At 53.9% G+C, this 121,894-nt stretch overlaps 6 protein-coding genes and 1 long non-coding RNA gene across 16 annotated transcripts; 4 read left to right on the forward strand and 3 right to left on the reverse strand.

Annotated features, from left to right (window-relative positions):
• Positions 1 to 1,292: 1,292 nt before the first annotated feature.
• On the reverse strand, positions 1,293 to 4,688 carry LSM7 (LSM7 homolog, U6 small nuclear RNA and mRNA degradation associated). Its single transcript, XM_037137725.2, has 4 exons — positions 4,642 to 4,688; positions 4,463 to 4,553; positions 3,117 to 3,188; positions 1,293 to 1,578 (listed from the first exon to the last, which is right to left on the reverse strand). Exons 1-4 carry the CDS (start codon positions 4,645 to 4,647, stop codon positions 1,436 to 1,438), a joined length of 312 nt encoding a protein of 103 aa, XP_036993620.1. The 5' UTR covers positions 4,648 to 4,688; the 3' UTR covers positions 1,293 to 1,435.
• A 59-nt stretch (positions 4,689 to 4,747) lies between these two features.
• SPPL2B (signal peptide peptidase like 2B) lies at positions 4,748 to 21,827 on the forward strand. 4 transcript variants are annotated; one of them, XM_053658513.1, is made up of 16 exons: positions 4,748 to 4,856; positions 8,831 to 8,950; positions 9,798 to 9,980; positions 10,561 to 10,650; positions 11,422 to 11,561; positions 12,112 to 12,254; positions 12,455 to 12,551; positions 13,617 to 13,733; positions 15,492 to 15,573; positions 16,072 to 16,146; positions 16,234 to 16,296; positions 16,374 to 16,473; positions 16,914 to 16,991; positions 18,575 to 18,735; positions 19,913 to 20,078; positions 20,272 to 21,827. In XM_053658513.1, the coding sequence occupies exons 1-16, from the start codon at positions 4,803 to 4,805 to the stop codon at positions 20,658 to 20,660; spliced, it is 2,058 nt and encodes a 685-aa protein (XP_053514488.1). In that variant the 5' UTR covers positions 4,748 to 4,802; the 3' UTR covers positions 20,661 to 21,827. The 4 variants fall into 4 exon arrangements, with proteins under 4 accessions (XP_053514488.1, XP_036993586.1, XP_036993593.1 ...); XM_037137691.2 differs by having other exon boundaries at positions 19,913 to 21,827; XM_037137698.2 differs by having other exon boundaries at positions 12,115 to 12,254; positions 19,913 to 21,827.
• Positions 21,828 to 40,015: 18,188 nt separating this feature from the next.
• TMPRSS9 (transmembrane serine protease 9) lies at positions 40,016 to 64,198 on the forward strand. Of its 2 annotated transcripts, XM_053658341.1 has the most exons (18): positions 40,016 to 40,157; positions 42,902 to 43,029; positions 44,831 to 44,898; positions 45,007 to 45,186; positions 45,915 to 45,952; positions 47,934 to 48,047; positions 48,265 to 48,436; positions 49,268 to 49,542; positions 52,196 to 52,332; positions 53,100 to 53,412; positions 54,020 to 54,191; positions 54,822 to 55,093; positions 55,669 to 55,805; positions 56,297 to 56,699; positions 62,016 to 62,187; positions 62,921 to 63,186; positions 63,301 to 63,437; positions 63,980 to 64,198. In XM_053658341.1, the coding sequence occupies exons 1-18, from the start codon at positions 40,016 to 40,018 to the stop codon at positions 64,139 to 64,141; spliced, it is 3,288 nt and encodes a 1,095-aa protein (XP_053514316.1). In that variant the 3' UTR covers positions 64,142 to 64,198. The 2 variants fall into 2 exon arrangements, with proteins under 2 accessions (XP_053514316.1, XP_036993533.2); XM_037137638.2 differs by lacking the exon at positions 44,831 to 44,898 and having other exon boundaries at positions 42,902 to 43,028; positions 45,040 to 45,186.
• Positions 64,199 to 64,582: 384 nt separating this feature from the next.
• TIMM13 (translocase of inner mitochondrial membrane 13) lies at positions 64,583 to 65,671 on the reverse strand. Its single transcript, XM_037137678.2, has 3 exons — positions 65,486 to 65,671; positions 65,334 to 65,402; positions 64,583 to 65,131 (listed from the first exon to the last, which is right to left on the reverse strand). Exons 1-3 carry the CDS (start codon positions 65,603 to 65,605, stop codon positions 65,033 to 65,035), a joined length of 288 nt encoding a protein of 95 aa, XP_036993573.1. The 5' UTR covers positions 65,606 to 65,671; the 3' UTR covers positions 64,583 to 65,032.
• A 9-nt stretch (positions 65,672 to 65,680) lies between these two features.
• LOC119043645 (uncharacterized) lies at positions 65,681 to 81,803 on the forward strand. 4 transcript variants are annotated; one of them, XR_008390265.1, is made up of 5 exons: positions 65,681 to 65,835; positions 66,375 to 66,412; positions 77,952 to 79,206; positions 79,453 to 79,942; positions 80,128 to 81,803. It is a non-coding gene; the product is annotated as an uncharacterized LOC119043645 (long non-coding RNA). The 4 variants fall into 4 exon arrangements; XR_005081464.2 differs by lacking the exon at positions 66,375 to 66,412; XR_008390263.1 differs by lacking the exon at positions 65,681 to 65,835 and having other exon boundaries at positions 65,871 to 66,412.
• Positions 75,001 to 101,018, reverse strand: LMNB2 (lamin B2). 3 transcript variants are annotated; one of them, XM_037137660.2, is made up of 12 exons: positions 100,664 to 101,015; positions 93,781 to 93,917; positions 87,072 to 87,228; positions 86,727 to 86,852; positions 80,866 to 81,036; positions 80,593 to 80,718; positions 80,105 to 80,325; positions 79,568 to 79,856; positions 79,384 to 79,491; positions 78,694 to 78,813; positions 78,353 to 78,466; positions 75,001 to 77,513 (listed from the first exon to the last, which is right to left on the reverse strand). In XM_037137660.2, the coding sequence occupies exons 1-12, from the start codon at positions 100,865 to 100,867 to the stop codon at positions 77,472 to 77,474; spliced, it is 1,815 nt and encodes a 604-aa protein (XP_036993555.1). In that variant the 5' UTR covers positions 100,868 to 101,015; the 3' UTR covers positions 75,001 to 77,471. The 3 variants fall into 3 exon arrangements, with proteins under 3 accessions (XP_036993555.1, XP_036993560.1, XP_036993550.2); XM_037137665.2 differs by lacking the exon at positions 78,353 to 78,466 and having other exon boundaries at positions 100,664 to 101,016; XM_037137655.2 differs by lacking the exon at positions 78,353 to 78,466 and having other exon boundaries at positions 79,384 to 79,856; positions 100,664 to 101,018.
• Positions 101,019 to 115,169: 14,151 nt separating this feature from the next.
• GADD45B (growth arrest and DNA damage inducible beta) lies at positions 115,170 to 117,424 on the forward strand. Its single transcript, XM_037137629.2, has 4 exons — positions 115,170 to 115,406; positions 115,494 to 115,595; positions 116,202 to 116,424; positions 116,685 to 117,424. Exons 1-4 carry the CDS (start codon positions 115,363 to 115,365, stop codon positions 116,796 to 116,798), a joined length of 483 nt encoding a protein of 160 aa, XP_036993524.1. The 5' UTR covers positions 115,170 to 115,362; the 3' UTR covers positions 116,799 to 117,424.
• Positions 117,425 to 121,894: the final 4,470 nt, after the last annotated feature.

Here is a 121,894-nt window from a genome sequence, read left to right on the forward strand (position 1 = left end):
TCCCCTGGGTCCTCTGACCCCAAGCTCTCAGGTTTTGACTCAGACAGAGAAGGTTGGGTACATAAGGCGAACAGACCTGGGGCTCAGATCTTCAGTCTTTCCACTGTGTGGCCTCCCTGCCCAAGTCCCAGTCCCCCAACTGTCAAATGAACACAGAGGAATTGCTCCCCAACATTGAGACACAGAAGGTTGGATGTTGGCATGCTGGGTACACCAAGGTTCTAGGTCACAGCTTCCCCTGGGGGTGCAACCCTCCCACAGCCAGGCCAGCACCCCTACTGCCCAGCTGTTAAGAGGCTTTGGCTCTGAATGAGGCCTCCGGTAAAGGACTGGTGGAGGTGGGCAGGACCAGATGGCGGGAAAGAGGGCAGGACGGATGAGTATGCGCAAGAGGTGGCCCCACTGCTGCCTAGCTCATTCCCAGCAGCTGGAGCTAATGCTGCCAGGCCAGAGCAGAGTCCAGATCCTAAGATAAGCAGGGAGACAGCCGGTTTATCTGGTAGTGCACTGAGCCCATCCAGCTGCTGCTTTCTATGAGACCCATTAGCGGAGGGGTTGCCAGCCTGCAATTCCCACAGCCCTGAGTGGCAAGTCGGAACGAGGCAAATGTTCCCAGCAGACAGTACCCTGGGGGACGGAGTCCTAAAGGTGACTGGGTATATGAACCAGCAGCCAGGTAAAGCCCTGATCTTAAGGATGGGGCACTGAGAAGGGTTCATGAACATGACCCCAGTGTACCAGCTAAGGGGAATGTTGGGGTGGGTCCTGGGCTAGGTTCAGAAGAGAAGGGAGAAGGGCCCTGGGTGGGCCTGGGCTGGACTGAGGGAGGTGAGAAGTGAGTCAGAACTTGGAGAGGCTGCAGGACCAGGCTGAGATCCAGGCTCCATCTTCATTGTTCTCTGTGAAAACAGAGCTGTAAATGAGAATGTCACGCGGAAAGCCCTGCTTCGGGGGACCACTGAGGGCAGTGTATGCAGGCATTGAAGGGATAAAGCAGAGAAGCAGGGTCTGGCTGCTGGGATCCGCCCACTGAGAAGGCTGGTGGCCAGTCCACACTCCCAGATGCACAGGGGCAAGAGAGGACACCTGCACCTGCTGTGGGCCCTAAGGGACCCCACAGAGGCTCCAGCCTCATAAGTCCCCATCTCCTAGCCTGGAAGGTATGCATCTTGGTCATGTTGGAATGTCTCAGTTCCCATAATGGACCTCGGATGGCACTCAACCACTCAGCTGAACTGAACCCGTGACCAGGCTTTGCCAGAACATCGAGGCCAAAAGCAAGATTATGGGGCTCCTGGAAACAAGAGGTTTGCAGTTTTATTAAGAAAACAAAAAAATAACCTATACGAAAAAAGTCCCATTTCTGTTGGCAGCACATAAGGCAGGCAGGACAGCCTGGAGTCTGAGGGCGCCCCTGCTGTGTCCTCCTGGCCTGCTAGGCCTCCTGCTGCTGGATGAAGGGGTTGGGGATGGCCTCCATGCCGTCCTGCGGGCAGATGAGCACCACGGAGGTGCCCCTGCACACCACCAGGCCCAGCTGGCGGGTGTCCTCTGTGAGTTTGTACTGGTCGTCAGGGTCTGCAGAGAAAGAGAGGGCAGGAGTAAGAACTTGAGAGAATTCCTAGAGCAGGATGGGGTCTGAAAACCTGAATCAAAGGATCTTCCAATCGCTTCCCCCCTGGGGACGCTTCCCCCAGGGACAGTCCCCCCCTGTACCAGGGACTTTGGAGGGGACATGCTGGCTGGGGCAGCAGGTTAAGTGCCTTTCAAAGCCAGAAACCCAGCCTTTCTCCCTGCAACAGCCCACAGACCAGGAGGAATTCTGGAAACAACCATCTGAATCCTGTCCCCATTTTGCTAATGAGAGCATGAGGCCCAGGGGACCACAAGGATGCTGGGTATTGAAGCTAATTGGGGGCATTGGCACCGAGCCAGCAGAGACCCTGAGGCCATGTTATTGGATGGGCAGCTGGAATACAAATTCATGAGAGCCCTGTGGGGCCACTGTTCACCCGTGTCAATGGTGTGTTAGCACAGAGTGAGAGGAACCCCATGGAAGTGACAGCAAGCTCTAGGGGAGCTCTTTTAAGGTCACAGCAGCTAGAAGTCCCCATTACTGTTACTGAAAGATGTGGGGAAGGGGAAAACCAAGTGCCCAGTGAGATCAGAGACCCTCATCTGAGAGGCAGCCCTCCAACCTCAGATCCTGCAGGGACAACATCGGTCTGGGCCTGAACTGCCCATCCTCTGTCCATGGGAAAGGGCCTAGGCCTCCTTGAGGGGCTGTTCTGGGAGTGAGGGAACACAGGCTTGCTCAGCAGGTGGGGCAGCCCCTGGTAGGAGAGGCTCTGGAAGAAGCAGTAGCCACACCTCCCAGGGCCAACCTGCCCTAGTACCACGGGGCTGTCTGACAGGTAAGAAATTTCATCTACCCAAGGGGGCCTGGCTAGGACTCTGGGCGGACCCAGACAAGAGAAAAAATGAGGACAAAATGAGAGGCCCCCTAGAGTTGACCAATGGAGCTGAGACCATGCTTCTCCTGTGAAGAGGGCCTCTCCTCAGTGGCCCCGTGACACTCGGGTGTGACTGCATTAACTTTTCGCCTGAGTAACTTATGCCTCAAAACACTGGTTATCCCCTGAATAAGACCCCCCACCTTCCCGGGTCTTGGCATCCCCTTAATGCCTGACCTGGCTGACATGAAGAACTTGCTGGCTGATGGACCAGGGATGGCCTGACTGCTCTGGGCTGCTGGGGACGGAAGGGCTGGGGGCTTAGGGGTTCAGGGACCAGGGACATGGTATAAGGGGAAGGGGACCCTGCGTTAGCAGTGGGGGTTACACACCGGGACAGCAGGAGACAGGGCATACTGGGCCTGGCAGCAGGGGCTCAGGATCAGTGATGGTGGATTAGCAAAATACTTTCACATCCTTTCAGTCTCTGAGAGGACGGCCTATTGAACTTGTCTGGAATGCTGGGACAGTGGAAGATGAAACACATCCAGCAACTGCCTGGTCTACAAGGACCATACTCGTCACTCAGATGGCATGCGAGTGGGTCTGGAACAGTAAGAAAAGCCAGGCAGTGAGGTCTCCAGCCCCATTGGCTGTGCTCACCTCTCATATATTCAATGGTGCCATCAAGCACGAGGTTGAGGAGCGGGTCAAATCCTTTCAGGATTCCACTGGCTTGTAGGAACCACCGATAAGAGAAGAGAAATGGAAAGGTGTACGATTAACAGTGGTTTGGGGGGGCAGGTACCAAATACCACAAAAATGCATACCTTAAAAAGGTTACTTTAATGTGAATTTTACCTTAATTAAAAAAAACAAGAGTCATAGGTTATAGCTCCCTGACCAAGTGGCTTAATTTTGCACCTGAGAAGGGGTGAGCCCCCAGTAACCGACAGCCCACTCATCCTCCATGTCCCCAATGCCTCCTGCAACTGTTCTCGAAGGCCTGCATGTCTTCACTCTCCTCTGTGTCTCTGCGCCTGAGGATCCTCCGCCCACCCCTCCTTTCCAACTCCTCTCATCTTCCAGGCCTCGCTGGCCCTAGTCTCACTGGGTAGAGGCAGGGACCCTGCTACGTCAGCATTCTGCTTGCCCATTTTCCCTTAAGGGCAGGGCCTGGGTGCTGCAGTGCCCTCTTCTCACTAGATTCCAGTAGCAGATGCAAAATTAAGCACAATGTTTACACATAAAGCTGCAAACTCTAATAAGTGCTACCAAGGAAGGCGGAGGAGTCAGGGAAGGCTTCCCAAAGCCAATACCTTGAGCTGAGAGCAGGAAGATGACCTTGACAGTTCACCTGGTAATAGGTTAACCGGTGAAAGCACTCCAGGTGGAGAAAACATGTACCTTTGCAGCAGTGGCAGATGCGAGCTCCACTAGTTACTGAGAGGTACTCTTTACCTGGGACAATGGGGAGACCGCGGGGGGCTGAAGAGCGAACAAGATTCGTTTTCAACAGGTCTCTCTGGGCCACACGTGAAGGCTGACTATAGGACACTGAGTGATGTCTGGACACATTTTGGTTGTGAAAACTAAGGGATGCTTCTGGCATCCAGTGGGTCAAGGCCAGGAATGCTGCTCAACACCCCACGGTGCCCAGACCGGCCTCCACGAACAAGTACATTTGGGTCCCATTGTTAACAGTGAGGAGCCTGAGGAACCTGGTATAGGTATCAATGAGGAGCTGCAGCGACAGAACCGCCCGGGAGGCGAAGTCTTGCATTCCAGTCCCAGCTGCGCTGCTGAGGCTCTGACTTAAGTCTGGTCCCCTTCCCATGCCTCAGTTTCCCCAGCTGCAAATGGGCATAGCAGCTGACCTCCCGGCGTCGTTAGCAGGATTGCACGAGCTATCCAGGCAAAGCAACTAAGCGGTGTCCAGAATCAGCTGACACTTTCGCCCCTAATTACTTCTCGCAAATCGTTAGGAAGTGCGGAACAAAGTGCCTCACCTTCGCGGCCTCCCTGAAACTTCACCCGGATCGTCTTGTCGATGTACTTGGACAGGTCCAAGATGCTCTCCTTCTTCTTCTTCTCTTTGTCCTGCAGAGGAAGTAGAGCGCATAAGGGAGGGAGCGCTGCCGGACCCCGCCACACTCCGCCCGCCCCGCGGGCGCCGCCTTGCGCTCACCGCCATCTTGCCGCGCCTCACCTAGCCTGTCTGCGCCTGGGCCGCCTTCGTGCTCTTTGACCCCGCTCCGTACGCAAGCGTGGCGCAGGCACGGCGCTTGCGCCGCGCGCCGCGCCGGGGCGTTGCTGGGAAACATCTGGCGACGCTTGCGACCCGCCAACATGGCGGCGGCGCTGGCGTTCCTTGCGGCGGCCTGTCTCCTCTTCGCAGCCCAGGTGAGGGCCGCCCCCACCCCTTCTGTCCCGCTGGATGCGGTGACCCGGCCCCTGGCCCCCCGGCCGCACGCGGGGTTTCGTCCGCCCCGGCCAAGGGATATTCTCGGGGACCCGCGACCCCCGCGCGGGCCGCTCGCGGGGCGCGGAGCCCCGTTGTGACCTTGCGGGCGTGTTCCCGGCTGGGCTACCTTCCCCTTCTTGAAAGCCCTTCGCACACTCAGTTCCGCAGAGGTCTGAAGTTTGGGGGCCCATCTCCCTCCCGCCCCTCTGGTCCATCTCTGGGTCTCCAACCACGGCCGGGGACGCTCCTGTCTGCCTCCTTGGCCTTGGCCGGATGGCTGTCTCTCTCGGACCCTCAGTTTCCCCTTACACGCGACGCTAGCGCCCACTCTCGTGGCTGTGGTAAGCTGTCCAGCGCGACACCTAGGCAATGTTCGGAACGGCCAGGAACCTTGGAGTGGGGTCAAATTCCTGTCTCACTTTTACTCCTTGACCTTGGACGAGGGAGTTCCTTGCTTTTGGATGTCAGTTGCTTCTCTGTTAAAAGATCTTAAGAGTTCGGTGTGGACTCCAGCGAGCTGGTGCGAGGGTTGATGAACCGTAGCGTTTGTTACTTCTTTGTCACTTAACATTAAGGGTCTCAGCTGCTAGTGAGAGACCTATCTTGAAATGGCTTATATACATTGTCAGGGGCGCATCCTTTATTTCCAAATCCCCTCTCTTCCCCGGGTTCAGCAGCTCAGGGAATGGTTTCCCTAACAGCCCCGAAAACGCGGCCATTAACCTTGACCTGACTATTCCACCCCACCGCCACCTCTCTGCAGTAGCTGTAGGTGGGTGGCCGGGGCGGGGGTTCTCTCCAAGGCCACTTTTGTCCCCCACAGCCCCAGTCCATTCTCAGAACAGTAGTGATCGCTTTGAGTGAGTCAGGTCTTGTGATCTGGCAGCTCAGGAAGTGGCCCTCCCTCTCCAGCTTTATCTGATTGCAGGCACTGCTCTTTGTTTTTTTTCTGTTTCCCTGGACCGCCCTGGTCATCCTTCCTGTCTCAGTGTAGCAGGCCCCTCTCCCATCTGTCTGCCAACCCCCTGTAGCTCCCCTGACCTTGTTTAATCACCAGTTTGAGGTCTGAGCAATTTGAGGGTAGGGTTTGAGCCCTCCAGACATTTTGAAAGGGGCCAATGAAGGGTCATGATGACAGTTTGCCTGGAAAGGCTTTTTAGAAGCAATGGCATCTAAAGGGTGTTCTGTGGGGTGTTTTTCAGGTCTTGAAAGCAGAGGGAAGGCAGTGCAGGTGGTGGGAGCAGTGAGAGCCGGGAGGAAGTGTGAGAGCTGATGACTTATTTGGGGACTGTGAGGAGTCTCCTGCAGTTGGTGTGTAGGGTGGTCCGATGCTTGCACCCTGAGAAAGGTACCACCCTGAAGGAGCTCCTTCAGGTGCACTTGAAAACAAGCTTGGGTTTCCCCCTCAGCTAGAGGGCAGGGGCTGGGCCAGCAGTGGGAGTGGCTGTAGGCCAGGGTAAAGAGCAGGCCAGGCATGTGACCTTCCTGGGCTGGGGTGTAGGGGACAGGCAGAGCAGATCAGAGCCAACAGGTGGGAGATCGTGGTGTTGGGGCCTTTGGACTTTATCCGGAGCAGGCAGAGGACTTTGAACTTTATCCTGAGCCTAGAGAATCAGGAGAGTGTTGGAGAGAGTGAGGGACACTGTTGGGACTGCTCTACCCAGAACAGCACTCTCATCAGAAATACACCTGAGGTGGCACAGCACCTTCCTTGGGTGGGTGTGTTTCTTTGCACTTCCTCCAATAGACTAGCTCTCCTGGGGAGTGGGGTGAGTGCTTGCTACAGCCCTAAACTCACTTGCTAGGACTTCGTGATCAGTGAGGGATTTAACCTCCTGTAATAGACCCACCTCTCTCAGTTGCTATGAGATACTTCTGCCCTGCCTGCACCTGTTCCCCCTATTCTTCCTCCACCTGCCCCCCTCCACTTGTCCCCAATACCTCCTCTACCTGTCCTCTGCCCCTCTTCCACAAGTTCCTCCCCACCTGTCCCCATCCACCCTCTACCCGTCCCATCCTTCCCATACTGCCTTCCACCCAAACATCTTTTTCCAAGCATTTGGGTCCTTATTTCTCTGCCATCTCCCACATATTCTGAGAAGGAGGAAGTCTGGACCCATTAACCACCCTCAAAGTCCCTGGTGTGGATGCTTTCACAGTAATCACGAAGCATAGTATCTCTGGAAGTTCCTGGACCTGCTCCGTGGATGTCATGTGTCAGAAATGGCTTATCTTCAGTAGTGCTAGTGGTTTCCGGTTCTCCAAATTGGGATGGGACCCAGTTTTTAAAAGGGTCCTTTTAAAGAATTCTCGCCTGTTTCTTTTAATTCAGAGGATGAGTGAACTGTATTCAAAGTGAAGCCATGATCTGTGGTATTTGATACAAGCATAGGCTTAGTTGTACAAGTCGTGGCGAGGAAAGTTCGTGAAGTATGCTTGTGGGCTCTTAAATGACTTAAAAAAAAAAAGAACCAGTTTCTATCCATTCCTTTTTTACACAAATGACAATTTTCACCAACAGCCTGGCTCCCATGGATCAGGGGTCAGCAAACTTTCTGAAAAGGGCCAGACAGTGAATATTTTCGGCTCTGCAGGCAGTTGCCTGTTTCTGTAGTGGCAGCCAAGAGCAGCCAGACGCCCTGCACATAGGCCTGGGACAGCCACGTTCCAATAAAACGCTATTTGCAAACAGAAGGTGGCCGATGAGGCCCAGGGGCTGAGGAACTCTACTGCTCTCCACTTCTCCCGGGAGAGGAGGTGCCAGGGGCTCTGAGTATAGGAGGGGGCATACACTGGGCATGGTACTTGGGGCCAGGATGGGGGGCACCCTCAAGGGGCAGTCTGGTGGGGAGAACCTGGAAGGGGTGCCTCCTAATCCCGCCTCTGGTCAAGGGACCAAGGCAGCCTGGGTGTGGAGGTTCTTTGGGGACAGAGGCAGGTGGGGCAGGATGCGGCCTTAGTGAAGTGCTCTGAGACCCTTGGTTTGCCTTTGGCAGTCCACTGCCTTGCCCTGCCCTTCTGTGAATGCTGGTGACAGTGGCCTTGAGCTGCTGTGTCAGATAGCACCTCACTCCAGGTGACACATGCAAGTGCCGGAGCTGATGAGCCCATCAGCTGGAGCAGTGGCAGGTGGGGCCTATGGAAAGTGGAACTTGTACCCAGCCCCTGGTGTCAGCCTTTAGGCTGTGGGGTTGGAGCACCCTGGGCTTTTCTCCACACTGCCACCACCACTGAGGTGACCAGGGCCAGTATAAGAAGCTCCCAGAGTGGCCTGGCTTTGCTTCCGATGAGGACCAGCTGTCAGAACCAGCCTGTGCCCCAGGCGAAGTGTCGGCCCCCACAGTCTGTCAGGACCCTTGGTCAAATCAGACATCCCCTCCACTCCCCCACTTTGGCAAAGCCACATCCACAGAGTGGGTGTGGGTTCCACTGTGCCAGCTGGTGACTGTCCCCACCATGTGTCCATTGTTGGGAGCAGCTGCCACCCGTTTGTCTCCGAGGCAGTCTCCTGGGAAAACTGAGGGTATGTCCTCCAACTGCCTGGAGGCAGTTAAAGCCCAAGGGAAGCGAGAGCTGAGGACAGGCCCAGGGGCCTGAAGTGTGCAGAGCCTGACCAGGGTCCAGTAGCCCTTCTAGCTCGAGGGAGCCACAGACTAGGAAGGGCCAGGGCCTGTGTGTGTGGTGTGTGCCAGCCCACTGGCTGGGTGCTGACAGGTCTGAGGTCACACCCAGGTCTCCCTGGGGAGACTTGTCCCTGTACTTGTCTCCATCCCTCATTTTCTCCATCGTGAAATACTCAGTCTCATGCCCTTTCTGCCCTGTCTGCGGGAGGAGACAAGCCCAGCCCTCACGGACATCCTCATTTAATTTGGCCCCCATCCTGAGCTCACTAACCCCTGCCCCATTGCTCCAGGTGGCCTGTGAGTATGGCATGGTGCACGTGGTCTCTGAGACTGGCAGCCCCAAAGGCAAGGACTACTGCATCCTCTACAACCCACAGTGGGCCCACCTGCCACACGACCTTGGCAAGGCGGTGAGTGCTGGGCTGCTGGCCCTCCCTGCCGGGGGGCTCTGTGCACCCCTTCCAGCTTGGGGTCTTGTCTGTCTTGCTGCCATCCCTCTTCCTGCCTTGAGGAGACTCACCTGCAGAGAGCCAGCTGGAGGATGGAAGAAGGACCTCAGCTGGGAAACTATGGGGTGGGGTCTGGTCACATCCCCAGAGTGGCGCCACCACCTCTCTGGGCCTCAGTTTCCTTGGTGATGAACAACATCTGGAGTGCTCTGTCTACGCACGGCCCCTGGTGGAGACACCAGCCAGGCTGTCGCTTGTTAGGTGGCTGGCAGAGGAGTCCGAGAGGAGTAGCAGCAGAGGGTGGGGCGTGGTGGGGCTAGGGCTCCCCTCTTCCTGGTAGGAGACCTCCCTCCCTGGTCTTGCCTCGCTTCTCCGCTCAGAAGGGCCTAGAGAGTGCTCTTGTGGGGTAGTTCACCAGACAGAGGCTAGCACTTCTGCCCCTTGAATTCCATCTGCAGTGGATGCTGGAGGCGGATCTGGAGATGCAGGGAGGATTTCTGAGGGGTTTGCTCTGAGCGCATAGTGCCCTGTCCACTGTCTGCCTTGTGTCCGGTGTGTGTCTCTGTGTGTGCGTGAGTGAGCACACATCTGCAGGCCCCGCCCACCCTCCGCCCTTATCCTTTCTTAGAGCAAGGGCCTGAGATCCAGTGGGACCAGGGGGAGGGGCATCTGGATGCTCACTGTGTTTATCTGGATGCTGAATGCCCAGCTCGACTGAACAGGCCTTTCTGGCACCTTCGTTCCCATGACGGCCAGGTCCTTCCCTGACTTTTCTAGAATAGCTCCCATGAGCCTTGCCTTCCTTCAGTCTCTCCTGCAGCTCCGGGACTGGACGACCTCCATGCTCTGCTCTCCGTCCGACCTCCCCGCCAAAGGCTTCAGCAACCAGATTCCACTGGTGACTCGGGGGAACTGCACCTTCTACGACAAAGTGAGGCTGGCCCAGGGCAGCGGGGCCCACGGCCTGCTTATTGTCAGCAAGGAGACCCTGGTACAGCCACCTGGATACCCTCCTGGGCAGCAAGACCCTCCTGGAGCAAGGGTTGGAGGTGGGAGGTGGGTGGGAGCCCCTGGGCCCCAACCAGAGTCGGCATGGGCGCTGGCTGGGGTCCAGGTGGCCACAGCCAAGGGAGATGAGTTTGGTTTGCTGAATGGCTGTGGACTCAGGCCTTTGGACCCTCGTCTGGCAGGGGCCTTGTCCCAGAGCAGTCAGGGGTTGGGGGATACAGGTCTTTGAGGCAGAGTGCTGTGGGGGGGGCCTCTGAGGAACGGGTGGTATGCGTGGCAGGACCCCGCAGGGCAGGTTGGCTTCCAGTTGACCTGACCCCAAGATCTGAGTGAATGGCAAGCACTTCTTCCCCCAAAGAGTGGTGCGGAGCCTGCAGGCCTCCCTCCTAGAGTGTCCCCTCTCCCACGCTGCCTGGCACCTGAGGACCCAGCACATACTGGGGAATCTTCCCCTACATCGGGGAGGGCTGGCTCTGTGAGCCACACCATCAGGAGGGTTTGACTGTCTGCCCCACCCTGGGTGGGCCTGGGTCAGCCAGGGATCTGCCTCCTCTGGCTCCCAGGTCCCCCCGGGAGGCAATAAGACGCAGTATGAGGAGATTGGCATTCCGGTGGCCCTGCTCAGCCACAAAGACATGCTGGATATTTTCAAGGTAGGGGGTTCGCACCCCTGTGGTCTCCGTTGGGCCCAGGGCCTGAGTAGATGGTGGGTGGGGCTTGTGGGAAGGTGACCCTGGCCATGGGTGGGCCTTATTCTCTGTGAGTCGGCCACAGTGAGGGTGGGCCTCCACTGCCGCCTAAAGTCAGGACCGGAGACCAAGGCCGTGAGGTGCTGCCCACTTGTGGAGACTGAGCATCAGTCCCTTGTTGCCCCTTGCACATGCCTGGCCTAGGGTGTCTGATTAGTAAATGGGATCTCCCGTCTTTTTTTAAATTTTATTTTTATTTTATTTTTAGAGAGAGGGGAAGGGAGGGAGAAAGAGGAGAGAACATTAATGTGTTCCTCTCACATGGCCCCCACTGGGGACCTGGCCCACAATCCAGGCATGTACTTTGACTGGGTATCGAACTGGCGACCCTTTGGTTTGCAGCCCGCGCTCAGTCCACTGAGCTACTGTCCACTGGGCGGATCTCCAGTCTTTGGGGAAGCTTCCAGAGTTCACAGTAAACATCTGATGCAGGCCTCATGTCCCTCATGGGTCCCCAGTGGGCCCCTGGGTGCACCCCCACCAATATGCACCCTTGTGCACACATAGGCACTCCTGGGCTGGAGGTCTGTGTTCTTGCTCAGGACTTCCTGCGTTCGCATCTTATTTCATCAGAGTTGATGGCTTCGGGGTCACGAGTGGTGGGGAGGGCATGGGGTGCATGGCCCGGCAATGGCTGCAGCCTGGCCTTGAATTCTGATGTGTTTTCTGAGGCAGAGTTTTGGCCAAGCGGTGAAGGCAGCATTGTACGCCCCCCACGAGCCCATGCTGGACTACAACATGGTCATCATCTTTGTCATGGCCGTTGGCACTGTTGCCCTTGGGGGCTACTGGGCTGGGAGCCGGGACGTGAAAAAGTGAGTCCTCGTGTGCGTGATGTGTGCACGGTGTGCACACGTGTGTACGTGATGGGTGACCCTAATGCTGGGAAGTGGAAGTAACAGGACTGCTCAGACAGGGGGTGCCCACACTTCCAGAGAACCTTCTGGAATATAGTTGCTGTGACTACTCGAGAGACCCAGCCAGAGGCCCTCTGGGTCTCATTCCATGGGACTCTAGAGCTCTGGTACTGGGATCTGAACCCAGGCCCTCCCAGGCCTGGGCCGCACTCAGAGGATGGGGTCTGTGGGTAGTCCCTGTGTTGCTTGGGCAGTTCACAGCAGTCTGTGCACAGCATGACCCTCAGGTGACCGGCGGCCCACCTGCTGGAGCTCTTGTCTGCAAGGGCCCCCAGGTCCTAGACAAGGGTGCGAGGTTCTAGGGGCGGGGGCACAGGGGACACAGTGGGTCTGGCGCGGGCAGACAGGCTGACAGATGAGCTGTCTCTGCCCATCCTCCCCTGTCTCTGTGGTCCTGGGCACCGTGCCAGCCGGCCAGGTGTCCCTGTGACCAGCTGTGCTTCTCAAGAAGGTACATGAAACACAAGCGTGATGATGGGCCTGAGAAGCAGGAGGACGAGGCTGTGGACGTGACGCCCGTCATGACCTGTGTCTTCGTGGTCATGTGCTGCTCCATGCTGGTGCTCCTGTATTACTTCTACGACCATCTCGGTGTGTCCCTGCTGGCTGCGGCTCTGCAGGAGTGCAGTGGGTGGCGGGGTGAAAGGAGGGCCTTCAGGTGGGGTCCGTCTCCTGCCTCTGCTGGGCACAGGTCACCTTGCCCAGGCATAAGAGTGCACGGGGCCTTTCCCCGGGGGTGTGCTGGGACCCCGGTGGCCTGGCTTTCTGCTCACTGCCACCCTGCTCTGCAGTCTATGTGATCATTGGGATTTTCTGCCTGGCCTCCTCCACGGGCCTCTACAGCTGCCTGTCGCCACTGGTCCAGAGGCTGCCATTTGGCAAATGCAGGTGAGCTCTCAGGTAGCATTTTCCCCGGCCCTGCCTGGCTTCTTGCCCATGACACTGTTCTCGAGGTCCTGCCCCACGGCCTCTCCTTGGCTCAACCACTGCGTCTCCTATTTCCGGGTTCTTGAAGCTCCCAGTTCTGCTTCCATGATATGAGGACCCCCTCACTCTTTTGTGGCCAGTCTGGTACAGCACAGGCATACTGCAGGTGCTCACTCAGTGCTTGCTGGGTGTTCATGGGTTTGGGGAGCAGGACAGAATAGGGAGGTAAATGGGCTTTAGCAGTCCTCCCACCTCCTCTTCTCGGGTGGCCTCCTCTGCCTCACCTTCCATCCCAGGGCTGGTAGGCCCAGAGGGCACACAGAGCCTGAGTGGGGTGATGTGGGTACCAGGCAGGGCACCTGACAAGACAGGGCTAGGCCACGTGGCTGGATGCACTGGTGGTTCAGGCCTGGAGGTTCCCTGCTGCCAGGGGCTCAGCCCGGTTCTTATGGGGCGGGTGGGCAGCTACTCAAGGATTTGGACAAGGGGGATGAGACTTTTAAGGTTGCCGTGCAAGGGTGAGAGGGCGGAGACCTGGAGCCGGGTGGGAGACAGAGGGCTCAGCTGAGGGCTCTCCTGGGCTCCTGTGGGCTCCTGTGGGCTCTTGGGAGTTTCAGTGGGTTGTTGTGGGCAGGCTGGCTTGGAAATTGGCTAGGGTTTGCTAACCGGAAGTGCCCACTCCACCCAGATACGCTCTGCTCTTGGGAACCTTTCTTCTAGAAGCGTATTAAAAGGCAAGGGCATTGTGGGGATTGTGGGTTTAATAGAACGTGAAGTGGAGGAAGGTGCGCAGGGTGGTGGGTGGCTCACCTCAGAGCAGAGCCTGGAGGACGGCAGGGGGTGTGGGGGGTGAGGGGGTCTGTTGGAGTCAGGACCTGGGGGAGCCGAGGGGCTTTGGGGCCGGAGTCGAGGTGACCCTTGTGGGTGCTGGGCGGGAACAAGGCTCTAAGGGTCAGAGGTCAGTGTGAGATGGTAAGGGGCATGCTGCCCGTGCTGACCGTCCCCTCCTCCCCGACTTGTCCCCAGGGTCTGCGACAACAACCTGCCCTACTTCCACAAGTTTCCTCAGGTCCGCATGCTGCTCCTGGCACTGTTCTGCGTGGCTGTCAGCGTGGTGTGGGGGGTCTTCCGGAATGAGGACCAGTGAGTGCAGCCCCCTGGGAGGCCCCTGGCCTGTGGGTGGCCCCTCCCTCCAGAGGGTTGTCCTTAGATGCTCTGAGTGCTGGACTGCGACTTTTCTGCACCTCCCCCGAGGCCATTTGGGGGCACCTGGAGTCAGTTCACCTCCTCAGTTATTGAAAGCCTTCCTTTCAGTCCTCTGGAAGCGGTAGCTGCATGGCGTCCAGGTGCTGCCTGGGCTCAGCTGATGGCTGCCCTGCCTGCTGCCCACGTCCAGTTTCATTGGGTTTGTCTTCATGCCACATGGACTGTGATTGGATCTGGATGTGAGATGCTGCAAACCCTCTTGGCCGAGGTGCCCCAAGCCATGTTCTCCAGGACGGCCTCAGTGGGGCCCTGGGCAGCAGGAGGGGAAGCCGCTGCCCAGCCCTGGCGCCACTTGTCCCCACTGCTCCCACAGTGGTGCCCACAGTGTGTGCTCAGCCAGCACTGTCACAGATGGCCCAGGGGGGCTGGCTGACTTCTCTGAGGACCTGCTTCCCCTCAGCTCGGCCCCTCCTGGAGGGCTGGGCTGGGAGCACAGAGCCAGCCTGCTCCCGCCCAGCCGTCTCCTGCTATCACCAACACCATCTGGCGCGCTTGATGAGCCTTTCCCAAGGCAGTCAAACGTTCTTGGCACCTCCACTTGGAGCCGTAACAGATTTAAGTGGCAGAAGGAAAACGGGAAAATATTTTGAGTCCTTTGTACACAAAGAGAATATGAACTCTTGCCGTTAAATCTAAGCCAGGAGACTTCTCCATTGTATAAAATTAGACTAGGCTGCAGTCCCTGCATCTCTGGGCCCATACAGCTGACAGCAGGGCTCATGGCTGGGTGCCCACCTGCTGCCTTCGAACTTTTCCATGTCTTTAACCTGCCCTGGCTGGGAGACGTTTGGTCCCGTGTCCAGGGAAGCATCTAACAAGAGGTCCACATGCTGCTGCAGGCAGATCCTGTGCCAGGGCACAGCGTGAGGCAGAAAGCAGAGGGCAGAGCCCAGGCAGAGCCAGCAAGGTTGAGGCCACCCTCCCCCCCCAGGCCTTGGCAGGCGGGGCTGCGCAGGGTAAACAGCCCGTGTCCCCGCCAACTCCTCTATCAAGCTTGTTATTTCTTAGCACCTTGATGTGGGACTTCACGAATTCAGTATGCAGATTCTGGGGTGTGGCTGTGGGTGGCGGAACCTGGGTGATGGTGGGTTAATGCAGGTACATGGGCCTTAACCTCTGCTGGTCCCCACAGGACCGTCTGTGGGGCGTTTCAGATGCTCCTTCTCCGGGCCTGCCCCCGGTGGTCAAAGCCCTAATTTCCCCTGGGCCAAAAAAGGCACAAGTTTCTCAACTATGTTTAAATTATTACTGAAAGGAAATTTAAATCCAGTGGTTACACTGTTCCCTTGCCCTGTGCCCACATGCCGTGTCCTGGGTGTGAAAGCCACCACTGCAGAGAGACAGAGGCCCGAGGGCATGTGTGTCTCCTGCTGGCCTCTTGGCATCAGGATGAGGGGTCCGTTCACTCCTGCCCCATCATCCGTCGGTGCCCTGCCTGTCCCAGCGAGTTAGGGTCTGTCCCACAGGTTGTGGAAGCCATGTAGCTGCCTCTGGTAGCACTTGAGTCCTTGAGACATGGCAGGGTTGTGCTGGTGCCAGACTATCTGGGGTCAGTGAGGTGGCCAAGGAGGGAGGAGGGTGGTGGCTCTTGGCGAAGTCTGTCCCGGCCAGTGATGCTGCTGTTCCTCCCTCCAGATGGGCCTGGATCCTTCAGGATGCGCTGGGCATTGCCTTCTGTCTCTACATGCTAAAAACCATCCGCCTCCCCACTTTCAAGGTGAGGGCTGCAGGAGTGGGGCTGTGCGGGGCCTGAGTCCTGCGGGCCTTTTCTGTGTCAGCTTCATGCAGCCAGGTCTGCCTGCCCCCAGCGCTGCCCTAGCCTTCCCTTCTGCGCCCAGGGCTCCAGGTTGCTGCCCACAGGACCTGGTGGAAGTAGCTTAGAAATACGTGGGGAGCGTGAAGGGGGTCGTCATCTCCCCAGACCCATAGCTGACCCGTCACAGAATGAAAGTCTCCTGACCTTTCCCATTACTGGGGAGCCCGGAGAGTGTGACTTGTGCCCTGCCTCCAGCTCTCCACGAAGTGTCACTCTGGAATGTTCTCCCATCTCCTGATGCCTGAGGGCTGGGGCGGGTTTTGCTCAGACTTCCTTAAAAAGGCTTCATCCCAGTGGGAATAGACTGAACTTGGGAGGGGAACTGAGAGTGTGGGGACGTTTTGGGGGGTCTGTGTGCCTGGTGGTGCTGGCCCGGCCCATCAGGACGCCTCTCTGCAGGCCTGCACACTGCTGCTGCTGGTGCTGTTCATCTACGATGTCTTCTTTGTCTTCATCACACCCTTCCTGACCAAGGTGGGTGGCCCTGCCCTGCCCCTCCTACAGTGCCTTAACCCGCAGCCCTCTGCTCCCACTCTGATGTGTGCCCCCTCCCCATGTCAGAGTGGGAACAGTATCATGGTAGAGGTGGCGACCGGGCCCGCGGACTCAGCCACACACGAGAAGGTACGTTTGGAACCTGGTGGCCGGAGAGGAGCAGCGGGCTCGGGCTGGCCTGCAGGTGCTGCCTCCTCTCCCCACAGCTGCCCATGGTCCTGAAAGTGCCCAGGCTGAACACCTCTCCACTGGCCCTGTGTGACCGGCCCTTCTCCCTCCTGGGTTTTGGGGACATCCTGGTCCCAGGTACGGGGACTGGGCACATGGGTGGGTGACCCCATGGCCCTGAAGGCACCCGGGTGTCCTTGTAGTGTTGGGCCAGGGGGCAGGTGGGTGGAGACAGCCCAGCAGGTGGTGTGGGTAGCAGTCAGGGCTGGTGCGTGGTTGAGGTGGTCCCTCAGCCCCAGGGGGCAGCCCTACCCTGTTGGTCCTGGCTGCACAGATGTGCCTTCCTGGGGCCGGCTGCCCAGGGCAGAGTCCGCCCAGGCAGGACGTGCCACGGGGTACGTGCTGGCCTGTGTGCCAGGTTACAGCTCTGCCCTGAGCTAGCAGTGTGGTCACCTACGAAAGGGCAGCAATGCCGTTAGAGAAGACCTCGCGCAGCACCCAGCCCCTTCCCATGGGGTCGCCTGGCCCTTATCCGGGATCTGGCCCGGTCCCTGGCCTGTGTTCTCTTCCCCAACCAGGGCTGCTCGTGGCGTACTGCCACAGGTTTGACGTCCAGGTGCAGTCGTCCAGGGTCTACTTCGTGGCCTGCACCATTGGTAAGCTCCGCGCTTGGCAGGGCTGGACAGCGGCTCTTGTGTCCAGTCGCCACTGCTCCCAGGCGGTGGCTCACGGAGCCGGTGGGAAGGGGGCAGTGTGCGGCCTCTGCTCTGTCCTTCCCCTCACTTTCCACGATTGGGGTAGTTGTTTTTCTTTGTCTCCTTTTTTTTTTCTTCCATTGGTTTCTTTTGTTACCAAAGCCACTGACACAAAGGTGACCTTTTCTCATTTTGTGTTGAGCCCATTGCTTTGATAAAGTTCCAAGCCAGTTTGACTGTTCCCACCCCATAAGCTGTCAAAGAAGAGAAGTGCATCACTCTCAGGCTCTTGTACACACCCACCCACTTCCTCGGGAGAGTCCAGCTGCGGGGACCAACCCCCTGACCCCTGACCCTCTGGGTTGGGTGTAGCATGCAGGCCTGGCAGCCTAACCCTGCAGATGTCACCAGGAGGGCACAGGCTGACCTCCAGGCGCACTTTGGGGTCATTACAGTTCAGTCCTGCCACCTGGTGCCTGTGGTTGCTGGTACAGCGTGTCCAAACCCTCCCTCCAGATGAGCTGTCCTCAGAACCGTCCCTCAGAGACTTAGCTGCAGGGGCTGCCCATCTAAACAGCGGCGAGGCTGTGTGTCCGAAGTTCCCATTGCTGGGACCTGTTAGATCTCACAGAGCTGCGAATGTCCATGTCCTTCCGCCGGCTGCCTTTGTTAGCACCCGGGCAGTCGACACTGTTATGTAGGGACCCTCCCTAAGTGATCCTGCCCCTTGGGAATGTGCAGTGAGGATCCGAGCGGAGCCCAGGTGGATGCTGGAGATTGGCCCTGGGCCTTGGAGGGAGTTTCCAGTTAAAAGGCTGACTTTCCTGTAACTTCCCCCTTGAAACAATGGCGGTTCCTGGGGGAGGTGAGTGGGGGAGACACCAGGCCACGGTACTCACGTTGCCCGCATTGCAGCGGCCTCACTGTGCTCTGCAGGTGCATGTATGTGTGATTACACATTTCCACTCACATGTAATAACGCCCATTCTGTTCTGAGCCGTGAGAGCACATTGCAGACACAATGCCCCTTCCCCTTTCGTGTTTCATCAGGGTCTCGAGCAAACAAAACCTTCTTTTCCAGCGTCACGATTAGGTTATCAAAGACTTGGTTTCTTAATTGTATTACGTACATTATTGTAATTCAAAATTACATTTCTAACTAAAGGTTTATAGAGAAGATACCTGGGCGTACTTACAGCTCTTTCTCCAGCCGCTGCTGTGGTTCTAGGCCCTTCTCACAGCTGCTGGCTGCTGACCAGAAAGCCCCAGGGCTCTCGTTCCCTTCCTCTCCCCGGGTTCCCAGCCTCTCAGCTGCACCATTGCTTCCTCCTGTCTTCTCAGTGACTCTCACATCTTGCCTGTCCCCTCGGGACCAGGGGGGGCATATGTCCTGGAAGATGCCAGAAGGTTTTGTTCACTTCTGGAAGCGCCCAGCCTCCGTTGGCTTTCCCCTGTGCTCCCAGCAGCCCTTCAGGGCGTGGGGGTGGGGAGGCCTCAGGGGACTGCGGGCCCAGGTAACACATTGCTCATCTCTGTCCCTCTAGCCTATGGCATCGGCCTCCTGGTGACGTTCATGGCCCTGGCCCTCATGCAGCGCGGCCAGCCAGCCCTCCTCTACCTGGTGCCCTGCACGCTGATCACCAGTGGAGCCCTGGCCCTGTGGCGCAGGGAGCTGGGCATGTTCTGGACGGGCAGCGGCTTTGCGGTGAATACCAGTTTGCTATGACTGTCTGCAAGAAATAATAACCCATAAGCCCTAACTAGAATTAAAGTTGAGTAAAGCCTCTAGTTTTATAACTGAACCTTATAGCCCCCATCCCATGGTCGGTGTCTTTCCATTTCTGGAAGTTTTTTTGGTTTTTTGTTTTTATTCATTTTGATTGATTGATCGATTGATTTTAGAGAGAGAGATTGATTTATTGTTTCACTTATTTATGTCTTCATTGGTTGATTCTTGTTATGTTCCCTAACCAGGGATTGAACCCACAACCTTGGCATATGGGGACAATGCTCTAACCAACTGAGCTACCCAGCCAGGTCTGTCTCTGGAAGGTTTTGATTGGGTGTTATGTCTGTGTTGCCCTCATGGCTCTGAGCCATCCTCGTGGAGGGGACAGTGTGTGGCCGTTGTGCCGGGTGCAACTTGAGGATGGTGCTGGCCCCACAGCACAGCAGCACCCATTCAACTGGGCGTGGGCTTCTCTGAGAGCGCAGTGCCAGGCTGGGGCAGGTGCCAGAGCCCCTCTGTGAGGGCAAGAGTTGTCACCGTCGGGCTCTGGGACCTGTAGGGGACCTGGCACCTCAGTCAGGACCAGCTGTGAATGAGTAACAGCAGGGAGAGTTTGGGCCAACTCAGCCCTTCTTCGCCTGCAGATCCTCGGCTCAGCATACCGCCCGAAGGGGGAGGTGGCAGTGGGGCTTCCCCACCCATGACACACGCTGGTGATTTCATCAGTGTGACATTCCTGGTTCTTGTGGAACTTAAAACACTCCTCCCATCTGTCCTGGCGTAGAAATGCCAGAAAGGAGCAGGGCTCCAGATCTGACCCTACCCAGAGCCAGACCACTCCCAGGCTCTCAGGATGGCCACCTGGGTTAGTGTCCACTGTCCGTCCTTGAAGGGTCTCGGTCCTGACTGGTACTGGCTTTGCCCCAGAGCTGGTGGGCTGGTTCTAGAAGGCTCAGCAGTGGGGAACTAGCCTGGGATGTCAGAGTCAGGTTTCTGCCTGAGGTCCCCTTCATGTGGCCTGCATGCTGGCCTGTGGGACTGGAGCAGAACTTTGTTCTGGTCCTTGAGCCTGACCCTCTGGGGATAGTGCTTCCTCTGCCTCGCCTTCCCCCGCCAGCCACACCTGCCCCTTACACTGGCCTCTCTCTTGCAGAAGGATATACCTCAACCTCCTTGGACCCCAGCCTCGGCTGAAGGCCCACAGCCTCTGAAAGACTCTGAAGTCGTGCTTCCCCAGCAGCCTCCTGGAGAAGCTCAGGTGAAGCCCACCCTGCCTGCAGAGCAGCCTCCAGAACTGGCTGATCCCCAGAATGTGGCCGGCGTATCTGCCCAGGAGCCTGTGAGTCCTGCCAAGTGCACCCTGGAGCCCACAGGCCTGCCTGGCGCCTCAGCCTAGAGGGGCCAGTGCAGTCTCAGCCCCTCGCTGTCCCCCGAAGACTGGACCTGCCAGCCCCGCAACTTGGTGCTCTGGTCTGGCCGATGCTCACGTTTCCTCTGCCTCTTCGAGCCCAGCCGCACCTGGACCCTGGCCCTGCTCCCAGCTCTCGTGGCTGCTGCACGCCCCTCGGACCACCAAGGTCCCCGTCCCACAAGCCCAGCCCCATAGTCTTTCTAGTCAGAGTCTCTTGGTGGAACCTCAGAAAGGGCAGGAAGTGTCACCGCCGCCTGCCGAAGGCTGCAGATCTGCCACATCTGGTGCTCACACCACGCTGCTGCTTTCCCTGAAGATGCCCTGCCCTGCCCTGCTTGCGGGGGAATGGCCCACCCAAAGGCCAGAGCTCTTCTGCGGCCTAGCTCGTCCAAATGCTGAGAGCCCAGGCCCAGGGATGTGGACTCAGGTTCTCATCCCAGCTGGCGTGGGGTCTGGACCCACCTCTGGGTCAGTCAGGGAGCTGAACTAAGCCACCAGCAAGGCTGGTGGTAAATATACGGGGGCTCTCGGGCTGAGCCCTTACCCTCGTCCCTCCATCAGCCCGGGTGGCGTCTGGAGCCTGTGCTTCATCCAGCCCTTCCATGTCTTAATAAACAGCCACAACTTTCTGAAATTCCGGTGGTGTTGCCTCTCTTGGACTGCCCTTCCCGGAGGCAAGACGGGCGCCAGGCCCGGTGGCTGGGCCCTTGGGGTCCATAGGACTGGCACCGAGGAGCCCATAGTAACCAGCTCTGCCCTTCGTGTCGGCTGCACTGCCTCTCAGCACAGAGGGCTGGGGCTTCCCTTTCCACACCTCGGGCACCTGCACGTTCTTGACTCCTCCCAGCGCACACGACCTGCCAGCTCTGCTGCAACGTGAGTGAGGCAGGCACACTGCAAGGAGCTATTGGAACATGGGGGAATACTCTGGAACTGGCATTTTTGTTTTCTACCTCTGAACTGTGCAACAGATGCCATGGGACAGCTGGCCCAGTGACCCCTGTGCCCTGGTCCCCTCCCTCCACCACCGTGCTGCATGCGTCACCACCACTCAGCAGCCAGTGGGTTTAAGCTCAGCTGGACTGTCTGTGGCCCCGGGGCCTGCTCTTCCCTGTCCACACACACCACCTCCAGACTCACACTCAGAAGATGTTTCCATTGGCGTGATGGAAAGACATGGAGCCTCCGACCACATGGTCTCGCCCCTATTTGTTGTCAACCGTAGGCCCGGGGCCAGACCATGACCCACTCTGCAAATACCAGCACCAGACAGACTCTGGACTGTCTATTAGCCACGCTTCTCACAGGAGAAATTTTATTCCAAACAAAAGTCTTCCACTCGTTTCCGTGTGTTTCCCCTGGGAGGGAGAGCAGCTGGACCTGTGGCCCCATGGGAGCTCCTGGACGTGGGGGCAGGGACCTCTGTGTCGCCACGGGGCGGCCTGGGCAAAGGTCCCACATGGCCCCTGTCTGCCCCTCAGCCTGCGCCTTAATCTAAGCCATTTTGTACATTGGTGTCAAAGATGGGAATCTTTTCTGTTCCAGAAATTAGACAAATGTCACAGAATTTGAAGGCAGTGTTCCTACAGTTTTCATTTGCAGTTTTGGCCTCGCTTCTGTTCGAACCTTATAATTAAACAGCTTTTGTTATGTAGGACTTGACCTTTGCCCTTTCTGAGGTGAGGGGCTGGAGCCTGGCACACCTGCAGCTGCAGGGTGGGGCTGGTGGGGTTGGTCTGTCCTGCATGGACACCTCCTCAGTGGTATCTGGCAGACCCATGGCTGCAGCTGAAGCTGGGCGTGGGCTGCAGTGCCGCTGGTCACTGTGGGTGTGGTACCCTAACAAATGGCATTGCAGATCGAAGGGACTGTGGAAGTAACTCCGTCTGTTCCCTGTGCCGTGGGTACCGTTAGCTCGTCCGTGGTTATCTCAGGGGTCTGGAGGGGAATCTCCTGTTGTGCGGGCCATAGACCTGCCACAGAGGCCACATGGTGAGTGTTTGGGGCTTTTCACGCCACACGGACTCTGTCACAACTAGGCAAATCTGCTGCCGTGGCCAGAAGCATCACAGTATGTAGTCCACGGGGTGACTGGCTGAAACTGTGGGTGGACACTGAAATGTGAGTTCCATGTCACAAAGTGTCCTTTTCAATATTTTCCAACTATTTAAGAGCATAAAGGTCTTTCTTAGCGTGCACCTGTGCAGACAGGCTGTGGGCCAGATTTGGTTGGTGCAGTCCGGAGCACAGACCCCTGACAGCAACGCGAGACTCTAAAGACGTGGGCTCGGGGGCGAAGGCTGCTGGCCAGAGTGCTGGGCCAGGTGTTCGTCGTCACCAACCCCTTCTTTGCATCTACAGAAGCCGAGTCTCCAAGGCCAAGCAGCCTGCACCAAACCAGCCGAGATTTGAGCAGACACGTGTGGACTCTTCCAGGTGCTAGTGTCACCGTCCCCACTTCTTGGGCAAAATGACCCCAACCCCTGTGAGAACAACAGAAAACAAGATGTAGCCAGCAGTGAGATTTAGGGCAGACCAGCTGGGAAGGGGGGGGCTTAATCACTGCAAGGTAATTCTAGAATATTTAAAATCACTGTTGTTTGTACTTTTAACTATTATCAATCTCCAGTAAGCTTTTTTCTTTTATTTATTTGTTTTTAGGATTTTGTTTATTTCTGCTCTGGCTGGTGTAGTTCAGTGGATTGAGCACAGGCCTGCGAACTAAGGGATCGCGGTTCGATTCCCAGTCAGGGCACATGCCTGGGTTGCAGGCCAGTTCCCAGCGGGGGACACATGAGAGGCAAACACACATTGTTATTTCTCTACCTCTCTCCTTCCCTTCCCCTCTAAAGATAAATGAATTAAAAATCTTAAAAAAAAGATTTTGTTTATTTCTTTTTAGAGGGGGAAGGGAGGGAGAAAGGGAGAGAAACATCAATGTGTGTTTGCATTTTGTGCACCCCCAACTGGGGACCTGGCCTGCAACCCAGGCATGTGCCCTGACTGGGAATCGAACTGATTACCCTTTGGTTTGCAGGCTGGTGCTCAAACCACTGAGCCACAGTAGCCAGGGCATTCTTTTATTTTCTTCTCTTTATTCAAGGCAATTTATTATTTTTTTGAAAAAAGGTTTTATGTATTTATTTTTGGAGAGATGGGAAGGAAGGGAGAGAAACATCGATGTGAGAGAGACATCTATCGGTTGCTTCTTACACTCCAACTGGGACCAAGCCCACAACCCAGGCATGTGCCCTTGACTGGGAATCGAACATGACCTTTCAATTTGCAGAATGACGTCCAACCAACTGAGCTGCACTGGTCAGGGCTCCAATAAGCTTTTTTCTCCAACAAGCTTTTGTGAAAGGAGTGCCTCAGTGCAGCCTCGGGCAGGTGGTCCGCCCTGTGTCTCTGAGTCCTCTGCAATGGGGGTGATGACAGACCCACCAGCTGTCCCGGGATGACCCAGAGGCCAGGTGCCTGGGGCCATGCTGAGTAATTATATTGACTTGGTGGTCTGTCCATCCTACCGAACTGATGGTGGGGCGCTCCTTTGCGAGGGTGGCAGAGCCCAGCAGTTGCCCTGGTGAGGAAGAGCCCCGTACTTTTCACAGTGGGAGCATAACTGCATGTTGGCTCTGGAAAGACCATGCTTTGCTTCTGCTGCATCGGGGTGTACAGCTGAGTGTCTCAATGCTGCAAGGGCAGTAATTTCCTTTTACTAAGCAAGCCAGCGCTTACACACTTGTCATTCATCTCTTCATTTGTTTGTTCACTCACTCGTTCATTCATTGAACCAGTCTTCACTGAGCACCTGCTGTGTGCCAGGCCCCCTACACGGGCCCAGTGGTGAACGTGTGAATCTCAGACCCTGGTCTGGCCCAGGCAGCTCAGCCTGGTGAGGAAGGATGGGATACAGGTCAGCACAGGAGAAGCCTGCAGCTCCACCTTGGGGAGCAGGTATCAGGAAATGCTGCCTGGAGGAGGTAACTGTTGGCTGAGCCCAAGGGACCCAGGAGAGGTAGTTCTAGGCTGCAGTGGAAAAGTGAGTGTGGCTGGTACCAGAGTTCAAGGATGGAGGGTAAGGTCGCTGGCTGAAGAGGGGCGGGGATCGGGATCGCCAGCCACGTGGGGAAGGCACTGGCGCATCACCAGATGGTCAGGGGCTGGAGCTCCAGAAAGAACCCAGCAGCTGCCCTGGGGGAGAGGAGGGTGGCCCTCAGGGGTCACAGGCTCCTCCCCACCTTGCTGTCCTTACTCAGGAGGCAGCATCACTGGGAAGAACCCAGATGTGGAGCTGGGTGGCTTGGACACGTCACTGCCCTCTGGGGCTGCAGCTGCCTCTTCTGCCTGCAGGGGTGACGGCTATTTCTGCAGGATCATGGGGAGCATCGGAGAAAACCTGCATGTACTCAATGAATGGGACCTGCTGTGGCAGCAGGGACTCGGGGCGCTCCCTCCTCCACTGTAGGCTCGGTCCCGGGGCCTGCAGCCTTTCCCAAAGAGTGAATTGCCACTTAGGGCACAAACATGTTGCAACTAATGGTGGTAAAAGGGCTGTTTCAAAAAATATTCTGCGAGTGTTCTGAGCCATGCTGGTCGTTCCGAGGGAGGACATGCCGGTCTCCTAGAGGGAATAAGCAACCTCAATGGAAGCGGGAGGGGTGCTGGGCTGCCCTGCTGCCCTGCCCAGTGCACCAAAGAGAGCAGGCTGTTGCCCCAGCCGGGCCCTGAAAAACACACCCGGAGGACCCGAGAGAGGGATGTCTACCAAACCCCTGACCCCTCCTCCCCACTGCCCAGCGCAGACGGAAAGGAGACTGTCTGGGAAAATGTCACAGCCTAGAGGGGGCCCAAGGAGATGAGCTGCCTGTCGCATGGGGTCCTGAGGCAGAGACGGGGAAACTGAGGAATCTGAGCACAGTGTACGTATTAGCTAACACAGTGGTGGCGCTGGTTTATTAGCCGTGACCTCACATCTCACTGAGATGTTGACCATGGGGGACGCAGAGTGCCAGCTCCATGGAGACTCTCGTGCTGCCCTCGTGACTTCCCCGTAAATCCAAACTGCTGTAAAACCAAAAGCTTATTTTATTTTTGAGGGGTTTTCCTTAAAAAAAAAAAAAGAATTTATTTACTTACTGTTACAGAGACAGGAAGGGAGAGAGGGAGAGAAATACCGAAGTGTGAGTGATACATCCACTGGCTGCCTCTCTAACTCCCCCAGCGGAGGACCTGGCCCACAACCCAGGCTTGTACCCTGACTGGGAACTGAAGCCCGCGATCAATCCGCAGAACTACAGCAGGCAGAGCCCAAAAGCTTCTTTTTAAAAGTACTGTAGTTCTGCCCTGGCTGGCATGGCTCAGTGGATTGAGCCAGGGCCTACCAATCACAGGATCGCGGTTCGATTCCCAGTCAGGGCACATGCTTGGGTTGCAGGCCAGCCCCTGGCGGGGGAATCATGAGAGGCAACCACAGATTGATGTTTCTCTCCTTCTCTCATTCCCTTCCTCTCTAAAGATAAATAAAAATAAAATAAAATCTTATATGTTTTTAAAAGTATTGTAGCTCTTTACAAAGGGCTCCCCTTCCCCAAGCGCCCTGAGGTTCCACTTCTGCACGAAGGTCCCTGCACCCGGCCCCAGCCTTCCTTCCCCGGTCACCTCCTCGCCACCCAGGCCCTGCCCTCCACTTGAGGCCGGCCCCAACCTCAGCGGCCGGAGGGTCCAGGGCACTCCGTCCAACCCCGTAGTTCCATAGTATCTGCTACGGCCACTCCCCTCCTTCTGCTAGTTCGGCCCTTTTCTCAAAGCGGTGGTCGACTGCTCGGACTCCGCCTGGGTTGGGGGGGGCGGTCCTGACCCGGCACACTGGGCCGGCGCACCCAGCATCCCCTCTGAGCCCCCAACCTGCGGCGCTGAGCCCGGCAGGGTGGGGCTCTGTTGCGCAGAGGAAGGAGCGCACAGGTGGCTGAAGGAGACGTGGAGGGCGAGAGATGCCCCAGTGGGGGGCGGGGAAGGCGCCCCCAGCCCCGTGACCCCAGAGAGGGTGGAAAATGGCGCCCCCAGCCGGAGCCGCCCTAAACCCGGGTCCGGACCCCAGACCAGCCCCGGCACCTCCCCAGCACAGGTCCCGCCCCCAGCCCGGTGCCGCCCCAACACAGGTGCTGCCTCGGCCTAGCGTGCGATGCCTCAGCCCCGCCCGGCTCCCTAAGGCCGGGCTCGGTTTGTGCAGGGGCTCAGGACGCGGTGCAGCTTCGGACGCAGCACGGTGAGTCCGGGGTCCGCGGACGCGGCGCTCCCTCCTGAAATCGGGCAGGGCAGCCCCTCCCTGTGCCTCAGTTTGCTGGGGCCTCGCGCTGTGTGGACGCGGCTTTGCAGACCACGGCGGTGTAGACATGTGGACAGGCTGCGTGGACACAGAGGGCTGTGTAGACGCCTCTGGGATGTCTGAGTGTGGCAATCCGTGTAGACGCGGTGCACTTGCGTCGTGCACACTGCGGGCAGGAGGTTCCCAAGGGCTCCCCATCCCTGAGGCAGTTTCTGGCGTTTCTGTGTCTGAGTTAATGTGACTAAAACCAAGCGTGGTGCCTCAGCCCGGAGCCTCGGGGGGCTGGGGCGCTGGGGCTTCCCGGGACTCAGATGGACAGAGATGGGTGAAGACTGCCCTGTATGATAAACAGTGGCTACCCTGGCCCCATCCTTTGTGTCAGCCTCTTAGTTGCTGGTGAGGGACTAAATGACAAGGACTTGGGGGTAACAGTTGGGGAGGGTGTGGTCTAGGCCTGGAACCAGGAGGGTGGGGTTGTCTTTGCCTGGGGAAGGGGCTGCCACAGCTTCAGTTGCCCGTCCCAGGAAAGCCTCTCTCAGCAGTTTGTGTGGTGTCCTCAGCTCCCCTGGTCTGATGAGAAATTTTCCTATTTCCTGTGACTTGGCTGAGGATGGCCGAAGTTCTCTCTCCTTACCCAACTTACAGGGAACAAAGCCAGGCTTCTGGGACCCCGCACGGGAAGGGGTGGGCTTTGGCATGCCCAGAGGTTTGTGGACGTGTGTTCACGTCCACACAGGCCCCCTGACCGACCCATTAGTGTCCTCTTGCTGGGACGGTGAAGGGGAGCCTCTGTGAGCCCGGGTGCACGAGTGGCGCAGGCCGTGTGTTGTCACCGTGGGGCACGGTACCTGGCCAGCAGGGGTGGTGGCTCCCATACCCTCTGTCTGTGCCCGTGGGGTGTGACCTGCAGGCCCAGAGCCCTGGCCCAGTGTGGTGTGCATGCGTGAGGTTGCCTGTGTGAGGTTGCATGTGCCTGTGACGTGGTCATGACTGCATGTGGTTGTCACCCCATGTTTGTGTCTGTTGTTATGTATGATTGCGTGTGGTCGTGTCACAGTGTGTATAGTCACATGTGTGAGATCATATGAGCGTGTGTTTGTGTCACCATGTATCTGTGCAAGTGTGTGACACACATGTATGGTTGTGCATGCAGTGATAGAGCATGGTTGTATATGATGGTGTGATTGTGTGTGTGGTTGTGTGGTGGTGTCATTGAGTGTGTGTGGGGTTGTGTATGACCAGGTGTGTTTGTGTGTCTGTATAACTACGATTGTGACCACAGTGCTGTTATGTACGGCTTCGTTGTAGTGTCGTGTGGTCGCATGAGGTTGTATCTCTGGCTGCGTGTGGTGTGTGGACTCCCCCTCACCGGTTTCCTAGTCTGGAAAGTGGCACCAGGGCCACCGCTGCTCACAGGGACCAAGCAGCCACACAGCCCGAGTCCTTGCTGCAGCAGGCAGCCGCCTCGTCCCAGCAGAACGAGAGCCCGTGCGCTCGTGCAGCGCAGATGCGGGCGGCCCCCGGCCCACCCTGGCTCTCCGGGGCCGTGTGTCCGTGTGCTGGCCAAGGCTTTCCTCGCAGAATTCTGAAGGTTTAAACCGCCAGTGGGTATAAAACGTGTCGCCGGCAGTCTGCAGGCAGAAGCACGCTGGTCGGCCTTTCATTAAGGCTGAGGCTCTGACTCGGGACAGCCAGCAGCCGAAAGCTCTGCTCCTGTTAGCGCGGCTGTCCGTCCAGGGCAGGGACAGGGGCCGGACTGCGGTAGCAGGGACTGCAGAGCGAACGGTAGAGGCAGGTGGTCCCCACCTGCATCCAGGCAAGTCCTGTTGGTCCCAGAGGAGGCTGGGACAGAAGCAGGGGGTGCAGAGGCCTGGGCCACTGTTCTCACCCTTTGGGAAAAAGGAAGGAGAGAGGGACAGGCAAGGAGAGGGGGGGTGTGTGGTCAGAACCACATGGATTGTGCTCTCTGGTCCCCGTCTTCATGTCTCACCTGCCTCACCTGGGTAGCGGGGTCCTGGGGTAGCAGAGACCCATTTTGTGACAGAGAAGTCGTCAGCTAAAGGGAAGGAATTCCTGAAGTTGTAGGAACTGTGTGTGTGTGAGAGAGGAGGGAAGGAGGGGGAAACACAGACAGAGTAATATAGGGACAGGGACAGAGAGAGGCAGGGATGGACACGAAAGGCAGGAGACAGAAGGATAAGCATGGAGAAGACAGACATGTAGACGAAGAGATGGACAGACAGAGATGTGTAGAAAGAGAGACACAAACAGAGAGAAGACAGACTTCCCGAGGCTCGGCTCTGCCATCCGTAAAATGAGGACAGTGTGCCGGCCCCGAGGGCCAACCCACCTGATTGACGTCGGGGCATGCACCTGCTCGGCCTGGACGCCGTGCTCTCATGGCTGCTCTTGGCACGAGCGCCTCTCACCCACGCAGGTGCGCACGGGGAAATGGCTGCTCCAAGGTTATTACGTGAACCTGTGGGCTCTAAAATTCATGCAAAGAATAACCTATTCAGGCTGATATCTGCATAAGGCTTTGTTGTTTTACCCACTTTACCTCTGTCAAATGAAGAAAATGATTACAGAATAATTTTAGTAACAAAGATTGGCAGAGATGGTCCCCATCCACCCTTCGCCCAGATTCCCCTGGTGTTAAAATCTTATGTAATCAAGCACAATAGTCGCAACTAAAAAATTAACATTGCCAGCCCCCTCTGAGACTTTATTCTATTTTCCCGTCTTCCCACTCATTTCTTTTTCTTTTTTCCTGCCTGAGATCGAAGCTGGGGACCCACATTGCATTCAGGAGCTGCATTCACTTTAAATTACAGAAGTCCTGAGTGGTTGGAAGTTTCTTTCTCAAATCTGCGCGTCTTCATCCATTTTCCTGGGTATCACCTGTGTGTATCGGCTTCTGCCCTGGATGCCCCCCCACGGGATCTCCAGCCCCCTTTCCCCTGCACACATTATAAAGCCGCAAGGGCACAAGATATCATCACACAAATAGTTTTCTCACAAATACTCTTCCCATGAAAACTGAACAAAAAGTTCACAGACAAAAAGGGAAGAAAAGCAAACCAAACTTATTAAATTTCCTTTAGGCTTGCTGAGTGATTTATTGCGTGAAGTTGGGGCGAAGCGGGGGGAGGTTTTCCTGGCTTGGCCTGAATCTGAGGCCGAGGTTGGGGAGAAACGGGAGAGGCCGTGGTGCGGAGAAGCGATGCAGTCCCGCAGGCGGGCTTGGGCTGCAGGCGGACCGAAAGTGGGGGACACGTGGGCGGGGAGATTCCAAAACCACCTGGGACCTGGACAGAGACCAAAGGCACACGGATGGGCGGGCCGACGGCTGCGCAGTTGAGCGCGGGCTGGGGCGCCGTCCGCGTGGCCAGGGGCGGGGCCGAGGGGGAGCTCGGGGCAGGGGTCATCTGCTCAGGCTGCTGGCCGACCCTTTGTGGGAGGAAGGGAACCCAGGCTCTGTTTCCCTTGATTGGCCGAACCGCTGTTTCGACCATTAGAGGCAAAAAGAAGATCCGGGGCGGCAGACTATCGGGAGGCCGTGGGCTAAGGAGGAGGAGAAGGGCCTGCGCTGCCTGGGAGGGAGCACGGCAAGCCGGACAGAAGGTCATGGGCTCTGGAGGCCCGCGTATTTGTTATCGGCTGCTGCATAACAAATTGTCCCCGAAGTTAGCAGACCGAAAAAATGAACACTTATCATGCTGCTTTCCGTGGGCAAGAATTCGAGAGTGATTATCTGGCGGGTCGGGCCGTGCCTGGGGCTGCCTCAGGCTCCGTGCGGCTGAGGAGCGGCTTCGAGAGTGCTCCCTTGTCGGCAGTTGGCTGGCGTCCCCGCTCCTGTCCACGCCTGGCCCCTTTGTAGTGCTGCTTGAGCATCCTCAGGACATGGCGGATAAGTCCCCCCATGAGTGACCCCAGAGACAGTGAGGAGGAAGCCATTCGTCTTTTATGACGTAGGCTCAAAAGTCACACTGGGTTGTTTCCAGTACATGAGGAGCGAGTCGTCCAGTCCAGCTGGTGCGCAAAGGGAGGCAGACCTGGCTCTGCCAAAAAGGGTGGCAATGGGTTTGTGGACACGCTTTCAAACCACCACGTGGTGTGACCTTGGCAAGCCGCCCAGCTCCTGCCTGCCTCCACTCCCTCTCCCGGCGGAGTGCGCCGGCCGGCCCCCCAGCGGAGGCCACAGCGAGTCAGGCAACGCACGTAAGCATGCGGTGCGACGTGTCTCTCACACGCCTCTTCTCCTGAGGAACGACGTGCCCACCAGAGTCACCACACTGGAACCCTGGAGCTGCGAGGCAGGGCGAGACAACTCGCCGTCTTGGCCAATGTCGGGCTAGAGAGGGGAGAGAACATTCTCCCTGGCTCCCTGCTGGAAGGATCAGCCACTCCTCCCAAAGGGACTGTAGGGGACCCCAGGCTCTGCACCCTGAAAGAAACTGCCCTGCCATCTACTCCCATGAGTACGGCTTGCAAATTCAGGAGAAAAACAAACAAAGCAGGGGATGTGGAGGGGACTGCCAGGAGGCGATAGATAAGCAGATCAGGTGCCAGGGCCCAGCATGTGCAAAGGCCCTGAGGCTGCGCCGTGGGGGGCGTGTTTGAGGAATGAGGTCGAGGCCCATGTAGCTGGACCCGCAGGCTGGAGGAAGTAGGAGCCGAAGAGAGAGACGGAAGATCGGGTGGGACCACGGAGAGTGAGAACCACGGGGAGGTTTGAGCAGACACTACATGTGGCCAAACTCAGATTTGAGGTGGCAAAGGTGGAAGCAGCCTTCCCTCCACGAGGCCAAGGCGATGCTCTCCTCATCCCAGGGCAGAAATGGTGCAGGTGGCCCGATTCTAGGCAGGTTTTGAAGGCAAAGCTGACAGCATTGTCAGGCGGACCAGATGGGAGCTCTGGGAAAGGTGTCCCCGCTGACCATTTGGTCTGAGTGTAGAAACCGCTTCTGTCTGAGATGGGAAACTGCGGGAGGACAGGTGTTGGGGGTGTGAGAAGAGCTATCAGTTTGGTGTGTGTCAGATCTGAGACGCTTGTCATTGGGTTGTAGTGACAAGTTACCACAGATATGGTGGCTTGAAACAGTTCCTGTTTATGAGCTCACAGTTTCTGTGGGTCAGGAGTCTGATGGGACTCAGCTGAGTCCTCCGCTCAGGGTCTTCCGAGGCTGCGGTCAGATGGCCGGCCACGCGAAGGCCTGCCCAAGGCAGGGTGCACGTCCAGGCTCATTCAGGCATCGGCGGCGGGTGAAGGGCCCGGCTCTGGCTGGCTGTTCGATGGTGGCCACTCTCAGCTCCCAGAGGCCACCCGCAGTTCCTTGTCCCCAAGTTCTCTGGCATGGCCACTTACTCCATCGAGCCAGCTCCAGTCTGTTAAAACAGTCTTACATAATGTCATATAATCATGACAGTGATGTCCCATCACCTCTGCCATAGTCTACTGGTTAGAAGCAAGTCACAAGTTGTGAAAACGCTCAGGGGAGAGGATTACACCGGGGTGTGAGCACCAAGAAGTAGGGGTCACGGGGGTCATCTGCGGTCACCCAGGAGGGGGTTCCCGTAGCATTCGGACCTGAGTTGGGAATTCGGAAGGTGAGCCTGTGCTGACGGCCAGGAGAAGCTGCTATGAAAACCCAGACTGGAGGCCGGCACAGTTGCAGGTGGTCCCTGAAAACAGTTATTCAGTCTTTCGGAAATGGCCTATTTTTTAAACATAGAGAAAAAATTAAGGGTATTCAGTCGCTGACATGTGCAAGTAGAAAACAAGTGAGAAAATGCAACTTTTCAAATAAACAGGAGGCAAACCAGTGTTCAAAATGGCCGCTGTCCCCAGGGCCCAGGGCCGGTGAGGCAGGCGGGGCCCTGGCCGTGGGCACAGCGTGTCAGGGGACGCCGAACGCTCAGTGTCCCAGGGAAATGGTGTCCAAGTGCAGCACTGAACTATCAAGTGAGTGCAGAGGAGTCCCCGGCGGGGAAAATACCCACGTTTTAAGCGAGACGGGCCAGGACAGGGCTGGGATTAGGAGGAGAATGAGATGAGTTGGGCAAGTACAAGGTCAGGTCTGGTCTTTAGATAAAAAGTTGCTATTTGGTGGACCATGGATTTGGGGCATTCATTTTGATTTTTTAAAAATTGTTGCATGAAAATGTTACTCATCTCATGGACTGAGGCTGTCAGTACCCCTGAGATTTTGCCCCCTGAGGCCGGTGCCCCGATCACCTCTCACTAGGCCTTAGCCTTGGCCTGGGTCTCCTCCCAGAAAGCTCTGCACCTGAGGTTTACTCTCTTTTTGGAAACAAATGCTGGCAAGCGTGAGAGTGGCATTAAGGACACGCTGGCTTTAAAACGAGACTCTGTGTCACCGCCAGGAGGCTGCAGACAGACGTTCCTGCCTCGTCCACAAGTATGGCTTAGCTCACAAAGTCCTCTTGCCTGGCACCTCCTTCATAAACCCCCAGACTGTTCCAGACCCTTCCTGGCAGATGAAGACAGGAGGGGAGGCGGTGGCCAGATGTCCTGATTTCCAGGTTCAAGCTGAAACAGTTCCAGGTGGCCCAGGATGATCAGTCGCCCCAGATGGGAGTGACCCGCTCAGTGTCACGCCAGTTCTGCTGAGTTGGGGCAAGAGTCAGGCCTTCTACCTCCCGCCTGGGACAGCGGACAGCGGACAGCAGCATGCGTTGAGCTGGAGGCTGGCTGAAGCACAGGCTCCAGTTGGGCACGTCAGGGCTAATAATTCACCATTTGGTTCTGCTCTATATCTTGATCCCCTGTATCTCAGTGGACCTTCAGATCTCAGATCTGGCACCAGTCCTTCTCAAAGCCTTTGGGACCCTTCCTGGAACCGGGGACAGTGCATCCCTCACCCACTCGTCCCTCTTATGTTACAACTGCACATTCACTCTCCAGCTTTGTCCGGGGTGTTCTCATGTATCTCTCAAGCTCAGGTGGTAACTTATCCTCCTTGTGTGGCTTTCAGAAAAATTACGCCTCGTCCTGTCCAGGGCTTTCTCTCGGCTCCGCATGGCCGCTCGGGGCCCGCCTTGCCCCCTGTGCTCCCTCTTGTTTCTCGTAATCGGCTATCTTCCCTCTTTCTGCTTGGCTTTTGTATTCCCGTCTCTCCCACCCCCAATCTTTGCAAAACATAAAATAAAACAAATTCTAGAAGAGATCTGCAGTCTGAGATTAGGGGTGTCAAGGGTCTTCCAGATCCTTCCACCCCTTTGCCTCTCTCTTAAGCAAAACACCCACTTGTCCGAGACAGGCTGTCTCCATTCCAACCAGGTGAAAAGAAAAAGATACATCTAAACAGGCATATTTGGGTTTCATCTACCCAACACCAAATCATTTGTTGGGCTTACTTTTTTTAAATCCCTGAGTGAACCGTACATCTTGGATGGAAGTTTACTTCGATACAGAAATCTGGGAGTTGGGGAGGAGTCAGGTGTTAAATGGATGTCACCTTACAGTTTGATGATTAGTCCATAAGGACTCCTGCTTCCGCCTCTCCGCACTACAGGGGAGAGACAGCAGGCCACACGGGTCGCTGCGGGCGTGCGCAGTCCACCGCGCAAAGCTAATAAGCACCCGGCCCATTTCTTCCTTGGCCACATCGTCAGCTTTTCACTCAAGCAGCAAGCACCTTGTGTACGCCGACTGTTCGCAGAGACTTTGCTGGGAGAGAAGAGCGGCAGAAGGCGCAGGTCTGTCCTTGAAGAACTCGTGGGCATCGCAAAGGCTCTGTAAAGTGGGCGCGTCCAGGCAGAACTTTATTATTGCCTCCCCGGCCAGCCCCTGGCAGCCCCCACTCTACTTCCCGTCTCTGGATTTGATGGCTCTGAGACCACCAATGAGTAGAATCACACAGTGTGTTGTGACTGGCTTATGCCACTGTGCATAATGTCCTCAAGGTCCACCTGTGTTGCAGTGGGGGTGCGGATTTCTTCAGGAGCAGAATAACCGTGGACTTATTCTGTGGAGGGGGTGGATGCTGAGTGATGAGCTGGGAGGGCCTGCAGCCAAGACTACGAACAGGGTGCTGAGGGCAGTGAAGGGCTGCCGAGGAGAAGGGAGGCAAGGCCGTGAGGTTCATACAGATCAGGCTTCCTCCCCCTGCGCACAGCTGGCATTCTGGGCACCGCGGCCTGCTGATCGACACCTCTGACCCCCACCCACTCGATGCCAGGGCTCCCCCAGTTGTGACAACCATAGAGGTACCCAAATGCTGCCCAGTGTCCCCTGGGGGCCGTATCATCCCCAGATGAGAACCCCTAGTGTGGGCAGATATCTCTAGTTGTATGAACAGAATGGACAGGAAGGTGCAAACCTGAAGTTAGCAAGAAAGCCACTAGCCCAGGAGAGGGGCGAAGGCCACGAGAGCTGGGCTGAGCGGGCACAGGAAGTAGACGGGCTGGCCAGATGTGGAGGTGGCCGGCAAGGAGCGGAAGGAGGAAGGAAGAGTGACAGAAGACTCTGGGGCTGGTCTAGAGTGTCAGCCAATGGGAGAGGTGGCACCAATTGGATGAAGGGGTACTGTGATCCGACGGCCTGGGCCGGGGGACTAACGACCGATTCGGAGAGTGGGATAAATACTGCGATTAGCAGGTCTGGTGGCCCGATGGGTTGGGCACCATGATCGCAAAAGAAAGGAGTTCTGGGGAGACAAATATGACATCATCACCTTCCTGTCATGGAAAAGTAGCACTAAGGGGACAAACCAGATCAACAACCAGAGGTAACGAGGCCTAAAGCGGTTCACTGCCTCAGGGGGTCACAGATTAGCCAGGTTGGAGCTGCAATGTGGACATTGGTCTTCCGATGACCAGCAGGCCTCCCACGTGCCCCAGAGAACAGTGGGGGAAGGACAGGCCTGCTTTTCAAGGTGCCCTTCCTGCAGACGCCCAGCACCCAGGTCAGCACCCCACCCCCTCTCCTGGGTCAGCACTGCCCACAGAGCCCGCAGTAGTGCCTGCCACTGCTGTGACAAAGTGGATCGCACAGGGCTGTCCCTGGGGCTGTCCTTCCCGAGGCTCCAGGGAGAACCATTTCCTGCCTTTACCAGCTTCTCGAGGCGCCGCATCCCTGGCTCCGTGGCCCCTCCCTCTGTCCTCAGCCAGCAGCGCAGCCTCTCCCACCTCTGACTCTGACCCGCCCGCCTCCCTCTTACGGGGACCCTGTGAGGACACTGGGTCCCCCAGGGAATCTGCGGTTGTCTCCATCTCAGGGGCCTTGACTTCATCCCACCTGCTAAGTCTCTTTACCATGCGAGGTGGTGTGTTCACAGGTCCTGGGACTGGGACAGGGATGGGTTTGGGGGGCTTATTCTGCCTGCCACAGTGCCCACACAAAACGCCACTTCTATGGGAGCACCAGGGAGGCTGTCAGAACTTTTGGATCAAACAGTCACTGCCTCTTCTGAGCCTTGCTTGGTTCAAAGGCAGATTTTGTAGCCTGATTCTTATCTGCTCTCCACCAGGCCTGCCAACTGCTAGATGAGGTTTCTCTGCCCCTCGAGGAGGGCCACGGCGGGGTCGGGCCAGGGCACGGACGCCCCAGCCCGGGAGAGGCTCGGAGACGGCAGAGCTGGCCCGGCGAGCTCTCCCAGGTCTCCTTGTTTGCTCGTCGATGCCTGCTGCTGGCCCCTCATCCTGGGGGTTTCACGTGGGAAGAGTCCTAGGGGTTCTGAGCCTTGAACCGTCTCCTGCACCAGCTTGCTCTTCTCGCATTCCGGTTTCCAGTAGTTCCTCTACTTTCACTCTCTCAAATTTGTTCCTTTATTTTTATTTTTGTAACATATAGTTCACTATTTTTATTTTTTGTAACATATAGTTCACCATTGTAACCATTTTTAAGTGCAACTCGGTGGCACTAAGCACAGCCTTGTTTTTGTGCAACCCTCGCCGCCTCCACGGTCTCCAGAACTTCCCCATCTGCCCACACCGACTCTCTGTCCCAGTTAAACCCTAACTCCCCCTCCCCCAGCCCCTGGCTTCCATCATCTACCTCCTGTCCCTGTGGATCTGACCCCTCCGGGGGCCCCCTGTGTGGGTGGGAACACAGAGTGTCTGTTCCTCTGTGTCTGGCTTCCCTCACTGAGCATTGAGTCCTCAAGGCTCACCCACACTGTGGTCACCCACATTGCGGTGAGGGTCAGTGCTTCGCTCCTTTTCGTGGCTGAGTAATATTCCAGTGTCTGGCTGGACCACACTGCTTTTGGTTCACTCATTGATGGACACTTGGGTCGCCTCCACCTTTTGGCTGTTGTGACTCACGCTGCTGTGAACACAGGTGTGCAAGTCCTTGAGTCCCTGCTTTGAATTCCTTTGGGTATCTTCCTAGAAATGGAATCACTGAGTCCTGTGGTGACGCTACTTAATATTCCGAGGAACCAACAAACTGTTTTGCAGTCAGCTGCCCATTTCTCATACCACACAGCGCACAAGAGAGGTTTCTCCACATCCCGCCAACACTTGTTATTGTCTGGGTTTCGATAGTAACTATCCTAATGGGAGTGAAATCTCTCTTTTTAACTTTTTTCTTTCATGAGGAGTGTAGGGCTGGCCACAAGGTCAGAGGTCAGGGTCTCCATGCCAGCTTCTATTGTAGGCAGATTTCTAAGGCAGTTCCTAAGACCTCTGCCTAAGGCACATGGCCTGTGCGGTCCCTTTCCTGTGAGTGTGAAGAAACACTGAGTATGACGCCATGGACCCTCTCAAGAGAGGGTCACGTCAGATGGGGAAGGCGACAGAGTGTAGTTCCCACGGTTACTTTACATTCTATAAGACTCCACCCCTGCCGACTGGAGTTGGTTTCTCCTGGTGGCCTTGACGAAGCCGCTGTCACGTTGTCGGGGGGCCTGTGAACAGGAGGTGCCCAGGCTCTGAAAGCAGCTCCTGGCCAACAGCTGGGAAGAAATTGGGGACCTCAGTCCTCAAATTGCCAGAAAACACATTTTGCCACCAACAAGGAGCCCAGGCGGTTGTCCTTCCGCAGTCGACCCCCGGGATGAGGATGCAGCTGAGGTGACACACTGAGTGCAGCCTCGTGAGACCCCGAGCAGGGGCCTGGCCACAGCGTGCCAGGGTCCCGACCCACGGAAACCTCGATGTGATCACTGCACTGTTTCAAGCTGCTACATCTGTGGCAATTCGTTACAAAGCAAGAGCTGACTGACACACTTTCTCAACATGGGCCCTTCCTCCCTCCCTCCTGCCTTGGGGCCTATTTACCTGCTTTGTTCTTACCGTATGAATATCTGTTCCTGCCACTGGGCCCTCACCACGAATTCTCGCTCCTCCTTCAGAATGCATGTGACTCTGTCCTCCCTTGGATCATCCCCGGAGCCCTTGTCTAGACCAGCGCTCAGGGTCCCATGGACGCATCTCTGGTGAAGCCTTTGTTGTCGCTGTGATTTTAATTTATTTACATCTCTGCCAGAAAGGTTTAAGCCCTGCGAGCTCAGCGAACCCCATCTGCCTCATTCAGGGCCTGGCACAGGGCAACCAGGCCGTAAATCTCGGACAGCAGGGGAGCCGAATGAATGGCCCTTCTATGTGCGACGCTAAACAGCAGTAGGGCCCCTTCCGTGCCCTAATGACGACGATGACAAGACAGTTTAGAGAACACAGGAATCCTCAGAGAACCCACGGGGTGGCGGTAGCAGGGGCGGCTGGGGCTGAATGAACTTAGTGTGTGTGCGTGGGGGGGGGCATGTCAATGAGCTCACACATTAAACTTGACTTTCCAGCCCTAAACACAGAAGGGAATCTTGGTGTCTTTGTCCCTGAAACATTTCATCAAGCGATTCATAGAGATTCTTGGCTCCTCAGAAGGCAATTCAGCTCAAGTGTGAGAAGAAAGGGACAAGTGTTATGCAGCCTCACCCCCACCAGCCCTGCGCCCCACTGCCCCGCACGTCTCCCCTTTCTCGTCCGCTCCGGATGGTGGCCGTGAGGCTCAGGGCAGCCGTCCCCAGCAGAGACACGTTCTCGTGGTAGGACGGAACGTTCTGGCTGGGCCCCGGGGTGTGGTTCCAGACTTGGCCGTAAACATACTCAAATTTACACTCAGGTAGATTTGAATTTCAAAGAAACAACAAATACTTTCTCTAGCATAAGTATGTCCCAAATACCGCACAAGACACACACTAAACTGCATATGAGGGACTGTATTGCTCCAATAGACTGGAGAAAGAGACTTTAAGGAGCTGGTTCCCACGATGGTGGGGCTGGCAAGTCTGAAACCTGCAGGGCAGACGGGAGACCCGGGAAAGGCCACCCTGCGGCCTGAGTCCAAAGGGAGTCTGTGGGCAAAACTCCTTCCTCCTCAGGGGGCCTTCACCTGGTCAGCTGTGGCCCACCCATGTTCCAGAAGGTCAACATCCACCACTCTCAACGTGAATCTCATTGTGAAATTACCATCAGGGCAGCATCTAGAATAACGTTGGACCAAACAGTGGGGCGCCGCAGCCTAGCGAACTGGACACTCAGAATCGGCCACCCCAGGGACATCCTGATGCTGTAGAGGTGTGTGTTGATTGTCTGAAATTCAAGTTCAATGGGGTGTCCTGTAGTTTATCTGACACCCAGTCATCCCCAGGGGCCTCCAGAGTGGCTCTATGACCTTCAGGGAGGCCCCCGGTGCAGTGGCATTTCCATGAAGCCCTGTCCAGGAAAACAGGATGGGATTGTCACCCCAACTTTCTTCTTTGTGGTTTTCTGATGGGAAAAAATGTGGCAGACTCCAGGGGTGAATCTGCTCCACCCACATGATGCAGGCAGCTTCCCGGGAGCCAAGGTGAAGGGCAGGTAATGAGAGCCACCTCCAGAGAGAGCGTGCAGATGAGTCAGCCCCTCTGCAGAGAGAGGCCTGTCTGTGGGCTGAGGACGTGGGGGTTTGGAGGAAAGGTCTGCTCAGGTCTTGGGAACCTGAGAGAACTGTCCAGTGTGGGTTGGGTGGTTCACACAGTCAAGGCTCTGTCTCGGGGTGCTTCGAGTTGCTAGTGACAGAAACCCACTGCCCCGTGTGAAGACAAAAATGTGTTGGCTCTTCATGAAAAGCCTCAGAGGCAACAGTGCCAGGGCTCCGCCTGTCACCGCCTGTCAGCTCTGCTTTCTGGGAACTGAGACCCTGGGGCCCCCAGAAGGGTCACGGCCCTCCACTTCGAGACTTCTGACCTCCGGCTGTGCAAGACGATGAATCTGCATTCTGTTCTGTCTCTGGGTTTGTCGCAATGGGTTACAGCAGGCCCGGGAAACGCACACATACTCTTTCTAGCAATGGGCCCCGCCGACCTGGGCAGGGCCCGCGTGCACCGCCCAGCCAGTGTGTCCGTCCATTTTTTAGGACCTGTTTGAGCAGCGTCTGCGGGTGCCGAGGGCACTGTTGACAGCTGTCCTGTCTGCACGTGCTGGCTCAGGGAAAGAGAAACGCCCCAGCACTGATATTTGCCTGCCCCTTTTTTGCTGGCATCCAGGTGCTGTCTGGAGGTCTGCGAACCATGGAGACCACTGTTGGTGAATTACACCTCGTCCCTGGAGCAGCAAAAGAAGTCCCTGCCAAGGACGCTGTGTGCTGCCGAGCGGCACTCGCTGCTGCGGTGGCCACCAGCATTGTCACCCTCGCCCTGGCAGTCCTCGTGGGTAAGCGGCTGAGGGCTTGTGCGGGTCCCTCCGCCGGGTGACTTGCACAGTGATGCGCACACCTAGCTCAGTGGTATCCACGTGACGATCCCCAAGACAGAGGGCTGAGTGTACAAACGTGGAATTGAAGGATGGCCCTTTGGGTCACCCAAGGGATAAGACTAGCGAGCCAGGTGCCCAGGCACATGCGCTGGGGTGGGCGGGCATGCGTGTGGGCAAGGTCATACTGCGTGTTTTGGTTTCCCACAGCTGGGTTCTCCAGGGAAGCTCTCACAGCTGGGGAGAAATGAAGACAAATAGGGTCAGGGAAGTGAACTTTTTAAAGGTCTTGAGAAATCTGAGAAGTATTAAAAAATGAACAGTCATCCGCATTCCCACCACTCAGTGGCTCCCATTTTGTATTTGCTCTGGGTGGACACCCATGGAACTCCAGGTGAGACGAGCCGCACAGCGCCCCGTCGGCACCTGCGGCCCTGCAGCTGTAAAATAAATGGAGGAAGTGCTGCGCGTGCTTCAGGGGGGCGACCCACAGGCCCCTCCGGCTGTGCCCATTCCTGTGCTGCCCTACATGCCTGCTGTCCATGACCGGAGCCCCGCGCCCCGGTGGCTGTTTAGAGTCGGAGCCATTAACATTAACCTTTAAAATTACATTCGTCAGTCCCTACAGCCACCTTGCATGGGTGGCCCATGGCTACTGTATTGGACAGTGCAATCTAGAACATTCGGTCATCTCAGGAAGTTCTGTGGCTCTGGAACGGGCTTCTTAACTTTTCTTCTTCTTTATGCTGTTACATTTGTCCCCATTTTCCTCCCTTTGCGCCCCCACCCCAGCCCCCCTCTTCCCACAATCAGTACCCGCACCGTTGTCCATGTCCAGGGGTCACGCCTGTATGTTCTATGTCTAACTCCTTCACCTGCCGCCCCCCAGTCCCTGCCCGCCCCTCCCCCTTACAGCTGTCGGTCCGTGGAATTGGCTTCCGCTGAGACAATAGATAAGGTTCTTTCGGTGTGAAAGTCACATTGCTTTCATGAGATGATGATAATAAATTGTAGTTTGCAGGAAAATGCTCAAAGATGTCATGTAACAAAATAATAAGTAGGCAATCCTATTGGGTCTCCCTAATTTAAAATATATATATATTTGTGGAAATTCAGGAACATTTTAAAGCCAGGCCCAGCTCACCAACGCCCCTAGTGGCTCCTGGCATCAAGTGCAGGAAAATGGGGCTTGTGAGTCTGCGTACCTATGTAAGTCTATGCAGGTGTGGGTGAGTGTGCTTGTGGGGGGGGGGGGTAGCCTTGCACCAGGGAGAGGTGGGAGCAAGGCTTTGCACCGTTACGTCTTCTAGAATGTCTCTGCAGCAGATACATTCCAGAAGTGCAGAGACATTTTGTGAACAGGAAATAAACACAGTCCCCAGCAGGACCCCTGAAACCAAGGGAGGCTTTCCGAAGCACTTGAAATTTAAATAATTTAAAAAACATTTTAAAGCTAAAAATGAAAATGTATCTCTTTCCCCATTAAGACAGCTCACCACCTCAGGTCCAGGCCTTAGTTAGCCTTGGGGGCGCTGGGGGAGGGGCGGGGCCTCCTCGGATTCCCCACCTTCCCGGCAGCCGCCCTTGACCTGCAGCGGGAACAGAACGAACGCCCTTGACCTTGAGCGAGTCTGTCTGCACAACAGGGAGCTCTTTTTTTTTTTTAATTTTTAATTTCTTGAATGAGAAGACAAACCTAAAAACAAAATTTTTACAATGGGTTTAGAATGTTTATTGTATCTATTGAATGAACAAATATCTAAATATCTGTCTAAATGAATATGCACTCGGAGTAAACAGGATTGGGACCTGGCTTTCATGATTTATGTGGCTGCTACTGTCATTTAAATTTTTTTTTGCAATTATAAATATTTTTTGCTAGGATGTCCTTTTGACAATTCCAACATATTTCCAACAGTTAGAAACATGTGTTTTCATGGTTTATTTGATTGCTGTTCTTCATTTTTAAATTTTAAAGGACTTTATTTTTTGAAAGAGGGGAAGGGAGGGAAAGGGAGAGAAACATCAATGTGTGGTTGCCTCTCGAACGCCCCCTACTGGGGACCTGGCCCACAACACAGGCCTGTGCCTTCACTGAAATGGACCCAGTGACCTTTTGTTTCGCCTGCTGGCACTCGGTCCACGGAGCCAAACCAGCCCCGGGGTAAAATGTTCATAGCTGTCATTCCTTGCTAGTGTGTACTTGTGACAAAGTGTTTCTGACAGCTGGAGACCCATGTTTTTTCAGAGGGTGGTGTCCGGGGGCGGCAGTCTGAGGGTCCTGATGGCCATGGTTGTGGTCACGCCATTGCAGTATTTGGTGTCCCTTTCCCAGGGAGCAGGTGGGACTGTTGTTCCAAAGTACAGGGAAGGAATACTGAAGTTATTTCAGCCAATTTTGGCTGAAGTTGGCTTCAGGCCCTGGCCAGGCATGCCCCAGGCAAGGATGACTGGGAGTAAGTCCTGCCCTCAAGCAAAACCTGGGGACCTCTAGGGCTTTGTGCTGGATCTGGGGGCCTCCAGGTGGGTGATACATGAGAGGGGAAAAGGAGGCAGTGTTAATAATCACTCAGGATAACCAGTGGGGAGTCAGCCCAACGACCTGTTTGTCAGGTGACCCAGCCCCTAGGTGGCGGGGGGCCTTTGAGGCTCCTTAGCTGAGCCTGGCAGTGGGCTCTCTCACGGAGCCCTGCTCTCGCCCGCAGCCTTCCTCTCTACACAGGGTGTCGATGTGGAGCACACCGCCGTGCTGCAAGGGGTCCGGTACGCCCACAGCCTGCAGCAGGGGGCCTCAGACTACTACCGCGTGCTGACCCCCGCCCTGGAAGTGCTGGTGAGAGGTGCCGGAGAGCAAGGGGGCGAGGTGGGCAGCCAGGGTTTCCACCAAGAGGAGCTCTTGTGCTGAGCTAATGGAGCAGGGAGAGGCCCAGGCAGGCGCTGGGGAGGGCGGTGGGACACATGGAGCAATGGGACAAGGCTGGGGTGGCTGAGGTTGGTGCACTGGAGAATGCAGGGGAGGGCGGTGTCTGGTGGGAGCTGATCCTGCAGGGCTGGCTTGTGGGCCACGTTTAAAGGCTGTGCTGTGTCTTCCAGCAGAGAAATGAAACCCCTCATACACGGCTGGCAGGAATGTGAGATGGCAAGGGTGGTCACTATGGAAGTGTAGCTCTTAATCAGAAAGTTAAATGTAGAGTCATCCTATGACCCAGCAAGTCTGCTCCTCAGTATCCACCCAAGAGCAATGGAGACCCACATCCATGCAGAAACCTGCACACACGTGTTCACAGCAGCAGGATTCACAATGGCCCAAAAGCAGGAGCACCCCGATGTCCATCGGCCAATGAATGGACGCGAAAATGTGGTCTCTACACACACGAGAACGTCACTCGGCCACGGGAGGGAGGGAGTGCTGGCCCTTGCTGCAGTGTGGATGGACCTTGAACACATGATGCTCAGTGAATTAAGTATCTGTTTTAAAATTTAAGGATGAATTAAAATGAACTAAGATGTAAAAATTAGTTCCTCGGTGGCACCTACCACATTTCAAATGCTCGGTAGCCATGTGTGGATGGTGACTGCCATACGGGGCAGGGCAGGTGTAGAACATTCTGGACATTTGTAGAATGTGCTATGGGACTGCACAGGCATAGGTACAGGCAATGAGAACAAGAATTGGTGAGTCCATCACTCCAAAATACGCCCTGTCCTCATTGTTGCCATGGAGACCCAAGTTAGGGGATCCCCCTCCTTGGTTCTTGTCTTGCTTGCAAGAGATGATTTCAGGCAAGAGATAGCATGTACGGTGGAAATGAAATAGCATATTTATTTATGAAACACACTTGAACACGAAGCTGCAAGTGGGCACCCAGCTAATCTGAGTACCTGACTAGTGGGATTTTAGGGGTTTTATGCTCCTAGCCAGCTCCTAGTTTCCCCCTCCTCCTCCCTCCTCCAGACCTTGGGATTACTATACGGCTTCAAAGGCTTCCTTTCCCAGAGAGTGGAAACGATACATAATTTCAAGGGCTCCCCTCTTCATGCGCTATTATAGTTTATCTTGTGACCCTGGAACACCTGGCAATCTTGTCTGATCAGGATCAGGACTGCGGAGTAATAAGTGAGACACGTCTCCCTCCCCCTCTCTGCCTTGGTTTGCTGTCTGTCCTGCCTACACCCATCAGCAGTCACTCCCCATTCGCCACCCCGCTTCCAGCCCCTGACAACCACCAGCCCACTTTCTGTGGCTATGCCTGTTCTGGACGTGTCACATACATGGAATCACACACTGTATGTGTGTGGCCTTCTGTGTCTGGTCTCACTGAGCATCATGTGTCCAAGGTCCATCCACCTTGTAGTGAGTGTCAGTGCCTTACTCCTTTTCATGGCTCAGTGATGTTTCACTGTGTGGATGAGCCCAATTTTATCCATCTGGCAATGGAGAATATTTTCATATGAATGAATTTGAAACAGCCTTCCCTGTCATTACTGGGCTCTGTGAAGTCACTGCATGCGTTGAGTCTAAGAGGAGGAGTTCTTCCATCCCCCTCCTCCAGCTCTCCCACACAGGACAGGCCTCCTCGGGGATGGGTGCCTGGTCTGTGGTCTCATCTTGGCCACTATTGTTCTCATTGCAGTTTGTAAGCAGCTTTAGGAAGACAGAGTTGGAGGCCAGCTGTACGGGCTGCACGGTGCTAGGTTACAGGTGAGTTGGGGCCTCCCTGGGGCAGAAGGAGACTTGGTGGACACCCAAGATGCTGGAGGGGTCCAGGGAGAGGAGCCCTCCCTCCACAGGCCTCTGTCCTCCCTGCAGGGACGGGAACTCCAGTGTCCTTGTGCATTTCCGGCTGCACTTTCTGCTGCTGGCCCTGCAGTCGCTGGACCTGCGCCTCGAGCAGGAGCTCTTGCAGCGGGGACTGCGAGCGAGGCTACAGGGCCATGGCATCCCCCTGGCCACCCATGGCACCATCGTGTCCGCTGAGCTCATAGGCAAGTAAGCAGTGGAGACCCGCAGGAGGGAAGTTTTAAACTCAAGGTTTTGAATAATCGCCCCTCCCATGATAAGAAAACACATGCACACTGCTTCACCTCAATGGTGTGGACCAGGTGTCCGCAACCTGTAAATGGTCAGAGTGTAACTATTTTCTTATTTGTAGCCCATTGTGCTTCTCTGGAGACCATTCGACTCTGCTATTACAGCACAAAAGCAGCCCAAGACAATGTCTAAACAAAGGGCCTCTGCTGTGTATCGATAAAACTTTATTTACAAAAACAAGTGGTAGGCCAAATTTGGCTCATGGCTGCTGTTTATTGATTCATGGCATAAAAGTAAGATAAATTCTAAACTCTAAAATCTGTGGGTACATCAGACTGTTGTCAGAATAAAGATTGATCACCTGGACCTTGCCCTACAGGACATTTATTGTCCCCTCTCACCCACCCTGACACACTGGGGCCTTGACATTAGCACTAATAGAACGTTCCATGGTGGCGGAAATGTTTCATGGCTGCTCACTCCGCTGTGGTAGCCACTAGCGCTGTGTGGCTATTGAAACAGTTGTCATGTGGCCAGTGAGACTTCCGTTTGGTTTCATCTTCATTGTTTTAAGTTAGGGTTCAGGTGGCTCCCACGGTGGACAGTGCCCCTTTCCGCTTTGCTTTCAAAGAATGTCACCACTCACTGCGGGAGCTTATACCTCTTCTCCATTTCGCTGCAGAAAGCCAGACGGGGCCACTGACAGAAAGAGACTTGAAATCAGGTATGTTGTTCTCTCTTTGGTGAACTCCTCTGATCACGGTCGCCATAAGAGGGCTCCCGAGACTCGGGTCAAGTGCAGAAAGGAAAAGCCTGCACTCAGTGAATGGAGTTCTGTGCACCAGCCTCCTGGGGGGGGGGGTGCAGCTTCGAGGCCACGTGCACACCACGTTTGCAGATGAAGCACTTCGTTATAAAAATAGTCTAGGGGATGCAAAGTGCAACACGGGGGTCACAGTCAGTAATGTTGCCATAACCGCGTGTGGTGTCAGGCAGGTACTAGACTTGCTGTGGAATCACCTTGTAAGACGTCTGTGTGTCGAGTCACCAGGCTGCACTCCTGAAGCTAATGCAATATTGTGGGTCAACTGTAATTGAGAAGCAAATTTTTAAACATTTTAAATGTAGACAAAACACTTTGAGTTACATGTGGCCAAGCATGATTAAGAGAAAACATTACTGGGTTTTTGTTTGTTTTTTTAAAATAATTTATTTATTTATCTTTAGAGGGGAAGGGAAGGAGAGAAATATCAATGTGTGGTTGCATCCCTGCTGGGAACTGGCCTGCAACCCAGGCATGTGCCCTGACTGGGAATCAAACCGAGATGCTTTGGTTTACAGGCCCGCGCTCAATCCACTGAGCTACACCAGCCAGGGCTGTTTTTTTTTTTTTTTTTGAAAAGGGGTAAAAAGCTGTTGTTAAAAGAAAAAACAAACAGTCTGGAGAGGAAAAAAAGGAAAAATAAAGAAATGCCACCTGGAATCTCTTCACTTTAAAATCGAAGTGACTACCTTCCCAAACAACTCAAGACACACAGACAGATACATCTGTCCAGCTTCACATCAGTGGTCCTGTGCGAGGGGGTGACTCTGCCTCCAGGGGACACTGGGTGATGTCTGGAGACGTCTGTAGTTGTCACAACTCAGGGAGCCGCGACATTGAGTGTGTGGGTCCCGGGACACTGGCCAGCCCCCGACAGGGCCCACAGAGAATGACCAGCCCGGATGTGAGCTATACACTTAAATGGTTCAAACGGAAAATGTTATGTTGTGTATTTAACCACAATTTAAAAGCATTTTAATTTTACCTATTTCTTACTTTTTAAATTTTATCTATTGATTTGAGAGAGAAAGAGCCTGCCTTGATTTGTTGTTCCACTTATTGGTGCATTCCTTGTATGTGCCCTGACCTGAGGTCAAACCCGCAACCTTGGCAAAGCAGGATGATGCACTAACCAACTGAGCTCCTTGGCCAGGGCTGTTCCTCACTTTTTTAAAAAGATTTTATTTATTTATCTTTAGAGGGGAAGGGAAAGAGAGAGGGAGAGAAATATCAATGTATGGTTGCCTCTCATGTGTCCCCTGCTGGAAACTGGCCTGCAACCCAGGCATGTGCCTGGACTGGGAATCAAACCGAGATCCTTGGGCTCGCAGGCCTGCGCTCAATCCACTGAGCCATGCCAGCCAGGGCTATTCCTCACTTTTTTGAAACACAGGTCCTAGTGCCCTGGCTGGTGTGGCTCAGTGGATTGAGCACTCGCTGAAAGATCACTGGTTCGATTCCCAGTCAGGGCACATGCCTGGGTGGCAGGCCAGGCCCCTAGTAGGGGGCGCATGAAAGGCAACTACACTTGATGTTTCTCTTTCTCTCTTTCTCCTTCCCTTCTCCTGTCTCTAAAAGTAAATATATAAAAAAAAAATTTTTAAGATAGAAAGTAAAATAACATGGGCCCTGGGAATATGGAGCTACACCCCCACGCCCACGTGGGGCCCGTGTGCACTCCGCTGCCCGGCCCGGCTGCGGTGCTCACTGACATTCCACGTTGTCCCCACGCTGATTTTGAGGAAACCATGTTTCAGAGCCACTCAGAGATGAGCAAGCAGGCAGGACGCATCGGCGCTGGAGGCTCTGAGCGGGAAGCGGAATCTCGCTGCCACAGGAAAGGCGGACTGAGGTGGGGACCTCGGCTCCTCTCTGCCCTCAGGTCACTGTCCCGGGGGTGCCTTCTCCTGCGACAACAGCCAGTGCGTGACCAAAGTGAACCCGGAGTGTGACGACAAAGCGGACTGCTCCGATGGATCCGACGAGGCCCACTGTGGTCAGTCACCCATCTGGCCTGATCTCGGGCCATGTCCCCTTGTCAGGGCCAACCGCTGGCCATGCTGTCTGGGCCACTCTGCACAGCCCCGTGTGGGACCCCGAGCGTGTCCCTAAACCTGGGGGCTGTGGGGATGAGGGATTCAGAGGCAGATGTACCAGGAGCACAACTGGTGTCCTGCCTCCTTGGGGGTCCTGGTTGGTGATCTGTCTTGCAGACTGTGGTTTGCAGCCGGGCTGGAGGACAGCTGGCAGGATTGTGGGCGGCGTGGAAGCGTCCCCTGGGGAGTTCCCTTGGCAAGTCAGCCTCCGAGAAAACAACGAGCACTTCTGTGGGGCCGCCGTCATAGGGGCCAGGTGGCTGGTGTCCGCTGCCCACTGCTTCAACGAGTGAGCCCCCCCCGCCCCTGAGGCTGGGAGCCCACCCCGTGCCCGGGCCCCACCTCCCCTCCACCAGGAGTTGCCGCTCCTCCTCGCATCCCGAGAGTCCCTTGGGACTTGTTCTTTCGCTCTTTCTCTCTTTTCTTTTTTGGTTGAATCTGAATGCATTCTTGTTAAAAAATGTTTTTAAGTTGTGGTAAAATATACATAACATAAATTTACCACTTTAACCGTTACAATTAGGTGGCATTCGGCACACTCACGCTGTCATGCCACCATCCCCACCGTCCTCCTCCAGAACTTCCTCATCGTTCAAAATGAAACTCTGTCCCCATTAAACACCAGTCCCCCTTCCCCTCCATCGGGCCCTGGCTCCCACCAGCTACTTCCTGTCCCTATGGATCTGACTCCTCCAGGAGCCTCCTGTGAGTAGAATCACACAGTGTTTGCCCCTCTGTGTCTGGCTTGTTTTGCTGAGCAGAACATCCTCAGGGCTGTAGAAGGCAGCAGAGGCCCTCCCTTTCCAAGGCTGAGTGAGGTTGCCCTGCAGGCATCGTGTATCCTGCCTCTGCCCCTTAGTATTTCTCACCCTGACCAGCTCTGTTGTATCCTGTCTTTGTTCAAAATGTTCAAAATGTTGCTACTTCCCACCCCAGGGATTTTTTTTTTTTTGCATTCATTACTATTTCTGACAATGTTGCTTGAAAATATCAGTCTTGATGACTAAGTTTGGGGACACCCCTTAACATCTCCCCCCCCAGATGGCCTCGCTCTCCTGACCCTGCTCCCCAGCTCTGTCCCTGGGGGGCCTCTCTGAGCTGCCATTTGTTTGCCCCGCAGGTTCCAAGACCCCACCGAGTGGGTGGCCTATGCAGGCACGACCCAGCTCAGTGGCTCGGAGGCCAGCACAGTGCGGGCCCGAGTGGCCCAGATCCTCACGCACCCTTCCTACAACCCTGACACGGCTGACTTCGACGTGGCGGTGCTCCGGCTGGGCAGCCCTCTGCCCTTCAGCAGGCACGTCCAGCCCGTGTGCCTGCCGGCTGCCACACACGTCTTCCCGTCCCGGAAGAAGTGTCTGATCTCGGGCTGGGGCTACCTCAAGGAGGACTTCCGTAAGCACCCCTCCCCCCGGGCCACCAGGAGGGAAGCACAGTCCTTAGTCGCCCACTTGCTGACATTCATTTGGAATCCCAATGGATACAAATGGGAATTTTGTGCTCACCTGATGACAGGCACAGAGTGGTGAGAAATTTGAGATGAGGACAAGAATCTTCTCATTTAAGTGGGACAAGGTGAAGCCCTGCCTTCTTGTTTCAGCTCAACTGTAAATTGGGGTCCTTGTCATGGTATATGCACTGCCAGGTTTTCTGTTCTTTTAGGTGGGGCTTTTTTTTTTTTCACTTCTGTGCTTTTTGTGGCTGATTCTGGCGTCCCCAGCACAGAGCATGGTAGCGCTCCCTATGGTTGCAGAGAGCAGGGAGGCTGGTGTGCGCCTCAGGTAGAGAACACCTGTGGGGGAAGCCTCGCTCGGCCGCGAGTCACAGCACTGCCGGCCTCGAGTTCAGTGTAGGGAATCGGTGTGTTCTCAGCCGCAGACACCGGAGGAGATCCTTCCGAGGAAGGAGAGGGGAATAACGATTACAGAAGGGAGGCATTGCTGTTGGGGTGGATCACGTGACTAGTGACGCTGATTCTAAAGAATGTGTTTAATAATCGGTCCAGCAGCTAGTCAGTCCTGTACTCAAGGTGTCTGCTTTCTTGTTATCTTTGCAAATAGTTCTTTGGAACACAAGGTTGCCCTAGGCCCAGTCCAAAGGTTATTTTGCCCTGGGGGTTTTTTTTTAATGTACGAATGAAACTTTATTTATAAAAACAAGCAGTGGAAATTCAATTAAAAATAAATTAATTAATTAAAAACAAGGCGATGGGCTGTACCTGGCCTGCGGGCTACAGCTTGCCGACTCCCGCCCTACGTCCCAGTAGAGGTTAGGGGACAAGGACGTTTCAGGCGGCCACCTCGCCCTGGGTTCACATTCCAGGGTCTGAGGTACAAGGTGGGCCAGGCAGCTCCTCTGGGATGGCAGCTCCGACTCCATTTTAAAGCGGCTCCATTTTTTTGGACAAATGTGTATTAAATAAGGTGTCTTAAAACAAAAGCACACATAACGCAAGGCTGCATGTCGATCGCTTGAGGAATACGCTGTGCGGAGTCCCACGGGGGCCGCCCCTGGTTGCCCCAGGAAGGGTAGTTCTGTGTCCAGTGTCCGCATGCCTTTCGGAAGCAGAACTGCTCCCACCCTGAGACCCAGCTGTGACTGGGTGGTGACAGGTGCGGGGGAGGACTCCGACAAGATGCTGCAAGGAGACGCATGGGGGTGGGAGGGACACTTTGCAGCTTTGGGAAAGGGCCCAGGAAGGCGACGCCTCAGCTAAGACCTGGCTGACGGGTGAGGCAAACCCAGACAGGCAAAGAGTCAGGGCACAGGAGCAAGTCCCATCATGGAGGAGGGTCTTCTGGGATGGCGCTGGCCCAGAACGTTCTGGAGCTACGGTGTCTAATACGGTAGCCACTAGCCTCAGACCAGCTCACTGGGGAGACCGTGCCCGCCACGGCCTCAAGAGCCTGGGCTGTGGGCCCTTGTGCAGGAAGCCCTAGGACTTCCTGAGTTCAGGGTTTGACCCCCCTGGCCGGGCCTACAGGCCTGTGTTCTGGAGTTTTCCTAGGTCTGGGCCTGCCTGAGAAAGGAAATCTAATCTCTTGGAAGATTAGGATTTTTGTGATAAGGGACGACCTGAGCAGAGAGAACCGATGCAGGAGAGAAAGTAGTTGATGACTAAATCCCATCAATAAAGGTCTGGGCCCCCTCCAGCTCACCAGCCACACTGTTCCAGGGACTGAGCAGGAAGCAAAACAGAGAAACCCCCGCCCACATGGAGCCCACAGGCCAGACCGGCATGTCCGGCAGGACTCTCCTCAGGGCTCTCTAAGTCTGCGCTGCCCACCATGGGGGCTGCCAGCCCATGAAGGTTGTTGGCCAGTGCAACTGAGAAACTGAGTTTTACATTTTATTTCACCTGAATGCATTTAAGTAGCCATATGTGGTCACTGGCTACTGTACTGGACACAGCAATTCTAGGGGCTATAAATACTAAATTAGATAAGTGATAGGTGGTTATGAATGCAATGGGGAAAATAACCAGGATGGGGATGGGAGGGGAGCAGCAATCTCAAATAGGGAGGTCAGGAGAGGCCTCTTTAAGAAAGGAGGAGAAGGAGGAAGGCAAGCAGATCCAGGGGGACAACCATGATAGGCAGCCGGAACGGGATGTGCAAAGGCCCTGGGGCAGGTGGCCCAGTCTTGGGCATTTAGACTGAGCTGGGGGGAACATACCCTGGAGTGTTTGAGGGAGAAAAAGGGTATAATCTGATTTAATGTTTACCCAAAATGGCACTGGCTGCCGGGTTAAGAAGAGATCCCAGCAGGGCAGGACCAGAATCACGTCAGAGCTGGTAAGGGGAGGGGAGACGTGGAGCCCGGTGTTGGGCTGTTAACCTGATACCTCTTAGCTGTCTGGGTGGAGAGTGTTATTAGGTATTTGCAGACTGTTTACTCTTTGCTAGTTTCTGAGGCTGGTGCTGCAGGATCACTGCTTGCACCTGGGGAAACTGAGGCACAGAGAAACAACGTTCTTTAGCACTCTGGCTCAGGGTGACTGCTGGGGCCCTGGAATGCTCACCCCACTTGCCTGTCCCATTCTGGGCAGTGATCAAGCCGGAGGTGCTGCAGAAAGCCACCGTGGAGCTGCTGGACCAGGCCCTGTGCGCCAGCCTGTACGGCAGCTCGCTCACCGACCGGATGCTGTGCGCCGGCTACCTGGACGGCAAGGTGGATTCTTGTCAGGTGAGCCTGGTCCCTCCAGGGGCCTCAGACAACGCCCCACCCACAGGGGCCGGCTGGGAAAGGCCCCCAGGTTTCCGTCCCGGGGTGGGGAGTCCTTACTGTTTCCAGTCCCCCACCAGGACGGCCCCTGCTTGATTTCTAGCACAGCTCCGGTTTCCTTCTTCGCAGTTTCTATGTTTGTGCTCGTTGCTAAAGCCTGGCGGGTGGGGAGAGACTGCTGTGTGTGCTCAGGCTGCCAGGTCAACACCGGAGCCTGGAGGGATGGGAAATAATAAGACAGCGCTCACTTGTGTTTGGGAATGTCAGACTCCAGGTGGGCTGGGTGCGAGGAGAGGGCGAAGAATCAAAAGACAGGCACGGCGAGGGCACATCGGGCACTTCAGGAGCATGCCACAGCAGCCAGCGGGCCGTCTGGGGGCTCCAGCAGCGCGGCCACACTGTCACCCTAAGCCTGGGCTGACACTGAAGATGTAGTGAGATTAGGAGGGGAGGAGTGTTGCTGACTGGGGTTCAGGTTTTAACTGCTCGTGGCGGAACTGGAAAAGATCTCAGAGGTCCCATAGTCCAACTGTGCTATTTTATTTTTACAAAAGAGGAAACTGAGGTTCTGAGATGTGAATTATTGGCCCACATTTTCTCCATGTGCAGGTATACGTCCCCTCTGTCCCCTGTCCCCCCCAGAACGTTCTCTGACCCTGCAGCTCCGGGACTTGGCTGGGCTGAGGTATGAGCCCTGACACCTCCTGAGGGTGACCTTTGTCTCCTAGGGCGACTCTGGAGGCCCCCTGGTCTGCGAGGAGCCCTCTGGTAGGTTCTTCCTGGCTGGCATCGTGAGCTGGGGCATCGGCTGTGCGGAAGCTCGGCGTCCAGGGGTCTATACCCGCGTGACCAGACTTCGAGACTGGATCCTGGAGGCGGTTGCTATGGCAAGCAAGCCTCTGGTTCCCACGGTGGCCCCTGCCACCCCCAGCACTAGCTGGCTCACCAGCCCCAAGAGCTGGATGGTTGACGCCCCCACCAAACCCACCGTGACCCCCAGCTCTGCGCCTCTTGACGCAGTGACCGCTTCTAAGCCACAAGGTATTTCCTGGGGACACAGCAAACTGGGTGTCTGCCCCTGGAAGGGTCGGATCGATCGGTGTTGGCTTCCGGAGGCACATTCTGCAGCCTTCACTGTGTGGTTTCCAAGGACCCAGGTCCAGTTGCAGCCCAGGTCCCCTTCACGGTGCCACAGACTTGCAGCACTCTGAGCCCATCAGAACTCCACTTCACATAGACAACCCTACACCCCCACCTGTCCCAACATTCTGTAACAGCAGGACCCTCCCTTTGTTTAGGGAGCCCCCCAAACCACAGTTCTGGGGTGCTGGCGCCCTGCTTGCAACAAGGCCCTAATAACGGACTGTGGGGGCTTAAGGTCTGTGTCTGGCGGGACTTAGGCCGATGGGGCCAGGGCTCCCTGCACTTTGGCCCATTTCCCCATCTGTGCCACACACTTGCTGTGAGACCTTAGGATGCTAGGTAGACTGTCCTACCTGTAAGCCTCAGTTTCTCCATCTGTATAATGGGAATGATTTGCCCCAGCCCAGCCAGAACCAGGAGGCTGTGCCCTTATGTGCCGAGGTCCCTGTGGGCCTGGGTACCTGAGAGCCAAGGCTCCCGGACTCTCTCCTTTGTCCGCTCACAGAGTGCGGTGCCAGGCCAGCAATGGAGAAGCCCACTCGGATTGTGGGCGGCTTTGGAGCCGCCGCTGGGGAGGTGCCCTGGCAGGTCAGCCTGAAGGAGGGTTCCAGGCATTTCTGCGGAGCAACCGTGGTGGGAGACCGCTGGCTGCTGTCGGCGGCCCACTGCTTCAACCAGTAAGACCAGCCTCCGCCCGGGAGGAATGCTCGGCACCCCTGTCGTCACTGGGTCCCCTCCCCCCAGCCCCATCAAATCCCTGTGTGTTCAGAAACCAGTTGTGACCAAAGTGTGGCCATCTGTGCACTGGGGTGGCCACAGCAGAGGCAGCCCCAGCAGTCCCCACCTCACCCCGGAATCGCTATCGCAGTGTCTGGATGTCTGATTGCAAATGAGGGGAGCAGAGCATAGAGAGGTGGGGGGGGACCCTGGGGGAGCCTCTCAAAGGCTGAGCCTGGGCTGCAGCTTCTGGGACATACGCTGTCAAGTTGGTCTTGAGGGATGGGGCTAACTGGCGGGGGGGGGGGGCGATGAGGGCTCCCTCCCCTTCGCTGCGCAGCTGGGCGGCATTGACCTCTGAGAGTCATAAAGCTGTAGGGGCCTCTCTTGCTGCTAGGCAGCTGCCTCTTGTTACAGACGAGGAAATGAGGCCCAAAGGAGCTCCCTGCCTTGCCCCCAGTCCCTCAGCCTGGGACTGCTCTTGGGGAGCAGCCACGTGGCCCCCTCCACCCTCCTGGTGCCCCCCTCCAGAATCTGGGGCCTGGCTTTCTGGGGGGCAGCCGGGTGTCTGAGCAGCCCCTTGTCGGCAGCACGAAGGTGGAGCTGGTGCAGGCCCACCTGGGCACTGTGTCTCTCATGGGCATCGGCGGGAGCCCGGTGAAGGTGGGGCTCAGGAGGACGGTGCTGCACCCGCAGTACAACCCCAGCATCCTAGACTTCGACGTGGCCCTCCTGGAGCTGTCCTGGCCCCTGGTCTTCAACAAGTACATCCAGCCCGTCTGCCTGCCCCTGGCCATCCAGAAGTTCCCCGCCGGCCGGAAGTGCATGATCTCCGGATGGGGGAACACACAGGAGGGAAACGGTGAGTCCCCAGTGGCGGCTCTGCGCCCACTGCCTGCGGTGCCCGGGCCTCCCCACTCCTCCAGGGGTGGCCGACTCCTGCTGCGGCCCGATGCGGCAGTTTTTGATAAATGAAATTTTACTGGTGTACGGCCATGCCCATTTGTTTACGGATGCCTTTGGAGGCTTTCCTGCCACCAAAACAGGGAGGGCTGAGTGGTCCCGAAGGAGACTGACCTGTAAACAGAAAATAGTTACTCTTTGTCCCTTCTTAGAAAAAGTTTCAGACCCTTGTGCTATACCTGTTAGAGCTCCTGAGAGCTAATGCTTCCTTCGGAAACTCGGATGGTCTCCCTGCAGATCACCCCAGGTGTTAGGGAATCTGCTGGGGACAGTGACAAGATCCTAGGGCTTTGAGTTGGGATTCTGGGTTCCACCTCCTTTGTGCTATGACTCGGTTTCCCTGCAACACTGTGAGACTCAGTTTCTTCATCTGCAGCATGGGGATGGTACCCTTAAGAGTTAAACCAGACATTGAATGGTGCTCACTCTGTATCACTGACGGTTGGGGGGGGGGTCTCCTCATTTTCCTGGCAGCAACGAAGCCAGACACTCTACAGCGAGCGTCCGTGGGCATCATAGACCAGAAGGCATGCAGCGCCCTCTACAACTTCTCACTCACAGACAGGATGCTGTGTGCTGGCTTCCTGGAGGGCAAGGTCGACTCCTGCCAGGTAGCATTCAGAGGGGGCTGGGCAGGGTTCAGACGAGGCGGCCACACCGTTCCACCTGGTATTGTTACTTGTATGGAGTCAAGGGTAGAAGGAAAAGGATTTTCAGTGCAGGGAAAATCAGGAGAACTAAGTGTCCTTAAGTGTGTAACTTAGAGAAATTATAGTATACACAAACAGAAGATGAGGTAGCAGTTTGAGAGTAGGTGGTGGATACATACAAAATGTATACATAAATATGTCTTTACATACATATTTAAAATCATACTCTATATGTACACATATTTAAAAGATGTACAATGTATAGTAACTGAAAAATGGCTAATCAGATCAGTACACATCTGACGACAATGTCCAGCAGGAGCCCCTCCTGGAGAGGCGGGCCCTGGGTGTGGGGGCGGGGCTGCACCACTGTGGGGATGTGGGAGGTCCCGGCAGCGTCCTCCGTGCCGAGGTGCCCGATGGTCACAGCCAGCCCTGTTTCTTCTCTTTAGGGTGACTCTGGGGGCCCCCTGGCCTGTGAGGAGACTCCTGGCGTGTTCTATCTGGCGGGGATTGTCAGCTGGGGGATTGGCTGCGCTCAGGCCAGGAAACCCGGCGTGTACACTCGGATCACCAGTCTAAAGGGCTGGATCCTGGACGTCATGTCCTCCCACCCCCGCTCCACACCTGCCCCCTCCACCACCAGGACGCCTGCCACCACCGTTCATGTCCCCAGGACAGTGGCTGGCCTCACGGTCCAGGGGGCCACAGCCAGCAAACCCACCCTCTGGACCACGACCGGCAGGGCAACCAGCCCACCTGCCAACAGGACCGGCACTGCCATTAGCACCACTGCCAGGGGACAGACACCACTCCCAAACACCTCGGGGACCACCAAGGACTCCCAGCTGCCAGGTACTGGGAGGGATGGGGCGACGCACGTGGGTGGCAGGGGTCCTGTATCAGGTCCATCAGGGCTGCTGTCACAAAGCTACAGACATTTACCTCTCCAGTCCCAAGTCTCTCTCCTTGGCCTGGAGACAGGCATCTTCTTCCCATGTCTTCACATGGTCATCCCTGAGTGTCTGCAGAAGGACCCCAGTCATACTGGATTAGGACCCACACCAATGACCTCATTTTACCATAACTATTTCTTTGAAGGCCCTATCTCCAAATGCAGTCGTATTCTGACGGCCTGGAGTATGGACTTTAATTGTGGGTTTTGGGCGGACACAAGTCAGCCCATCATCATCCTGGCAGGGCATGGACACGAATTGGGCAGACCTGCGCCCTCTAGTGGCAAATGCCTTGACCTGCACCTCCTGTCTGCTCCTATTTTATTATTATTTTAAAATATATTTTATTGATTATGCTATTACAGTTGTCCCATTTTTCCCCCTTCACTTCCCTCCACCATGAACACCCTTCCCACCCTCATTACCCCCATTTAGTTCATGTCCATGCGTCATGAGTTCTTTGGCTTCTACATTCCCTATACGGTTCTTGCTTCCCCCTTTCTATTTTCTGCCTGCCGTCTATGATACTTATCCTCTGTACCTTTTCCCCTCTCTCCCCCTCCCACTCCCCTGTTGCTAACCCTCCATGTGATCTCTGTTTCTGTGGTTGTTCCTGTTCTAGTTGTTTGCTTAGTTTGTTTTTGTTTTAGGTGTAATTGTTAATAATTGTGAGTTTGCTGTCATTTTACTATACATGTTTTTTATACATTTTTTCTTAGATAAGTCCCTTGAACATTTTATATAATTAGGGCTTGGTGATGATGAACTTTAACTTGACCTTATCTGAAAAGCGCTTTATCTGCCCTTCCATTCTAAATGAAAGCTTTGCTGGATAGAGCAATCTTGGAGGTAGGTCTTTGGATTTCATGACTTAGAATACTTCTTTCTAGCCCCTTCTTGCCTGTAAGGTCTCTTTTGAGAAATCCGCTGACAGTCTGATGGGAACTCCTTTGTAGGTGGCTGTCCCCTTATCTCTTGCTGCTTCTAGAATTCTCTCCATTTTAATCTTGGCTAATGTAATGCCTTGGTGTGTTCCTCCTTGGGTCCACCTTCCTTGGGACTCTCTGAGCTTCCTGGACTTCCTGGAAGTCTATTTCCTTTGCCAGATTGGGGAAGTTCATTATTTGCTCAAATAACTTTTCCACTTGTTGCTCTTCCTCTTCCCCTTCTGGTACCCCTATAATTCAGATGTTGGAACGTTTAAAGATGTCCTGGAGGTTCCTAAGCCTTTCCTCATTTTTTTGAATTCTTGTTTCTTCATTTTTTTCTGTTTGGTTGTTTCTTTCTTCCTTTTGGTCCACTCCTTTGATTTGAGTCCCAGTTTCCTTCCCATCACTATTAGTTCCCTGTACATTTTCCTTTATTTCACTTAGCATAGCCTTCATTTTTTCATGTAATTTGTGACCAAATTCAACCAATTCTGTGAGCATCCTGATCACCAGTGCTTTGAACCATGCATCTGATAGGTTGGCTATCTCCTTGTGGCTTAGTTGTATTTTTTCTAAAGCTTTTTTATTTTATTTTTTTATTTTTAGAGAGAGGGGAAGGGAAGAGAGGGAGAGAAACATCAATGTATGGTTGCCTCTCGTGTGCCCCCACTGGGGACCTGGCCTGCAACCCAGGCATGTGCCCTGACTGGGAATCGAACTGTGACCCTTTGGTTCACAGCCCAAGCTCAATCCATTGAGCTGCACCAGCCAGGGCTTCCTGGAGCTCTGATCTGTTCTTTCATTTGGGCCTTTTTTTTTTTTTTTTTTTTTTTTGGTCTTGATGTGCCTGTTACAAGTAGTAAGGGGCGGAGCCTTAGGTGTTCACCAGTGCAGGGCAACCCAGTCACTGCACTGTGACCCCATATGAGGGGCGGGGTCAGAGAGGGAGCAATGGTGCTTGCTCCGCTTTCTCTCAGATTTCAGTCCCCTCTGCCACTTCCCACAAGCAAATTGGGCCCTTCTGATGCTGGTTCCTGTGTGGGTGGGCATGTGTACGTTCCAGGACCCTGTGGGTCTCTCCAACGAACTCTCCTGAAAAACACCTCAACCCCCACAGGTGTTTTCAATCGATGATTTGAGGCTTTAGTTCCCCGCCCTGGAACCCCAAAACACTGGGTTTCGAGGTCTGTCTCGCTCCCTAGTTTCACCCGGTTTATCTGCATGCAAATATGGGACCACCACTGGGTCCACCAGCCGCCTTGTGCGCTGTGCCCCTCGACAATCCTTCGCCTTGCTGGGTCCACCCACTGTCGCCTTGCTCGCCCCGGCCGCTGCTTTTTTTTTTTTTTTTTTTTTTTTTTGCTGTGACTCCTCTGTGCCCAACTCCACCCCTCCTATCAGTCTGTTTCTTCTTTAACTTCTTGGTTGTTGTCAGGACTTCCATACAGTTCAGTTTTTTGTCAGTACTGGTTATTTTGTTTACAAATTTCTGTTGTCTTTATTTTGGTTGTGTGAGGAGGCAGTGTGTCTACCTACGCCTCCATCTTGGCCGGAAGTCCTTTCTGCTCCTATTTTACAATGAAACTTCAGGGGCACCAAGGTGCATTGCTTGGGAAGATGCAGGGGTGGGTGGGGAGATGGGGGGTGGGGTGGGGGGAGGGGTCCCCACAAAGGCAGCTCTCTATCCACTTTGTGCTCATAAAGCCTCCTCCTCCTCCGCTCCAGGCCTCGCCTGGTGCTAAGCTCAGGCGCAGCAGGGAACCAGAAGGTTGACAGACAGACTTTTTTTTTAAAGATTTTATTTATTTTTAGAGAGAGGGGAAGGGAGGGAGAAAGAGAGGGAGAGAAATATCAATGTGTGGTTGCCTCTCGTGCATCCCATACTGGAAACCTGGCCTGCAACCGAGGCATGTGCCCTGACTGGGAATTGAACCGCCAACCCTTTGGTTTGCAGGCCTGCACTCAGTCCACTGAGCCACATCAGCCAGGGCCACAAACTCTTAATAGAATGGCACGTAGTGAGAAATGAAAGGAAGGCAAAGCAGAAGGACAAAGCTGGGGCCTGGGGTTGGTTGGTCCCCGAGGCTCCTGTTTCAGGCTGAGGGGGTGTCTAACTGGCCAGCAGAGACCCTGGGACACAAAGTACCCCCGAGATTTTTCTACTTGTGTCTAACATGCTAAGTTTACTTTTATTAACTATTAATCAGAACTATAGGAAATAGCTGTATTTGTAAGTCAAAAATAAAGCCCCATCAAATACAGGCAATTCCATATGGCCTGAGCTAAGACTGAGTTAGCAGAGACATCCGACATCCGTAGTGTCTGGGGGACCAGACATGACACGGAATGTGCCAGGCGGACCCCGTGTTAGTGAACCTGCCCGTTCCCCAGGCGGATGTGACTTTGACGCTCTCTCATCCAGGTTCTGGAGACCATGTCTGGGCTGCTTTCATTCAGGTGGGGAGGTGGGAGCAGGGAGGCCCCAGAGGGCAGATTCTTGGCCCGCAGGCTGCTGGTCTGTGTCTGCTGCACCCGCCTTTCTTCCCACTGCAGACTTTCCCAGAACCCCCCACTGTCCTGAGGCCCGTCAGCCTCATGGTGACTCCTCATAGAGACTGATCCAGGGAGACTTCGCTTCCTCTTTCCTCTGCCATCAGTCCCCCTCCGTGGGCCTCTCCTAGGTCCACACTGTCCTTGAGGTCAGGGGCGGGTGTGCATAACTTAACCCCATTACAGAGATGTTGGGGGAAACTACCCATAATCCCACTGCCCTATCATGTCCTTCAGGACATGTCACAACGGTTCTTACCTTTTCTTCCTGCACATGTCACCCAGTGCCCTGGATCCATCAGCCTGAGTCATCCAGGCACAGAACTAAACCTACAAAGTCAAGTTTATGGGCTCTTTGCAACAAGGCAGCTCACATACCGGAGGAACCAGGGTTGGCTCGCCAAACAAAGCAAGTCAGGTTGTCAGGAAGTTAGGATCTGGGGGTGGAGTGGGGTGTAGGTGATCTTGAGATGATGCAGAGTCTTCATGGGCTCAGACCAAAGCAGACCATGTGCCAAGGGCCTGGACGTGGGTGTGGAGGGTGAGGAAGACCTGGGTTCCGCCTCATTAGGAACCACAGTTAAGATGGAGCTGACACGTTGAGGCTGGAACCTGCTTATCTGAACCTTGCACCTCGACTGGAAATTGAGGCAGTGCCAGTGACTTAGGCCCTCCAGGCCCAAGGGGACCTTTCCTTCACAGCATTTTTTCATCAGTCCGGGTTTAGGGCGCAAGCTTTCCAGCAGGGCCACTCAGAACTCAGGGGTTTATATTGCATGGCAGTAGCGGTTCTTGGGAGAAACACTTTCTTGTTAACTCCCCAGCCAGCTTTATCTGGGTCTGGCCTCTGGCCTGATGATTTTCACTTTTCCAGTAGCCATGGGCTGCATATTCTTCACCTGGGGACCCAGGGGTGAAGGAAGGCTCTGAAATGGCAGGCACTGTCTGCTGCAGGGGCAGGTTCTCCAGGAAAGGGGCCGCAGGCTCTGTCTGATTCCCCAGCCCTCCCCTAGGCAAGCTCCCGACGGGGTCAGGAGGCTGGAGGCAGTGGGGCTAGCAGGGATGGGGCAGTGGCCTCTTGCCTCTTCCTCTCTTCTTCCAGTGGAGCGAGGCCGGGGCAGGCGGGCCTTTCCTAAATCTGGAGGGTGGGAGAGGCAGCTGGTTGGTAGGAGAGTGGCTGGGGAAGGGGGCTGACTCTGGGGTGGAAGGTGTCCTGTGGGAGTCCGGTGGGTAGGAAGTACCTCTGATGGGTCCCTGCAGCACCCTGTCGAAACCACCCTTGTGCTTTCTTCACTTGTGTTCCCAGGGTGCGCTTTGTGCTGGGAGTGGGGGCGGTGCCACAGCTCAAGGGCGTCTGTGAAGACAAGTTAGCACAAGAACTAGTGGGACATGGCAGGGGTCTCCCGGGCAGTGCCACGGGTGCACAAAGGTCACCAGCCAGCAGGAAGCCTGGCTCCCAGGGGACTGAGAGATGCCTGGGGAGGGTTGATGGTGGGAGGGGCACTGCCCTGGCCCCATCCAAGGAGGAGGCACGGCCCCAATGTCTACAGGAAACACATGTGAATGCATTTCAAACATTTGGGAAAAGCCCAGAAGAAGCACATTTATAGGACCAAGCACCAAGTCCAGCATTTCTTTGTGTGGAGTTTTTTTAAGGTGGGTCCCCTACCCCACTTAAGGGGCAGCACAAGAGACACCTTTAATCCTCTCAGTGACCTGCACCTACTTCCCTACAGGCTGTGGCCTGGCGCCAGTGGCCACGCTGACCAGAATCGTGGGCGGCAGTGCCGCGGGCCTTGGGGAGTGGCCTTGGCAGGTGAGCTTATGGCTGCGGCGCAGGGAGCACCGCTGCGGGGCCGTGCTGGTGGCGGAGAGGTGGCTGCTGTCTGCTGCGCACTGTTTTGACGTGTGAGTCCGGCCCGCCCCGTCCCGTCCCCTGCCCTTCGGTGGTTCACCAGGATGCTGTGGCCCCCAAACTTACTGTCATGCTTCCAAGCCTTTGCCTGGAATGCCCCCACTCCCCACAGCTGGGACCCACTGCCACCCCTACTCTGTGTACCCACACACCGCATGGGGCTGCAGGGGCCCAGTCCACCGCCCTCCTGGCCTCCCTAATCCCTGGGAACCACAGCCTCTCCCAGCCCAGGGCCAGGCTTGCTGTTGACATGGGGTCTGCATCCCCCAAAGGCTACACACCGGGGAGCTCCCTTGATGGCAGGCTGCTCAGTAGGGTGGACCAGGCCAGGGGTCCTGCTGTCCCAGATGCCCAGAGATGTTCTTGGGTGTGTGGCGTCAGAGGGAATGGGCAAGCGGGACAGGGAGCCTTCTGGGCACCAGGGCCCTGATATTGGGCAAAAATTGGGATATTTTGTGACATCACCTCATTGCCCTGGGCACATTTCCGGCATAGGCACACCCTCTTCACTGTCCTACGAGGAAAGAATTGCTCAACCCCATTTCCAAAGGAGTCACCCAGGACCCAAAGAGGTCAAATGCCCTGCCCAAGGTCCCTGGCTGACCCCCTGGGGCACAGGGAAGGACGTGGCCATAACTCCACGGGGCAGAGTGCAGAGGAGCCCCAGGGGGAGTGGTAACAGAGCGCAGGGGTCCAGGCCAATGCCTGTCCCCACGTGCCCCGCAGCTACGGGGACCCCAAGCAGTGGGTGGCCTTCCTGGGCACACCATTCCTGAGTGGTGCCGATGGGCAGCTGGAGCGCGTGGCTCGCATCTACAAGCACCCCTTCTACAACCTCTACACGCTCGACTATGACGTGGCGCTGCTGGAGTTGGTGGGGCCGGTGCACCGCAGCCGCCTGGTACGGCCCATCTGCCTGCCTGAGCCTACTCCCCGGACCCCTGATGGGGCCCGCTGCGTCATCACCGGCTGGGGGTCGGTGCGCGAGGGAGGTAGGCGAGTCCTGTAGGTGAAACCAGACCCCGCACTCGGAGTTAGTGGCCCACGGGGATCAGGAAGGCCTCCGGCCCAGTCCCATGTGGCTCCACCATCCGTCCGGCCCGCAGGTTCCATGGCGCGACAGCTGCAGAAGGCGGCAGTGCGCCTGCTCAGTGAGCAGGCCTGCCGCCGGTACTACCCGGTGCAGATAAGCAGCCGCATGCTGTGCGCTGGCTTCCCGCAGGGTGGCGTGGACAGCTGTTCGGTGAGCGCAACTTAAAATTGAAATGAAGGCTATGCCAGGTACCAGGTCCCATCCATCTGGGGAGGGGGTCAGGATTCTCTTCGGTCTAAAGCCCAATCAGGGCCCCTTCCATGGTGCAAATTTAAGCTGATCAAACAGGAAACCTTTTTCGCCTCAGAGGTTGCAGTGGACCACCACTTATCAGGGATCCATTGCCAGCCAGCGCTCCTCCCACCACATCCTCACCATGGCGCTACAGGGGAGGGACAGGGACAGGCTGCGGTGAGGCCCCATTCTGCTAGGGAACCTCAGCGGCAGGTGTCCACGAACGTCTATCAGCCGGACCAGGGGCTTGTCCTAGCACTGAGCCTGCTTCTGAGATAAAAACGGTGAATCTCATAGGGGCAGCCATCCACTTAAGGTCACACAGGGAACCCAGGCGACATTCCTGTGGTTGCTAGTCACCAGCATGTACAGATCAGGTCAGTCCTTCCTTGGCCTCAGGGCTACTACTGGGGAGATGCTGGTCTGTGCTGAGCACCTTTCCTCTCTCCTCCCCTTAGGGTGATGCTGGGGGACCCCTGGCCTGCAGGGAGCCATCTGGCCGGTGGGTGCTAACTGGGGTCACCAGCTGGGGCTACGGCTGTGGGCGGCCCCACTTCCCAGGCGTCTATACCCGGGTGACTGCCGTGAGAGGCTGGATCACACAGAACATCCAGGAGTGACACCCCATGGCTGCCCAGGCCTGGAAGGAGAGTTGTGAAGGCAGGAGGAACCAATCAGCCACCAGGCAGCCACCAGCTCAAGAAGGGGAGTCCAGTCCGGGTGGTGGGTGGCGGTGCTACGGGTAGCAGAGTACAGTTTTTACTGTATATTTTCTTCCAATAAAAAGCCCCTTGTCCCTAGCCTACTGGCTCAGCACCTCCACGTTAGAGCAGAACAACCTGCCTGCCCATCACCCAGGTCCCAGAGATGGGATGAAGGATGTGTGGGGAGCAAGGCCTCCCAGGAAGAGGGCAGCCCCCCACCACCCTACCCCAGCCCTTGGGGCTGGGATTTCAGCCTCATCCTCAAGGCTCCCTTTTGTGAACATTCTTGTCATCCAGGGAACCCAGTAGCAAGTACCAAGAGGAAAAATGGGGGTAAAGGCAGAGACTGAGGCTCAGTCTAGGCAGGGGACTCAAGCACCCCAAAGCCCTCCCTTGCAGGGAAGACACAAAGGGCTCTCTCTAGCCCTCCTTCATTAATTTATTTGTCAGCCCACCCCCAGAGGGTCACAGCTCAGGTGAGACCTAATAATACCCACCCTACCCCCCAGGTCCACAGGAAAATTCTATGGCCAGGGATTGAGGATGACCCAGGGGAGATGCCACTGGGCTACCAGCACTTTGGAAAGGTCCAGAGCCCCCAAGTCCCCAACTACACTCGCTGGCAGGAGGTGGGTTGGACTCAGGGGGGGCGGGTAAAAATCCCCAGTGTCCCAGCACCAGTCTCATCCTCATAAACAAGGGGCAGGCAGCACGCACACGCCGGCCCCCACCTCACAAAGCACATTTATGGAAATCGAACACGGGTGGGGTTGGCCCGCTGGCTCAGCCAGGCTCAGATAATCCTGGTCACATGTTGGCTCGTTCTCGCTGCAGCCGCGAGTTGTAGGCGCGGGATACGGTGTTCCAGGCATCCATGTAGCGATCCATGCACATGGCGATGCATTTCTGCAGGTGGAGAGGGCACACAACTCAGCTCAGGGCCCACACAGACACACACCGGACACACACAGACTCACCCCCCCACCCCCCGGGGCAGCAGACTTGCGCACGCGCAGCAGTCCCACCGCGCCGCCCTGTTAGTCTGTGCATGCGCAGAGACCCCTCACCGGTCCCCACTAGCGACCCACCCAGACCCCAAGGGTCTCACCTGCTCCGAATTGTCCAGGGAGCCCCCGGGCTTCCCGATGCACTTCCGGAAGCACTTGTCCGTCATCCTCTGTGGGGATATGCGAACCCTCAGCCGCGACACCCGCCCCTTGGCGGACCCCGCCGCCCTCGGCCCCCGGCCCGACTCCGGACCTGCAGCAGTTCCTGCGCGTTGGCCACAGCGATCTGCACCTTCACCTGCTCCATGATGAGCCCTGGGTCCAGCTTGCCGCCGCCCGAGCCCCCGAAATCAGAGCCGAAGCCATCCTCCATAGCTCCGCAAAGTTAACCAGCCGAGACCGAGACCGCGTGCGCCGACCCGTACCTGCGCCGGAAGTCAACCCCTCAAGGCTCCACGGGAAATGGAGTCTGGACGTGCTGGAGGCGGGACAATGGGCGCACCACCCACAATCGCCATTACATCGGGATCTGATACCCCATGTTCAGTTTCCAGGATCTCGACTGTGGAGGGAGCTGTCAGCTTCTGCCTGCTGCAGGGCAAGGTTAGGAAGTGGCCTGTCTGCACCTGCCAGTGGGTCTTTTTTTTTTTTTTTAAGTGTTTGTGGGTCTTAAACACTTCTCAACCTGGAGAAGGAATATACTTTCAAGGACTCCTTGTGCTTAGAGTTCATAACCAGTGTAGCAGCGATTGCTTACAGGGTCCACTCACCCACATTACATTTTAGAGAAACGCTGTGGAGTGAGCTCCCAGCCTTGTTGACACTATTAGGAATGTCCCAACCCCCCCCCCCCCGCCGCCCATTTGCTTTCCTCCACCCAGCCCCTGCCTCACTCACCCCACCCTTCCCTCTGGCCATCACCACACTGTCTGAGTCCTGTGGGTTATGTATATATGTTCTTTGGCTGATCCCTTCACCTACTTTCATCCACTCCCCCCTCAGCTCCCTTGTGACAGCTGTTAGTCTGTTCTTTGTATCTATGCCTCTGTTTCTATTTTGTTCATTAGTTTATTTTGTTCGTTATATTTCCCATGTGAGATCATATGGTACTTGTCTTTCTCCTACTGGCTTATTTCACTTAGCGTAATAACCTCCAGGTCAATCCATGCTGTTGCAAAAGGTAAGATTTTCTTTCTTATGGCTACATAGTATTCCATTGTGTAAATGTACCCCAGCTTTTTTATCCACTCATTTACTGATGGGCATTTGGGCCGCTTCCAGACCTTAGCTACTGGGAGCATAGGAGTGTATACATTGTTGAATTGGTGTTTGGGATTCTTACAATATGTTCCCAGGAATGAGACTGCTGAGACAAAAAGCAGTTCGGTTTTTAATTTGTTCAGGAAACGCCATGTTTTCCATTGTGGCTGCACCAGTCTGCATCCCTACCTACCAACAGTGTACAAGGTTTCCCTTCTGTCTACATCCTCAGCAGCACTTGTTTGTTGATTTGTTAATGATGGCCATTCTGGCAGCTGTGAGCTGCTACTCATTGTGGTTTTAATTTGCATCTCCTTGATTAGTGACCTTGAGCCTCATTTGCATCTTTACTAATCTGTCAGAATGCATGGAGCCAACCCTGGTATATGGGACAATCAAACTGCAAATTTGGAGTCCTCTTGCATATGAGTGGACCAGTTGGGGACCAGAAGTGGGTACTCTCCTCTGTATAAGCCAGCCTCAGCGCTCACTGCCTGAACAGTGGCTGTATTTCTTCAGTTTGCAAACTGAGCTGTAACACCTGATCCCCTTTGGAACCCCTGCTTTGATTAAGCTGTTTCTCACCTGAGCTGGCCCATAATTGAGCTCACATTAACAGGCACTTGTAAAGATGTTTTCCTAAGGAGGGATACACGTGAGGATGCTCACCTTATGGGCATCGAGGGAGAACACCACCCATAAGGAGTAGTACAAAATGGGTAACACGTGCTGTATTGGCTGGAGCATTATCCCAGTGTGCCAGGTTGCGGGTTTGTTCCCGGTCAGGTTACGTACAGGCAGCAGCCAACAAATGCATCAGTAAGTGGAACAACAACACATTGATCGTTCTCTTCCTCTCTCTCTCTCTCTCCAAAAATCAGTAATAAAAAAAATGTATATTCTGCTGCTTTGGTATAAAATGCTCTAAAAATATCAAATCCATTTGGTCTAATGTATCATTTAAGGCCACTGTTTCCTTGTTGATTGTCTGGGTGACCTATCCACTGATGACAACGGGGTGTCACTGTCCCCTACAGTCACTTCATTACTGTTGATCACTCCCTTTGTGACCGTCAGTGCTTGCTTTATACACTTAGGTGCTCCTACATTGGGTGCATAAATGTGTACAAGGGTTAGAGCCTCTTGTTGGATCAATCCCTTTATCATTATGGAATGGCCTTCTTTGTTTCTTGTTAAAACCTTTGTTTTAAAGGTCTTGTCTGATATAAATGTCACCGCAGCTATACCCTTTCTCTTCCCTTTCAGCCTGCGCATCTTTCCATCTGAGGTGGATCTCACAGGCAGCGTGTGCGTGGTCTTCTTTCTTATCCACTCAGCCACGCTGTGTCCTCTTTTTTCTTAAGATTTTTTAGAGAGGGGGGGAGGGAGGGAAACATTGATGGGCTGCCCACCCTCCCCACATGTGCCACAACTGGGACCGAACCCTCAACCCAGGCATGTGCCCTGACCAGGAACCAAATCGGTGACCCTTTGCTTTGTGGGACGATGACCAACCAACTGAGCCACATCAGTCAGGTCCACCCTATCTTTTGATTGAGTCACTTAAAACATTTACATTCATTCAGCCCTGGCTGGTGTAGCTCAGTTGGTGGAGCATCGTCCTGTCACCAAAGGATTGCGAGTTCAATTCCTGATCAGGGCACACAGTTAGGCTGCAGTTCAGTCCCCTGGTCGAGGCGCCCATGAGCTCTGGCCTGGGCGCTCCAGGAGGCAGCCAGTCGTGTTTCTCTCTCGCTTTCTCTCTGAAAAAGGCAATGGACCTCAAGGTGAGGATTCAAAACCAAATTACACTTAAAATCAATTATTGATAGGTATGTAGTTACTGCCATTTTACTATTTATAATCATTTATTTATTTATTTTTTTAAATTGATTATGCTGTTACAGTTGTTCTATTCCCCCCTTCATTCCCCTCCACCCTGCCCCCCCATCCCCACCATTACCCCCCTTTAGTTTATGTCCATGTGTCTCAAGTCCTTTAGGTTCTATATTTCCCATGCTATTCTTGCCCCCCCATCTATTTTCTATCTACTGTCTATGCTACTTATTTTCTGTACCTTCTCCCCCCATCTCCTCCTCCCACTCCCCTGTTGCTAACCCTCCTTGAGATCTTCATTTCTATGTTTCCACTCCTGATCTAGCTGTCCTTTTAGTTTGCTTTCGTTTTAGGTGTGGTTGTTAATAACTGTGAGCTTGTTGTTCTTTCACTGTTCATGTTTCTTTAACTTCTTTTTCTTAGATACGTCCCTTTAACATTTCATATAATAAGGGCTTGGTGATGATGAACTCCTTGAATTTGATCTTATCTGAGAAGCACCTTATCTGTCCTTCCATTATAAATGAAAGTTTTGCTGGATAGAGCAATCTTGGTTGTAGGTCTTTAGATTTCATGACTTGGAATATTTCTTTCCAGCCCCTTCTTGCCTGTAAGGTCTCTTTTGAGAAATCTGCTGACAGTCTGATGGGGACTCCTTTGTAGGTGATTGACCCCTTAGCTCTTGCTGCTTCTAGGATTCTCTCCTTCATTTTAATTTTGGCTAATGTAATTATGATATGCCTTGGTGTGTTTCTTCTTGAGTCCAACTTTTTTGGTACTCTCTGAGCTTCTTGGATTTCTTGGAAGTCTATTTCCTTTGCCAGATTGGGGAAATTTTCTTTTATTATTTGTTCAAATAAGTTTTCCACTGGTGGCTGTTCCTTTCCCCCTTCTGGTACCCCTATAATTCGGATATTGGAGCGTTTAAAGATGTCCTGGAGGTTCCTAAGTCTCTCCTCATTTCTTTGAATTCTTGCTCCTTGACTCTTTTCTGTTTGGCCATTATTTGCTTTCTTCTGGTCCACTCCATTGATTTGAGACCCAGTTTCCTTTTCAACGCTATGGGTTTCCTGTGGAATTCCATTCATTTCCATTAGTTTAGCCTTCATATGTTTCTCTAATTTGTGGCTATAATCAACCAGATCTGTGAGGATCCTGATGACCAGTGTTTTAAACTGTGCGTCTGAGAGTTTTGCTATTTCTTCGTCGCTTAGATTTATCTCTGGGGCTTTGAGGTCTTCCTGCGACATTTTTGGTCTGTTCTGGCCCTTTAAATGTGAGAAGCGGCGCCTTGGACTCCCAGGTCGCTGGGTTGTGACGCTGTATGTGGGGGCGTGGTCAGAGCGGGGAAATGGCGGGGCCCTCTACCGCCGCTTGCCGCAGGGACGCTGGGCCCCGGTCCAACCGCCCACTCCCTCGCCTGTCCGCTCGCCCGCAAATAGGCGACCCCAGTCAACACGCAGCACCGCCTCCCCACTGTCTCCTCTGCAGTCGCTCACCCGGTGGGTTGATCGGTCGCTCACTAGGTCCAATCCTGCGTTTGGAACCCGTGCGTCTGGATTCCGCGCCTGGGTCCGACTCAGTCCTCCTTTGCAACCCCTCACGAGACGCCGGTTTCGCCCCTTACCGGTCGGGCTGAAGAATTTGTTGTTAATGGACTTCCGAAAAGTTCAATTTTCCGTGTTCTGGTTGTGTTTTCTGATGCTAATATTTAGTTGTCCCTAAACTTGGTTGTGTGAGAAGGCACGGCACATCCACCTATACCTCCATCTTGGCGGAAGTCTATTTATAATCATTTTTTTCCTTCCTAAAGAAGTCCTCCTAACATTTCTTATAATACTGAGATGCACTCCTTTAGATTTTTCTGTTTTAATAATTTTTTACTTTGTAATTATAGTTGACTCATTATAGTATTATATTAGTTTCAGGCATATAGCATAGTGGCTAGACATTTATATAATGTCTGAAGTGACCCCCCTGATACGTCTAGTACCCATGTGACACCATACGTAGCTTTTTCTTGTCTGGAAAGCTCTTTGTCTCTCCTTTGATTCTAAATGATCACGTGTTGAGTAGGGTGATACTCATTGTAGGTCCTTATTTTTCATCCCTTTGAATATTTAGTGCCAGTCCCTTCTAGCCTGCAAAGTTTCTGTTGAGAAGGCAGCTGACAGTCCTATGGGAGTCTTGTAGGTAATTAACTGCTTTTCTCTTGCTGCTTCTAAAATTCTCTGTCTTGCCCTGGCTGGTGTGGCTCAGTGGATTGAGTGCTGGCCTGGGAACCAAAAGGTAGCCAGTTGAATCCCCAGTCAGGGCACATGCCCGGGTTGTGGGCCAGGTCCCCATTTGGGGATGCATGAGAGGCAACCACACACTGATGTTTCTCTCCCTCCCTTCCCTTCACTCTAAAAATAAATAATATCTTTTTTAAAAAAGATTCTCTGTCTTTAAGCTTTAACATTTTAATTATGATATGTCTTGGTGTGGGCCTCTCTTGGCTTTTCGTGCTTGGGACTCTGCATTTCCTTGACTTATATATCTATTTCCTTTGCCAGGTTAGGGAAGTTTTCATTCATTATTTCTTCAAAGAGGTTTTCATTCCTTTGCTGTCTCTCTTCCTCTGATACCCCAGTGATGTGAATGTTGGTACTTTCTTTTTTTTTTTTTTTTAGATTTTATTTATTTATCTTTAGAGGGGAAGAGGGGAAGGAGAGAGGGAGAGAAACATCAGTGTGTGGTTGCCTTTTGTGCGTCCCCTGCTGGGAACTGGCCTGCAACCCAGGCATGTGCCCTGACTGGGAATCGAATCTCGATCGTGTGGTTCACAGGCCCGCACTCAATCCACTGAGCTACACCAGCCAGGGCCTGAATGTTGGTACTTTCCATGTTATCCCAGAGGCGTGAAGGACTAGCCTACCCTTGTTTTTTAAATATTCTTTTTTTTGGCTATTCCAATTGGGTGTTTTCTGCAACCTTGTCTTCCAAATTGCTGATTCAGCTTCTGCTTCATCTGATCTGCTGTCATTCCTTCTAATGTAGTCTTCACTTCAGTTATTCTATTTTTCACTTCTGAGTGGGATTTTTTTTTATGGCTTCTGTATTCTTATTTATGTTCACCATCTCTTTGTTGACATTCTCACTGAACTCATCTGTTCTTCTCCAAGTTCGTTGAATGTCCTATAACCAGTGTTTTGAACTCTGTATCTGGTAGATTGCACCTGTCCATTTTGTTCAGGTCTTTTTCTGGAGTTTTCTCCTGTTCTTTCTTTTGGGATATATTTCGTGGTCACTTCATTTTGCTGTATGAGGAGGGACCCAAAAAAACTGGAATTTATAAGAAACTGTGTATTTACTATTACATGTTTAGGCTTCAGTCACCTTCAAAGCACCTCCATTTCAGGCAGTACACTTACTGACATGTTTTTCCACTGCTCAAAACAGTTTTCAAACTTTTGATTTTGATGCCTTTTGGTGCTTCTGCCTTTTGTTTGTTTGTTTCACCTCTCCCACATTGGCAAAGCATTTCCCTTTGAGGACATTTTGCTTCCAGGGAAACAAAGAAGAGTTGCTCAGCGTGAGACTGGGTGAATAGGGAGAGCGGGGCACAGGGTCATGTCGTTTTTGGTCAAAAACTGATAAATCCTAAGCATGGTGTAAGCAGGTACACTTGTAAACCACCCATATTGAAATGGGCAAACATGGCGCAAGTGTCTTCAAAAAAGGCCACGGAAACCAAATGCAGCCTCTCACAGCAACGCCAGCTGGTGCACTGATACAGGTGGGTTCATGGAACACGCACTCGCCTAGCCAGGGAAGCCTGTACTACAAGGGCCTTTCCTCCTGAAGATTATTTGGGTTTTTTTTTTTGTTGTTCCTCCTCATATTTGTGTTAGTTTGTATGTATTAGGTAGGTCTGCTGTCTCTCAGTCTTGGCAGGGTGGCTTTATGTCGTAGGTGTCCCTTGGGGCACAGCGGTTCAGTCCCTCTGGTTACTGGAGTTGGGTGCTGCAGGAGTGCCCCTTGTGTGGGTTAAGTGCACTGTCGCAGCTGAGCTTCAACTGCTGTTGGCATGTATGCAGGTGGGGTGACTCTCAGGTGGACTGGCCTCCAGGACTGGCCAGGACCACGGTGGGTGAGCTGCTGTTGCAGAGGCTGACCCCAGGGAGCAGGATTTGCCCCAGCGGAGCTGTGGTGCCTGCTGACACCACTCTGGATACTTTGTGGAGCTAACTGTTCCAAAGCTGGCCACTGTGTGTGTGGGTTCTAGGGCCTGGAGAGGGGTTCTGGTGCAGGCCAAGGTCAGCCCCCACCTGTACCTGGCCAGCTGCAGCTGGCAGGTGTCCAAGCTGGGCCTGGAGGTACATGGGCGAGGCTGTGCTGCAAACCGAGGCAGGCTGCCACAAGTGGTAGGTCTGGCACTGTTCAGCAAGAGGCACAGGTCACACCAAGGCCAGCCGCCACCTGCCTGGCACCTGCAGACCTGAGAGGTTTTAGGAACGTCTGCAGAGTGCACCAAGGCTGGCTGCGTGTGGGTAACGGCCACTGAAAGAGGCTTGAGTGGTGCTCCAGTTGTGTGCAGGTTGGGGGGTGGGGCAGACTCTGGGATTTGGGGCCCTCCTGCGCCTACAGACTGGGTGGGGGAGGACTCACACTAAAATGGTGGCTGCCATTCTAGCCCTGGTCCTGAAGCCACACAACTCAGTTTCTCCCTGTATGTATCTGGCACTCCCTCCAAGTCACTGTCCCTCTTCCAGAGCCCAGGGTGAGTGCCTGGAAGCGAGTCTGTAAGTGGGCCCTTTAAGAGGCCGCCTGGGTTTCCAGAAGCTCACTGGGGTCAGATGGAATCCGACTGATTTTCAGTCAGGTGTTGTGGGAAGTCCTCTCCCCAGCACTGGACCCCTTACTATCATGGTGGGGCTCCGCAGCTGAGACAACCCCGATTTCACGAGCCACACGTGGGCGTGGGGCCAGCCCATTTCCCTCTCTACCCCCTCTAGCACTCTGCGTGGCTTCTTCACATCCTAGGTACAGGAGTTCCCTTCAGCTAACCTTCAGATGCTTCTCCAGGGGGTGGTTTACAATTTCGTTGTGGTGGATGGGGGCCAGCACCGAGTTGACCTGCCCTGCCGTCTTGATCATAAGCTGCTCTATTTTTAATTTTTTGAGGAACCTCCATACTGTTTAATACAGTGTCTACATAAATTTAAAACCCTGCCAACAGTGCACAAGGGTTCCCTTTTCTCCACATCCTTGCCAGCACTTGTTATTTGTTGATTGATAGGTGCGAGATGGTGTCTCATTGCCGTTTTAATTTTGCAATTCCCTGATTAGTGACAGTGAGCCTCTTTTCGTGACTATTGTTATGTGTTCTTTAGAGAAATGTCTATTCTGATCATTTGCCAGTTTTTTAAATTGACTTGAGAGAGAATGAGAGAAACATTGATTTATTGTTCCACTCATTTATGCATTCATTGGGATGATGCTGTAACCAACCGAGCTGCCTGTCCAGGGCCAGCTATGCTAATTTTGTGTGTGGCACACACGCCTGCACGTGCCCAGTATGAACTTCAGAAGTTGAGGAAACCAAGCCCTTTGCAACCGCCCCCTCCAGCCAGTCTCATAAGATCGAGAGGCAGCCTGCTGATTTCTCCACCCAGGTCAGTGTCATGGATGGACCCCTGCTTCGGGCAGCCGGCTGCACCTGCACGTTTTTCTTTCCTGCTGTACTTCCCGTTGCATTCATCATCCGCTTCCGGTCCACGTGGTTATTCCTTGTCCCTTCAAATCTTGGTTGAAGTTCTCCCTAAGTATCTCTCCAGTTTGGTTTCTTTGGATTCTTTATCAGGCAAATTATTTCCATTTCCGTAAGATTTTTTAAATCAGTTTATCATTCCTTTTTTTTTTTTAAAGGTACTGTGTCTTTCCATGTTGTTTAACTTTGTATGTGGGATTACAAGAATTTGACAAAACAGTTTTCTCTCCCAGGTGTGAAGAAATGCCCGCATTGACTCAGGCCGTGTGTGCGGGGGTTCAGTCTATCAGCAGGGCTGGGCTGATGCCCAAAGATGGGCCCTGCGGTGTGGAGGCCAGGTGTGTGCGATCCTGCTGTGGCCCTGCTTGCTCCCTCTGTTGGGCTGCAGCAGGCTCAGAAAAATTGTGACTGGGAACACAGTGCACCCTGCGAGTAGGCCAGCACCCCACAGCTTTCTACGAGGTCCTTCCTGCTGTACAGATTATGGCCTGCGTAGGCCGTGTTCCGGGTGGTCGTGGCAGGTCGGGAGGAGCTGAGCAGGCACCTAAGCATTGTCGGCCCTGGGTGTGTAGGCTGGGGCCCTGCTGTCCCCTTGCTCAGAGGCAGAAGGCTCTGGGCCATAGCTGGGAGCCACTGTGGGGACTCTCGTGGCCTTATGGAGATGGAGGGGACATGAGTAATGGCACTTTGGGGCCAAGGGCTTCCAGCCTTGTTTCCCTCTGCCTTGTCAGAAGCCACTCGCTCAGCCCTCAGTGGTCTCACAGAAAGGACTGTTGTCTGTGTGCACGTGTGTTTGCTTTTACTAGGAGAGGGGCAAGGGTAGCGGGCCCCTGTGGCACCCCATTCTGGGAAGAAGGCCACTGGTGTTTTGGCAGCCAGGCTCCAGCAGCCCAACCTCAAAGTAGACTCAGAGGCACAACTTAAAAGCAAAATGTTTATTGGAGTGTTGTACAAAAGAAGTTTCCAGTCAGAAAATGTATATTACAAAGCATTGGAGAAACAAAAAAAAGACCACGCATTTGGCATGCACCTCAAAGACCAAGACCTGTCTGAAATGAAAGACCCACCACAGCTCTGGAAGCCAACTGCGCCTCGTGGGGGCCCGCTGCAGCACGGGTGCGACCCCCTCGAGGGGCTCTGCCAGTCTGGGGGAGCGAGTCCCGCTTGGGTGTGTTCACATGAACAGAACCATGGGGTCTGCGCGTCAGAACCTTGGCCAGCAAACTGGCCGAGTCGTTGTGTATGGGGTGGGCACCCAGGCCTAGGCTCTGGACTCAGTGTCCCTGCGGGCTGCCCCTCACCACTGCTGGTTCTCTGGGAGGGATGCTGGGCTGTCACGTGATGGGCTCAGACCAAGGCGTTGCTTCTGCATCTTTCTAAGTGGCCTAAAGCTAAGCTTATTTAAGGACGTGTGTACTGTTTCCCAGGCCATAGCAATCAATTTCATGTTGATTTGTTTCAAATACTTGATTACACACAGCATCACCACCCTGCCTGGAGGACCCTTGGGTGAAGACTCACCTTGGGTGGTGCAGCCCAGACACTCCCCAGCTCTGGCCAAAGCCTCTGCCAGGCACCAGTGGGCCTGCTCCCTTCCTGTCCGTGACTTGGGGTTAGGTGAAACTGTCAGCAAATCACAGACCCAAACTCCAGACAATTTCGGATCCCTCAGGTTCCTGGAACACACTGGGTGTCAGTGCCCCTTCTGTCCAGAGGACTGCCTTGCCCTACTGGCCCAGGGCCTCACTGTGGACTCCCCACACCCTCACTGGCCATGCAGTTCTTGCTTCTAGGCAAGTGGTGAGGGGTGGGGGGTGACAACCCTCAACCTCAGAGACCCTTGGAAGCACTCCCAGGAGAGGTGTGGGTGGGGTATGCAGCATGCTGCATCCCCAGGGCAGGCAAGTGTTCTGGTGACACATGTCCCTTCATGGCCTGGGAACTTAGGGCAGCCCTGGGAAGAACTGGAGGTGAAGCAAAGGTCATGGGTGAATTCTAGGTGCAAGAGCACCTTTAGACTGTCAGCCACAGGGGCTCTGGCTTCCACCCCACCTCACCATAACCAGTTCCCAAGGAAAGCCAGGCCTGGGGGTGTGCACAGGGCAAATGGGCAGCTGGCTTCTCCCGGCTGGGAGATGCAGGGCCAGCTGTTGGACAGCTCTGAGACTGCCCGCCCAGGCAGCACACTGCCCTGTCCCAGTATCTGAGCTGCCTTTCTGAAGGAGTTTGCCACCTGGGGGCTCAGAGCTCACCGAGACGGCCCCCTTAGGGACCGTCCCTGGGACCCTGGCCTGAGCCACTGAAGCAGGATCGGCAATCTGAGTACTGACCAATGTAAAAAAATAAATATCCATTAAAAAAATAATTTCTGTGTATCTAGGTAGGGGGCTGTAAACGGTAGGCTAATGCAGAGTCGCTGGGTGGCCAGAAGCTGGCTCGTGACATGGAGCCACCCTAAAATGGATCAGTTGGCAGTGGCCTGAGCAATGTCATTTCAGCAAGTTATACATGGAAGCGAGAAGAGCAGTATATATGCAGAATATATATATATGAAAGGGCAGGAGGCTGACAGCCCGGGGTAGGAGGTGAGTGTGAGGGGTGGGAAGTGGTGGTTACATGTAGACGTGGTTCTGAAACCCAAGGCATTTGCTGCCAAGGTTGTCACACTTGTCCCCATGGTTCACCTGCTTACTCGTCTTTGATCAGAAGTGTCCCTGTCCTCAGGTTTCCTTGTCTCTTGTCCTACTGGTCTTGCTCCAGAAACACAAGGGTCAGGCAGCCAGGATGGGAACGAGGGGCTCCCCCAATACAGCCACAGCACCCTGACTTCACACAGGTGGATAAACCCGCCTGCCACCCAAAGCCCTCAGAGGGGCTGCAACGACCGTGGAGGCCAGGCAGCCAGCAGAACCTGAGACTCCCGAGCACTCCCAGCTGTGTTCCCATGGGCTGAGCCCCCGGCTCCACGGGTGTGCCCCTGCCCCGCACCAGGAAGGAACCTGGATTCTGAATTTGGCTTTTAAAAGCTTAACATAAATGACTACTGAATTCCTATAGCTTCTCTGTCTACCTCCAGGCACAAGGGGCAGCCCCCTCCCCCCAGCCTGTCTGTCACGGAGGCAAGGGTAAGTGCATGGCCCCTCCAGCCTCCAAGTCCAAGCCCATCAGCCATTAGGTTCCTGGGTCTGGAATTCAACCCACAGGGGAAATGGGTACTGAAAGAAGTGTGGACAGTGGTGGAGGGTCCACAGAAACCCACCAACCGAACAGAGACCCACCCCACTTTCTGGCAGTTTGCTTAAAAATTCTCTAGAAATGTATCAAGGACTAAAGAAAGCCAATGATATAAAAATAGTTTCAAGTGGCTCTGGGTAAGGAAAGGTGTGCTCCTTCACATAACACGGCAGCCTCTCGAGGTGGTCCTCGGGTCCCCCTGGGAGGAAGGAAGGACAGCAGTTAGGGGGGCCGGGAGCCTAGGAAGGTAGCTGGTGGCCCCAACCCCTGCCAGGGAGGGGCTGGACCGAGCTGGGGGCCTGAGACACCTCTGGAACACCAGCCCCTGACAAAGTGATGGGGCCAGTAGTATCTGCTTCAACTGTCCCTGTTCCAGAAGCTCCCATGTCTCTCCCTTACCTCTTTTATGCTATACAACACACCACAATCTTACGTTCCAGACGCCAGAATTTCACAACTTATATCTAATATGGTGTGGTTCTAGGCTGTCCATCTTCTCCCCCAAAAGCATTCTTCTTTTATATTCTTTAAAAAAATATTGATTTGTTTAGAGGAAGGGGGAGAGAAACAGAACATTGATTCACTGTTCCACCCGCTTAAGCATCCATTGGTTGCTTCTTGTATGTGCCCTGACCAGGATATCGAACCTGCAACCTTGGCATGTTGGGATGATGACATTCTAACCCACTGAGCTCCCTGGCTGGGGAAAGCCATTATTTAAGCCACCATTCTCAGACGAGAAATCATGGTGCCTGAGAGTGTTTCCTGGGACTGCCAAGGCAATACCAGTGCCACCAGAGAAGCACTCAGCTTTCAACAAGATCCACACAACAGGCAAGACTGGGTGGCGAGGAATGCTGCCTCCATGGCCACGTCCAGCTAGATGGTGGGACCGCGCAGACCCTGGAGCTAACAGGGCCTGGGCAGTGCCAAGGGCCAGCCAAGGCCAGTCATGCCCATGTGAGCATGTGCTGGGGGTCCAGCTAGCTGGGCCATGGGTGTGTGTACGTGCCCGAGTATGTTCCCAGGGGCCCCTACCTGCTGATGGAAAAGATCCTCCTCGCCAAACTCCGCTCCCTCCTCTTCACCCTCCTCCCCGTTCTCGGTCTCCCGAACCGCTGAGGACTGTTTCACAGTTCTAATGGCCACTTCCTGTGGAGGACAACAGCCATGGTCTCTCGGCCCCTCAGCTGTGCAGGCCCAGCCCACATGGGAGCAGCAGTCAGCATGCTTGGACAGGGTGTCACAGCGCTGCAGAGTACCATCTGGGGACCTGGCCCAGGCTCTACCCCACGGCTCCTGTACCGCCTGGTGGGGCGGAGTAGGGAGATCCCAGGACAAGGCAGAGGCACCCCCACACCCTAAACCCAGGCACACACCTCTCCATCGGCGTTGACCAGGACTGTCCGGAAGTTCTCGCCTGTGCCCCAGCTGATCTGATTCTTCCACACAAGTGTCGATGGGGGGCTGTGGGCCACCCCTGCACCAGCTGCCCACACCTGGGGACACACCAAAGGGCCTCCCTGTCAATGCTGGCTCTGACCCTGATGCATGTGCTACCAGCCGGACCCTTATCAGAGCCCCCTTTGATGCACCAGGCATTTGTTCCTTCCAGTCTTACTGGGTCCTACCCAGGAATGATGATCACCAGGGTATGGAAGAAGAGACTCAAGTTCACAGTGGCCAAGGGCACTGATCTTGGCAAGCAGGCCAAGCTGGATCTGAAGCCCGTCATCTCCAGGGCCCATGCCCAAGACTGTTACATCTCTTGCCAACACCTGCTGGCCTGGAGAGCTGGACTCAGACCCGCCTCCACCGTGAGATCCCGGCATGTCACTTTGCCACACCAAAGGGCTTCAGAGAAGGCCCACTGGAACAACACCGGCACACAGGTAATCTGTGACAGCGGGCGGCTGTTCTCAGAACCAGGCGCTCAGCCACTGCCCCACCCCACAAGCCAGGTCCTGCTTCTCCAGCCCGCCTCACATTCTGTCACCCATGTGGTGGCTGCTGCCACCTCTCTCCCACCGGTGGCCCCTCTCCCTACCACCCACCCCAAGCCCACCTACCGTGACAGTCTGGCCAGCCCGCAGCACATATTTGGGTGTGAACTTGTAGGCAATCTCCTCCCCTTCTAGGACCTGCCTCTTGATCCTCCAGTTCCCCAGAGACTGGTCCTGAAAAGGGACAATGCCTGACACAGCTGTGGAAGACCCAACTGGGGAACCTCCATCCTGGGTCAAAGCCCCTTACCTTATCTGAGCTGTTCTTCAGCTGCACAAACTTGCCCTCCAAGTCTATCTCTTCGATGCTGACGCTGCCTGAGGCTGAGGCCTGCTGGGCCAGGTGGAAGCTGCGGCTGCTGCTGCTGCCACCGCCGCCTGAACTGATGCCACTGGAGCCTGTGCCCAGTGGGTCCTCCACCTCCAGCCGCCTCCGCTTGCTGCGGCTGGAGCGCCCCGCCATGGACATGCTGCTGCTGCTGCTTGAGGTGGCCCGTGAGATGGTGACCCGTGACGATGGGCTGGGGGACAGCTTCAGCCTGGGGTTTGAAGGGGGAACGGAGTGACTGGTAGTGGCAGCCAAGAGCCTGTTGGCCCAAGGATGGAGCAGGACGGCCCAGAGAGTGTGAGGAGGGCAGATTCACTCACCTGCCCAACCTGATCTGCCCCGGGCTGGCCTCCCCCCCTCCCCCCTCCCCCCATACCCTGTCCCTCTCCCCTCCTGGACCCGTTCCTCATGCCACCTGACCTCTCCTCCTGGCCCAGCACATCCTTCTCACCCCCCTACCTCTCCTCCTCGCCTTCCAGCAGCTTGCGGTAGGCACTGATCTCCATGTCGAGGGCCAGCTTGATGTCCAGCAGCTCCTGGTACTCGGCCAACTGCTGCGTCATCACATCCCGCATTTCCGTCATCTCCAGCTCCTTCGCGTCCAGCATCTTCCGGAACCTGTCACGCTCCCCAGCCATAGCCTCCTCTAGCTCTCGGATCCGATCCTCAGCTGCACTAGCCTGGGGAGGAGTCCGAGGCCAAGTCAGGGCAGCCTGGGGGGGTCATGAGGAGAAGCCCACCCGGCTCTGGGACAGAGACCAGACCTGTGGGGGTCGGAGGGGCCAGGGAGCCAGCAGCCTTACTCAGGCACAAGAGGGATGGGTCAGGCATGGGCGAGTGCCTGACCTTCAAGATTGCAACTACTGCCCAGAGGCAGGAGGAAGGACCTTGCTGGGGTTGTGAGGCAGGGGCAGGCGCAGGCGCAGGCATGGACTCCCAAGAATCACCTGCTTCTGGAGGCCGGAGAGCTGGTAGCTGAGAGACTCAACCCGCATGCGTGCCTCCTTCAGCTCCTCACGGGCAGCGCTGGCGGCCTTGTCATTCTGGTCAGAGCTCAGCTTGGCACTCTCCAGCTGAGGGGACAGGAGTGGGCAGATGAGGCGACAGGTATGGAGCAAGAGGAGCCACCGGTACTTTCCCACCTGTTCTGTCCCTCCCCCATTCCCTGCCACCCCACCTGTCCCACCTGCCGTCCCGCCCCCCACCCTCTCCCAGCCCACCTTGGCCTGGTAGGCCTGCTCCAGCTCCAGCTTGTAGAGCCGCACTTGCTCGTCATGCTGGCTGCGCAGCTCCTCGAGTGCCTGCGCCATCTTGAAGTCGTACTCCTGCTGCCGGCTGCTGTCCACCTCCACCAGGCGCCGCTCGTGCCGCCGACGTGTCTCCCGCACCTCCTAGGGAAAGGGCACCCGACCTACTGAGGCAGGCGGCAGGGCTGGCGGGCTAGGGATGACGGCCCTAGCCTGCCACCGACCCATGCAGCTCGGCGGCGTGCTCACCCCGAGTGCCAGGTGCCAGCGAGGGCTCAAAACTGTAAACCGGGAACCTCTGGGGAGTTGCCCTGGTTACTCATTCACAAATTATCCATGGATATACACTTCACAATCACCAGAAAGGACACAGCCCAGATGTCCCTCAGATGATGAGTGGACAGGTGCCCACACACAGAAGCCACGAAAAGGAGTGAAGCACTGACACGAGCATACACAGACCTGGAGCACACGAAGCTCAGTGAGAGGAGCCAGACACACAGCCACAGTGCGTAACTCGTTTACGTGAAACATCCAGAACAGGCGTGTCCACAGACAGGAAGTAGGGAATGGGGGTGACTGCTAATGGGTGCAGAGCTTTTTGGGGATGATGGAATGTCCTAGAATTTGAGGTGCTGGTTGCTCAACCTTGTCAATGTACTAAAAACCACTCTAAGAATGGGACTGATCCCCGAAAAAAATTTACTTATTAAAAAATTGCATATTTATGCCGTGGCTGGTGTGGTTCAGTGGATTGAGTGCTGGCCTGAGAACCAAAAGGTTGCTGGTTCAATTCCCAGTCAGGGCACATACCTGATTTGGAGGCCAGATCCCGAGTTTGGGTTGTGCAAGAGGCAACTAATCATTATTTCTCTCCTCTTTAAAATAAATTAAATCTTTAAAAAATACAATTTATTCTCACATGTTTGAACTTGTCACCTTCAAAGTCCTCTCCATTTGACGTGATACACCTATCAACACGCTTTCCCACTGCTCAAAACAGTTTTTGAAGTTGTCGATTTTGATGCCGTTTAGTGTTTCTGCGTTTTTTGTTTCACCTCTTCCACATCAGCAAAGTGTTTCCCTCGGAGGGCTTTCTTCATTGGGGAAACACAAAAAAGTCACCCAGGGAGAGACTGGCATGAACAGGGAAGAGGGGACCTGGGGGTCATGCTGTTTTGGTCATAAACAGTGTGGTACGGGCAGGTGCGCTCGTAAATCACCCCTCATGAAATGGGCAAATGCGTTGAAAGAGTCTAAAAAAATTCACTGAAGCCAAACACAGCCTCTCACGGCACCACCAGCTGGCACACTGATACAGATGGCTTCCTAAGACACTCCCTTAGGGGTGAAGACTGTACTACAAAAGGCCGATCTCCAGAAGATAATTCCGGTTATTTGAGGTTCCCCCATATAAATTATACACTTTGAAAGCTTTATGATATGGGAACATTTCAACTTATTTAAAAAATGTATTCCCAACCAAGTCCATTCCAGGTGCCCAAGGCCCAAGATGTCTGGCCTCAGGACAGTTGTGGGATGTGATAGTGGCAGCTCAATAAACCAGTCAGCAGAACTCCAAACCACGCGTACACCAACGAGGCTGCCCCAGGCTCATGTGGAGTCAAGTGCAGGTGCAGGGCTGGCTGGGGGGTTCCAGGAGAGGAGCGTCCTCTCCCACTCTTGCCACCTCAGAAATCAGTCACTGTCATGATGTCACTGGTTTGTAAGCACAACACTCCTGTTGTGCCAGATAGCAGTCGTGTTCACGAAGAATCGCTAACCCTTGTGAAGCCCACCACAGCACACCCACCTTCACCACGCGCCCCTTGGCAGCTCACCAGGCCCCTCCTGCAGCACCGGCACACAACCCCTCCCACACCACTACGGGACCTCCTCACGGCGCTCTTCATACTGCCCCTCTACATAGATGCTGGTCACAGACCACCTCGGGGACCCCTCCACAGTGCTCTCCTGGCGCCCCTCTTCATCTGCCCCCTGATAGATTTGGGAGCCTTCACTGGCCTCCCCTCCTGGCCTCCCTGGATCCCTGGTGGCCCTGGCCATCACAGGACCTGGCTAGAGCCGCAGACCGTTCCTCAGCTGCGTGTGCACCCTCCTGCCAGCAGCTCTTCCGGGGCAGTGACCCATGAACGGCCTGGCCACAGGGTTCCATTCTGAGCCATGATAGCAAAATGGGCCCTGTGATGATGTGGGAGGGCCCCCACCCTGACCCCTCCCGAAGGTACATAACCCCAGCTCTACCTGTGGGAACCTCAGGCCCTCGAAGCCAGGCCTGGCCATGCCAGGGAGCTGAGGCCCAGGATTAGGAGGAGGCTGGGGGGAGGGGAGACCAGACCCAGGAGCCGAGGGGAACACACAACCTCCAACTTGTCCTTTGATAGGGAGGGACCAGAGTGGGCCAAATGGCGGCCCCATAAAGGTGTGTCCCTGTGTCCTAATCCTCAGAACCTGAGTGTGACCTTATTTGAAAAAAAGGGTCTTTGGAGATATAATTAAGTTATGGGTCCCAAGGTAAGATCACCCTGGATTATCCAGGTGGGCCCTACACCCAATGACAAGTGTGCATCTTAAGAGACAGAACAGAAACATCGGCATCATAGTTCAGTGAGAAGACCCTTTTGTCTCTCCCCTTAAAGTTACAGCATGACAGACACCTGTACTCAACAAAGGACTCCTGGTTCAGTCTATAAAACATGTCTGAGTGATTCAGGCATGGGGATGTCTAAAGATAACTAAATTGGACCAAGAAGGGGAGGAGGGGCGGGAAAGGACAGAAAGACCACAGATGTGGTGGCAGTGGAGCACAGATGCCACATAAGCCAGATTCTCACCTGAGTGGCTGCCACCTTCTGCGCTAAACCCAGTGACAAGGGAAGAGACGCGGCCCTGCGGTGTAGTGGCCGTGGAATGGGCAACTGCAGTCACATGCAAGGAGGCAGAGCTGCAGACTCACAAAACCACTCCCTCCACCCACCCCTTGCCCACCCGTCGCAGCCGATGCCGGTAGAGGAAGGACCCAGCAGAGGCAGCAGAGACCTAGGACAACACACTCCAGCAGCCTCTGGTTACAGAAGGCAGCACCGGAAAGCGGCAGGCCCGGACCCCTACCTGGCCCGCACAGAGGGGATGTCCACCATCTCGGGGTATCGGGGACATTTCCAATGACCCAAAGGTGCCACACCACCCAGACCCCAGAGGTGACCTCGTGCAGGTGAGAGGAAAACAAACTCGCACTATCGTACCTCCTGCAGGAAAAGAACCCTTCTATTTATGAATCTGCCGAACTGTTCATAGCACAGCAGTATCTGAACAAGAGTTCACTGCCTTGAATGCGTAGGCGGAGAAATAATCTATCAGGTACGTCAAATAACCAAGGGTATCGCACCGCCTGGCTTCAAACTATATTAAAAAGCCACAATAGTCAAAAGAGTACAGTCTTGGCAAAAACACACAGAGAATGATGGGACAGAGTTGAGAGCCCAGAAATAAATTCATTCATATGGGCAACTAATTTTCAACAAAGAAACCAAAAAACATACAATGCTCTCCGAGAAAGAAAAGTTTCTTCCATACACGGTGTTGGGAAAAACTCTTGCTACATGCAAGAGTGAAACTAGACTGCCAAGACTACACACAGAAATTAACCACTCGATCTGAAACAGCAAAAGAAAATGCAGTAAACTTATGGACCTTGGTGTCACACAGGTTCGTGTGATCTTGACCCCAAAAGCAAGAAAAATAGAAGGAAAAGTAAATAAATGGAATTACATCAAACTAAAAAACTTCTACAGCCCTGGCTGGTGTAGCACAGTGGATTGAGCACAGGCCTGCGAACCACGGGATCGCAGTTCGATTCCCAGTCAGGGCACATGCCTGGGTTGCAGGCCAGTTCCCAGCAGGGGACGCACAAAAGGCAACCACACATTGATATTTCTCTCCCTCTCTCCTTCCCCCCTTCCCCTCTAAAGATAAATAAATAAAATCTTAAAAAAAAAAAACAAACTTCTACACACAAAAGAAACCAACAAAACGAAAATGTGACCAACAGAATGGGAGAGGTTATTTGCAAAAAACGCCGCTGTTGAGGGCCTGATATCCACAATGCACAAGGAACTTACACAGCTCGACAGTGGAAAACCGGAGAACCAAATAAATACCTTTCCCCAGAAAATGCACAGACAGCCAGCAGACACGGGATGCTTGATGGCGCTGACCGTCGGAGAGAGGCACACCGAGACGGCAAGCACGGTGAGATCTCGCCGCACACCCGTCAGAACGACCAAGCACTGATGGGGCCAGGGGCCACGGGCCACGGGGAGCCCTGGGCCACGGGGAGCCCTTTGTTCTGCTGCTCTGTCGGTGGGATTGCAAACTGGTGCGGCCGCTATGGTAAACAGTAGGGAGGGTCCTCAAAGATTCGAGAGACCTACCTTATGACCCAGCAATCCCACTCTGAAGAACTCCAAAACACTAATTTCCAAAGATCTATGTTCATTGCTGTATTGTTTAGAATAGTCAAGATTTGGAAGCGACCTAAAAGTGCCCACTGATAGACAAGTGGACAAAGGCATAGTTCATACATGCAACGGAATGTTACTCAGCCATAAAAAAGAGGGAAATCTTACCATTTGTGACAACATGGATGAACCTACGGGGTATCATGTTGAGTGAAATAAAACAGAGGAAGACAAATACCATATGATTTCATTTATATGTGGATCTAAAGAACAAAACTAAAAAAATAAAATGGAAACAGACCCATAAATGCAAAGAACAGGCTGATAGTCACTAAAGGATGGGGGTTATGGGAACGGAAAAATAAACTGCGAATCATACATCTAATAAGACAGGGGCATCAAACTCATTTTTACCAGGGGCCACATAAGCCTCATGGCTGCCTTCAAAGGGCCAAATGTGATTTTAGAACTGTGTAAATGTAGCTACTCCTTAACTAAGGGCAAGGAGCTCAGCGCTGCCATTGGGTAGAAATAAGGTGCCAGGCCAGATAAAACAAAGTGGAAAGCCAGATTTGGACCTTGGGCCTTGTATTTGCCACCTGTGTGATAAGGGGTTAATATAAAAGAGGTAAGTGATTAAGCACTGCTCAAAATATTATTCATAAACTGCTCATAGTGTTGTCATATTTCAGTAGCTTTGCTTTTAGTCTGTCCACCTGGCTTTATCACCTGGATATGGAAAAGCAAAAAGCAAAAAAAAATATGACCACTCATTCTCTGGTTGGTTTGAGCACTGAAGTCTGTTAACAACAACTTCCTGCACACACAACTGGTTCAACCTGCAGGCAGTGGGCAGGGCGCCTGCAGGCCACTCACAAGGCTTGTTATTTCCTAACACTGGCCAGACAGAGGGCTACTGCAAAGGGCTTGGTTCCCTAGACTTTTGTAAGAACCCCCATGGTGTGCAGCACACTTGCACAAACACACAGAATTAGAACAACTAATCCCGAACTTTATATCGAACCACAATAGACACCAAAAAGCCAAAGGAATTTTGAGAGGAAACAAAGTGGGAAGTATCACATGCCCTGATATCAAACCATACTACAATAGTAAAGCTACAATACTCGAAACAGCATGGTATGGGCATTAAAATAAATACACAGATCAATGGAAACTAAATAGAGAGAACGGAAATAAATTCTCACTAATATATTGAATTAATCTTTGACAAAGGAGGCAAGGATATACACTGGGGTAGAGGCTGGCTCTTCAACCACTGGTGTTGGGAAAACTTGAGACGCATTTTTAAAAACAGGTGGGCCGCATTCCAGCACCACATACAAGGCTCACCTCCTCGAAGACGTTCTTGCGGAAGTCGAGCTCCTCCTGCAGGCTCTGACAGCGGTTCTCCAGGTCCACGCGCATCAGTGTCTCCTTTTCCAGCTGCTTCTTGGCCACTGCATGACCATCCTCTGCCTGGGATGTGCAGGAAAACACGCTGAGGGAACTGTCTGCTGCACTCGTGCCCTGGGTCGAGTCTGTCTACTATACTCATCTGTCTGGCTCTTCATGCCCAGGGATCTCCTTAAATACACAAATTCATGCCCATGGCATGACCCTTGGCCACCCTGGCCCCACACATATGCATCAGCTGGAGGCCTCCTGTCTCCAGACTAGGGCGTTTCCAGGGCTCACCTTGGCCAGCTGGGCCCGAAGATCAGTCACATCGCTCTCGAGGCTTCGCTTATCACTGAGCGCAGCAGCCAGCTCCGCCTCACTCCGGTGGAACAGGGACTCCAGGTCCTTCACTCGGCCCTGGGCCACTGTTAGCTCACCATCCTTCTTCTTATAGCTGAAAGTCAAAAGCAGAGGTTAGCTGGGAGCAGCTATACAGCTGGAGCCCAGGGAGGTCCAAGCACAAGTTCACTTCTGCCTCTGAGCAGGCCCTTTTAACTCTTAAGGCTCAACTTATCTCCTGCTCTAAGGGAGCCTCACCTGTCAGCACAAGAAATGACCCTTCCCCAAACCTGCCCTGCACCATGAGGACTCTGTCAACCTACAAATACAGGTGTTCAAGGAACCCTCAGGCACTGGTTTTATGTCGTTTTCTGAGGGTTTGTTTTTTTTTTATCATAAAAAGGATCATTTAGCCCCGGCTAGTGTGACTCAGGGGCTTGAGTGCCGGCCTGCAAACCAAAGGGTCACTGGTTTGATTTCCAGTCAGGGCACATGCCATGGTTGGAAGCCTGGTCCCCAGTTGGGGGCATACAAAAAATGACCACACACTGATTGATGTTTCTCTTCCTCTCTTTCTGCATCCCTTCCCCTTTCTCTAAAAATAAATAAATAAAATCTAAAAAATTAACGTATAATTTATTAAAGTTACAAATTCTGGCCTTGGAAAAGTGAATCTCCTATGTAAACTGTGTAAACTATTTCACACAGGATGCCCGAGTACTCTAATAGACAATTATCTCCAATATCAAATATTTAAGATGCCAAATGGATTCTTTAACATACAACTCTTTAAACAGCATGAACTTTAGGCTCTTACATATTTCTGAATGCAATTCTAACTCTTCTTGGGGTTCAAAGCTTACCCACTTTCCCCCCAAGAAACCAACTAGGCCATCTCCAACAACTGTGGCCACACCCAGGGTCTCCCTCTCGGCACTGGGGACACTGGGGCTGGGTCATTCTGTGGGACCGTCCTGTTCGCTGTGGGAAGTTAAGCAACACCCCAGCAGAGATGAGCACAAATGTCTCTGGACATCACCCAGCATTCCCAGGCGGGGGGGGGGGGGGGCAGGGGGGGCAGTCACCCTGGGTAAGAACCACAGAGGACACTGCTTAAGCTCATGTGAACTGCAGTGGCACCAAGACCAGTGACTTCAGCCTGGAGAACGCTGTCCTCACACCAGAGACACACCTGAGAACAGCCCTGCCCATATGAAGCAGAGAAGACAGTAAAATGCTGCCTGTCAGTCGTGAGTCTGTTGTAAGCACAGATGAAGCAGGAAAGAGAGATGGGGACTGAGCATGTGCCAGGTAGGAGTTGCAGGAGGAAACCCTGGGAATGCACCAGGTCCAGTATTTCCAGCAGAAGAGGGTTCAGGCCCAGGAAATAGAAGTGCAAAGGTCCTGGGGTGAGCTGTGCCCAGCAAGTTCAACAAGGCCAGTGTAACAAGAACAGAGAATCAGGAGATATGGAAAATTCCTAAACAACTTTATCCAATTTTAGGGTTCTACAGAACTACACAGAATGATCCAGAAAGCAAGGATTCGGCAGCTATCACTGGCATGTTTGGCTGTGTCTTAAGAGCCGCAAGGTGTTAAACTAGATTCCTCACCTGCATAACTAATACCTGGAGTATTATGTGGGGAAATCTGGCCTATTCATTGGGCCCTCCACATAGCTGCCCGCCATTTTACCATCATGGGGACGTGGTGACATGTTTGTCAGGAAAAGAAAAGCACTACATGTTGTAATGGCCATTAGTAGTGGAAACATAGGGACAGCCATTAGGCATCTGCAGTTCCTGAGACTGGGTAATAAATAAACCTCCGGGAACAGTTGGGTTCAAAAAAAAAAAAGAAAAATTCTAGCCAAATAAGGTAACTAACCAGGGCCCGCCAGCAGCAATACCCACCAATTAGAGAGACCCTCGCCGTTTTCAATTTAGCAACCTAGCTAATAGCTAACCGCCACATCTGCTTCTGTAAGCCCGCATTCGCTTGCTCTGCCCTATAAAAACCCCGTAGTTTGTAAGCCACGTGCGGCTTCCATGTTGTAGCTCTGAGAAGCTACCTGACTCCCCAGGGGGGAAGGAAGCCCGCCCCTGCGCAGGTAAAAACTTTTGGCCAATAAATACCATCATAAGCTCTAAGTTTCTGGATGTCTGATTTCTCGCCCATCGAATGCAACAGTGGTGACATGTTTGTCAGGAAAAGAAAAGCACTACATGTGACATACTGGGAAGGTCACCTCATTTGGAGTTATAGCCCACACACCGCCCTGCCCTGGAAGGACTTGGAGACAAGGAACAGGAAGTCAGGCAACTGAGAAGTGCCTGCAGACCCATAAATGCCAAGGCCAAAGACCAGAAAAAGAAAAGGCCCCAGGCCCACAGATGGGGGCCTGAAATTAACAAGTCACGCCCCAGGACTTCCGCCAAGATGGAGGCATAGGTGGATGTGCCGTGCCTTCTCACACAACCAAGATTAGAGAAAACTATATATTAGCAACAGAAAACACAGCCAGAACACGGAAAATTGAACTTTTCGGAAGTCCGTTAACAACAAATTCTTCAGCCTGACCGGTAAGGGGCGAAACCAGCGGCTGGTGAAGCAGGGTTGCACAGGAAAACTCGGTCAGACTCACGGAATCCAGGCGCAGGGTTGGACCTAGTGAGCGACCGAGCCAGCGACCAGGAGAACGACTGCGGGGGAGACAGCGTGGGGGAGACAGCAGGGGAGCGGTGCTGCGTGTTGACTGAGGCCGCGCATTTGTGCGCGGGTGGACAGGCAAGGGAGTGGGCGGTTGGACCGGGCTGGCAGGTCCCCACGGCAAGCGGCAGTGGAGGGCGCCTCCATTCCCCTGCTCTGACCCCACCTCCACATACCCCAGCGACTCTGAGTGGCCCGGCCCAGGTGAACCACCTAAGGCACTGCTCCTCAGCTCCCAGCTGTGAGAAGCGGCAGAGGGGGTCGCCATTTCCCTGCTCTGGCCACGCCCCCACATACAGCGTCACAACCCAGCGACCTGGGAATCCAAGGCGCCCATTCTCACTTAAAGGGCCCGAACAGACCAAGAATGGCGCAGGAGGATCTCAGAGCCCCAGAGCCAATAGATCTAAGCGATGAAGAAATAGCAAAACTCACAGACGCACAGTTTAAAACATTGGTGATCAGGATCCTCACAGAACTAGTTGATTATACCGACAAATTAGACAAATATATGAAGGCGAAACTAATTGAAATGAATGGAATTGCACAGGACACCAATAGCAATGAAAAGGAAACTGGGACTCAAATCAATGGAGTGGACCAGAAGAAAGCAAATAATGGCCAAACAGAAAAGAGTGAAGAAGTAAGAATTCAAAGAAATGAGGAGAGTCTTAGGAACCTCCAGGACATCTTGAAACGCTCCAACATCCGAATTATAGGGGTACCAGAAGGGGGAAAGGCACAGCCACCAGTGGAAAACTTATTTGAACAAATAATAAAGGAGAATTTCCACAAGCTGGCAAAGGAAATAGATTTCCAGGAAATCCAGGAAGCTCAGAGCGTCCCAAAGAAGTTGGACCCAAGAAGGAACACACCAAGGCACATCATAATTACATTAGCCAAGATTAAAATGAGGGAGAGAATCCTAGAAGCAGCAAGAGCTAAGGGGACAGTCACCTATAAAGGAGTCCCCATCAGACTGTCAGCGGATTTCTCAAAAGAGACCTTACAGGCAAGAAGGGGCTGGAAAGAGGTATTCCAAGTCATGAAATCTAAAGACCTACATCCAAGATTGCTCTATCCAGCAAAACTTTCATTTAAAATGGAAGGACAGATAAAGTGCTTCTCAGATAAGATCAAATTCAAGGAGTTCATCATCACCAAGCCCTTATTATATGAAATGTTAAAGGGACTTATCTAAGAAAAAGAAGTTAAAGAAACATGAACAGTGAAAGGACAACAAACTCACAGTTATTAACAACCACACCTAAAACGAAAGCAAACTAAAAGGACAGCTAGATCAGGAGTGGAAACATAGAAATGAAGATCTCAAGGAGGGTTAGCAACAGGGGAGAGGGAGGAGAAGGGGGGAGAAGGTACAGAAAATAAGTAACATAGACAGTAGATAGAAAATAGATGGGGGGGCAGAATAGCATGGGAAATATAGAATCTAAAGGACTTGAGACACATGGTCATAAACTAAAGGGGGGGTAATGGTGGGGATGAGGGGTAGGGTGGAGGGGAATAAAGGGGGAATAGAACAACTGTAACAGCATAATCAATAAAAAAATTAAAAAAACAAAACAAAACAAAAAAACAAGTCACGCCCCAGGCCCAGAACCAGGTGAGTCCTGCTTACAAGTTAAGGGAAATGACCATCTTGACAATGGGCAGAGCTGTCACCCAAAGAAGCTGTCACAGAGCAATGGGACCAGTCTAACTAAGCCATCACAGTCACTGGGACACGGCATCACAGAGGACATCAGTAACTCAGGAGAGGAAGAGGCTTGCTACACTGAAAGAACCTCATTGCTGTCTAACTGTGTCCACTCTTAGTTTAAATTACAAGGGTGAGCCGTGGCTGGTGTGGCTCAGTAGGTTGAGTGCTGGCCTGTGAAACAAAGGGTCGCTGGTTCGATCCCCAGTCAGGACACATGCCTGGGTTACAGGCCAGGTGCCCAGTAGGAGACACGTGAGAGACAACCACACACTGATATATCTCTCCCTATTTCACCTTCCCTTTTCATCTCTCTAAAGATAAATAAATAGCCCTGGCTGGTGTAGCTCAGTGGATTGAGCGCAGGTCTGTGAACCAGAGGATCGCGGTTCAATTCCCAGTCAGGGCACATGCCTGGGTTGCAAGCCAGTTCCCTGCAGGCCATTTCCCAGCAGGGGACGCACTAGAGGCAACCATACATTGATGTTTCTCTCCCTCTCTCCTTCCCCTCTAAAGATAAATAAATAAATAAATAAATAAATAAATAAATAAATAAATAAATAAATGAGATTGAACACAGGATCTTCAAAAAAAAGATAAATAAATAAAAATCTTTTTAAAAAAATGGTGGAAAGACGTCATGCGCCAGATTGGCCATAGCAACTCCATCTGGGTGGAGGTTCAGGGACACTTTTGCATTTCTACTTTCTCAACAGCAAGCATCTATGACTCTGATGAACAGGAAAAACACGATTTCTCAGCCCAGACCAGGAACGACAGCCGGAAGGCCAACTCTGAGCTCCAGTCCGTAACAATGTATAGACATTAACTCCTCAGTTGTAACAACAAGCCTCACTCACTAATACCAGATGTTGACAATGGGGAAACCCAAGAGGGGATTTTCCAAAGTGAATCTTCTACTCACTTTCCTGTAAACCTAAAACTACTAAAAAAAAACAACAACCTCAAACAGACAAAAAAAATCCTCTATTATTTTTTAAGTCTATTAATTAAAAAATGCTGTAAATATGAAATATGAAGGTGGCTGTTAGAACTACAAGAGGGACTCGGAACCAGGGTCCAGGCCTCAGTCCTGGTCACTGTCAAGCTCAGGGACCTGGGACAAGTCCCCGACCCAGTGCCTCAGGTTCCCCCTCCAAAATGGAGATGGTGGCAGTCCGGCCATGCTAGGGTCACTGTGAGGATGAAAGGAGGTCACGTCTGAACTTGGTATTGCTCATAGCATCCCCTTTGCTATTTAATTATTTAAAATACTTTATTAGCCCTGGCTGGTATGGCTCAGTGGATTGAGTGCCGACCTGAGAACCAAAGGGTTGCTGGTTGGATTCCCAGTCAGGGCACATGCCTGGGTTATGAGCCAGGTCCCCGGTGGGGAACATGTGAGAGGCAACCATACATTGAGGTTTCTCTTCCTCTCTTTCTCCCTTCCCCTCTGTCTAGAAATAAATAAATAAGTTTAATAAATAAATAAAATACTTCATTATTTCTGCTACTATCATCACCACCACCACTTTGTTCTCCAAATTTTCAGAGCCTTTGAGCCATGGGCAGGCAAAAGACCACACTTTGTGAATAAGAAAACAGGCTTAGCCCTAAGGTCGCCTGGCTGCAACAGGTCCATTTGGGGTGAGGGTGGGGTTGGGGGGAAACTTGGCCCCAAAGTTTCCCAGGGTGGGGACCCTAAGAGGAGGCACCGAGGACAAAGGCCACTTCACCCAACTTGAGGCAGCAGGTTAGGGCCTCCGGAGGCCCCAGGGACAGGGGTTTGGCCCACCAGTGCCTCCCAAATCCAGAACAGAGGAGGGTGGCGGTGGGCCCTTGGGGAGGGCTCTGTGGCCTGAAGGAGGAGGTGGTCCTGGCACTACCAGCTCCTAGATTCACTCCCAGGAAAGCTGCATGGGTTCAAAACCCTCCTTGGGCCAAATTACATTGAGCGGGTAGGAATAAAGGTGGTTAGGGGAAAGCTAGCAGGCCAGGCCCCAGAGGCCGCCCCCACCCACCTAGCAGCCAGGGCGCTGCAACCACCGGCCTCCCAGAACCCACGGGGCCGGCTCCCAGCTCTGCCCGAGTAGGGGCCTCCCACCTGGACACAGCTTCCGAGGGTCTCTGGGTGTTTCTCAAAATGACTCCACCACATGGGGGGTTGACAAGCCTCTGCCTCACCTTACACACACCACAGCCCTGGAATTGGGGCGACATCACGCCAGCTGCACCCCCTACCTTTTGTTGGACTCTTCCACCTCGGACTTCAGCTTCCCTATTTCGATCTGCAGCTGGGCGCGTTCTCGGGCCGTCTCATCCAGCACTCTGCGGGCGTCGGCCAGCTCCGATTCATACAGCATCTTGATGCCACTTACCTGGGGAGACGGCAAGGGCCACGTGAGGAAAACCCCTGCGACAGCAGGTGTCCCAGGCTGGCGTGCCTTGAGACACAGCTCCTACTAACCCCAGAAGCCTCTCAACCAGCTCAGCCCCACCAACCCTGGGAGACCCCAGGCTGCCTGACCTGCCCCTGTCACTTGTTCCCTGCCAGGTGACACCCAGCAATTAAGCACACAACTCCTATTTCCCATCAGCCTCCTTGTCCCATGTGTCAACACGTGGAGGTGCACATGTTTACAAATAGCTGGGAACAAACCAGGACAGTGAGACATGACCTCATCCCCGTGGGACAGCTAGAACGACAAAAAGACAGACGGTAACAAGTGCTACGAGCCCCCACTCCTGGGTGGTGGGAATGGACAATGATGAAGCCGCTGAGGAAGGCGGTCTGGCACTTGCTGAGATGGTTAAACCGAGAGTAAAAACAAAACTGTCAATGTCACTGCCAGGTATCAACCCAGGAGAAATAACGTTTACCAAAAAACCTGTACATGTGTGTTCACAGCAGCATGATTCCCACCCAGGAAGTGAAAACAACACAGATATATATCCTTTGACAGATGATGGATACACAAATGTGGTCCCTTCACACATGAAATATCACTCAGCCATGAAAAGAGGAGATGACACTCACTGCAGTGCGGATGGACCTTGAACACATGATGCTCAGGGAGAGAAGCCAGACACAAAAGGCCACACAGTGTGTGATTCCATTTAGGTGACGTGGCCAGAACAAGCAACTCCATTGAGAAGGGAAGTGAGTTACGGCTGTCAGGGGCCAAGGAGGGGATGGGAAGTGACCGCCAAAGGGAACAGGGTTTCTATTGGGGTGACAGAATGTTCTGGACTTAGCTCCAGCTGGTGTGGCTGATGTGGCTGAGTAGGTTGAGTAGCAGACTGCGAAGCAAAGGGTCGCCAGTTTGATTCCCAGTCAGGGCACATGCCTGGGTTGCAGGCCAGGTCCCCAGTAGGGGGCACTCGAGAGGCAACCACACATTGATGTTTCTCTCCCTCTCTCCCTCCCTTCCCCTCTCTAAAAAGAAATAAATAAAATGTTAAATAATAATAAAAAAATGTTCTGGACTTAGTAGTGATGACAGCACACTCTAAATATATAAAAACCACTAAACTGCAGAGTTTAATCAGCTGGACTGTATCAGACGGAAGTTCATAAATATGAACTCTATCATATTTATATCTCAATAAAGCCATTAGGACTCCACATGGTGCTTACAAGAGAAGGCAGACAGGACAACAAGCAGACCCACTCGGGACAGCTGGTGTAGACAGCTGCCCCACGTGCCACAAAGCTACAGGACACCAGCGAGCATTTGCGCTGTGGCTCGGGGTCGGCTCAGATCCTGAGAGGCCCCTGATCAGGAGTTTAGGGGAGCTGCCGAGGACTTGTCACTTGGGAGGGTGACCAATGGTCTTGGTTTGCATGGTACCACAGGGTTTCCTGGATGTGGGGTTTTCCAGGGTGAAAACCGGAATGTCCTGGGCAACTCTGGACAAGGTGGGACTTAACGCCCAGTCTGAAATGCCTACCTCCCACCTTCCCAGGCCTGGTTGTCCCACCTCACTCTGGTACCTCCCAGACCCATCAACCCACAGGGTGGGACACAGGCTCCTGGCCCCATGTCACAGAGGGGGAAACTGAGGCACAGAACAATAAACTGCCCTCTCCTGACCTGTGAAAATATGGACCAGAGCAGGTGGGCTGGGGGGCAATCCCGAGAGCACGCGGTGCAGGGGCAGAGACAAGGCCGGCTCCTTCTGTGCTCTGGCCACTCCCAGCACCCCCCCCCCCCACACATGGCAAGGGCCTTCCCTCCCATAAAGGTAGTCACTTTGGGCCACCCTTACCGATTCCGCCTTCTAGGAACCACCTTCCAGGACAAACCATGAATTCACAAAAAGCCACTGGCTCCACTATTCGAAGACACTGGGCTCCTGTGACATGCCTGTCCTTGCCCTGTCTCCTGCCATCTCCACTTCAGGACACCCGACTTCCACTGCCCTGAGGGAGGGGTGCAGATGAGGTCTCCTCCCCGCACTGCAGGCCTTCAGGGGCCCTTTCTCCCGCACCCTTGCCTCCCCAACAGGAGGGTCTCAGGGCTACAGAGACACAACAGTAAAACAGGTTAGAGCTCAGGCAAAAGGGAAAACCTGGCTGTAAACGTTTTTGTTTTTTTTTTCCGTTTTGTTTGTTTTGATCCTCATCTAAAGGCACTTTTTTCACTGCTTTTTAGAGAGACAGGAAGAAAGAGAGAAACATCAATGCAAGAGAGAAGCATCACTCAGTTGCCTCCTGTACGCACCTGGACTGGGGATTGCACGCATCCGGATGGGGGACCGAATCCACAACCCAGGCATGTGCCTAGACCGGGAATGGAACCTGCAACCTTTTGGTTACGGAACAGCAGCACTCTTGGCTTTAAGTTTTTGATATTTTGTTCACCATGGACTTTTTGCATGGACTTTTTCACCATGGACTTTAATTCCAATTTTTAAAAATACTTCCTTAAAATATTACTTCATCCCACTCCCAGACAGACCATGTGAAGAAGACCAGAAGACCCCAACAGAGGGGCATCTAACAATTCCTACCCCACCCTCCTCACAACAGCCCAGGGAGAGAAAATTGAGGAAAGTGTCAGAAATGTCACACCTGAAGGGGTCCAAAGAAATGTGACACCTGACATGCAGGACCCTGGATGGAGTCCTGGGACCTCAGGGAAGAACTACAGAAACCCAAACAAAGTGTGGGTGTCAGTTAAAGATGATGTACTGGCATTTTTAAGGTGGGTATGAGAAACACTAATGTAAGATGTTAACAGCAAAAATGGGGTTGGGGTACACAGGGACTCTGTTCCACCCTGGCTGGGCTTTTTTTTTTTTTTTTGGTAAATCCAAAACTGGCCTAAAACTAAGGTTGAGTAATTAAAAATATATACCACCCATCTCCATGACTGAGACTTTGCATTGCCCGTTAACTTCCATGCCCAAAATGAGTGCCCCGATTGCAGGCCCTGCTCCAAGGTCCTGGCTCGCCTCAGTGTCCTGTAGAAAGCACTTCTACTTGTGGAATTCCTAAGGCAGTGATCTCTATCAGGTCTGCAAACTTGGACCTGCGGGCTAAAGCTCCAGTCCATTGCCTCTCTTTGTCTAGCCTACAAGTCCAGGATGGTTTTCACATTTTTAAATAGCTGAAGACAAAAAAAAAAAAAAAGAAGAAGAAAGCTACTTTGTGACACAGGCAATTACATGAACCCCCCTTTCAGGCTGTATAAAGCTTTACTGGCACACGGCCAGACCCACTCGGCTGGGTTGTCCTGGCAGCCTGCCCACCAGAAAGGCCCAGCTCAGTGGTCACAGCTGAGCCCAGCCGGCCCAGGGCTGAGAATGACTCTGGCCCCCTTCAGAAAACATCTGCTGACCCTGGTCTACAGCATTGGGACAATTTGGGAAATTCTTGTCTAGAGAAAGACAAACAGACAACCCCGAAGACTCTCAGACCACTGACAGGTGCTCTCCTGGCAGGCGCCCACTTTTCTGCACCTGTGACCAACGCTGCGGCCTCACTGCGGAAGCCCGGGCACCACAGAGAGAGAGACAACAGGGGCCTTTTTTCACGGCTTGCACAAGTGCCAAACATGAGAAACCCTGACAAATGTGTGAGCACGTGTTGGCTGGGGTGGGGTGTGCGTGTGTGTGGACGGATAACCCGAGTTGGCCTTTTCCCGCTGCCTGTGTCCCCGCAGGGATGAAACCACAGCTCTGCAGGTAAAAGCCAAACATGGGCTCTTGAGCGTAGGCACAAGGCCCATCATCCCAAGTGGCAGCTCCTCCTCCCAAGCTCCAGGAGCCGGCCCCTAACCCCTCTGGTCCATTTGGGGAGCACCACCCACCCCCTCCTGGCAGCAACAGGACACCTGGGCAGGTAAGAGAAAAGAAACTGAAGCTGAGAGGAACTTAACACCAGGCTGGGGAGGCTCCCTGAAGAACCACCCTCCCAAACAGGTCCTTCTCAAACAGAAATGTGGCTGCCCAGCCCCCACCTTCCAGAACCCCTCTAGTGGTATCTTCAGTGGCTGTTCACCCAGTGACACACACTCGGCCAAGAGTATCAAACTGAAGTCCAAAGGGAAAGGCCTGGAATGCACGCATGGCCAGGTCTGCGGACCGGCGAGCGTGAAGGAGTGTCTGTGGCCCAAATAGTCAAGATGGGCACCCATCAAGGGGAGCAGGGAGCTTCAGTTTTACCTTGGGCACCTGAATTGCTTGGGTACACTTCTAACATTTTAAATGGCATCTTCAAAGAGTTCTTTAAGTGGCCTCTCAGCCCGGACACTACAGGCACTTGGGGCCACCCCAGGCACTGGGAGGTGCCAAGCAGCATCCCTGGCTCCACCCACTCGATGGCAGGAGTACTCCCAGTAATAACAACCAGAAATGTCCCCAGATATTGCCCAGTGTCCCCTGTTGGACAGGATCACCCCAGTGAGATGACACCATACAGGTAACAGGCACACTCCTCAGCGTGACACATCCACACCTCTCCTAGCACAGCCACCTTCCCAGGCCCCACTGGGGCAGTGGACTCACTGCCCACTTCCCACCAGCCTGAGCTGAGGCTGCTGCCCACCTAATGCCTCAGCCTAGCCCCTCACAGCCTGAAGCCTGGGCCCCAAGGCCATTTGCAGGTCACTGCCTCTTTACATCCCACTGACCACCTCACACTGGCTGCTCCAGGTCCCCGAGGATGACCAACTGGCTCCCTCCACTGACCAGCGTTTATCACCTCACCTCCTAAGCAGCAGAGAACAAGCTGGATGAAACTCCCTGGCTCCAGCTGTGAACACATCTGTCACAACCTAGACTGCTAACCCCTCTGTGGGGGCCGGCTTAACCCCCACAAGTAGCCCTTGCTCCCAGGTGTTTTATGTTAGCTTGCATTCCAGCAAGCCTCAGCAGCTGAGACATAAGCCACACCCAGACAGACAGGGGTCAGGACTATGCCCTCCACAGAGCCCACTAGGTTCAGTGCCCTCAAAAGTCAGTGTGGAGTCTCACCCCATTTGCAGGTGGGACAACTTGGGGGTGAGGGATGAGACAAGAAACCAGCTCATGTATGAGGTGCTGACCAGCCCCGCAGGGAGAAATTGGGCTGGCAACCTGAGGTCCCTTGCCCTGCTAAGGAAGGTAGCCAATATCTGGGTGGGACAATTCTAGTCCCACTGAACAGAAAACAAAACTGAGGCTCCAACGGGCTGAATGACCTGCCCAAGGTCACACAGACTAAAAGCAGAGTTTGGACACCAAGTTTGAATCCAATCCCCAGCAACTTAGAACACCACCACCAACCACCAGATGGTCTCCCCCCCAACACCCAAGCTCTGCTTTCTGAGGGAGTCCCTGTCCCCACAACTGTTAAACAGGGACAACAGAACCTAGAACCCAGACAAGTGCTTCCACTGGGAACCTGTCCTGTATTCTATTCTCCTTCTTTTACAAAACGAACATTAACTCATCTTGGCTCCACAAATAAGCCCAAACAGTGAGTATTATTATTTCCACTTTACAGAAGAGGTAGTGAGACCCAAGGTCACACAGAGGACAAGCAACTCCCAGAAATGACCCCTCCAGCTCCTCTCTTCACTTAAGTCTGTCATTTGGCCCATGCTCCCACTGAGGAAGGTGAGGCTCTGTGGGAAAGGATCTGGCTTTCCCACTATGCCCACGAGGGAAGCAAGACGCACTCCCCTCTTACTCTGGGGAACCACCCTTGCGTTGGGACAGGACACACGGGAGGTAGAAAAGGAGGGGTGGGTTTGGGTAGGCCACCACAGTCCCCAGCCTGGGACAGACCCCACTGAAGAACTCCGCCCCACCAACAGACCCCTACATCCTCTTAGGTGGAGGAGGTTTACCCGGCGCCTTCGCCCTCAGTCTGCAGTGAAGCCCACTGGTTCTCCAAGACCTCAGGACTCCTCCTTCCCTCACATCCTGTTGGGGGGCAGGGGGGCAGGGGGCAGGGGGCAGGGGGTCGGGGCCTACCTGGCTCACGCTCAAGAGTCATCAGTCTGCAGGGCCAAACGAGGACCTCCTAAATTTCTCGCCTGACGCCCCCGCCCCCAGACATCAGACCCCTCCCCTAAGACCCCACTCCAGGCCTGGGTAGGAGATGGCGCCTACTGACCAACCCCCACCCCCCTCCGAGTTCCCCAGGACTCATCACAGGACCCTTGCAAAATTCGACGGAGAAGTGACCACGTGAATCGCCTAGGGACCCTCCCGCCCCTCCTCAGGGCCCCTCAAGAGAGCCTGAGTGTCCCCATCTTCTCGGAGACCAAAAAACCGCCCTCAAATCTTCTCCCAGGACGCCCGAAAACCCAAACACGACCTGAGAGACTCCCCACAACCTTTAGGGGCGGAGTCTCGCCTGGCTCACACCCCCTCCACTCAAGGGATCCCAGATTTCCTCGAATCCCTGGGTGGACAGGGCTTGCCCCATCTCCACCTGTCGCACGGTGGGGCCCCCAGATCCCCTGGGGAGCCCTCAGAGAATGGTTCTGCCCAAAACTGCACCCCTAGGGGATACCCAAAAACCCCTCGAGGGGCGGGGCCCTCCCCGGCATGCACACTTAGCTCAGGAACCCCCAAGTCCCCTTGGGGCCTGTCGGTGGACCCCCCCCCCCAAGGCCGGGGCCGTACCTACCTCGCGCGTGGTCACCTCCTCCCGCTCGGAGATCTTGAGGAGGAGCCGGTCGTTCTCCAGCTCCAACGCGCGGACTCGGTCGATGTAGTGCGCCAGGCGGTCATTGAGCTCGCGCAGCTCCTCTTTCTCCTGCAACCTCGACAGGCGTGTGGGCGATAGTGGCGTGGCGGACCCGCCCACACGGCCGGCCAGCGGCGTGGCCATGGTGATGGCGGTAGTGGTAGTAGCGGTGGTGGCGGTGGTGGCGGCGGTTCAGGCCCCGGGCGGCTCCGAATGGCAGCCGCGGCTCGGCGGGCTCATTCAATCCGCGCCGCCGACAAAGATGGCGCCCGCCGCCCGCTGCCGCCGACTCAAGGCAGACTGGGATTTGTAGTCCGGCTGAGCGCCTCGCGGGGGATGCTGGGAGCTGTAGTTCTGGCAGGGTTGGCAGTGGGGCAAGTCCAGCTCCATTTCCCTGGGTGTTACTAGTTATTCATTAAACAGCTAGTGGGAGGTGCGAAGTCCAGAGCCAAACCTTTGGGCTTCAAAATCCCCACTCTGTCACAGTGTGGCACTGGGTTTCTTTACAGTGTCTCAGTTTCCCGACTCGTATCACCTATCTATCTCTTATTGTGGTGAAGAACACTTAAAAACATGCTCAGTGATCTCTCACTTATACCTGGAATCTGAAAATAGTTAAAAAATTAAAAACTAAGCTCATAGATACAGAAAACAGATGGGGGTGGACACAAAATGGATGAAGGGGTCACAAACTTCCAGTTATAAAATAAATAAGTCATGAGGACATGATGTATATAGCAAGGGGCTATGATTAACAATACTTTGTATTTGAAAGTTGCTAAGAAAGTAGATCTTTAAAGTTCTCACCACAAGAAATAAAATGCAACTATGTATGGCTGTTAACTAGACAAAGTGTGATCATTTCCCAATATACACAAATATCGAATCACTAGGTTGTACACCTGCAACTAAGGTTATACCGTTATATTCGATCCAGAAAAAATACGTTCCATGAAAGAAACCAGACACAAAGGCCACATACTGTATGATTCCACTTATATAAAATGTCCAAAAGAGAGGCAAGTTGATACCGTAGGGTCGGGCACGGCGCACATTCAGGTCCCATCCGTGGTGTGTGTGTGGGGGGGCAGCATCTGTGCACACACACACACTCGCTGCTCGATGCCACAGCACTGTCCCCACCTCCTGCTGGGACAACGCAACCAGTCTCCAGGCACAGCCCCGAGTCACCTGGGGGCCAAACCCCCGCCAGTCGAGAACCCCTTCGTTTCTGCTGTCCTGGAACTTGCCAGGTGTTCTCTGCCAGAACCCCTCCCCTCAACGCACCGCCCCCCAGGGCACCAGGCTCCGCCTCCCTCAGGGACACCCCCCCACCCCAGCCATCCGCTCTGGGAAGGGCCCTCACTGTCCTGAACACCGAAGCAGAGGGCTGGGCGTGAGACACCAAAATTACTTGGTGTCTGTGGACCCACTGTTTCTCTCCAGTAGGTAGAAATATAAAATATTTAAGACTGTTGGTGTTTAAATCAAAATATGAATTTATAGCCCTGGCTGGTGTAGCTCAGTGAATTGAGCACGGGCTGTGAACCAAAGGGTCGTGGGTTTGATTCCCAGTCAGGGCACGTGCCTGGGTTGTGGGCCATATTCCCAGTGGAGGCCACACGAGAGGCAACCACACACTGATGTTTCTCTCTCTTTCTCCCTCCCTCCCCTCCTCTAAAAATAAATAAATAAATATCTTTTCTAAAAGATATTAATTTAAAAATACATACATACATACACAAGTAAATAAATAAATTTATAAGTGATGCTACAGGAGGCAGGGCCAGAGGGGAGAATATAATTCAGGTTTGGGGGCGTCATGGGCTCACCTTTCTCAACCTTCACCCCCCAGATGGAGCTGCTGTGCCACTCGCCCGCCCCCGAGGCTCTGCAGGGCCCCCTGCCGCCCACCGCGCTGGCCCCTCTTGGCACCTGCGCTCCCATCCCGGCTGCGCGGACAGGCCTGGGCCCCTTTTCCCCTCTGCTGGGTCTGGCCCCCTCACTCCCGCGGCTGCTCGCTCAGCCCCGGTCCGCGGCCCCCGCCCCCCGCGAGACCCCCGAGGACGGCACTTCAAGTCCCAGAAAGCCTCGCGCTTCCCGCGGGCGGGGCCGGCCCCCCCCTCCGCGACCGCGGTTTCGGAGGCGTTGGCAATTTTCAAATTTTGGCGCTGAGCGGGCGGGGCTGCGGCGGCTGCAGCGGTGCCCCCACCCCCGCCCCTCCCCGGGACCCCCGAGGTCTGGGGCCCTGGCGCGGCCGCACCCGGGACGGGGACCGAGGCCCCGGAGTTGGTGCCGCCTTTCTTTGTGCAGGGAACCTGTCCCGGGATCCGAGCAGGGGCGCGGGGCGGGTACCGGGGTCTGCGACCCGCTGACCCCTGGGCTCTAGAAAGTCACCGACCGACCGCGTCCGCGCTGGGGGCGGCGGGCGAGGAGGCCGCGAGCCCAGGACCGGCCCCGGCGGCCCGGCCCCCGCCTTCCGCACCTCCCCGCCCGCGCCCCGCGCCTCCCCGCCCCGCTACGAGCGGGACTCGGGCGCCAGATTTTTCAAAATCTCAAGGTAACGGCTGCCGCTGGCGCCCGGCCCGGACGGCGAGCCCGGACCCTGAATTCCGGAGCCTGGATCGGGTTTCTCGTATTCTCGAGCGTAGGTTGGAGGTGCGGAGCTGACGGGGAAGCCGGAGTCTGGGGTCCCGAGTTCCGGGGCCCGCAGTGGGCGGATTCTGGAACGCAGATTCCCGCGCCTGGAAGCCGAACGTGGAATCCAGCATCAGGCTTCGGGACCCCGGGGCTGGGACGCTGTAATCCCGAGTGAAATTTTCAAGGCAGGTGGTTCCAACACTACCTGTGTTGGACAGCTTTTTGTTAAGTGAATAAACAGAATAATGACATCGATAAATTTTGATTGATCATCTCGTGTCCTAGCACAGGGAGTACATCAGAGTCCAAAACAGAGACCCTGCTCTTGGGGCGCTGACGTGGGCAGAGTAGGGCACAGAACAAACAAGTGCAAGACATGGTCTGTTGGAAAGTGGTAAGTGTGGAGAAAGAAAGGTTAATAACAGGGCTTGGGATATATGGGGTAGGCCCTGCATTTTTAACTAGGGGGCCTCTTCGAGGAGGTGGTAGTTGAGCGAGGACTAGGACAGAAGGCAGAGATGAACCAGTGGATATGTGGGGAGAAAGCCTTCCAGAGGAAGGGACCAGCCAGTGCAAAGTCAGGTTCTTGGCGTGGTGGACATGGCAATGAAGGAGAGCTTCCCATGATATTACACAGTTATTAAAGAATGGATATATGTATACATATATATTATAACAGTGTTACCTATTGCTCTGTAACAAATGGCTCTGAAACAGTGGCTTAAAGCAACCTTTCTCAGGTTCCGTAGATCAGGATCTGGCAGCCACTTAGCCAGGTGGTTCGACTTAAGGCTGCACAAAACAACAGCCAAGGCACCATCTAGGGCAGAGTGTCGGAAGGGTTCAGGTCCTTGCAGGCTGTTGGGGAAAGAGCCTCAGGTCCCTGCCGGCTGCTTTCCAGGGGCTGTCTCAGTTCCTCATCACATAAGAGAGGATCTGAGTTGGTTTTTGAAACCCTCACTGTTTGTTGTAATACAGGAAAAAAAAAACTGAAAAGAACCCTAATATTCATCAATTAGTACGGAACGATACCTTTGTATAGATTTACACAGTGGAATATTTACTATACAGCAGTGAAAATGAATGCAACCCAGCAACACCTATCCACAGGATAACCTCCCCCACCATAAGATTGTGCAAAAAAGGCACCCCGGCTGGTGTGGCTCGGTGGACTGAGTCCCAGCCTGCGAACCAAAAAGGTCACTGGTTCTATTCTGGGTGAGAGTAAATGCCTGGGTTGCAGGTCAGGTCCCCAGATGGGGGCGTACAAAAGGCAACCAGTCAATGTGTCTCTTGCATACTGATATTTGTTTCTCTCTCTCTCTCCCTTCCTTCCCCTCTATCTAAAAAATAAAATAAAATAAAATCTAAAGAAGATTTTAATTAAAAAAAAAATTAAAAGGCAAAATGCAGGAAAATATTTACAGGACTGTCATTTTTATAAAATTCAAAACCCAGCCAAACTAGCTATGTTATTTAGGGGTCCCCCAAACGTGCTCATTGAAAGAAAAGTGGAGACATGGCTAACCCCGAGGTCAGCACGGTGGTTCCACCCCGAGGAGAGCAGGTGGCACGTGGCAACGGGTGCACACATGGGACGTGGGGTGCTTTGATGTGGTGGCTGCGTCCTGTTTCGTAAGCCCAGGGGGGGGTGTGTCTCCAGAAACTGCACCTATAAGTCATAGATGCTCTTTGGGTATTAGATACAGTTTTTGTTTAAAAAGTAAAAGAAAGGAAAAACAACCTCACTCAGACCTCTGTGTAGAACAACATGGTCCCAATAGATACAGAATATCCCCTCATAAAATGAAATCATAATTAGGTGACTGGATACAGTTTTAGCTAACACTATAGTGGCAATCATGTTGCAATATAAATGTATCAAATCAATACACCTTCAAATTACACAATGTTATATCTTGAGATACTTGTATATCACAATTTTTAAAAAGAGTTTATTTATTTATTGTTAGAGAGAGGGGCAGGGAGGGAAAAAGAGAGGGATGGAAACACTGATGTACAAGAGAAATATCCATCAGTTGCCTCTTGCACGCCCCCATCTGGGAACCTGGCCTACAACCCAAGCATGTGACTTGACCAGGAATCAAACCAGCCACCTTTTGGTTCACAGGCTGGGACTCAATCCGCTGAGCTGCACCAGCTAGGGCTCAATTTTTTTTAAAAGAATATCTTAAAAAGAAGCCCTGGCTGGTGTAGCTTAGTGGATTGAGCGCAGGCCTGCAAACCAAAAGATTGCAGTTCGATTCCCAGTCAGGGCACGTGCCTGGGTTGCAGGCCAGTTCCCAGCAGGGGACACATGAGATGCAACCATACACTGATATTTCTCTCCCTCTCTCCTTCCCTTCCCCTCTAAAGATACATTTTTTTTAATCTTAAAAAAAAAAGAATATCTTAAAAAGAAAAAAACGTGACCCACATATGTTACCTTAAATTTTCTGGTCACTGCTTTAAAAAGAGTACAAAGAAACAGGAAAGATTGATTTTTTTTTTTTACTGTTTCATTTAACCCAATATGCCCAAAGTATTCTAATATTGTAATCAACATAGAAAATTTACTGATAATATAGTTTATGTTCTTTTTTTTCCTACAAAGTCTTTGAAATCTGGTGTATATTTTACACTTATTGCAACTTGGATGCTAAATTTCCAAGTTTAACAAAACAACAAAGCTGTGTTTAAAGGAAAAATACACTGCTTTCATTTGTAGATTTTAATTTATTAAAATTAAATTCCTATTAAAATTCAGACCCTCAGTCTCGAGGGCCACAAGGGCTCAGTAGCATCCAGTGACTAGGTGAAGAGGGTGCTGGGAAAGTCACTCACGTGAGGGACTGCGTGGCCCGGGCTGGGGTCAGTGCTGCGCGTAGACCTGGGCTGCTCCCCCTTCTGGATCTATGTCCACATCTTCCTTTTCTAGAACTCATGCAGCACCCAGGGCTCCCCTGTTTCCAACATCTGGGCAGCTCTGACCCCTGGTTCATCCCCCCAAAGGCGGACTTTGCCTGTGTGTGCGTGTCCCAGGCCCCGGAGGTGGCAGCTGTTTTGTGGTTGTGTGGATTTGTGTGATGCCAACTGCCATCTGTGTGCAGGGGAGGACCCTCACAGTAAAGGACAAACCTGGGGGAGAGAGGACACAGAGACGGCAGGCCACAGGCTCGGGGCAGCACTGACAATTCCACAGGTAACTCAGACTCGCCAGGAAGGTTTGCATTCGGTCTACTGCTGTGTAACACACCACCCCAAATTTCATTACGTTCCCATGACTCTGTGGGTCAGGAATGCAGGCCGGGTTCAGCAGGGCGGTTCTCATGTCTTATTTTGGGTTGACGGGAGTTGCTGGGTAGTGTCCTGCTTGTGGCTGGGCTGGGGGCTTCCAGCTGCTCCCGTGGTCAGCCTGGAGCCTCAGCTGCCCCCTCTCTTTCTGTGTGACCTTAGGGTCTCTCCCATGCCCACTCCCGCGGCACAGTGGAACTTCTCAGTGTGGTGTGTCAGTACTCACTGAGAGCCAGACAGAAGCTGCCAGTCCTCTGGAAGTTGAAGCCCAAAGCTGACAGGGTGTCACTTCCCTCGTGCCCCATTGGTCAAAGCTGTCACAGACCCAGCCCAGATGGAGAGGAGGGGAAATCGAATCTGCCAGTGGGAGGAATGTCCATAAATTGCAGCCATGTTTTTTCTAACAATTTTATCGAGATACAATTCACTTACCATGCAATTCACCCTTTAAAATGTATAATTCAGTGGTTTTAGCCTGTTCTAAAGTTGTGCAACCATCACCACAGCAAATCTGGGGGCATTTTCATCACAGTTAAAGAGACTGTTCTCCTCTGCAGCCACACCCACCCACTGCCCCCAGCCCCAGGCGACGAGAAGCCCGCTTCCTGTCCCTGCGGACATGCCTGTTCTGGACATTTCACACACCTGCAACCACACACTGTGCGGTCTTCTGTGCCTGGCTTCTGTCCCTGAGCCTCAGTTGATGGACATTTGAGCTGTCTCCACTTTTTGGAAGTTATAAGTATTGCTGCTATTAACATTCGCAAATACATTTTTGTGTGGACGTAGGTTTTCAGTTCTGTTGGGGGGATAGGAGGGGCGCTGCCAGACCAGATGGTAATTCTGTGTTTGACCTCTGGAGGATCTGCTGTATTTTTCCACTTGACCTTCCCGCCAGCAGAGGACGTCACCCCTCCCCCCAGCACTCATCATTACCTGTCTCCCCCTGGGACCACCCTCGAGGGTGTGAGGCAGCCACTGATAGTCCCCTGGAGCATTCGTAAAACGTGTTCTGTTTGGCAGTTTGTTATTTGATGGGTGATTTTTAAATACTTAGCCGTAGGTCTGTGGCCGTCTTGGAGTCTGGCTCTGGGTCTCACATGCGTCAGGGGTGGGCTTGCTGGTGGTTGGCCAAAGGATGGAGGGAGGGGTCGATCTGAGGTCTGTTTTTGGGTCAAAGCCCCTGGATTGGATGACGGAGAGGAGGTAGGTGTGAGGGCCAGACCCACCCTACCCTTCCTGCACCCCAGGCCCCTCCACTCTTTCTGGCGGACCCCTCTGCATATCTGGCCTCCCTCCACGGGGAAGCCCCCATTCTTACTTCCTGTGATGAAGTGAATGGTGTCCCCCAAAACCAATACCCACTTGGAAACCTGTGCATGGTACCTTGTTTGGAAACGGGGTCTTGGTGATACAGCTGGTTAAGACGGGGTCGTTTGGATGAAGGTGGCATCCCAGAACTGGCATCCTCATAAAGAGAGTAGGTCTGGATGCAGAGGAGAGAGCTCCACGTGAAGACACAGACACACCAGGAGATGGCTCTCAGGGACAGAGGCAGAGACTGGAGCCATGCATCTACAAGCCAAGGGACAGCTGGCCACCCTGGAGAGGCCTGGGACAGATGCTCCCTCAGCCCCTAAGGGAACCAGCCCTGCCAACACCGTGATCTCGAACCCCCCTCCAGAATCAGGAAAGAACAAATCCTGTGGCTGTAAGCACTTCCCCGCAGCGTGTGCGGTTTTGTCGTGTGCCACCCCTCCCCCGCCCAGACTCACACTACGACCAAGCACTTTCCTGAGTTTTCCATCATTCTAGTGAATCACTGAGCCTGAGGGTGGTTGTGGGGACCCCCTGAATTTTCAGCCAGCTGGTATGAAGGGAGGGTGGTCCTGTGGGACCCCAAAGCTGAGTGAAGTGATAGCACTCTTACTGGAACTGTGCCCTCAAAACATGCCATTGGCTGAATTCCGTGCATCTGGAGAGACAGAAATTATCTGACAAAAAACTGTGGACTGTGCTATAAAAATGTGCACCTACTAAGCAAATTCATTTCCGTATCCTGATTGCCTAGAAATGGGCGGTTCTTTGAGTTCTTCGAACTGATGGTGACGTATTCCTGGTTCCCTCATTAGTTAAATATAACCTTTGGCATACATACATTATATCATGATTCTTTCTCTCTCTTTCTCTTTTGGACCGTATCCTTTTAACATAATGTGGAGCCCCTCAGAGTGAGGTTGGGACACATTCAGTCATTCAGCCAGCATATTTATTGAACAACTACTATATACCAGTAATACCAAGCTGAGCAAAACAGACCAAAACTCTTGTCCTGGTGGAGCAGACATTTCAGTGAGGGGCACAAGTAATAACTGTGATGAATAAGTAAAATGTATAGTATGTTTAGTGTGTTCATGATGCTCGGTGCTAAGAAGGAAAAGGGGGTATAAAATGTGTGGGTGGGGATATGTGAGACATATGGCAGGTGTCCCCCCACTGAAAGGGGGGGCAGAGCAGGGGCAAGATGACTGGAGACTGGGAAGGGTGTCCAGACAGGGGAACCAGCACAGGAAAGGCCGGAACATAGGATGTGCCTGGCATATTCCAACGGCAACAGGAAAAGGTTGCCAGTGGTGTTTGCTCTATTTGTTACAGAGCATCAGGTTGTCGGATGAATAACCAAAAAACAAACCCGCAAAAAAAACCCAAAACAAAAAAAATGTGACCCGTACTGGGGAGGCTGAGCAGAGGGAGGACATTGTGAGACAGTCGCTGGAAGGGGGCTCTGGGTGCTGCAGGGAGACAGCAGAGGGGGCGTGGCTGCCCGGGGAGGGAGGGTGTGGCTTCAAGTGCCTTCCAAGGCAGTTACAATAGGGAAGGTGTAGGGAGCACTTTCTCTGTGCTAAGCCCAGTACGGGTCACTTTTTTTTTTTGTTTTGGGGTTTTTTTTGTGGGTTTGTTTTTTGGTTATTCATTCGACAACCTGATTTCCCCATGCAAAGGAGTTTCGGAGAGGTTCAGTCACCAATTCAAGGACACACGTCTTGTGAATGGTGGAGGCAGGATCTGAACCAGGTGGGCCCGACATCGAGTAGAGCCCCCGAAACCCTGAGCCCGGCCGTCCAGCCTCCTCACCTTTCTTTTCTCCTGCCGCCTGCTGCCCCTGGTGTGTCATCTCTAGCTCCTGTCAGCCCACCCTGTATCACCAACGTCTCAAAGCTCAGATAATGACTAAGCTCCTGCAGGAAGCCTCTCCCTGGGGACTGGAATCACTCTTGTTCATCTCGGCAAAAAAAAAAAAAACAACCCAAAACCATGATGTCAGCAGCCAAACTTGCCCGTGCTTTGCACATGCCAGTGCCTTCCTGGCACATCCAGAGACAAATCCAGACCCCACCCCACAGCAGCCCAGGTCCACCTTCCTGGCCCTGTGTTCCCACTCTCTCCTCATTCACCTTGCTCCAGCCACCTGGGTCTCCTGGGGGCTCCCCAAATACGCCAGGTACAGTCACGCTGCAGAGCCCATGCAGGTGTGATGCCTGGAACACAGCCCTTCACAGCTTCCCAAGCCTTTTTCATGTCACTCGGGTCTCAGCTCAAAGGTCACCTCCTTAGAGAAGCCCACCCAACCACTCCACCCGAAGTAGCTATGGATCACCACCCAGGAGACCTTCAGTTAATGTCTACTAGCTAGATAACAGCCCCATGTACTGAGTGGGTCCTATGCTCAGGCCAGTGGGTTCTAAGTATGGGCCAGAATGAACTCATTGCATGCTCAGAACGGCCTGGATAATGTTAGGATTTCAATTTGCAGAAAGGGAAACTGAGGCATGAGGATGTGATGGGGAAACTGATGTGCCCAAGCTCACGCCACTGGTCAGCAGAGAAGTTGGAATGCAAACCTAGGCAGTCAGATGGATCCTTGGTCACCTCTACCCTCTCCCATGTGCTATTTCAGGAGGCTCTGTCTGCCCCCCATTCTCCTTACCTCAGCCCCTCATATTCCTCCTATCTGGGACTGCTCAGGCTCCCCTAGCGAAATGGTATAGATCGGGCAACTTAAACAGCAGACATTTATGCCCTGGCTGGTGTGGCTCAGTGGATTGAGTGCCGGACTAAAGGGTCACTGGTTCAATTCCCAGTCAGGGCACGGGCCTGGGTTGTGGGCCTTGTTCCAAGTTGGGGGCATGAGAGACGTAACCATACATTGATGTATCCATCCCTCTTTTTCCCTCCCTTCTCCAATTTCTAAAAACAAATAAATATTTTTGTAAAAAACAGTACACGTTATTTCTCCCAGTTCTGGATGCTGGAAGTGCACAATCACGGGTCAGTTCCTGGTGAGGGTTACTTCCTGATTTATAGAGAGGCCACTTTCTCTCCATATCCTACATAGTAGAGAGAGACTGATCTCTCTTCCTCTCCTTATAAGGGCACCAGTCCCACCCCAGGTACCCACGCTCATGACCTCATCCAACCCCAGTCACCTTCCAGAGGCCCCGCCTCCTAAAATCATCCCACTTCGGGTGAGGACTTCAGTATGTGAATTTGTAGGGGACAAGAACATTAGGTCCTCGACACCTCCTGCAAGGAAAGGGGCCTTAGCTCTGCACTCACCTCGCTCAGATGTCCCTCCCAGGCCCCGACCCATAATCCACATTCCAGCTACCACCTGGGAGGGAACCCAGGATCTATCCCTCCTGGGCAGACTAACTCCCCAACTTCCTGGAGCCTTGGTTTGCCCTCTGTCCATTGAGAACACCCCCAAGTTTGTTTATAGGGGACTAGGGTTTAAAAACAGGGTGTCCCAAGAAGCAAGGCTCATGTTCTAGTGTGAGGCAAAAACTCAGTCACGATAAAAAATCATTTTAGTGCAATTAAAAAAATGCATGCACAAGAACATTTTCATGCTGGAGACATTTTCAAAATTAAGAAAAATTGAGGGGGTGGGCTGGGATGGGAGTAAAAGACAGAATACTGTACTTGAAAAATAAATTTAAAAATAGAGAAAAAAAGAAAAATCGAGACAGTGTCAGGATGGGCGGGGTAGGACAAAATGGCAGCTGAACTACAACCCGGAAAAGACGGCTGATGTCAAACCAGAGAGCTGAAAGGGCAGGCTTTGTCAAAATGGATATCCGCAGAGTAACGTGAGCCCGAGGAGAACCACCAATGATATATTGCCGCTTTGTTCAAAGGGGACCAATCCCCAGCTCCCACGAAGAGAGCCAACCAAAATAAAATCCTGCCATATTCCCCACTTGGGCGTGACTTCCCTGGCCCCACTCTGCGGACCAGAGAACCTCGCCCGGGCGCGCAAACCCCAATAAAGCTCTATACTGCCTAACTTTGTGGCTGATTGGCATTTCTTCCTCGGCAGAGCCTAAGAAAACCTTTCAGACAGCATCAATCATGTGTTTTTCTTTTTGGCCTGGGCTCCCATAGGCCTGGTGTGGTGCTGTTACTGATCTGTTTTGGTGGGAAATTTCAATATTCCATTCACCATGGATGTTGTAACACTCGTTTTCCCTTAAACCATCACATAGAAAATAGGATCTCATTCTGGACTAGTGGCGACAGTTGCATGGACTTGTGACTATTCGCTGAACTGGACACTCGAAATAGGTGAATTCTATGGTATGTGAATTAAATCTTACTTTCACAGTGAGAATAAAAATTATCTTAATACTGAGTATTCGGGGGCCCCCTTAAATTTTGCGCCTAAAATTTGCTCTCCTCAGCTAAAGAGGGCAAAGCAGGGCCTCAAAGAATGTGTTCAGGTCCTTCCTTTGCATCAGCCATAACAGTCTTTCCCCAGAGGCCGAAGCTTTGTCTGGACTGTGCCCTCTACCAGGAAAACAAATACTCGTCCTTCAGGACTCACTTCGCTTTGTCTCACCCCAGTCTGACCTCCCTGACCCATATCCCTCCCCAGTCCTCTCTCTCTAGACTCCAAACATCCTGTCGTAACATCCTGCCCATCTCGGAACACATATAGTATCTGGGAATATCCTTAGGAGACTCCAGTTCTGTGCCCTTGAACCAGTAACACTGTCTTCCCCAGTCTCTGTTCCTTCCTTGGCAAACCTGGAACAATCACACCAGTGCTACCATGGGCACTGATGTAGAAACTGCTTACAAAATGCTTATCATGTAGTAAGCACTCAATAAATGTTTGTTTATTAATATATGCAATACAATACAACATTAGCAAAAAGAATAATTACCCTTATGGACTCTAGTTTGCAAGGTGGGAGTGGATATGCCCGTTTTTCTGTCTGGGCAAGTAAGTCCCTGCCTCACACATTCTCCTGTGGGGGGCTTGTGGGTCACCTGTCCTTGGGGCAGGCAGGGACATCCTTAGGGCTGGGCCTAGGGTAAAGTGAGTGAGGTGCTAGTCTCACGAGCAAAATGTAAGGTGACACCAAAAAACTCAATCACCCGGGTATTTTCTTAATACAGAATCGATACAAAAAACAACCCATGATAAATTTAAAAAATCGAAATTGTGAATAAACAGGACCTGACCCTGCACCTTCACCCTCACCTCTCTGGCATTCCCTTAAGTCCTGTCTACAGTTTAAAATCTTGATATTTTGTGTATCATGAGTTTTTTGGGAGGCATAAGTATTGATTTTTTAAAAATATATTGCATTAGGCCCTGACTGGCTAGCTCGGTTGGTTAGAGCGACGTCCCCAGATGTCAAGGGCCAAGGTTTCAAGTCTGATCCCCAGTCAGAGCAGGTACAAGAAACAAACGACCAATGCATATATAAATAAGTGGGACAACAAACCAGTGTTTCTATCTCTCTCTCAAATCAACAAATTAAAAAAGTAAAATATTGCCTTAGGATATTATTAAATGCATGTTGTATATGTCAAGTATTGTGCATATAAAATATTGCACTGTCATCGGAGTCCCAGCCCTTCTCACCCCGCGCAGCCGCCCCAGCCGGTCTGTCTCTTCGTCTCTTTCGGCGCAGAGACTCAGATCGGCCATCAGGTGGCGCCGCCACGCCTCTCAGTGCTCAAGACCTTTTGAGACTCCAAAGTGGGCGGTGAGGAGGCGGTGCGATGCGTCAGCCGAGTCGCGAGCCGGAGAGTCTCGGGAACCAAGAGTTGGGGCCGAGGCCAGATCCCTGGCTGGCAGGGAGGGGACACAACTGTGAGTCACCCGGGAGCCCCCGATCGTCCGTGGGAGACAGTCCCCCGCGAGCCCGCCCACCTGGCTCGTGAACTGCCTTCGCAAGGAGGCTGTGAGCCGATTCCTGGTGTACAAGTGTGGCTCCAAGAACAAGTACACGGAGGCTTAAGGCAGTAGCAGCCTCACCAAGGCTCAATTTCCCCTTTTGCATCATGCAGATAAAGTGTGACCCCTGCTTACAGGCTCCTTGAGGATTAAATGAACCATGATACAGGGAGCCTGGTACACTACATACTTAATACAAATCAGCGCCCGCCCCAGACGGAGGAAATAAAAGTGGCGAGCATCATTGTAAGGGGATCCTAAGTGACAGCGTGCGGCGCAAGCAAGAACCGTTTTCCCCAGGCTTTCTCTCCGACCTTAATTGCTCCCCAGGCCAGGTGTCCAGGTGCTGTCAAATGATGGAACGCGAGACGCCGGCAGGGGGCGTACGGCGCACTGAGACCAAAGCCTCATACGCACGCCCCACCCTGAAAATCTCCGCGAGTGGGGAGGGGGCGCCGTAGTTCGTTCCTGGGGCGCCTAGTACTTTGCAGCACCTGCTTCTGGGAACCTCGACGCGACTTTCTGCGGCCACCTACTGGCATTTATTCAGTGCTTATTGTGTACCCCTTATTTTATGTAATGCTTTCTGCAACCCAATGAGGCTGGTGTGCGTTCTCGTAGGACAAGGTGGGGAAACAGGCGGATCTTTGCAGCCCCTAACTGGGGGTCTCAAGGCTGCCTCCCGCGACCACCACAGTTAATTAAAGCGCTTATTGTGCACTTTTTTTTTTTAACGCTCCTTCCAACCCACGGAGGCCGGCATTGCTTGCCCATTAGACAGGTAGGGACACAAAGACCCGGAGAATTTACGGCACTCATCGCCTAAGAGTCCCGCAGCCTCGAGAACTCACCACCATCACCCGGGAGGGATCAACCTGCAAGCAGAACCCTCTCCCCTTACAATCCCCTAGCACAACCTGGGAAAGGTGCAAGCCGGGGACTCTCCGGGGGACTGGGAGGGGATTCCAGGCTCCCCTCGAAAGTCCGGGCCGCCTCGCGCGCTGGAAATCCCGCGCGCGCCCCGAAACGCGGCGCGGCTGCCGGGAAATCAGGAGAAAAAAAACTTCTGCTTTTTTTCTTTTCTTGGCACTCATGCTCCCCCGCGCCCTCCTCCTAGCTCTGCCCCCACGTGGGACGCCCCGGAGCTGCGCCCCTCCCCTTCCCTGCCTCAAACCAATCGCCTTTGTCGTCAGCCAATGGGCGGGGCGGGTGGCAGTTGAGGCTACGCCCCTGTTTGCTCAAGCCTCTAAAAGGCGCCGCTGGGCGCCGCGGCGTCAGATCGCCTGGATTATTCCTGCCGTGGACTTCTCCGTATTTCCCGACTGTCAGGAGGATTTTGCTGCCTTCCGAGCGCTCGGGGTCCGTAGTAAGGTTTTTGGCTCTCCGGCTTCGGATTTTGCATTTTCTCTCTTGGGACTGTCGTGGGCTGCTTTTCACTGTGGATTATAACTGCAACATGACTCTGGAAGAGCTGGTGGCGTGCGACAACGCAGCACAGAAGTAAGTAGACTGATGTTGCCCGGGTCAGGCGGGGAGCCGAGGGTATGGTGACCGGCCGAGAGCTCACCCCCCTCTCCCCTACTCCAGGATGCAGACGGTGAGCGCCGCGGTGGAGGAGCTGCTAGTGGCTGCGCAGTGCCAGGACCGCCTCACCGTGGGGGTGTACGAGTCGGCCAAGCTGATGAATGTGTGAGTCAGACCCCAACCCCCGGCTGGGCGCGGGTGGGGACCCCCCTCCGCTCTGCATGCTCTCTGTTGCACCCTTTTTTTTGCATGGGGCTGGGGCCTTCCTAAGTGTCCTCACTGAAAAACCACTCTGGCTTTTTTTTTTTTTTTAATTTAAGTAGATTTTTAGAGAGAGAGAAAGGGAGGGGAATGTCAATTTGTTGTTCCACTTGTGCATTGGTTGGTTACTTCTTGTACGTGTCCTGGCTAAAGATCTAAACGAAACCTTGGTGTATGGGGATGGCACTGTAACCAACTGAGCTACCCAACTGGGTTACCCAGCCAGGGCTTGACTCTGCTTATTTTGGGGGGAGGGGGCTTTGGGGGGAGGGGGCGAGCAGGGGGCTGCAGTATCTTGAGGCTGCATGATTTGCAGGCAACCCCATTATGTTCCTACCTTACCTTCCCCAGTACTTTGAAGCGTGTGTCTTTCTCCTACCCTTCCAGCTGCATGCACACAGCTGTCCCCTGCACACCTGCGCTTCCTTTTTGTTTTTGCAAACTCCCCTGTGCACTGTGGCCCCTCCCCAGGTCCCCACCTGACCTGTCCCCTTCTTCTGGCCCTCTCAGCGACCCTGACAGTGTGGTCCTGTGCTTGTTGGCCATTGACGAGGAAGAGGAGGATGATATTGCCCTGCAGATCCACTTCACCCTTATTCAGTCCTTTTGCTGTGACAACGACATCAACATTGTCCGGGTGTCTGGCATGCAGCGCCTGGCACAGCTGCTGGGGGAGCCAGCCGAGACCCAAGGCACCACTGAGCCCCGAGACCTGCACTGCCTCCTGGTCACGGTGAGCTGGGCGCACTGGGTCTGCCCCGCCCCCGCACCTGGGCTTGTGTTTGTCAACAAAGTTGAGTTGGCCAGTCTTGCACCAGCTCAGTGCTCAGCTACGCCAGGCATGTCCCGTGGACAGCCCCGTCCCAGCCTCGTCACCCAGCAAGCTATTTTGGGCCAGGCTGTTTTCCCCACAGGGGCCCTGGGAGAGGGAGGCGGGGCTTCCTGCACACTCCTGGGGTTCCCACTGAAACCCATCTTTTCCCTCTCCCACAGAACCCTCACACAGATGCCTGGAAGAGCCACAGCCTGGTGGAGGTAGCCAGTTACTGTGAAGAGAGCCGGGGGAACAACCAGTGGGTCCCCTACATTTCCCTCCAGGAGCGCTGAGACCCCTCCCAGCATCAGAACCTGTCGGAGGAGTTGCTGCCAAAAAACTAAAATAAATATTTGACCCCCTCCCCCCAGAACAACCCCCCAAAACAAACTAACCAATGAGACCATCGGGGGCAGAATCCTTGGAGACTGGAGACAAGGAGAGGGGAGTGCATGGCCACCCCCTGGGTGGTGAGCCTGGAACAGCGCCAGTGGTGGCCACCGTGAGAAGAGGAGAAGGGAACTCAGGCCAGCAGGAGAGGGGACCCTGGAGCTCAGGCCTGAGCTCTGCTCAGGCCTCTGACAGAGCAGAAGCTGCAGTGGGGAAGGGCCTGGACTCCACACTTTAGGGTGGGGTGAGACCAGTGGCATCCCCCACCCTTCTTGAGGCTGGAGCTGACATCTGCAAACAGGCCTTGGTTGACGAGGGTCTGCAACCCTCGCCAGGACTAAACTTTGGAACTTGGGAACTGGAGCTGATGTTGCTCTGTACCCATGAACTCCCAGTTTGCAAACTAAATAGACAATCTATTTTGTTACTTGCACTGTGACTTGAACCACTGAGAGAGACCGGAAGCTTACAGATGCATACATCTATTTTACTTCTAGATGATGGCCTTTTAATAAATTTCTAAAGCTTCTGGGTCCTTGTGTTTGTGCTGCATTGGAGAGGGACCAGGACCCCACCCTCCCACCCAACACACTGCAGCAGCCCTGCCCCCAACCCCTCCTGCAGGCTCACCAGGAAATGTTACTTAAGTCCCTGTTAGCAGCTCCAGGCTCCTTCGCAAAAACAGTGCCTCTTCTCTCTGCAGCCGGCGCCACCCAAGTCCAACAAATCTTTGCCTCCTTTTTTTCTCTCCCTCCTCCTGCCCTGTAGCAATTAAAAGACCGGTTTATTACGAAACCTGGCCGCCGTGCCACTGCTGTTACAGGCTGTGCTGGAGCCAACCCCAAACTCTGGGCACATGCAGACAAAATGGGGTGGGGGGCTGTAGCCCCCGCCTGCCCTGGCACCACCGCAGCCCAAGGTCCTGAGAGGTCAGGGGGGCACCTGCGACAGCACAGCAAGGCTGCCACGGAGATGCCTCTGGTTTGGCTTGGGTCTTACAGGAAGACTTCTAGTGACCTCCCAGGGTGTGCCTACCTGAGCCTTCTCCCTGCCAGAGTGGGCCTCTTCACGGCAGTAAATTTAAAAACAAACAAAAAATCCACCCTTTTTCACCCCAAACTAAAATCTACAAGCAGAAAAGTACTTCAGGAAGTCTTGCTCCTGGCCCAGCTGGGCTTGGCATGTTACTGCCTTTTGCCTCTAAACCGAAACCGTAGGGGCGGCCACCTCTTTGTTCTCCCTCTGCTAAGTGCGCTGGACCCCCTGCCCTGGGCTGGGAGCTGGGAGCTGGGAACAGCCTCAGTCAGAGGGGTGGGCTGGTGCCTGGGCAGCCTGGCCTGAGAACTGGGGTGGTGGAGGCAGGCAGTGGGGGAAGGAGGGCGGGTGTCCAACCACAGGCTGAGACCTTTCCACCTAACCCACGTGGGCGAGTGAGGAAAACCCCCGGCAACCCCCAGGAGTCATGGGGCTGGGGGAGCCCCTTGAGGGAGGAGGGAGAGAAAGAAAGGGGGAAGTCCCAGAGAGGGGTTGGGGCGGGATTCCTTCAAGGGTTAGGAGGAAGGGAAAGCACAGGTGGGGAGGAAACCTTGAGTGAATAGGGAACCTGGATGGAGGAACAGAGAAACACCTGTGTACGGCGGTGGGGGCGGGGGGGGGCGCGGAGATTCTATGAGGAGGAACCCAAGCCCCGCAGGGATGGAGTGGGGAGCACAAGAGTTATTGGGGTGAGGTTGGGGGAACCCAGAGCAGCTAAGGGCAGGGGCTGAAGTAAATCCCTGTAGGGGGTCGGAGAGAGGAGTGGGGAGACTGCAGCCCCCAGAGGATGGAAAGGGTACTCCCAGGGTGTGTGAAGGGTAGATGAGGGGATATCCCTGAGATGGAGTTGGGGGGGCTGGAGGGGGAGGAATCCCCTGGGGTTGGGGGTGGTACTAGCAGCTCAGCCCAGCCGTGGCCAGGAGCTCAGGCTCTCCCTGCCAGGTCAGCTCTTCCTGGGGAGGCACAGCCCCACTTGTTCCACCCACTGGCTGGCCTGGGCCGCTCTGTCCCCATGGTGACCCTGGACATCCATACTGGCCTAGCGACCTCTGACCCTCTCATCCCTAGGCCCCCAGTGCAGTAGGGGCAATACCCCAGGCTTCTGGGCCCCAAGGAGATAGATACAGGGAATGCGTGGGACTCCAGCTGACCCCACGGCCAAGCCAATTCCTTAACCTCTCTGTGTCCTTTTCCCCCTCTGCAAAATGGGGATAATAATGCTACCTACTCATAGATTGTTGAGGTCCAATGAAACATATTCCTTCGTTCAGCACCTCCTACGTAGAAAGTATAAAAAGGATTCGCCATTGTTACTAATGCTACTGTTATCAGTGCCATCACATCCCTGCATGTCCAAAATCACCTCTAATCTTCTCACAGCCCTCCTGTGAGGCAGGCCAGTGGAGACCAGGGCAAGGCCTTTGCGCAAAATTAGAAGAGCAGCCTCCAAAAACTCAGTCAGCAATATAAAGAATATTTTTATTGTTTTTTTTAATAAAGAGAGGGAGAGAAGCATCAGTCTGTGGCTGCGTCTCACATGCCCCAACTAGGAACCTGGCCCACAACCCAGGCACGCGCCCTGACTGAGAATGGAACTGGCGACCCTTTGATTCGTAGGCCAACACCCAACCCATTGAACCACACCAGCCAGGGCTTAAAGAATATATTTAAGTGCTACTTTATAAATTCAAATGTACTCACCCCCCAAAAAAGTGAAACAAAATCCATGATCAATTAAATTATGAATCGAGAGAAGATCAACGTTGCTGATTTTTCCTTTTTCTTCAGGCTCCAAGGCCTCTCAGCTGGCCCTGCCCCCTCCTGTCTTATTTAAACTTTGGATATTTGGTTTGCAGGTGGAGCAGTGAAGACTCAAGGGGAGGTGTGACTCCCCCGGACCCCCAATTCTGTGCACAGCATGAGCATGCATGCGGAGGGCCATGGCTCCTATGAGTGGTTCTCCTGTTACTATTACTATTACTGTTGCCCCAACTCATTGTTGCTGTCATTAATAACAGTATTGAGGTTTCCTGACTGAACCTGGGGATGTCCAGAAATCAGCTTCAAGAGCTGTGCTTTGCTGAGTTAATAACAGCAGTTATCCCCTGGCTACAAATACCTTTAACCTTGACTGCAGCCCCATGAGGATAGTGCTGTTGTCCCATTTTCCAGAAGAAGAGACTGAGGCCCAGAGTAGAGGCCAGGAGTCTTACACTGTGGATGGCTGGCCAGTCAGGCCCTGTGGAAAACCCAGGGTGATGAAGTGAGCAGAGCACACCACCCCCAGTCCCTCCCCCGACACCAGAGTTCACTCTGGGCCTCGAAGAACTTGCCACAGGTCACCAGGGCTCAGTCCTGGCTGTAGGTGACTGCCCTGGGCTCCCACCGCTGGGGGCTTTGCAACCTCACGAGGAGGGGGTAGGCAAATGTGCTTCCCCAGCTGGGGTAGCTGGGGTGCATGCTCACCTTGGAGTACCCATGCTGCCTCTGTCCACACCTACACTCGTGGGTCCAAGATGCGCTCTCACGCAGGTACACACCCGCTGTGCAGATGTAGGCATACCTGGAGCCATGTGCTAAGCTTCCCAGACGCCATGCACACTGTCACCCACTCAGGTGCACCATGCATCCTGATCTCCTAGGGTCAGCTGCTTAGCATCTCTGAGCTACCCTTCCATTTCTGTTCTGTAGACGCACTGCCTCTCTTGAGTATATGTCCACATGTGTGCACATACACAAACGTGGACACAGAATCATGCGCATGGTGACTGGTGTGTAAATACACCAGGCGTCAAGGATTTTTAGGATTCTAGCTGTTTCTTTGAACTCTCCCTGCCCGGGGAAAGGAAGATGGCCTTGTGAGCATGTCATGAATCACGAGGACTAGGCTCTGGACTTGGGGACTAGGACTCGGACGAGGCTCTCTTGAGGGGCCAGGAGTGAGACAGAGAGATGGCAGTGGTGTTGGGAGGAGCAATATAAAAACTGCTGACGGGGTGCGGGGCCAGCTCTTTCACTCTGCTGTCTCTTCGTCTCCACCACAACCCTACTAGACGGTTAGTACCTGCGTTTGACAGAAAGGGAACACAAGTGCTCAGAGACGTACAGCCACTTGCCCAGGGTCACACAGCTGGAGGGTGGCAGAGTGAGGGGCCGAAAGCCAAGGCCTGTATGATTCAGAGTTAGGACTTTATTCGTACTTATATATAATGGAGATATATAGTAGTTCATGTACATAAAAATCGGTCCCTTAAAGGATAGTTCAGTGATTTTTAGTGTACTACACGAAGTTATGTAATCATCACCACTAGCTAGTTCCAGAACATTCCATCATCCCAAAAGGAAACCTCGTGAGCAATCTACTCCCAGCCCCCACCCCCGCCCCCAACAACCATGAGCCCACTTTCTGTCTCCATGGATTGGCCTGTTTTAGACCTTTCTCATCAGTGGAATCCCACATTTTGTGGCTGCCTTCACTTGCACCGTGTTTGGGGGTTCACCCGGGTGGTAGCACTGTCACCCACAGGGCCTGCATCTGAGGCCCCCAGTGTGTGTGCTTTAGCACCCTCCTGTTTAGACAGGATGCCCAGGACACACTGAGTCACAAGCACGGTTCCCAGTCAGCAAGCGCCCCCCACACACACCCGCTCCCCGAACTGCCTGTGCACCTGGCCCTCTGACCTCCGGGCTGGGCACAAGCTGATCCCTCTGCCTGGAACCCGCCCCTCCCCCACACCTTTCCCCAAGTGACTTCCTGCTCTCCTTTTGGTCTCATCAGTTGTCCAGTCCTTAGCAAAGACCTCCAGACAGTCCCCTTAGAGCTTGTCTCCAACTCTGCCCTGGCATCTCCCCTGTCTGTGATGACATAGTTGTCCTGCCATCGGCCATCACCGGCTTCTCGCCTGTGTCCTGTGTTAGGCAGTAGACTCTAAGAGGGTTGAAAGAGGGTCTGTTCTTCTCACCC

This window comes from Artibeus jamaicensis, unplaced genomic scaffold, assembly GCF_021234435.1.
Source record: "Artibeus jamaicensis isolate MK-2021 breed Jamaican fruit bat unplaced genomic scaffold, CSHL_Jam_final scaffold_537, whole genome shotgun sequence".
NCBI classification, from domain to species: domain Eukaryota; kingdom Metazoa; phylum Chordata; class Mammalia; order Chiroptera; family Phyllostomidae; genus Artibeus; species Artibeus jamaicensis.

Bases quoted from the DNA above. Each gene is read 5' to 3' on its own strand.
- GADD45B (XM_037137629.2), top strand. From the start codon at position 115,363: ATGACTCTGGAAGAGCTGGTGGCGTGCGACAACGCAGCACAGAA. The intron at 115,407-115,493 runs GTAAGTAGACTG...CCCCTACTCCAG, and splicing joins TGCGACAACGCAGCACAGAA to GATGCAGACGGTGAGCGCCG. The intron at 115,596-116,201 runs GTGAGTCAGACC...TGGCCCTCTCAG, and splicing joins TCGGCCAAGCTGATGAATGT to CGACCCTGACAGTGTGGTCC.
- SPPL2B (XM_053658513.1), top strand. From the start codon at position 4,803: ATGGCGGCGGCGCTGGCGTTCCTTGCGGCGGCCTGTCTCCTCTTCGCA. The intron at 15,574-16,071 runs GTGAGGGCTGCA...GCCTCTCTGCAG, and splicing joins TCCGCCTCCCCACTTTCAAG to GCCTGCACACTGCTGCTGCT. The intron at 16,992-18,574 runs GTAAGCTCCGCG...CTGTCCCTCTAG, and splicing joins CTTCGTGGCCTGCACCATTG to CCTATGGCATCGGCCTCCTG.
- LSM7 (XM_037137725.2), bottom strand. The intron at 3,189-4,462 runs GTGAGGCACTTT...GGTTCCTACAAG, and splicing joins GTTTCAGGGAGGCCGCGAAG to CCAGTGGAATCCTGAAAGGA. The intron at 1,579-3,116 runs GTGAGCACAGCC...CTTTCTCTGCAG, and splicing joins CACCATTGAATATATGAGAG to ACCCTGACGACCAGTACAAA.
- LMNB2 (XM_037137655.2), bottom strand. From the start codon at position 100,867: ATGGCCACGCCGCTGGCCGGCCGTGTGGGCGGGTCCGCCACGCCACTA. The intron at 86,853-87,071 runs GTGAGCCCTGGA...TGCACATCCCAG, and splicing joins TTCGGGCCCAGCTGGCCAAG to GCAGAGGATGGTCATGCAGT. The intron at 80,719-80,865 runs GTGGGCTGGGAG...CTGTCCCCTCAG, and splicing joins AGCAGGCCTACCAGGCCAAG to CTGGAGAGTGCCAAGCTGAG.
- TIMM13 (XM_037137678.2), bottom strand. From the start codon at position 65,605: ATGGAGGATGGCTTCGGCTCTGATTTCGGGGGCTCGGGCGGCGGCAAG. The intron at 65,403-65,485 runs GTCCGGAGTCGG...ATATCCCCACAG, and splicing joins ACGCGCAGGAACTGCTGCAG to AGGATGACGGACAAGTGCTT. The intron at 65,132-65,333 runs GTGAGACCCTTG...CTCCACCTGCAG, and splicing joins CCCTGGACAATTCGGAGCAG to AAATGCATCGCCATGTGCAT.
- TMPRSS9 (XM_053658341.1), top strand. From the start codon at position 40,016: ATGGAGACCACTGTTGGTGAATTACACCTCGTCCCTGGAGCAGCAAAA. The intron at 54,192-54,821 runs GTAAGACCAGCC...CCTTGTCGGCAG, and splicing joins GCGGCCCACTGCTTCAACCA to CACGAAGGTGGAGCTGGTGC. The intron at 56,700-62,015 runs GTACTGGGAGGG...ACTTCCCTACAG, and splicing joins CAAGGACTCCCAGCTGCCAG to GCTGTGGCCTGGCGCCAGTG.